This window comes from Ictalurus furcatus, chromosome 1 (assembly GCF_023375685.1).
Source record: "Ictalurus furcatus strain D&B chromosome 1, Billie_1.0, whole genome shotgun sequence".
Taxonomy (NCBI): Eukaryota; Metazoa; Chordata; class Actinopteri; order Siluriformes; family Ictaluridae; genus Ictalurus; species Ictalurus furcatus.
In genome coordinates this window covers 12,373,940-12,498,505 of record NC_071255.1, presented here as the reverse complement: position 1 = coordinate 12,498,505, position 124,566 = coordinate 12,373,940, and the positions used below count along the sequence as shown (strand labels likewise).

General features: G+C 40.9%; 1 protein-coding gene across 1 annotated transcript; it reads left to right on the top strand.

The window, feature by feature from the left end:
• Positions 1–26,827: 26,827 nt before the first annotated feature.
• Positions 26,828–122,372, top strand: LOC128615702 (glutamate receptor ionotropic, NMDA 2D; the record flags this gene model as incomplete). The annotated part of the gene is made up of 17 exons (XM_053638372.1): positions 26,828–28,088; positions 46,523–46,868; positions 47,099–47,305; positions 49,225–49,491; positions 54,986–55,314; positions 57,717–57,831; positions 74,694–74,899; positions 81,373–81,541; positions 100,604–100,757; positions 101,125–101,250; positions 101,725–101,954; positions 111,117–111,277; positions 114,426–114,613; positions 118,890–119,131; positions 119,496–120,065; positions 120,147–120,149; positions 120,180–122,372. Coding segments are annotated over exons 2-17 (5,448 nt in total), but the record flags the coding sequence as incomplete, so codon positions are not given.
• Between the last annotated feature and the right edge of the window lie 2,194 nt (positions 122,373–124,566).

Sequence of the window (124,566 nt, the reverse complement as noted above, 5' to 3'; positions counted from 1 at the left end):
CCTCATGGCAAAGAACTCTCTGAGGATCTGAAAAAAAGAATTGTTGCTCTACATAAAGATGGCTTAGGCTATAAGAAGATTGCCAAGATCCTGACACTGAGCTGCAGCATGGTGGCCAAGACCATACAGCGGTTTAACAGGACAGGTTCCACTCAGAACAGGCCTTGCCATGGTCGACCAAAGAAGTTGAGTGCACGTGCTCAGCGACATATCCAGAGGTTGTGTTTGGGAAAAAGACGTATGAATGCTGCCAGCGTTGCTGCAGAGGTTGAAGGGGTGTGGGGTCAGCCTGTCAGTGCTCAGACTATATGCCGGACACTGCATCAAATTGGTCTGCATGGCTGTCGTCCCAGAAGGAAGCCTCTTCTAAAGATGATGCACAAGAATGCCGGCAAACAGTTTGCTGAAGACAAGCAGACTAAGGACATGGATTACTGGAACCATGTCCTGTGGTCTGATGAGACCAAGATAAACTTATTTGGTTTGGATGGTTTCAAGCGTGTGTGGCGGCAAGCAGGTGAGGAGTACAAAGACAAGTTTGTCTCGCTACAGTCAAGCATCATGGTGGGAGTGTCATGGTCTGGGGCTGCATGAGTGCTGCCGGCACTGGGGAGCTACAGTTCATTGAGGGAACCATGAATGCCAACATGTACTGTGACATACTGAAGCAGAGCATAATCAGTATGCAGTATTCCAGAATGATAATGACCTCAAACACACCTCCAAGATGACCACTGTCTTGCTAAAGAAGATGAGGGTGAAGGTGATGGACTGGCCAAGCATGTCTCCAGACCTAAACCCTATTGAGCATCTGTGGGGCATCCTCAAATAGAAGGTGGAGGAGCACAAGGTCTCTAACATCCACCAGCTCCGTGATGTCGTCATGGAGGAGTGGAGGAGGACTCCAGTGGCAACCTGTGAAGCTTTGGTGAACTCCATGCCCAAGAGGGTTAAGGCAGTGCTGGAAAATAATGGTGGCCACACAAAATATTGACACTTTGGGCCCAATTTGGACATTTTCACTTAGGGATGTACTCGTTTTTGTTGCCAGCGGTTTAGGCATTAATGGCTGTGTGTTGAGTTATTTTGAGGTGACAGCAAATTTACACTGTTACACAAGCTGTACACTCACTACTTTACATTGTAGCAAAATTTCATTTCTTCAGTGTTGTCATATGAAAAGATATAATCAAATATTTACAAAAATGTGAGGGGTGTACTCACTTTTGTGAGATACTGTACATACTGCAAGGGGGATTTTAATTGTGTTTTAGACACTGGCATGGTTAAATCCTTTACTATCTCTGTGACCAATACTAAATCATCTAAGACATTCAGTAATATGTGCAGGCAGTTAGGCCTGGTTGATATTTGGAGAGCATTAGATCCCACTGTTAAAGACGAATGAAACGAATGAGTAGGTGTACAGGTGTTCCTGTGGAAAGAAGGACATGAAATTTTCCGTTAATATGTAGTCAATTGTACAGTTTTAGTCTCATCAAAAGAAATAAACTGAGGCAATCAGCCTTTAAAGGCTTAAATGGTTACAATCTTCCTCAATTATGGAAGTGTGCAAAAATACTATACTAGAAAATAGCCAAAGTGAGACAACAGTTTTCATGTACTCAAAAAAAGATATGGCCAATTATTTACATTGTTTCTTGTTTTTGTACAAATAACTGATTTGTCTTTCAGTAATTTTTGTTCATTTTAGACAGGACAAGCAGTGAAGCTGACCTCATCAGGTAGTCCATTTCTAATAAAACACAAGATTACACTTGGACTGCCTGTCAGAAAACACCACCAAGGTATATTCCCCAGCCTCTGCAGCACACAGATGAACAAGTGGCACCTGTGTCCGCTTCAACGCCTGTGTCGGAGCCTCAACCCACCTCCGATCTGCCTCCTGACCAAAACAGCGATGCCATTTCTGATGCATCTCCAACCACACCCCCAACTCCTACACCTCTCACAGGGGGTGAGATTATGGAGACAGAGGAGGCAGAGACAGCCACCGCCCCAACTCCTACACCTCTCATATTGGCTGAGATTATGGAGGAAGAGGAAGCTGAGCCATTCACAGCCTCAGCTCCTACACCTCTCACATGTGGTGAGATTATGGAGGCAGAGGAGTCTGAGCCATCCACTGCCCCAGCTCCTACACCACTCACAGAGGCTGAGATTATGGAAGCAGAGGAGGCCGATCCATCCACAGTCCCCACTCCTACACCTCTCACATGGGGTGAGATTATGAAGGAAGAAAAGGCAGAGCCATCCACAGCCCCAACTCCTACACCTCTTACATTGGGTGAGATTATGGAGGAAGAGGAGGCTGAGCCATCCACAGCCCCAGCTCCTATACCTCTCACATGGGGTGATATTATGGAGGCAGAGGATTCCGAGCCATCCACCGCCCCAGGTCCTACACCACTCACAGGGGCTGAGATTATGGAGGCAGAGATTTCCACACCCCCAACTCCTATATCTCTCACAAGGGCTGAGATTGTGAAATAGAATAAGAAACAGAATGAGGAAGTTTGAGGAGAAGAACAAGAAAATCAAGGAGTTCAGGGAGCAGAAGATGCAGGCTGAAGTCAACCAGCAGCTGCCAGATAAGACTAAGAAGTTCCCCATGGAGTCTTGCCACAGGAAGAACACGAAGGTACAGCAGTAAAGACTGCAGATCACAGGCCTGAGAGGACATGCCTTTGTGTCCATATTAGGACATGGGGTGTGTCTCTGAGTTTATATGTGGATGGAAATGTTGGCTTGTCTTTTAGTCTTTTAGGGACTTTGGAAGTTGAGAACATCAAAATATAGAAGTGTGTACATGTTCAGAAAATGATTACATTTATTGCATTTAGCAGAAGCCCTTATCCAGAGCGACTTACATATATCTCATTTATACAACTGAGCAGGTGAGGGTTAAGGGCCTCGCTCAAGGGCCCAGCAGTGGCAGCTTGGCGGTGCTGGAATTTGAACTCAGAAGTCCAATGTCTTAACCACTGAGCTACCATTGCCCCTGACTAATTATTTTTTCTCTTATAACTTTTATGTTTATGCTTTTGGACCAGGTCTTGCACAGCTGTGTTATGCTGTCTCACATTTTTAGCTTTTTTGGCTTAATTAACACACTGGATGTTGACTTTACGCTCTGTTCTGTAGAGAGTTGAACTGTTCATAAGGAATGTGGACTACAGCCTGGACAACAAGCGCCTGTACAAAGAGTTCCTCCCATTTGGAGCCATCATCAGTGCAAAGGTCTACTATTAGTCCCTAAATTTTCTTCCTTTTCCCAATGTTTATTTCATATACTGTATTTTGTATAGCTGCTGCCTGAAATTATCTTTAACATATGAACTAGGGGAGGTGCAATACCAGTACCCTGATACTAACATAACATAGCTGTTCTGTTTAGATAACTAGTGTGCGTGTAATACTCATTCTTTGCTATGTGTGTCTCCTCACTGTCCCCTACAGGTGATGATGGAGAACGGCTGCTCAAAAGGATTTGGCTACGTTAGTTATTTGTCAACTACGGAAGCCATGGAGGCCATTAAAGGAATGAATGGCAAGATGCTGGGCAGGAGGCCAGTGTATGTAGCTCTGTCTAAGAGCAGAGAGGAACGCAAGCCTTACTTCGCCCATACAGAGCAGAATACGGGGAACTGCCGGCCTACCAACCCCAAAGCACAAAGACACACAGGGGGTCCAGTCACAGCGTGAGTCACAGCCGTCCTTTTAATGTCTTATAGAATGGGTCTTGTTACCCACTACCTAGGGAACTTCCTACTAAACAAAGCACATGTGGAGAGACAATACTTTTGAACGGAATAATATGATCTAGAATAGTGCAATGGTAATACAGTTTTGCAATAACATTATATACTAAGATGAAAGGTTTGACAATTATTGTTATGCAAAAATATCTAATATCTGTACTGTACCTGTAAAACACACACACACACACACACACACACACACACAAACTCACTCACACACTCTCACACACACACACACACACACACACACACACACACACACACACACCCCTACACCTAGAGTAACACGATTCTTCTTTTCTCTTTCAAAACTTGTTAAAAAATGTTTCATAAATGGTCTGGTTCTATATCCTAGAAAATAAATGGTGGTATAAAGGACTCATAGCAGCAGCAGTAAAGGTGCTGCTCTGTAAATCTGGTTAAATAATCAGCTATAAAATTCCACCTCATTAAAATGGATTTTAATTGCAACACCAATTCCAAAAAAGTTGGGACACTATGTAAAATGTAAATATAAACGGAATGCAATGATTTGCAAATCTCATAAACCCATATTTTATTCATAATCAAACATATAAAAGATACCAAATATTTAAACTGAGTAAATGTACCATTTTATGAAAAACAAAAAGTAATTTTGAATTTGATGGCAGCAACACGTCTCAAAAAAGTTGGGACAGGGCAACAAAAGACTGGAAAATATGTGTTACTTAGAAGAAACAGCTGAGGAACATTTTGCAACTAATTAGGTTAATTGGCAACAGGTCAGTAACATGATTGGGTATAAAAAGAATATCTTAGAGGGTCAGATTCTCTCAGAAGTAAAGTTGTGTAAAGGTTCACCAATCTGCGAAAAAACGCGTCTACAAATTGTGCAAACATAGTGATATGAAATCACTTGATATAATAAAATACATTTTTGAACGTATTTAAAATGCTGAACAAAAGTTAAATAAAAATTTCCTTTCATTATTTTTGAACAAATAAGTTTTTTTATTGTTTATAATGTTTCATGAAAGAACATTTTCAAAGAATTATTTTGGCATGCGATCAGACCATGTCTTCTCAAAAAAAAAAGAGGTAAAGGCCATCAGCAGTTATTGAATTTAATTTACTCACTTATCAGAGCATGGTCATTTTAATTGGGCTACATTTATATATAGGAAACTTGTGCATTAAATAGCAAAAATGTGACAAGTACATTACAAATATTTTCATTGATAGTCTTTATCCAAGTCAGCTCAGACGTTACCAAATCTTTGAGATGGATGAGTTACATGCGTTATTATTATTATATTAAATTTCCAAAAATGAAAGAACCTCATTTAAAAGTAACAAATGAGTTTTATCCCTCAGAACAATTCCTTAGGTTAAGATTTAATATTGATGAAGACACTTTTTCGATTTTGTGAGAGCGATATTGAAAACACTGAACATATTTTTTGTTGCAATTACTCAAATATTGTTTTGGGTTTAGCTATGTAACTGGAGGTCCTGTAATAACATTCATATGAAGCCTATACAGTATAAGCTGATTAAATTTGGTGTATTTAAAAAAGACTGTAAACATCACTTTCTGATGAAAAATATGTTTAGGATTGCTAAATTTTTCATACATGGTTTTAGGGTTTTTATTGTATGGTTTTCTGCATCAATTTGCTTTGTTTCGTTTGGTTGGAAAGACAAGGAGAGTCTTGAGTCTTGAAACCTGAACATGTTTTTGCTTAGAGTGACATTCAAATGCTTATGCAAATGGTAGGTACAGTATGTAGATGGGTCATGATCGGTTACACCTCTGCTGGAAGTCCACCGAGGTGAAACTGGCAGCACTGAAACAGCTTGTTGACAATATTTTTTAATATTTCTAACTAGCATTATGTACAAAGTTAAGCGCAAGCAATTTGTATCTGTCCTGTAGGTCATATAGAGACCGGTTAATCTGCTATGAGTATGCCTGTGCTTTTTTGATTTTGTTTTGATTTTTGCTTGACTAACATTATCCATGTCACATACTGTATGATCAAGCTAATTTGACCTTACAAAAAGATCAGAAAAGTATCTAAACTTACTTAATCTAAATTAATGAGTACTATGTGTACTCCTCTAGCGTTAAGGTGCCATTAGCCAAGGTAATTTTACACTAATGAGTTTCCTGTGTATTTCATCATTAGCTGTCATCAAGAAGAGTCAGCAATCAAGGTGCAGTAGTTGAACAGAGTGAAGACTTACAAAGTTTGGAGGGCATGTGTCGCGTATCGTGACGGAGCGGAGATAGGACGGATGCAAGTGCAGTATGAACAGTTGTTTATTTTAAAAGAGACAGGCAGACAAATCCAAAACGTGATCCATAAACGTAATCCAAAACAGGCGAAGGTCAGGCGATCGGCAAACAGGCATACACAGGGTTAAACATGAATCAAGGTCGTGGTCACGGAAAACAGGCTTGATGAACAAAACAAGAAACATGAACTATGACGAGGAACTGGGAGCGGATAACCCAGCGTGAACTAACTCTAAACATGGACCGTGACTATGACTACTATACGCACTAATCTAACTCTATGATAATCTTCCACGTTGTGTGCTGGGAGGCGCGTGGTATATATGTGGACATGATCAGCGTCTAAACTGCTAGCAGCTGAGGGCAATACAGACACATGTGAAATCCCAGCCAATGACAGAACAAGGAGGAGACATGACAGAAACGTAAACAAAACACACGTGTCCAGATGTCACTACTGTCAACAATGGAAAAGCAGGTGCTCGCGCATTTGCGCTTAGAGCACGCTGCTTCAAGGAGAAATCATGACAGAACCCCCCCAAAGGCACTCCTCCCGGAGTGCCATGAGTCATCCCATTTCATTGGTGGCCCTGGCCCCCTGGGCTGATTGTCCCAAGCAGAGCCAGGAAACCACACGGTGTTCTTGGCGGCGCAGGGAAGCGGAGCGACATCGCTGGCTGAACAGGGAGGCAGAGTAACGACCACAGCCGGGCAGACAGGCTGAGCGACGTCCTCGGCGGAGCAGGGAAGCAGGGCGATGTCCTCGTCGGAGCATGAAAGCGGAGCGCCGTACCCGGCTGAACAGGTAGGCAGAGCGACGACCACAGCCGGGCAGGCAGGCTGAGCGAAGTCCTCGGCGGAGCATGAAGGCAGAGCGACGACTACAGCCGGGCAGACAGGCTGAGCGAAGTCCTCGGCGGAGCATAAAAGCGGAGCGACGACCACAACTGGGCAGGCAGGCTGAGCGAAGTCCTCGGCGGAGCATGAAAGCGGAGCGACGACCACAACCGGGCAGGCAGGCTCGTCGAAGTCCCCGGCAGAGCATGTAAGCGGAGCGACGACCACAACCGGGCAGGCAGGCTGAGCGAAGTCCCTGGCGGAGCATGTAAGCGGAGCGACGACCACAACCAGGCAGGCAGGCTGAGCGAAGTCCCCGGCGGAGCATGTAAGTGGAGCGACGTCCACAGCCAGGCAGGCAGGCTGAGCGAAGGCCCCGGCGGAGCATGAAAGCGGAGCGACAACCACAGCCGGGCAGGCAGGCTGAGCAACGACCACAGCCGGGCAGACGGGCTGGGCAACGTCCTCGGCGGAGCAGGAAGGCAGAGCGACGTCCTCGGCTGAACACGGAAACAGAGCGCTGTACTCAGCAGAGCCTGCAAGCTGAACTTGGCTGGTCATGTCAGCAGACTGGGATGTGAGCAGAGCTTGGTTGTCCCCGTCAGCTGACTTGGGCGTGAACATAGCTTGGTTGATTGGGTCATCAGACGGGAACATGAGCAGAGCTTGGTTGTTTCAACAGACACTTGGTTGTGCATGTCAGCAGACATGGACGTGAGCAGAGCTTGGTTGTCCGCGTCAGCAGTCTCGGGCGTGAGCAGAACTTGGCTGTGCGTGTCAGCAGACTCGGGCGTGAGCAGAACTTGGCTGTGCGTGTCAGCAAACTCGGACTTTGGCAGAACTTGGGTGGTCGTATCGGTAGTCTTGGGCGTGGGCTGAACTTGGGCGACCGGGTCGGTAGTCTTGGGCGTGGGCTGAACCTGGGCGACCGGGTCGGTAGACTTGGGCGTGGACCGAACCTGGGTGACCGGGTCGTTAGACTTGGGCTTGAGCAGAACTTGGTTGGCCGTATCAGTAAACTTGGGTGTGAGCAGAACGTGGTCGGCCATGTCAGTAGACTTGTGCGTGAGCAGAACTTGGTTGTTAGGCTTAGATATTAGCGGAACTTGGTCAACTGGATCAGCAGGCTTGGACGTGACACCAGGAACTTGAGACTTGACTTGGACTTCAGAGACTGGAGACTTGACTTGGACCTCAGGGACTGGAGACTTGACTTGGACCTCAGGGACATGAAACTTGACTTGGACTTCAGAGACTTGAGACTTAACTTGGACTTGGACCTCAGGGTTGAGCTCTGGTGCTGGAGTCTCCCTGTTGACCTCTAGCTGGAGCTCAGCAGGTGAGCCCACCTCGTGGGTCTCAGGTTCGAGCTCTGAGGTCGCCAGGTTAACCTCCAGCTGGGGCTCTGATGCTGGGGCCGCCCTGTTGACCTCTAGCTGGAGCTCGGCCGGTGAGCCCACCTCGTGGGTCTCAGGTTCGAGCTCTGAGGTCGCCAGGTTAACCTCCAGCTGGGGCTCTGATGCTGGGGCCGCCCTGTTGACCTCTAGCTGGAGCTCGGCCGGTGAGCCCACCTCGTGGGTCTCAGGTTCGAGCTCTGAGGTCGCCAGATTAACCTCAGGCTGGAGCTCCGGAGCTGAGACCTCCCTGTAGGTCTCGTGCTGGAGCTCTGAGGCTGCCATGTGGACCTCTGGCTGGAGCTCGGCAGGTGAGACCTCCTTGTGGGTCTCAGGTTTGAGCTCTGAGGTCGCCAGGTTCACCTCCGGCTGGGACTCAGGTGCTGAGACCTCCGACGGGCGCTCCAAGGTCACCCTGTTGACCCTGGGCTGGATCTCTGCACGGGCTCTCCGGTGGAGTTTCTTATGCTCCAGCCAGCTGCTCTTGAAGCATTCATGAGAGCAGTAGAATGCTTCCTGGAGACCCAGTTTTTTGCAGGTAGGGCATTGTAGCTTGGTCTCCCTCCTGCAGCCCTCAGACATGCATGTCGGTGCCACCTCCTCCACATTGGCTGGAAACTGAAGGGGATTGGTGGAGGCTGACCTATCAGTCCCCTCATAATAGAGGTTAAAGGGCAGGTCAGGCTGGGGCTGTCCATTGACTCTCCACCCCAGTAAATCCAGACCATGAAGCTGCCCTGGTTGCATGAACTCCTCCATAAAAAGTTCTGCAAATTGAGTGACATCCTGGAGGGCAGAGGACCCAGTGCTCACCAGCTGCTCCGCCCAGTCACGGGCCGGACCACAAAACCTGGACACCAAGAACCCGATCCACTGTCTCTTAGTAGGCTTGGGATACGACAGGCTGCAGAAATATTCCTGGCAGCTGAAGAGGAACTCCAGCGGGTAGCTCCCCAATCCCGCTGTCTCTGGCGGCAGTTCAACGGCGTACCGCTGAGGGAACTGCACGGACAAGAAATGCGGCCAGTAATCCGAACGTTTCCCGAGAAGGTATTGTCCTGTTACTCCCATTGTAATGTGATGTCTCTCTCGTCCTCCTGCTGCATCCATGTTATGGCGGAAGATTCTGTCACGTACCGTGACGGAGCGGAGATAGGACGGATGCAAGTGCAGTATGAACAGTTGTTTATTTTAAAAGAGAGACAGGCAGACAAATCCAAAACGTGATCCATAAACGTAATCCAAAACAGGCGACGGTCAGGCGATCGGCAAACAGGCATACACAGGGTTAAACATGAATCAAGGTCGTGGTCACGGAAAACAGGGTCGATAAACAAAACGAGAAACATGAACTATGACGAGGAACTGGGAGCGGATAACCCAGCGTGAACTGACTCTAAACATGGACCGTGACTATGACTACTATACGCACTAATCTAACTCTATGATAATCTTCCGCGTTGTGTGCTGGGAGGCGCGTGGTATATATGTGGACATGATCAGCGTCTAAACTGCTAGCAGCTGAGGGCAATACAGACACACGTGAAATCCCAGCCAATGACAGAACAAGGAGGAGACATGACAGAAACGTAAACAAAACACACGTGTCCAGATGTCACTACTGTCAACAATGGAAAAGCAGGTGCTCGCGCATTCGCGCTTAGAGCACGCTGCTTCAAGGGGAAATCATGACAGCATGACTCTGGTGTGTCCACTGGACTTCTTTAACTTTCAAACAAACAAATGACAATGGTGCAGACATACTGTAGCAGACTGGCCCACTTTAATGTTCAATGACAAATCCCTGAACAAAGCTACCAATTATAGATGAAAGGAGACGGAAGTGCTTATAACATGCATAACAATATTAATAAATTCTAGCTGTATTTCAATCCATTTGCACAACACAGCCAGTTCCCATGATGATAACAGCTTTCTGTTCCTATCAAGCATATTTCACACTGATCAAATCAATCCTGTTATCATTTTAAAAACGGTTACGTTATTGACATAACAAGGCTCCAGCAAGCGTTTATTGTATGATCCAATGTTTAACACAGTTGAACAACCGTTAATGCAATTGTTAAAGTGGCAGCTAGAGGCAATGCTGCTGTATGTGGAACGTAATTTTGTGGCACCTCACAGCTGATCTGATTATTCCATGTAATTTATCTCTCTGCAGTGCTCCATCCTCCCCTTGTCCCATTCTTGATTAAGGGCTACTTCTAGTCTCCATTTTTCCAATGCAAGTCCTACTCCATCAGGCCACAGAATGAGGCACACTTCTGCTGTGATTGATATACAGTTTATCTGAGAGACAAGGAAATGTTGTTTGCAGCTAAATATTCTGTAGGTTACAGGCACTTAATTAAGTTTTTTTGAGCTTACTGACTTTTAGTGCATGACAACCACATAGAGATTAATTATTCGTTCCCTCACATTATCCATTGACCAAGACTTGCCTTAGACATTACTCCTAACTTCACAAGTGCCAGATGGAAATATCTACTTAATCCACAAAATGTGTTTAAACTTTAAAAAGCCACTCAGGTCAAACATGTGCTGTTAACAGCTCTCAATCAGCCAGATGGCATACAATTTTGTTCAATCCACAATATGTTAAATCACTTAAAACAGTTCAAATGGCAAAACAATAACAACAATAAACAAGTAAAAACAACAACAAATCAAACAACAAAGAACAGAAGTGCCAAGAAATGTGATAAGTAGGGAATAAAACATGACGGGGCATGCTGTTATTGTTAGTTTTGGCAAATTGCTGTGGTATAAGAGGAGTAAAACACTTCAGGACCACTGTGAAGTTGATTATAGAGTGCAGTTTCTGATGCAGTCTTGATTTCTTTGTGCCTTATCATAAACATCTATCTAATTCATTTGTATAAAGGAGACAGAAACTACAACAAAACATCATGCTATGACATGAAAATACTAACCAACAATTCCTACATCCTACAGCTTTAAAACTGTCCCTTTCATGAGTTGCTAGGATATATTTGTCATGAAGGGACAAAAGTAAGGGAACTTTGAACTACAGTTTCCAACAGCCACTGCTTCATTGTCACATGACCACCTGCACCTGATTCACGTTCCTGGTAATTAGCACTCTCGTATATAGTCACAGTATGCAATGCACTCTTTGTCTCACGTTATCGTCTCACTATACCTTTGTCTATGCTGCCGTATTTTGTCTTTGCCACAGTGTTTTGTTTCCTTCTTGTAGAGTGTTTCGTATGTTTGTTTGTTATTAAGTGTTTAGGAATCTGCGCTTGCTTCCGTCTGTACTTTGAATCATGACAGAACGTGAGACCTATAACTTGGAAGCAGCAGATAATCATGAAATACCTGGGCTTCACTCTACCACCTATGTTCAAGGAGAACTACGCTCCGCTACGCCAGCGGGAGGAGGAGCACCAAGCTGCGCTACGTAAGCAGCAGGAGGACATGGAGGAGTCCGGGTACAAGTGGGAGCCTGTTGACTGGGCTGGTGCCATCTTCCACCCTCCCTCCCCTATTGTGGATTTGGTCCAGCCCACGGAGTCAGTGGAGAATGTGAGTTAGCCTCCCTGCACGTCTGAGGACGCCGCTCAGCCTTTTGGATCAGCTGAGGACGTCACTCAGTCGCTCTGGATGGCTGAAGACATTGCTCCGTGTCCCAACATACCCATGTGCTCCCCTCTGTTCGCCAACCTCGCGCACAACGCCGCTGTGCTTGCCTGCTCTGCTGAGGAACTCGCCCTTCTTTTCTGCACCACTGAGGGCATTGCTCGGCTTTACCGCTCCACTGAGGAAGGCACTCCGCTTTTCTGCCCGACTGAGGATGCCACTCAGCCTTTCTGTTCAGCTGAGGATGCCACTGAGCCTTCCTGCTTGGCTGAGGACATTGCTCCGCCTTCCTGCACGGCTGAGGATGTCGTTCGGCTGAGGAAGTCGCTCTGCCTTCCTGCTCGGCTGAGGACGTCGCTCGGCCTTCCTGCTCGGCTGAGGACGTCTCTCCGCCTTCCTGCTCGGCTGAGGACGTCTCTCCGCCTTCCTGCTCGGCTGAGGACGTCTCTCCGCCTTCCTGCTCGGCTGAGGACGTCGCTCCGCCATCCTGCTCGGCTGAGGACGTCGCTCCGCCATCCTGCTCGGCTGAGGACGTCGCTCCGCCATCCTGCTTCGCTGAGGACATCGTTCCTCTTTGCTGCGCGCCGTATGTCACTCCCCCTTCCTGCTCCATGGAGGGCATCGTTTCCCCTTCGTGCTTCGCGGAGAGCATCGTTCCTCCCTTTGGCCTCGCGGGGAACCTTGCTCCCCTCTCTGGCCTCGTGGAGAACCACGCTCCTCTCTATGGCCTTGTGAAAATCTTGGAGCTTCCCTCGGGCCTCGCACAGAACCTCGCTCCCCTCTCCTGTCCTGCTGAGGAAGTTGTCCCACTGTCCTGCCCCGCAGAGGACGTCGCTCTGAGCTCCAGCCCCGCTGAGGACGCCGCTCCGCTCATCTGTTCCACTGAGGACGCTGCATTGCTTTCTTGCTCTGCCAAGGACGCCGCTCAGTCTCCTGGTTCAGCTGGGGACATTTTGCCTAGGGGGCCAGGACCGCCAGGGGGAGGGAGTGCATTTTGGGTGCTCCGGGAGAAGCACCCTTGGGGGGTTCTGTCATGAAATCAGTATGGGAACTCTGAACTATAGTTCCCAACAGCCACTGCTTCATTGTCACATGACCACCTGCACCTGATTCACGTTCCTGGTAAGTAGCACTTTTGTATATAGTCACAGTTTGCAATGCACTCGTTGTCTAACGTTATCATCTCACTATACCTTTGTCTTTGCTGCCGTATTTTGTCTTTGCCACAGTGTTTTGTTTCCTTGTTGTAGAGTGTTTTGTATGTTTGTTTGTTAGTAAATGTTTAAGAATCTGCGCTTGCTTCCGTCTGTACTTTGAATCGTGACAATATTGGTAAAGCGTGTTTATTAAAAGTCCACAATTACAATGTGTCAAACAACGGCAAACATAACAAGGATTCAGTAACATAAAAGCAAACTTTTACAGAATCACATGCAATTGCAGTGGCAAGACTTCACAATGTTAGTGCAATCTAACATGCTACAGGTCTGATCAGCTGGGCCAATGGCTTAGTAGGGCTGGTGGATTAGTGGCTTAATTTTAAGCACCTGCATCTCTTAAGATCTCTGTGCAGCCTTGGTAATAGCCCCATCAGGCCCTCTAGTTGTAAATGTTTCTGAATCTATTGGATACAATTTCCAATAGTGATCCTCTCTAGACTGTGCCTGGCAAATGATGGTTCAGAGTTGTGTTTTGGCTCTCTTTTCTTTCTTTTGATTTTGATCTGATCCATTAATTCCAGGCTTCACTATAATGTTGAACCTTGTTGATGATGCTCTTACTCTGGTCTCTTGAACATTTAGCATTTCAACTATGACCTTTGCTGACCCAGTCCCTCATGTAATGGTCACAGAAAAGGTGAGAACATCACCAGATTTCCCAAGAAAAAGCTACAGACTCTCCTGTTTTTTTTTTTGTCAGATAGTGCTGTTGAGCTTTTATCAAACTTACAGCACAGCATGTTGATCTGAAGGGTATTGCTTTTGGCCTCAAATACTTATCCCTATCTACAATCTGGATTGACTGGAAAAAATGACAGGTTCTTTATTCTTTAAAATACAACAAAAGGTGTGCACATCCAATGCATCCTAATTGGGCTCAGGTGCAGGACAACAAAGGTAACAATATGGGGAAAAAAGAAGCATGATGTCTGCACACTGTGTGCGGACATCACGCTTCTTTTTTCCAGGTTCTTTAGTCTTCCATAGCATCCAGTGTGTGGCATGCAGTAGGGTAGTCTCCTCATCTCCTATATCCAGCCTATGAGTGGTGAACAATTTCCTCTACAATCGCTGCTACTACATACATACCCAATTTTCTTTGACTATCTAGATTTCGTATGTTGCCTGTAATTGTCATGTTCTTCAGGTTTTCTCCAATTGGTGGACATATTGTACTGTTCCATCATGTTCTGTATCTCTAAGTGTATTCACATAGTTGTGTCATGTCTTTATATTTGTTGATAAAATGTTCTATCCAGTTTTGCACCTGTTTGTCTGTTGTTGCCCCATGGTTACAATTTCTTAATAGTTAAAACCATGATACATGTACCAACAATTCTCTCTACATAAGCCCCAGGATTTTTCTTGAATAAAAAGGACAGTTTGCTTCCTGCAACTTTAACAAATGTTCCTTTTTAAAAAACTTGGTAATTGATTAAGTACCTGTAGTCCTCTAGAAACAAATATGTTCAAGTACACATGTACCCTATATGGCTGAAAATTTGTGGACACTTGTCCATCACACCCATATGTGGGCCTTCTCCAAATTGGTGCCACAAAGTTGGAAGCACACAATTGTATAAGATGTCTTTGTATGCTGTAGTATTACAATTTCCCTTTCCTGGATCTAAGGGGCCCAAACCCGTTCCAGCATGACAATGCCCCTATACACAAAGTGGCGTACATGAAGACATGGTTTGCCACGGTTGATGAGGAAGAACTCACATGACTTGCACAGAGCCATGACCTCAACCCTGCTGAACACCTTTGGGATGAATTGAAATGCTGACTGGCTCCAAACCTCCTCACCTGACATCAGTGCCCGACCTCACTAATGCTCTTCTGACTGAATGAGCACAAATTCCCACAGCCATGCTCCAAAATCTAGTGGAAACCTTACCAGAAAAGTGGAAGTTATTGTAACTACAAAGGGGGACTAAATCCGGAATGGGATGTTCAGAAAGCACATATGGCTCACATGATGGTCATGTGGTCCTGCTCCTGCAGTTATTTATGTTTGTATCCATCCACAGCACTCCCAGATTCATGTCTAGTTTCAATTTACAGCAGACAATCCAACTGCTGGCATGTTTTTGGGAGGTGGGAAGAAACCAGAAGGGATACAGGGAAAACATGCAAAACACAGACAGCAACCTGAGCTCAGGATCAAATCAGGGACAGTGGAGCTGTGAGGTGGCAATACTACCTGCTGGTATGCTTTGCTGGCCTTAGGTAGCCCTATTTAACAAAACACAATCAAATAAATAATCTAAACCGATTTACTCATCTTTTTTAACTGATGTGTGTTGACACGCTTTTTGTACATATGCCAGATTCATGCTAACAGTGTGTTGCCTTTGCTGGGACATCACAAAAATAAGACTGTTAGGATGGCTTTTTGAGATACCTACCAAAATTATGTAAGACCTTCAGTGGAATTTTACTGAATGTAATCATTCTGGATTAATGTAAAATTCAAGTAATATCAAAAATCTGTTTTGTAAAATCCTAATTTAAGAAAAATCTAAATGTGACTCCAGTCACATTTACTAGATATTGTTATATGCCAACAAATCCAAATTATTGTTTTAAAAAAATATATATTATTATTATTGTTATTATTATTAACAGTATCAGGATTAAAGACTAAGAAATATTGTTGAAAATAATGTTATGTTATTGTAAATTCCTAACAAAAACAGCACACACTATGATTAAACCTCAAAATAATTTTTTATGTAAATCACCATAAACAGTATAAAAACCTTTTTAGCCAAACATATAAAACATGCATTTTAAAGCAACATAGTTCATGAGTATAGTTTGGCAACCATATACATAATGAGTAAAACAATGAAAATGGACAGATGGACAAATGGACAGTTGACAGATGGGTTACATTACAATCCAGGATGTCCTTCATCAGATCCAAATGATCTCTTTTCCTGTGAGTCATTCTACTTTTGTGAGTGTGAATGTTTTAAAGAGACAGAAACACTAAAGGTCTGCTCACACATACATCCATTTTATCGCTGCAAGTCGGCATTTGCTGTACAATGAAGTCGCCAGTAGGCGTTCCTGCTACTGGCTGCCATAGTAACACAGGTGGCACAACTAGTATTCCACATTTGACAGCAAACCAGTTTTCTTGATGCTAAAATGAAACATTCTGTAGGGAGAGTGTTTGTGTATAAAATTTACCACTGTACAGTATATATGCATCATATCATATAAGATGAAGGAGGAGCAGTGTGTGCTTTTTGCCATTGCGGCCATTTGTCTGCGGCAAAGGCGCGTTTAAGCAAAATAACAATAATAAAAATGAAACACTCATTTTTTGTTCCCGGTGTAGCTTCTATCTGTGTAAGTGAGCGTCATCATCAGGGTGTCATTCACTAGCTGTTTGATGATGACCGGGAGTCGGCCGCAAGCTCCTCTGCCTTCATGTTTCCTGGGAAGGTAAGATAGGAGCTACACCGGGATTTTGCTCGACTGGAATGTTGCTCAAAAGAAGGCAGTGTGTTTCATTATTGTTATTATTATTATGATTATTATTATTTTGATTTAACCACGCTAACACCATAAGCTCAGCTAAGCTAATTGCCGATTGCTGCAATGGCGCTACTTCTGCTAGAGAGCACGGATCACGTGCACTCTACTGTCTTCACTCCCATTGGTAGTCGCTCCAAATTTGCATAAAGTTAAACTTTTCTCAACTTTGTGACATCGCTGGACACGCCCACATCTAGTGCCCAATGGTCGCTGTTGCTCATGCCGCCGGAAGTCACCAGCTTTCATTGAAAATCAGTGGTCTCTGATTGCTTTGTCGCTGTATGTGTGAACATAGCTTAGCATGCTAAAAAGAAAATTCCTTTCTAATTTGAATTACTTAACAATATGCTATTAATTTTACTGAATTTTGCAATTTAATCAGGATTCAAGTAAAGCTTTATCCCAGAATAATTTTTATTTGATTTAAGCCCACATCAACAAAGTTATAGTGAATTACAAATGCCTACCTATTGACTGTAGAAGCTCACAACATATAGCCTATAACATGCTAGCACTAAATAATCTACATAGTGCATATATCCATCCTTACAGTACATGCATTTTTACTGACTTTGCGTTTTGCTACTTAAAATAATAACTGAAAATGTTGAATATAATTGCTTGTTTTTCCTCAAATGTACTATTTTTCTGTCCCTCTGGAAAATATTTTTTTAATGCTGACATAGATCTACACAAATTTTAGATGTCCTGTGACTTTTTTTTTTGTGGCATCAACATGGTACTGCCTTTCCAAAAAGTTTTTCAAGGTTCTACCTTGCTGTAGCTCCTCTGTAGTATACTGCTCCAGAATGGGACAACATATTGCTCAAGTACATAGTGTGTAAAAATAATCTGGCTTCAGGTGGACTTATTGCTATCATCTTGCAGACTGCCTCTGGAGGCAATGTTAGCACAAGAATTTCATGGGCTTTCCAGAGGCAGCTGCAATTCGAGCCTTATATCTCCATCCAAAATGCTAAACCATGGCTAGATTAATGTAAAGCTCACCACCACTGGACTCTAAACCATTTTGTTGGACAAGATTTGGTGGATGCCTGGAGGACATTATTTCTCCAGATAGGTAATATTACACTAAAATGTCATGAATAAGGAATAATTTAATGCAGCAGTGCACACTGCATCACATTCTGGAGAATTCTGTTTTCCTATTTTATGGCAACTTTTGGGGAAAACACTTGCTTTAGTGTCACCCCGAAAGAGGATGTGTTCCCTTTTGAGTCTGGTTCTTCTCAAGGTTTCTTCCTTCTGCTATTTCAGGGAGTTTTTTCTTGCCACTGTTGCCTCTGGCTTGCTCATTAGGGATATAGATGTAGACCTGGATTCCAAGACAATTAAAATGGAATGTAATTGAATGGAACTTGCTTGAGAATGGCATACTTTCTTTGAATGAAGCAATGGCTTTATACAAATGCTTTGTTAATGGAGGAGTCGAAGAACTTGAATGGCTTATATAGAGCCTAGTCTTCAGTCCTAAGCAATATCTTCAGCTAAATTTGTGTTCCTGAGATAGACTGGCCTACCAGGGTACCCAGTGTTGCCACGAATGGGATGCTGACCAGGATAAAGCAGTTACTGACTATTAATAAATGACTGAAGGGCTGAATAAATGCATGGCTGAATGAATAAATGAAATGTGTTTGCAAGCCAGACTTAATTGCCCAACATCTATGCTTGACCTCATGAATGCTCTTATGGAATAGACTCAAATTCATTATACATATATCATTATACATTCATTATACATATAAGTCTAATAGACAATAATAGATAATAGTAATGTTTTCATGACAAAATGCATTATGGGATTAAATAAGAATCAAGACTTGTTCACAATATACCTTAACACAACAAATCTAGGAACTTTTAGGAACTAATTTTGGATGGGTGATTATGAACATTAGTTAATAGAATGTCCAAATCTAAAATATATGCACTGTCTCTCTCTCTCTCTCTCTCTCTGTGTATATATATATATATATATATATATATATATATATATATATATATATATACACATATACATATACATATACATATACATACACACACTCACACACACACACACACACACACACACACACACACACACACATATATATATATATATATATATATATATATATATATATATATATATATACATACTCAGCAAAAAAGTAATGTCCCTTATTCAGGAGACTGTGTTTTAAAGATAATTTTGTAAAATTCAAATAAGCTTTACAGATCTTTATTGGAAAAGGTTTAACCAATGTTTTTCATGCTTGTTCACTGAACCATGCACAATTATTGCACATGCACCTATGGAACAGTTTACAGGCAGTAGGCAATTAAAGTCACAGTTACAGTAACTTAGGACACTAAAGAGACCTTTCTACTGACTCTGAAAAACACCAGAAAAAAGATGCCTAGTGTTCCTGCTCACCTACGTGAACATCCCATAGGCCTGCTTCAGGGATGCATGAGGACTGCAGATGTGGCCAGAGCAATAAACTGCAATGTCTGTAATGTTTGACGCCTAAGACAGTGCTACAGGAAGGTCAGATAATCGTCCTTGCAGTGGAAAATTGCCTGTAATCATGTGACCCCCAGACATGATCGAGAACTTGCAGTTGCCTTGGTGGAAAAGTGGGGTAACATCTCACAGCAAGAACTGGCAAATCTGATGCAGTCCAGGAGGATGAGATGCACTGTAGTACTTAAAGCAGCAGGTGGTCACACCAGACACTGACTGTTACTTTTGATATTGACCCCTCCTTTATTCTTTATTCAGGGACTCATTATTCCATTTCTGATCACTTGAAGCAAAGTTCAAGAACAATATAATTTTTATAAGTGTGGATGTGGGTGTATACTATATATATATATATATATATATATATATATATATATATATATATATATATATATATATATATATATATATATATATACACACACACACACACACACACACACACACACATAAATGCATTATATTGTTCTTGAACTTTGCTTCAAGAGATCACTTACTCAGGAATGCTAAAACAATCAGAGTAATGTCTTGAAGGAACAAAGGCAGACTCTCCAAAATTCTCTGTGAAACCGACTATTCTCTTAATTACTTTCCTTATATCATGTCCAATGAGACAGTATTCCCTCTTGTCTTTAAAAAGAATAATATATGCAGTTATCCTAGTTTCATGAATATGTATAATTATTAGCATGATATATGCATTCATTATATTGTCGTACTTAAGAGCTAAATTATAAATGTAATTTTGCCATGGTGATGCACTTTTGTTGCTCGTTTGTGAATCATCAGGGATTATGCCAGCTTCTTTTTATGCCTGTAAAGGATCCAAATGAGGCTTGCTTTTAGCATTTCTTGTTCATTCCATAAAAACAGTAAGTCTGGGGGTTGAAGAGAAAAGGTTCATCATCAGCTGTCTAAGGGACACAGAGTTCAGCTCCAGTGTGAGGGAAAAGGGGTTGGAAAAGTTTATTTATTCAAGACATGAAATATAGGAATTTTGAAGATATGAAGATATATGGGAAGGGCATCATAATAGATTAGCTAAATTCTGAGTTGAGGCCTCCATTATTTCTTTCTATAACTGCAATGGAAATAATTCCACTGACATGGCGTCTGTGTGTGAGATGGGAGCCTATGTGGTGGCAGCCTACTGAATTGGGCTGACTCTCTCTCCATCTCCCTCTTGTCCCTCTCTTACTTCCTTATTAGCCTCTCTCTGTGGTATCCAAGATCCTGTCATTTTTATCCAAGACTAATTTCTGGTGCTATATCCTGGTCCACATAGCAAATCGTCTGAAGGCCTGTGTACAGCCTTCAGATGATTAAGAATGTGTACATTGAAAGAAAATCCAGTTTGAAATTTCCCCCCCTTGATTATGGCAAGGGATTGTGGGACAAAGAAGTATCATATAATCCCCTTAACAATTTGGAAGTGTGTAACCTACATCCAGTGGATCCAACTGTAAAGTTGCACTGTTACAACGGGAAATAAAGGGACATGGCATCAGCTTACATGTCCTTCAAATTGAGTCTTACAAATGTCACACTTGCAGCACTAGGGGAAATGGGCAGGCAGATGATACACTTACTCTTGGCAGAAAAACAAGTTAGCTCACTCGAAGGTATGGAAGTTACATCAGCTGTCATACACTCACTGGCCACTTTCATAGTGGCCTGTAGCCCTGCTCATTCATGCAATTATCCAATCATGTAGCAGCAGCACATGTCAAAAGCTTCAGTTAATGTTCACATCCAACATCAGAATGGGGAAAAATGTGATTTCAGTAACTCTGACTGGGGCATGGTTGTTGGTGCCAGACGGGCTTGTTCTCCTATAGGATTTTCACACCCAAAAGTCTCAAGAGTTTACAGAGAACAGTGCGAAAAACCGCAAACATCCAGTTCTGCAAGGGGAAATGCCTTGTTAATGAGAGAGGTCAGAGGAAAATGGCTCAAATAACTCTAATAACTGTTCCTTACAACTGTGGTGAACAGAAAATTCACAACGTATGACATGTCAAACCTTGAGGCAGATGGGCTATAACAGCAGAAAACCACATTGGGGTCCACTCCTGACAGCCAAGAACAGTAATCTGAGGTTACAGTGGGCACGGGCTCACTGAAACTGGACAAATGAAGCTTAGAAAAAACACCATGCCTTGCCCACAGTTGTTCCTGCTAACATCCTGCTAATTTTTATTCAGTCTTTTAGATGATACTACATCATCTACAGTATGTGATGCATTTGCAGAATCTTTAGTAGCTACCTGGTCAAGATTACATTTGGAAAAACTTTCAATTTGTTAGAAAATATTATGGGCAGGTACAAACAAAAATAATAACTATGCATGTGGGATTAAAAAATGTCATGTTTAGTTTTTATGAACTTGAATGATGAGTAACATAATGACTTGAGCAGGTTGAGTAACAGAAGTCACAGACTATGCTGATTGTGCTGGCATTTCTACCTCCTCACTGAGTTTTTTGCTCAGAGTTTCTGGTGGCATATTTAGAGTAATATTTAATAAAAACAAACAAACAAACAAGACACTTCTGGTTTAGACCACACCTAGCTCAGGTTTCAATTTGTATACAGCTACAGATATGGATATTTGGAGCGCTTAACAGATAAAGATATGGATACTGCTGGTTAAATTAAAATGGGGTATTTATGGGATTTAGGCATAGTGGGAATATTTTTAATTAATCTTTTATTGATATAGAAAAAACAACTTGTTGTCAGGTCAGAGTGGCCAAATAATGCACATCCACAGACATCCCTCTGTTAATATTTGTGCTTAATGGAAAATACTCCATATTTCTGCATGCTTACAAGTCCTAATATATATATATATATATATATATATATATATATATATATATATATATATATATATATATATATAAAACCTATAGTTTAGGATATTTATAGAACGATTTATAAGTAGAGCATTTAAAATTCAGGAAGCCGTGTTTACGAAGTTTCAGTGAGTACTTGGCTATGAAGTGTATTCATTTTTTTATGACATGATTTCATAATTGACAGGTTCGTTTCCATATACACTGTAGGGGTGCGGAGATAGAGCTTCATACTGCGTGCAGTGTAACCTTAGGATGAATTTGAAAGTGGCTGTGTTGCAATAATCACCAATTGTGTCTCAGTTCAGCCATTCTGTATTAAATAGGGTACATTTAATTTCATGAGATTAATTCACTTTTTCTTTGTTTCTTGCTCTCTTTTATGGATTATGTAGGCCTTACTGTGTATCTGTATACACTCCCAAAGCAAAACGGATCTTTCACTATCAGTATTGACTCATCTGTTGTGCTTTGAGCAGTTCCTCAAACAGCAGGACACACACACACACACACACACACACACACACACACACACAAATACACACACACACACACTGGCAACACACAGCACCATTGAAATGTGTATTAACATGTGCTTTGCCCAATAAAAGCCATGCACTATCAAAATCTGCACTGTGATATTCTTGAGGTCCATGGACCTGGCATCAGTCTCAGTGGTATGCGAGTGAGTGGGGGATATATGGCGGAAATTGGGGGGTGTAGTGTGATGAATTCATGAATGAAAACCAGTGTTAAGAACCTTTAAAAGAACAATGTTTTACCAAACCACTGAGCAAAGAATTCTCTAACTGAGTAACTAAATATCAGCCAAGTTTATATGGGTATCACTATATCCACTAATGATAATGGATCAGAAGTGTCTTCTCATATCATGCTGCCCACCTGTCAGAGGTAGACTGGGGACTGTAGGAAAGCAAATTTTGGGTGAAAGGAAGGTGAACACAACAATTAAACGCTACCGTGGCTGTTGATTGCTCATCGTTCCATTCTCTCTTTCTTCCTCTCTCTTTCTCTCTCTCTCCCCCACACACACTAGTGATGTCTAATGGATTTGTTCAGTGAAAGAGACAGGGAAAATGTAAAAGTCCATTATGCGACAGATAATGCTTGGCGGAATTTCGTCAGCTGGGCTGCATCACAGAGCATGTGAAATACCTCAGTAACAGAAGACCTTCTGAAAAACATCGATTGTCCATGTTGATAGGAATCTGTGATCTGGAATACAGTGTCAGGGGCTCCAAATTTGTTGTTGCTTAATTAGTGATGTGTAGTTTCCACATTTTGCCTATAAAAACAGGAGAAAATGAAAATCATATGAACATTACATTAAAAAGGAGGACATTTTATGTAGGCCTATTAAAAATAAAATGAAAAAATAAATCTGTGCTCTACTGACAAGCACAATGTTTCCAATTGTAAATAAGCATTGCAGGAATTCAACAGTGTAGCCATGCTTGGTGTTCATTCATTTCTAAAAATTTTTTGTTTGTTTGTTTTTTGCTGTGGAGGCTATAGTTCTGTATTTTCCCCTTGACACGCAACACATGCCTCATGCACAGAAAGACTACATCCTGGTCCTGTAAAATCCTCCTTTCCCCCCTTTTTTTTTTGGAGAGACAGAAATGATATGAGACCAGAGTGCAATGCTGCCATATTGGGTGGTTTCCTTAACAATGAGGACTCTTTTATTAATCGCATTGAGCTGGTAGATAGCCTGTTATTTGGATGCTTTGATTGATTGCTCATGATTTCTGTAGCTTTATGGGTTAGAATTAATTTGGCATATAGTTCATTTGCTAGTTTTAAAGTTTTGAACAGGGCTAGAAACAAATCAAATAATATCTCTGTGGCAAAAAAATGATGGAAATGGAACATAATGAATAACATTTCACCACTTTTCTGAAATAAAATGCTCACTTGAGGTGGAAAACGTTTTTTGTTAATAACAAGAACAGGTAAATTGCAGTTTGATGACTACATAAGGCATTTATCATAAAAAAAAAAATGAATAGTAACTGCTATGGATGATTGGCCATTTCCAGCCATAGTATATTTTCTAGTGAGATGGGAAAAAATGGAAACGGAAATGTGCCCACTCTAACACCTCCTGCACAGTATCATCTACACATCTATGAAATTGGACTTCTTAATAAGTCCAATATTTTACCTATAGTGCATTTATGAAAATTTTTCCAGTTGGTTCCTAATACTGTTGTCCTAAAATTCTCTTATCTGTGCACCAGTACCTGGTTCTCCACTCCCTCCACTGTTCCAATCCCTAAGTCCCAACACTGCACTCTGTTCTTGTTGTAGGACTGCTAATGCTCACTACCACTTTCTATCCATAAAGTGCATTCTACTGATCCCAAACTAGCCCTGGCCCATCATATGGTCCTACTTCTTATCTGCAGAGATAATAGCATTCAAAATTATGTTGATGATTAATTCTGGTCTGGAGTTACTTATACTCATATTCTAAGGGTTCTGTAGTGTAGTGGTTATCACGTTCACCTCACACACGAATGGGTCTTGGTTCAAATCTGAGTGGAAACACTATGTTTTTTTAGGTCCAGTGGTGGTTCAATGGTTAAGGCTCGGGGTTACTGATCAGAAGGTTGAGGGTTCAAGTCCCAGCACTGCCAAGCTGCCACTGTTGGCCTTTGAGCAAGGCCCTTAACCCACTCTGCTCCAGAGGCGCTGTATCATGGCTGACCCTGTGCTCTTCCTAACAAGCTGCGATATGCGAAGAAAGGAATTTCACTGTGCTTTAATGTATACAAAAAATAATGACTGTTTCCTTTCCCTGGCTCCTTTTGGTTGCTTGCCATGCCACCCAAAGTATTTCATAAAACTCTGCTTCATCACATTACTGGCACATAGTCTGACAGCTCACTGCTATATTATCTGGCTGTATTTTTAGTTCAATTTCTGAATCCTCTGTACTGTCTGTCCCAGAGTTCACTTCCAATTCACCACCTGGAGTACTGGACTGATCTATGGGTGGGCTGTGTTCACAAGCCTGTTCAACTGGCCTGTGGCACTTCAGTCCTCCAAGCCTCCACTGCTACTGTAATCTGTTAGCCTTGCAGGGACTTTGTCCAAGGCCCAGCCTATCTTTGTACTGTTCTGGCTTCTCTTTCTCTCTCTGTCTCTTTTGCGCACTCCCATGTCCTTACATGCCTGTAGAAGGAAGGGGCGCTGTACAGGAGAAAAAGGTGGGGAAAATTCATTAATTTATTTGCAGTAACCATTTTATCCTGGTCAAGGTCTTGGTTGATACAAAGCATATCCTGGGAACACTGGATGAGAGGTTGGAACACAAACTGCACACACATTGGAACACTCATTCACACCTAGTTTCAATTTAGAATAGCCAATCCCCTTACTGCCATGTTTTTGGGAGATAGGAGGAAACCAGAGAACCCAGAGGAAATCCACACAGATACCGGGAGAACATGTAAAAGTCAACTCAAATACAAATATATATTCAACTGAGATGAGGTGAGTGGAAAGTGCATCAACCTGGCAGGTAGCCCAGAATTTGTTCTTGGTTGGTTAAGTGCATGAGTGTTCTGAGCTGTTGTGAGAGCAAAAATCTGGAATGCAGAAATAAAGGGACCAAACTGTACTTTTCCTTGTCACTGTGGTGTACCATCAGGGGTACATATTTTGTATATTTAGTATGTATATTTCCCCTGGAAATGTGTATATAGTGTGCCTTTTAAAGAATATTTCAAGATACATAATCGTAACGTCATGACCACTGATGCACCTTTAAAACTGTACTCTAAAAGCTAATTAAAGGCACACCACATGCACCTTCTCATGTAGAAGATACATACTAAAGAACAAAACATGTCCCCTTGATGGTATCGCCCCAGCCACAAGGGAAAGAACAGTTTGGTACTTCTATTTCGGAAAGTGTAGGGTTCCCCATGCACTAGTTTGAATTTATTAATTATCTCAAATGAAAACACTACACACAGGAAAATGTTGTAACATCATTATAGTCTAAAGAGGCGATATGGTTTGTATAGACTGTAACAATTTTTGAAACAAAATGGTGTAATTACAGACATTTACACTCAGTGTCCACTTTATTAGGATTACCTTTACACCTGCTCATTTATGCATGTTATCCAATCAGCCAATCATGTGGCAGCAGCACAGTGCATAAAATCATGCGGATACAGGTCAAGAGCTTCAGTTAATGTTCATATCAAACATCAGAATGGGGGAAAGTATGATATCTGGGACTTTCACAATGGCATGGTTCTTGGTACCAGAAGGGCTGGTTTGAATATTTCAGAAACTGCTGATCTCCTGGTATTTTCACACACAACAGTCTCTAGAGTTTACACAGAATGGTGCGAAAAACAAAAAACATCCTGTGAGCAGAGAGTCTGCAGGCTGAAACACCTTGTTTATGAGAGAGAGAGCAGAGGAGAATGACCGGATTGGTTTGTGCTGCCAGGAAGGATATAGTAACTCATATAGTCACTCTTTTTCATAACCGTGGTGAGCAGAAAAGCATCTCAGCATGCAAAATGCACCAAGCCTTTAGGTATATTAGCTACAACAGCAGCAGACCACATCAGGTTCCACTTCTGTCAGCCAAGAACAAGAATCTGATGCGATCCTGGGCACAGACTCACCCAAACTGGACAGCTGAAGACTGGAAAAAGACCAGATGATTTTTTTTTCTAGCCTTCAACTGTCCAGCTGTTGTGTGAGTCTGCGCCCATGATAGCCTCAGATTCCTGTTAGTGGCTGACAGGAGTGGAACCTTATGTGGTCTGCTGTTGTTGTTGTAGCCCATCCACCGCAGGTTCGATGTTTTGTGCATGCTGAGATGCTTTTCTGCTCACCACGGTTGAAAGAGTGATTATAATGAGTTACTATATTCTTCCTGGCAGCGCAGACCAATCTGATTGTTTTCCTCTGACCGCTCTTATCAACAAGACATTTCCACCCACAGAACTGTCACTCACTCAGTGTTTTCTTGTAGGGTTTTTATTTATTTATTTTATTTTATTTTATTTATGTATTTTTTTGCACCATTCTGTATAAACTCTAGAGACCGTTGTGTGTGAAAATCTCAGGAGATCAGCAGTTTCTGAAATACTCAAACCAGCCCATCTGGCATCAACAACCATGCCACGATTAAAGTCACAGAGATTGCACGTTTCGTCCATTCTGATGTTTGATGTGAACATTACCTGAAGCTCTTGACCTGTATTTGCATGATTTTATGAACTGTGTTGCTGTCACATGATTGACTGATCGGATAACTGATTAATTAAGCAGGTGTACAGGTTTTCCTGTTAAAGTGGACGGCGAGTGTATATGTGCTTCTGAAACATTTAAATGTTTTGATTCACAAGGTTGGTCAATCCAATCTGGCAACCCTGCTGGAAACTCGATGCGTGGAGGGGACGTGGGGGGGGGCCTTGAGGAAGAGGGGGTGGGTGATGGGGAAAGGCTGAGCGTTTCTAGTAAATTGCGTTATGATACGCAAAGGCGAACGGTGGAGGTGAAGCAACGAGAGAGGGAAGGAGAGCAAGAAAGGGGGAGAGAACGCGAGCCAACCGGTTAGTATTATTATTGCACGCCGCTAAGTTTAGCATTCAACACGTGTCGCGCGCGCGTGTGTGTGTGTGTGTGTGTGTGTGTGAGAGAGAGAGAGAGAGAGAGAGAGGTTGACGGTTGCTAGGTGACCGGGTGCATATACTGAATTTTAACAAAAGAGCTGGGAAAGAGAAAGAGAGAGAGAGAAGAAGGGGAGAGAGGAGAGGATAGGGGGAGCGAAAGAGAGGGAGAGAGTAAGTGAGCTCGCGAAAATTGAATCCATGTAGAATCTCTGTGTAGGTGCATTTGCCGGGGGAGAACACGCCAAAAAGGGATATAGCCCGAGGAAGATGATGTGAAGAGAACGGAGGGCCGAGAGGAGAGAGAGAGAGGGGGGACAGGCGCGTGAAAACCGCAGTAAGTAGCCTTACATCTCTAATAAACATAACATCGCGATGCGGGCTGGGTGATCCCCTCCCGCCCCCCCTTTCTGCGCGGGCTGGAAACGGGCGCACGGAGAAGGAACACTGTTGCGGTATTTGATAAGGATGCGCGTGCGGGTGCGGGAACACGTATGTCTGATAGAGATGAGAGAGATTGACTGGTGCGGGATGGAGCGGTGGAAACCAGCCGGCGCGCGTGGGGCTTTGACCCTTCTGTCATTGCCGTGCGCTCGCTCATTGGCCATAAGAACTATGACTTTTCTTGCACATACTATATATCTCTCTCAACACACACACGCACACACGCATGCACACTGGCACATGCACACGCGCGCGCATGATTGCAGCATGTTTGCAGGACACGATCATTCTGTCAGCTCGGTTAATGAATTCATTATAGAAAACAGCATCTGTGTGTCAGTGGCCATGGAATATTGAAGTGTGTTTAAAATTCCGCTTGAACAGAAGCAGCAAGAGCAACAACAGCAGCAGCAGCATCAACAGCAGCAGTCTTTGGCCGTAGTGCGCCGTCAGCCCGCTTCTCTCCAGTCGCGTAAACTGCGGCTTTATCAATTTCACGGAGCGCAGCTGTCGATAAAGCTCTTACTGTGCTCTGCGCACGGCAGGCTCTCTAACACCATCAAGAAGAATTTTATATACTTACACTTAACCATAAATAATAGAAATTCAGGCTGTTCAAGTGCATAAAAACGTGATTATTCTGCCCATGCGCTGCATGATTTTGGATTTGAATAGCAGAACATTGAGTCAGGGTCATTAGGCTATATGTCGATGCTGATTAGTTGATAGGCCTAAGCGTTTTTTTCTTGGCACGTGATCTGAGTGGATCTCAGCAAGTGGATTAACTATAATCATTGGAGTGCGGCCTTCATCATCCCGTCATCCCAACTAACTTTGCATCTCTCCACACCCAGCTTGGGTCTTACAAAAAGAAAATATAGATTAAAAAAAAAAAAGACATTTTACTCCAAAGAAAAGGAATGCTCACCCGCTCACTCACCCATTGCAGGCTTAACACACAACAGGTCTGTACTGTATTCAACCACTTGTACCATGGATCCCTTGCAGTGGCCTCCTTTAGGAGATCAGTATTACTGCAGAGTTTAATCTTACCACAATCTACTGTATGTTGGAGCTGAACTCTACAGGTAGGCAGATATTCAGGATGAGGCCTGGTCAGCTGTCAGTGAATTTCTTGTCTGTACACAGCTTATAAAATTTGTATGCTGCTTATAATGTCTCAGAGCATGGCAGTATAATTAGCCTATATGGCCTTATATTGATTTGCTTTGATTCAATTATCTGAAATCTCATTTGTCAAGGAAATCTAAATGCTATTCTGTGACGGAACAAATCACTTCTGTTACATCTCAACCAATAAATAATAAATACACTGGAATAAATCCATATTTATAAATTTAAACGGAGACTGTATGGGGAAGAAAAAATGAGACAACGAGAGTGATGTAGTGATAGTGTAGAATGGGAAGATGTAAAAATTGAATATAATGAGGGAGATGTGGCAGTAGCGTAGTGAGGTTTGGATGGAAGGTTATAGCTGGGGAAAGGGAGAAGAGTGAGATGGAGTAAATGGCAGGAGGGAGAACAGTGCGAAAAAAATCAACAGTAGAGAAACAGAAAGAATGGAAAGAGGAGTAAGCGAGAGGAATATGAGGGAAAATGGGAAGTGAGGGGTGGAGAAGGGACAGCTGGAATTGAGTGACTGAGGCCAAACATGGTTGGAGGGCTCAAACTGTGAGATGAGAGAAACTGGAGTCACTGTTTCCGTTTGTCTTTGCCTTCCTGCCTTCTTTTCTCCTCTATTTTTTTTTTTTAAAACATTGCTTCTGCTGTCTATCTTTTTTCTCAGTAATGCTTATAGTCATCCTCCCTTACATCTATCTCCTTTATTCTCTCTTCAGCTGTTCTTACAGCACCTCACCGCCTGTCTCTTTCAATTCCTAGTATCCATTCATCGATCAATCCAGCTGTTTTATCTATCTATCTATCAGTCTGTTTGTTTGTCTGCTCATGTCTGTGAACACTTTGATGGAATAACCTTGCTAATATTTCCAGCCCACCCCAGTCTGCGTTGGCCTCCTTGTTTCCCTCCTTCTACATCCCCTGTTCACTTAAATGTGACTAATTAAGGTAAAGCTCGTTAACACTGTACATCAATTAGTCTTTAACGAGATCAGAGACCAGTGTTTGAAGGAGATTACAGTGCTCCCTTCTCTGCCGGCTCCTGTGTGGGTTTGGTCAGGCCCACAGTGATAAACACGGTGCTAATTCGCATTAGCTCAGGGACACAGCTCAGGTCAGATGCAGCAATGAACATGGAAGAGCACATCAACATTCACACACACACACACATACACGCATGCACGCACATAACCTTAAGAACATTTGCACAGTGACACTGTTTTTGGCAGTGTGTAGAATTCTTAGAAAGAAAGGCACTGAGAAAAAAAGGAAATGTATGGTGTCTCTTGATGATGAATGGATTCTGAAAATGGAAACATAAAGTGTTAATTTAAAAATGAGCTGCAAATGTTTGCTTTGGGAGAGAGCGACACTTGACGGCATCCTGCTCTTCTCAGCCATGAGTTTCTACAGGAAGCTGTCTCTCACCCATCTCCACGGTTACCGTAACCACGGATATTTCTGTCCACTTACAACTGCGGTCATGTACAGTTACCAGGGAAAACCCTTTTAGAGTCCCATCACTTCTAAACACACCTTACTGTATGCGATTGAATCAGAGGCAGTTTCATTAAAAATGAGCCCACCATTTCCTTACATTCCATTGAAACCTACAACTACAGGCCCTTTACACACGCGAGTAACCGCAGTATGATTTAAATTGTATGAGTACACCTCTGTCTAATTAGATTAGATGTCATGAGTGCAGATTTGTGTTTTTATGTATGCATTTGATGAACATTTCAGAGCTGCCTAAAGGGACATTTTTAATTTTGTATTTATGGATTTGATTCTACTGACAGTTTTAATGGCAAGACGTGAAAATGACAGGCCCTGCTTTATCCGGTGTATCAGAAGATTGAAAAAAAAAAAAAGACAATGGGCTAAAATAAAAATGAAAATGTTTCGGTTGCATGCATTTTTCAACAACAGGGTACTTTATTAAAAAAATACTATTTAGCCTGCAAGCAATATATTAGAGATGTAACCACTTTCGGAATGAACATATAATGTATTCTAAACAAAAACAAATACAGATATGAATAGGAGGCACACAATTTTTTGTCAGAAAGGTTAACAGGGGATATGGTTGAGACTAGAGGTGTACTGGGATCCTGCAGGATACAACAAAACAAAAAGAGCAACATTCATTACTATGGACATACTGTTTGTAGCTACCCCACTGAATTGATGGTCAATACTCCTTAACTGATGTTTTCAAAAACGTTTAATAGATTGACACTTTAATGAAACACTGTAAGAGCTACAGAGAAACACACACCGTTATCACCATTAGAGACCGTTATCAAACAATAAAACCAATGCAATTATCAATATGACAATAAAGCAATTCACACCACACAGTTACTAGGTGAAAAACATTAACTCATTTACCTTATAACCCTTTCAGTGAGATGCACAATATATGGTGAAAAAGGAAAACCATCACATGATTGCAGTCCATGTTCGTCACAAAGCGTGCACACACACACAACGGAAATGGGAAGCACTTTATATAATCATACTATTATGCATTAAAACTATGTCAAAGTCTTCCAAAACAATTCAATGCAAGAAATAAAATACATGAACAATTAATACAGACTTTACAAATTCTATTTAACAAATTAGCAGGTCATGTACACTGCTTTCATTCATTCATTAGTAAGTACTTGGTCAGGGTTGTGGTGGTTTAAACTAGGCTACTAGTTTGTTTATATTATGGAAAATAAAACCAATTAAATTTGTTAGAAAATATTGCAGGCAAATGCAAATGGAAATACTGTGTGCACAAGGAGGATTGAAAATATTTGTGTGCATATCCCTATTTGAGACCAATTATGAAAGCGATTGATGTACCTGAAGTTGAGGAATGGTCACACCCACAATTCAGAGACCATACTGACTGTGCTGGCTTATTTGTTTTATTTCCATTCCTTTCATCCTTTCTATTGTTTAAAAAAAATTCATTCATTTTTTCCCCAATTTAGTTTGCACATCCCCCCACTAAACTTTCCTCTATCATATGACAGCTACCAACCATGGAGTGTGGGGCAAACATGTGCTTCCTTTGAGACACACAGAGTCATGTCTTTTCAAACAGCTGCTCATGCTGTGTCACAGGGCTGTGTAACACACTCAGATGAATGTGCGATCTGTCCTGATCTGCACGTACAGTGCACTTTATTAGGAACACCAGTACATCTACACATTCATGCAATTATCTAATCAGCCAATAATGTGGCAGCAGTGCAATGCATAAAATCACACGGATATGGCAATGTTGGGTAATGTTCATATCAACCATCAGAATGGGGAAAAAATGTGATTTTGACTGTGGTATGATTGTCAGTGCCAAATGGGATGGTTTGAATATTTCTATAACTGCTGATCTCCTGGGATTTTCATGCACAACAGTCTCTACAGTATTCAGAATGGTGCAATAAAGAAAAAACCCAGTGATCCAGTGAGCAGCAGTTCTGCAGACCGAAATGCCTTGTTGGTGAGGCAGTTTATGGGAGAATGACCAGACTGGTTTGAGCTGACAGAAAGGCTACAGTAACTCAGATAACCACTTTGTGCAATTGTTGTGAGCAGAAAAGCATCTCACCAAATCTGGACAGTTGACGACTGGAAAAATGTATCCTGGTCTGATGAATCTCCATTTCTGGTGAGGCACATGATTTCTGATTAAAGGGTCAGAATTTGGTAATACCAGCATGAATCCATGGACCCACCCTGCCTTGTGTCAACAGTCCAGGCTGGTGGAGGTGGTGTAATGGTGTGGGGAATTTTTTCTTGGCACACTTTGGGCTCGTTAATACCAATCAATCATCACTTGATCACATGCCACAACTTATTTGAGTGTTGTTGCTGATCATGTGCATCCCTTCATGGTCACAATTCTTACATCTTCTAATGGCTATTTCCAGCATGATAATGTACCGTGTCACAAAGCAAAAGTAACCTCAAACTCGTTTCATGAAAATAACAATGAATTCAGTGTTCTTCAGTGGTCTTCCCAGTCACCGGATCTGCATCCAGTAAGACATATTTGGGATGTGGTAGAACGGGAGAGTCACAGCATGAAAGTGCAACTGAAAAATCTGCAGGAATTGCGTGATGTAATCATATCAACATGGACCAGAATCTCAAAGGTCTACAACAGATGATGACATCAGTTTAGAATCCACCGAAGCTACAGTGAGCACAGGCTCACTTTAACTGGACGATGGAAGATTGAATTTTGAAGATTGAAGATTTATTGTTGAATATGTGGATAAAGCATAGGCATCCATGCATTGATCAGGTTACAAGGTTGTCTGGTTTTCTGAAGAGCATGATAGAAACACTGTCATGATAGAAACACTGTCTTGTACTCAGATAGAAGCTGAATTGTGGGATTGAGGCTACAAGCAGGGATTTGCAATTTTGTTACATTTTTTAAATCAAAATTGTCATATTGCTATTGATTTCCAATGATCACGTTCTAACTATATATTTCTCGCTACTTGCTTCCTGCAAATACTGTGTTCCATTATTTGCAAACAGTACAAACAGAACCAACATAGTTTAAGCATTTAAACAAAGTCCTGGGCTGGGTGCTACTGACTAATTATTCATGCACTTTGCATTTTTTTCTTACCTCAGGGGTTGGGGGTTTGAATCCAGCCTCTGCCCTGGGTCCGTGGAGTTTGCATGTTCTCCCCTTGCTTTGGGGGTTTCCACCAGGTACTCCAGTTTTCTCTCCCAGTCCAAAGACATGCATTGTAGGCTGATTGACATTTCCAAATAGTCCGTAGTGTGTGAATGGGTGTGTAAGTGTGTGTGTGCAGTTGTGCCTTGTGATGGGTTGACAACCTATACAAGGTGCCCCCCACCTTAGGCCCCAAGTTCCCTGGGATAGGCTCCAGGTTTAGATGAGTTAGTGACAAGACTATCAAATCGTTGTTCTGAAATTCTTAACTGTAACTTAATACTACTACTACTACTACTACTACTACTAACAATCACAATAATAATAAATAATGGATGTTTTGCTTTTGTAGCTAATTACATGATCTAACTCATAAATGGACCTGAGTGAGAAAATGTCTTACTCGAAAACTGAACATCTAATATGTTTCATGTATCTCCTATATTCTGTTCTGTTTTTGCCCATTGATATTAATAGCTACTCTCCTTTATGTGCATATGCAGGACTTGTCGCTTTCTTACAACATTCTCTTTGATCTGGCAGTTATGGCATGCCTTTAACAATGTCACTTCTTTGCAAATATGCAGATCGAGTGTACACGTAAAAAAGCCTGTGAGCCAGATTGCTTGGAAGAATGAATAACATAGTGAGGTTGCAGTGCAGAGTATTCAGTCTCCTGTGTGTCAGAATGTTAATCGTGGTTGTCAGAAACGCGCGTGTTGGATCAAAGGTTCCTGTAACCGTTTCCTTGTTATGATAATGACACCAGCGTATGGCCATTGACCTTTAATAATGACCGTGTCCAACAAAGTGTTGTATGTCTTTGGAGCACCACCCTAACACAAACTAGGATATATATCACAAACCAAGTGTGAGTGTGTGTATGGGCATGTGTGCGACTCCTCAAACATGTGTCTGTATCTATGACATATCATTATGTCTGTCACTTAACATATGTGCAAATTTATCTGCTGGGTAGAGTTTAAAATGTATAATGTATAAATATGTATGTGTGTGTTTGTCTGTGTGTATACATATGCATCTGTTTGTATACATCCACATCTAAATCATACATTACATGCCGATGGGAGCCTCCATCTGTGCAGGTGTATTGGTATTTGTGTGTGCATGCCATGGAAGGTGCAGGGAAAGCTGACAGCTGTGTGTTTATGTGTGTGTGTGTGTGTTAGTGGCTATGAAGTGTGTGTTGATGTGCACAGTGTGAATCCGGTCTCTTTCTTGGCACCCGGTGTGTGTAAGGATATGGCAGATGTTGTGTGAAAGCATGAGTGTGTATGGATGCATGTCTGAATTGTGAGTAGACGCATTATGTCAGTGGTCAACACTGATAGTGTTCAAAGTGTGCAAATAGATCTGGTTTATGTGAGGGATTTCCCCCATGTCCTGGTTCTTTGTGAAGTGTGTGTGGGTGTGCAGAATACAAAGTACAGAGAGGGTCTGTATGATAATTTTTACACAATGTGAAAATGTGTGTGTGTTTATGTTCACTTTATTTGATTTAGAAAAATTTTGCATAACATAGCCTTAGAAGAATGTTAGGAGAAACTGTGGATAGGATATACAACATTCTAACTAACATTCTTCTAAATCTATGTTGTGCAAAATTGTTCAAAATTAGATAAATACTTTAAATGGTATTTAATGAAAATATATATTTTGATGTGATTATCATTATCAACATCTTGAATTCAGTAATAAATTCAAAATGGCCAAGTAGAATAGAAATGCTTCATTTAATAGGACATGATATTAGAGGTCGACCGGTAATGGATTTTTACCGATAACGATAAATAAGTTGGGCAGTACCTGCTGTTAACCGATTAATCAACCGATAGTTTTTAAAATTGGTACTGAATGAATAAGTAAAATATCGCTGAACTTTATTGTAAAAATAAACAGTACTGACTGTACCATGAAAATGTACTGTACTTTTTAAAATGAAATAAATATATAAATATTAATATATTAACTATGAATAAATATTAAATAAAATAAAAGATATACATCCAAACTGAACCAAGCACTCCAAATAACAAAAATAAACGACATCCGAAATGAATCAAAACTATCTGTGTGGATTTTTGACCATAACTGATAGTTCCAGCAGTCGGTTATTGCTGCAGCAATTGGTTAATCGGTCGACCTCTACATGATATGACAAAAAAAGGCAAAACATTTTTGGTTGACTAGACCATTGTCAGTGCATTATCAACATTTTAAATATGGTCTTATTTAAGATCCCCCATCTATCTCATGGTTTTCTCACGTTCTTGGGCTGGGAAACTTTACAAAGCATTGCGATTGTTGCAAAACTGAGGCTCCATCTATAAATGTTGAATAAATGTCTCCTAACAAAAAAAAGGCACTGCATTAATGACTATACGTTTTAGTTATTTACTATTTTTTGTTATTGCTTGTTTACTATTAGTCAGATTATGTGGCGTGTCCGCAACACAAGTCCTTATGTATGAGCTATTACTATACAAACATGTTAGAACGAGTGCATTAATATGAACCTCTCTGAGCCATGCAGTTCTTCTGTGCAGTCAAATTCGAGAATTTAAGCATGCTGTGGAAAATGGTAATTAACAAACATTTATGTTTTCTAATACATATTACACCACAGCACTGTCAAATTCTCGAATCTGATTGGTTAGATTGTGTTTATTAAGTTTCTGAGAGTAGTGCCAACTCTAATTCAAATGATTTCAAATGCTGGACAATCTGTGTAATCTAAGGATAAAAGTAAATTAGTTGTTATTTAACAAAGGAAAAAGGTCTTAATCATTGGTGAAGCGTTGTGTATATTTATCATTTATGGAAGGAGTCTGCACTTTGTAACCATCATTACATTTTCCACTGTGCGAGAGTTTTCAGGACAGAGGACTTTGCACTGTCTGGTTTCTCGGTAACATAACAAGCTGTATTTTTTTGCTTTATTAACTTGAATAGAAAGAAAAAAGAGAGAGGCTGGTGAGGAAACAATTGTTTATATAATGGAAGTGATAACAGGAACTAACTTGTCTCATTGATGATCTGTGACATTTAAAAAGTTAAAAATAAATGAAAAAATTGTACATTGTTGGCAAATTGCTGTGGTATAAGCAAAATAATTAAAAAAATGTTTTATTCTATACATAATGAATGCATTAAAATAATTTTGATAGTGGAATGGTTTAATAAGGATCTTGGCTATAGGACATATGACAATATTTTGTGAACATTTCTAACCATCTCTTAGATAGTAATAAGCTTGCTGCTGTAGGAAGTATTTTGGTGTTATGAGCCTAGATGTTCTGTAAATAACCTACAACAAAGGGCTTCCAAACAAAGGAATACTTTTTTTTAAAATTGATAAGATTTAATCAGGGTTTGAGATAAACAATATTGTGGAATTGTGAGGATATTGGAGCTAGCATGTTTTCACATTTTCTGCACTCTCTATTCCCTCAAGGTTAGAATACCACTGAGTCAAATGGCTGCAAATTCATTTCTAACATGTTTTCTAGCTACAAGATGGCCTGGAGCATGTTGTTTAAATTTCCCCTTGGATAGAATCCACTTTTAAGCACTTTTCTTACTCATATATATATATTTTTTTTTTGAAAATGTGATTTTAAATTGGATCAAGAGAAATTAAGGGGTACTCATAGAATTGTTTAGGATTACAACAGCACGTATGTGTTTTTTTTTCCCTGCTACAGCAGCTTGCCAATGCTAACATAAAAGAACATTGTACCATACTTCTTATCTATTTATAGCTATGCCAAATGTTTTAGAATTTCCGCAAGACAAGTTATTTCTTATCACCTATGTTATTACAGTTATAAACATTTGTTTCTGCATCAACCTCTTTTTTCCTCTCTCTTGAAGTTAATAAGACAAAATAAAATGCAGCTTGTTATGTTACCAAGAAACCACAAAGCCCTCCTTGTTGAAGACATTCTTGTGTCTGAGAACTTTAAGGTACAGCTACAATACAGCCGGAAACAGCGACCAAAAATGCTAAATAAATATTTCTTCACAAAAAACCTCACCATGTCAAAAATTATGAAACATTTTCAGTCACTTCATTTGGAGTGTCCACCATACAAGTAGAATAACGTTCTAGAACGAGCGAGAATGATATAAACCTGTTGTTTGCTTTGCAGTCGGAAGTACTGTCCGAGGTGTGATGTTATAGAAAATGAATCAACATCTTCAGAGTCAGGAATTAAACTGTGCTGTTTTATAATATTCAGTTATTCACAAAAGCATATTAGTCACTAATTGTTATAAATTATAGCGTGAAACTAATAGGAAAGGTGTGTAGAGAGATGTAAGTCTGGACATGCCGATCAATTCTGGGAGTTCAGTGGGTTAAAATGTGTTTAAGCTACAAACCACCCACTCCTATAGCATGTAGTACAGACTTGTGAACCTGGCAGCTAGACCAGCTGTGTTAGTTTTTGCCCACAAGCCCAGCACATAGTCTAGCACACAGCACCTACTGCCAAATAGCTGCATAGTGCTGATCCACCCTGCCGAAGCTTCTACAGAGCCAACTACCTGCTAATAGAGGTGTTCGGGAAGCTACTCATCATCGCAATGCTTCTGAAAAGCAGCCAGCTTTGTAAGAATGGAGCAGAAAATGGGACACAGCCATGGATGTTTGTGAATGAGGCTAAGCAGAGGTGGATATGCAGCTGCCATTAGTGAAATATGCTACAGTGAAATTTAGGAGTTGTGCTGTAATTGCAGGTCAAATGAAAGGACCCTATACCTTTAGAAGAAACAGACTAATGTTCAGTACAGAATAGAGTAGAAAAGTGCTTGGTTAAATTAAATAGAGTGAATGGAGGGTTAGGAGAATTAGGAGAGAGTAGAAAAGTTGTTTTTAATGGAGGTTTGCAAATAATTTTTTCCTTTTTTTAATGTGAGTGAAATGAAGGAAACTTTTTGAGGGAATTGAGGGATTTTTTTTTTTATGAAGGTTTGGTGCTTTTCTGAATGAGGATTTTTTTTTATAAATATGTTTTTGTGAATGGGTCAAAGCAACCAGTTGGATTAGATGGACTCTGTGAGACAAGGAGAGAGGCACAGCATGCTCAGATACTGGGCTTTACAGGGATGTGCTGTTTCTTCACTCAAGTAGCTTTCAGAGCAATATATATATAGAGACAAAAGAGGAAAAAAAACAGCAAAAAGACTGTTTGTGAATGGGTTGCGCATGAGGAGTCCTCAACTCTGCTAGTGAATATAAACTGAAGAAAATGATTTGATGAAATTTTTATCAGGCCATAAAACAAAGCAGCTATGATTCTTATAATAGTTAACCATTGCTAGTTTCTAGCAAAAAAAAGAAAAGTCTTTACCCTACTGTGTGATCTCATGAATAAACAGTCCCTTCAGGATTTTGCGATCGCAGAAATGAATGCAAAATCAAGCAAATATTCAGAGTAGCTTGCTATTTTTTCTAAATTACCGCAAATTTGAGCCAAGATTCTTCATGTGATGTCATCACTATGCGTATCCAGCCAAAGCCCTCTTGGATTCATGTGCATCGAATATGAGTACAACTAAAAGGTCTTATTTACCAACAAACATCGCTGTGAAAGACAATTTTTGTGCATTTTCAAGAAAATTGATCAAAACCAGAGTCTCTGATAAAAATCCATTCAATCTTTGTCACTTTCAGTGATCCCACTGGACAGCACATGATTAATTTGACTTTGATTTAGAACCATTTAATGGGATGGAATTTTTGTTGAAGAGGCTTATAATTTATGTTGAAGAGAAGTCACATAACCCCTCGGTGTACTTTTGTTTCAAGTCACCTCACATATGCTTTTAAATTGCAGATTAATTGACAACAGCGTGGAAACCTAGTTTTCAAAGAAACAAACAAATATCAGCCTAATAACTATGGTGGAATTAAGGTCAAACCGAAATGAAAGGATTTCTGATGTAATTTACTTCCTCATATCAATTTCTGTCACATCTGTTAATTTCATACTATTCAGTGCGTTGCATCTAAATCCCTTAGAAGAATCTTTTAAGTGTCACGATAATAGGTTACAGCTCTGTAATTACACTGAAATGTACTGATGTCAAATGTATGAATTTCATTACTTTAACCAATGGCTGTTGAGTGATTCAGTAATCTTTCAGAGGAACAGAGCAGTACTAACACAAGAGGCATTTATTAGTTACTTTCCAGTACCATTTCACTGTGCTAGTGAGTGGAGCGAGTGCCTGGGTAAGAGCGCTACAGACAAAGGAGGAAGACCGTATATTGAGCCCTGCTACACCACTGCAATTATGTAATTCACTGGAGGTGATAAGATTACAACTGCGAGCTGTGTATATAGTATACTGGCTGACTTGCTGAGACTTATTTGCTTTAATATTTAAATGTCTGATGTGAATACAGTATACTGACTGCAAAGCTTTAAAATACACTCAGAAGCACATATGGACTAAGCTGGACAGTGATTATTATTAAATAATGTATGAATGAATGCTTTTGAAGTGTATTACATAGTGAATTCTCAGGCTCTGAAACTGAAACCACACATCACAAGTGGTCTCTCAGATAGTATGATGACAGACATCAGTGGCTAGGCAATTTTATATTGTGAAAAGAAGGGAAAAGGGGGGGGGGGTGCATATCTTTGGCTTTGCTGGTAAGATTACATTTAATATAGCTCTTGCCCTGCTGCTTTGTATGCTGTGCTGTAATTGAAGTTCACTGCAGTTCTGCATTAGGCCAGTCCCGTATTCCTTTAATAGATTAAACAGTGGTACAGTGTATAAATAGTGCATTAACTGTCATGTACAGTGGGCTAGAACAATGTTGGTTTTTGTTATTGCTGTCTGAGCACATAATTGATGGCATGGTCGTTTGTCAGATGAAGTAGTTGAGATAGCGGCGGTCATCAGGGTGTGGGCGCGATGCTTTATGACAGGTGTTTACACCCGCACAGTGGAGAAAGACGCCAGTGCCGCTGCACCCTGGCAGTTGTGCACTGCTGGAGATCCAGTCGTGCTGCCAGCCATAACGAGCACCGCGCGAATCAAGATCCAGACGGCCTGAGTGTGTTTGATTGTGTGTGTGTGTGCGCTTTCAGGTGTTTTACATTTGCATAATGCACATCAGCTTGAGCTTGTACAGTATGCATGAGATTATGAGTGTGTGTGTGTGTGTGTGTGTGTGTGTGCATGCATGAGTGCCTGTGCGTCTGTGTAAGCTCATGCATGCATAATGTGTTTGTGCAAGTGTATCTGTGTGTGTGTGCGCGCCATATTTCTGCACTGGACTGTGACACACACACACCACTTCAAAAATCACTGTGTGATCCATAGAGGCTATGCACATCTCACTGAATACTGAATATGATCAAAGTAAGAACCAATTAGCTTCAAACTAGCCATAGAAAGTGAATCAGAAATCAGGGTGTGATATTACTGTTCTGGCTGGATGTGGGTGGCTTCTAGCCTCATACAGCAATATGAATGCATGCATTATTAATTATTGATGTACAAAATCATGATGTGGACTTTATAATCTTTACTGCTGGGAGTATCTTGCATATGAAGGGAGTGCTTCAGATTTCAGTTGAGTTTTGCCTTTTAACAAAAACGTTTTTATCCAGGTATTGCCTTAATCTTTGTTAGGGATCTGGCTTTAATAGGATGCAGCTTGGAAACTTTTAGATAATTGTATCATAAATGCCACGAATGGGTCCTGAATGACAATGATGTAGAATGACATTGGTAAGTGTCACAGGCCACATTACATGATTAGAATTGATATTATGTTGGTCATTCACCAATACTGGAAATGACACAGGACAAATGAACACAATTTATTTAAGTTCCTATATGCCCTATTGTCCTGAAATACAGAGAGGTCTTCTCATCACATGGAACATAATGAAGTAATGCAGAATACGATCATAAAACTGTTAGGTCTACCTAGGCTTCGTAACCATAGAAATAATACTATATGCTGTAATTTCACCTAGATATTTGTTCATCACCAAAGGATGAGTCTGTATATGTGAAATGTCTGTATATGTTAGTGTTCTGGATTTCTCAAACTCAGATACTCTACATACAAGCCTGAAGTACACCTGATACCTTCTATACACTTTTTTTTATTCTGGCCACAAGCATCAGAAGCATGTAGCTGGCAATTTGACTGGCTATTCATATGTTCAACAGGAAAACAATACTCTGAATCAGTGAAACAAGATATAGTCACTGAATTAAAAATGGTGTCCTGACATAAAAAGAAAAATATTTTTTATTATTCGTCAAGTTTTGTTTGAAACAATGTGTTGGATAAATGAGACATCCTTGCATATTTGCCAACGGACTACCAAATGAACCGTTTGAACTTTCATTATTTCTGCAAGGTTGATTGTGGTTTGAATTTCCTTTCAGTTCTACCAGTTCAACTTTTCGTGATGTACAGAACGGCTAGCTCAGGGGAACATCACTGTTTAACACGCAACATACAATCACTTATAAATATTTAAACATTTATTTAAATTTACTTACGTATGTACTATTTAAGTCACTTTAATAGTAATCCTGTTGCTCATTCATGCAATTATCAGCTAATCATGTGGAAGCAGCACAGTGCATAAAATCATGCAGATACATGTCATTTGCTTCAGTTAATGTTTACGTCAAACATCAGAATGGAGAAAAAATGTGATCTCATTGACTATGACCTAGGGATGTCGCGATACCAAAAATCTAGTAGTCGGTACCGATACCACCAAAAGTACACGATACTCAATACCAAAATCGATACCACGGTGTGGTATAAAAAATATATTTTTTTTTAATTTAAAAACTCTCCTGGAGGACATACTCCTCTGGCTGATACTGGCAAAAAGAGAGAGGGGGATATTTTATTTATCAAACACTATCGGACAATGACTAATAAAACAGTGAAGGCTACAAGTGCTAAGGTTCACTCCTAAACGCGTGCACACACACACACACACACATACATGCACACAGACGCGCACACACACACACACACACCTCTTATACTCAGAATGCAAGCATTAGTTTAAATTCACTGATATGGTGGCAGGCCAAAAAGATTTATTAAAAGCATGAACATTTGAATAATTATTAGTGACATTAGGCTACATTTAGCTGACAGGACACGGGCTGAATGGCGATGCATGGTGGCCCATTAGGAGGTAGTTTATAACACTGCAATGTGTTCGCGTCGTTAACAAATAACAGACTATCACAAACATTACATGGAGCATAACGTTAGCTGGTTTCACGGCCACAATGCCAGCTGCCTCAAACAAACATAATTTAGGGCCCGTATTTCAGGTACTTCACCAAATTCCAGGTGTTTCCTCGCTTTGTTTGAAATGAACGAAAACATTTGTTGCACACCGGCTTCAGAGCATCAATTATATGTTTGTTGTCATCCGCCTCGAATGCAAAGTATTTCCATATTCGACTCTTACCACCTTTCCTCTCAACGAGTCGCGGCGGAGATAAACTTGTCACCATCTTCTGTAGTTTTTCCCATGTACTTGTAGGCATTCTTCTTCTTCTTTACCACTTGTGGACTGACTAAAACACTTGCGCATATTTGCTGCCCCCATCAGTTCCGTAAGAATTGCAACCTCTGTACCTTCATTACCAACGGAATCTACGCTACTGCAGAAAAACAAGTACCGTCACCTTTTAAGAATGTTGGTACCGACTTGGTACCGGAGTATCGGTTCTCGTGACATTTCAACTATGACGACTCCATGGTTGGTGGGCTAGTTTGATTATTTCAGAAGCTGCTGATATCCTGGGATTTTCAATGCACAACAGATTCTAGAGTTTTTTACAGAATGGTAAAAAAATAAAATAAAATAAAAAATAAACAAAACAAAAAAACATGTAGTGAGCAGCAGTTTTGCAGACCGAAATGCATTGTTGATGATAGAAGTGAGAGGAGAATGGCCAGACTGGTTTGAGCTGAGAGGAAGGTGATGGTAAATCAAGTAACCACTCTTTACAACTATGGTGAGCAGAAAAGCATCTCAGAATGCACAAAACATTGAACCTTGAGGCGGATGGGATACAACAGCAGAAAACCACAACAAATTCCAGTCCTGTCAGCCAAAAACAGGTATCTGAGGCTACAGTGGGCATAGACTCACAGAAACTGCACAGTTGTAGATTGGAAAATGTTTTTTCGAGTGTTCACCTGTCCAATTTCAGTGAGTCTGTGCCCATGATAGCTTCAGATTCCTGTTCTTGGCTGACAGGAGTGGAACACTTTGCAGTTTTCTGCTGTTATAGCTCTTCCACCTCAAGGTTCAGGCATAATCATAGTTGTAAAAAGTTACTCTATATCCCCTGACAGCATTAACCACTCTGGCTATTCTCCTTTGACCTCTCTCATCAACAAGGCATTTCCAGTAGAACTGTCACTCTGTTTTATTTATTTATTTAGTTGTTGTTGTTGTTGTTGCACGTTTCAGGTGAAACTCATATGTGAAAATCACATTGTTTTACAATGTTTTAACCCCCCCCCCCCCAAGTTACTTGGATACAGTAACTGCATGAGTGGGCAGGTATTAAAGTGTTCATAGTAAAGTGAACAGCATTAAAGTCAGAATTTGTATGTGGGTTGTGCAGTTATAGTGTTGTGCTTTTTGGAGATCTATCAGTACATTAATGAAAATATTTATTTTCATTAGAAGTCAAGAAATTTACAAATTTGTTAGCATAGTGAAGAGTGAATGCCACATGTTTATCCCTATTTTGCATTTATGTATGTTTAATTTTACTAGTGATATAACAAAAGGTATATTTCTGTCCAAACCCAAAATTCAGGACACACTGTGTCAGTAAAGTTTTTTTTTTTTTTTAATTATTAAACCCTGCAAGGTAATTTAGGAAAAAATACCTTTCATTATTTTTATTATTGATAAAAGTTAGTTCTAGACTAAACTGAGTAGAGAGTAAATAACCTGTTAAAATGAAATCAACTTTCTAAAATTATTCCTTCAAAATGTAAAGAAAAGGAAACAGTCAGCATTTTTATTCACTTTCTATTTTTCATTACCATTAAAATGATTTGTAAAATGTTAGATCTGATTCCTTAGGCCTGTTTTTAGGCCAGAATTTTCATTTTTGAAGATTTGCAAGGGCCGAAATTTCATTGCATTTCAGATCATCACTTCTGTTTACTGTACAATACATCGCTGCAATTTTAAAGTGAAATGGTGTATCTACAGTTTATTTAAAGGATCCTTTATCAACTGCTTAGTGTGTCTCTTCAACCTGTCCCTGTGTTATACTGCCAGTCACACACGCTCAGACAAATACCATACGATTGCTAGTTTGTTTGTGTAAGCCTCACACGTTCACACATCCTGGTAATCAGCTTTTCTCCTGTTCTTTCTCTCTCTCAATATTTAATTCTTCCGCTCCCCCTTCTTTTCTGCTCCTCCTCTTTTCTTTTCACTCTTCTTAATCATTAGTGCTATACTTAACTCTTACTAACAAACAACATTTTAATTTCTCTTTTGTTGTCCATCTCTCTCTCTCTCTCTCTCTCTCTCTCTCTCTCTCTCTCTCTCTCACTAGTCCTTCCCCTAAAATAATTCAGTAGTTTTAAACTTATGGATGGAGCAAAAACCCAACAAGAGTAAAAAAAGGGGACAAGCAAAGAGCATTGACAAATACAGAGAACATATGGGAATATTATTTTGTTAAGCTGGATGACCCCATGTGATTGCATATAAACCAAAATTAATGAGAAACAGTCAGCAGAAGAGGAAGAGTATGAAGAGGAGGATGAAACTGACAGTGGATGGGGGAGGAGGGGTTCTAATTTGTGTACGGTATGTAAATTGTAAATGATCTATAAAAGAGTGTATATGTGTGTGTGTGTGTAAGTTTGTGCATTTTAGTGTATGTTTGTGAGAATGTGAGTCTACAGTATTAACGCCAGTTCTCCTTATAAATCAGAATGTTTTGTGTGTTTGTGTGCCACTGTGTGTATGTGTGTGTGCACGCATGAATGTACACATACGAGGCAGAGGGCAGAGGATTTTAATTAATATTATTTATTTGCTATAATAACCATGGTTAGTAATCTTCATCTATCTGCTGCTTGTAAGAACATGCACACAAGCACACAAACACACACATGCACACACATACATCTCCTTCCAGAACGGCTATATCTGTCTATCAGTTTCTGTCTCTTTCTGTTTCTATTTTCTCCTCAGTATTGCTCTATTTCATTTAGTGGCCTAAATAAAGTTTATTAAAATCTTTTTTTTCTTTCCCTTGTGCAATTTTATGTCACCTGACTTTTGCTTCTTTTCATACCCAGTCTTTCTGGCTCTTGACCAACTCCTTGTTGGCTAGATTTGACCCTAATCATTGTTTTTTTCTCTCTCCATTTTGCTCTATTTCTCTTATTTTCTCTTTCTTAGGCATTCTTTATTTGCGCCCCCTGCTGCTCCGCTTCTCCTGCCCTCTTTTTCTGTTGCCATGGTCACAGTACCTGCTCTCCCTCTCCTGTTGGTCCTGGTGGAATGGGTGGGGCCGGTCATCTCCTCCCCTCACCTCTTGCTCCGCCCCCGAGACCGTGAGCGAGACCAGGTGGCACCGATGCACTTTAACATTGCGGTGATCCACGCAGGCTCCGTGGCTCAGGACGAGGCGGGAGTGACAGCGGCCGGAGGCAGGGTCCTGTATCCAGGCTTCGGCCGAGTGCACAGCAGCTTTGGAGAGAGTGTTGTCACCAAGTGGGGCTATGTTAATGTCATCTGGCTTCAGGTGGGCTAGAACTGCAGAAATATGTTACGATCAGTTTTATCTGAGCCTAATTCAACCAAGTAGTTTAACAGTTTTCTATACTGATGTGAAATTGAAAAAAAAAGCTGAAGCTGAGAGTGACAGTGGGATTTTAATATGGTGTATTGGATAAAGATTCAGATTATAGTGTATACACAGAAGTACATATGAGGTGAATTTAACTGTGAACACTGATCTGAAACTGTTTGCAGGTGAATGACAGCAGTCCCAGGAGCTTGCTCTCCCAACTGTGTGACCTGTTGGCATCCAGACCTGTGCAGGGGCTGGTGTATGAGGATGAGAGACCCCTTCCGCTGGCCTCGGGCCCACTGGCCCCCATGCTGGAATTCGTCTCGGCCCAGACTGGCCTTCCTATTGTGGCTGTGGGAGGGGGAGCGGGACTGGGCAGAGTGCCACAGGTATGACGAGGGTTATTACTCTAATGGCTAAGAATGTGCTCACAGCAGAATGAAATGATGGGGTCTGTTCACTTGAGGCTATTTAGATTTTGAAATGAAAAATCAACTTCTCATAACCCATTGACTTGAATGAAGCCTTTGTAAATTGAAGTCATCTGGCAAATTGACTACAACCTGCAATAGGTTGACTGACTAGCTGAACCTTACTTGCTATAACATTTAAATGTCTGATGTGGGTCTACTTGGCATTGTGCCCGTCATCGAATATGGAAGCAGTCAAAAAAAGTTTCTGAGGTAATAAAATATTTAAATAAAAATTTCAATTCAGGCAAGTGTCAGCATTGCTCAAAAGCTAACAGTTGATAATATTTGATGGCTGTTGTCATATTCCATGTGCTAGACAGGAAAAAAAGTTAGACTTGGGTGTGAATAGACACATGTGGAACTAGAATCATCTTTTAAAGCTGCAGTATTGAACTCTCTATCGCCATCTCTGTTTGAAACATAAAATTGCAAGCTACTTGGAGAGTTATTTTTTTATGTGGGTTGTGCTTTGGCACTGCTCCTCTGCATGGATGAATCTGATGGTTTGAGGTATTCATATGAGTTGCATATTAGCTCCAATTCTTGACAACGGAGGTGGTGGTGGATACGGTTTTCTTGGAGTAGAGGTGAGTTGCTCTCTCTCATAGCTAGCATAAAATAAGTGCAATTTACCACACTGACCATAGCAAAACAAACAAACAAAAAAAACAACATAAGAAACACGATACCTAGCTGAATCAAGCGGGCAAGTGCGCTAATGTTAGGATCTAATAGCTACGGATTGAGCCACTGAAATGTCTTACCTGTCCAGCATAAAAAAGCCATCTCATCATGTCTTCAATCCCTTCAGATCTCTGAGTTTTCGCCACCTCTCAAAAGCCATGGCGATATTTATTCTTGTTTTGGCACGGGCTCTGTCCCTTCCCTTTTTGACTGCAGGCTCTCCGCAGTTCGAAGCTTCTTGGTTTTGATTCCTCAGATGTCAACGATGATTGCATTTAGAACTATCCAGATTAAAGCAGTCATCTAGATGACAAGTTTAAATTCTACGCAACTGTTGTAATAGCAAGATACCTGTACAAACACTCCACCATCCGCAGCACCCACACCTGCAATATAGCGACCTGATGTAACTTTGCAAAGACGAATGACGTCTAACTGAGATTTCCCGCAAAATCCGACCCGACAGCTCAAATTATAAATCATTATTATAAGCTTACTGTTCATTTTTAACCAAAAAAGTTAGATAATGCAGCTTTAAGCTAATAGCATAGAGCCACAGAAAATACAAGGTGTGACATGTGGTCTCGCTCATCTTAGGTCAAAAAATATCTAAAGACTTATAATGCAACATGGTTTAACTTACATTGGGGGAAAAAAACAAAAAACAAAACAAAATTAAGACAGAAACTTTTTCACTTACAAAATATATATTTTAAAACTTTGGAGAGATAGCAGTCGCTTTCACACTGCCACAAGGTTTTCCTACCACAGGCCCTGCATGTTTCCACAAATGATATTTAAATCTGTGGGTGGTTTGTGCCAGCAGCTATTTGAAACCCATTCACAGTTACATTCCCCTTGTTGCTACATCTACTAGCTGCATTGGACTCGTATTTCTGAAACACTTGATGAGAAATTCAATTTCCATGATGATGCAAACTGAAAATGAAGAGACCATAGTCATGGGAAATGTAGTCCCCCTCCCCCCTTAATTACTCTGCCAGAGGCTCTATCACCCTGGAGTTAATTGTAGTTAGCGTTACATAAGAAACATTAGATAAGAAATTCAGTCCCTGTGATGCCGTATAGAGGGAAAGATTAGAGTGGAGACATGGAAAACCTAGTTATTTTCTCCTTTCATCATTGTGCAGGAGAGCGGCTCTATCTTCCTGCAGTTTAGCACCTCCACTGCTCTCCAATTGGAAGTGATCTTCGAGGTGCTTGAGGAGTACGATTGGACAGCCTTTTCCGTGGTGTCCACGCGTCACCATGGCTACCAGGACTTCCTGTCTATGGTTGAGGGTTTGACAGATGGCTCCTTTATTGGCTGGGAGAAGAGGAGCGTGGTGATGCTGAATGTATCCGATGACCCAGGCGGAGCTCGCACACGCAGACTGCTGAAGGAGAATGAGTCGCAGGTAAGGATGAATGAGAGACATGTTTCCTTTTATTACTTATTTACTCATTCACTCACTCACTCACTCCTCACACAGCAGCTAACCCCCTCTTTATAACTTTTTCTGTCATTCTATGACAGTCTATCTATCTGTCTGTCTATTCCTCCATCTCTTTTCTACTCTGGGTCATTTCTTTTCTTAGTCTCTGGCTATTTCTCTTTTTACATAGCCCCATCTCCCATTGTGTCTCCTTTTGACCCAGTGTCTCTGCTGCCCTTCTCCCATTCTATGAATCCTAGTCTCTCGAATTCCTTTTCTTTTTCATCCTTCATCACTATTTGTTTCCATCAGCCACGCTTCCTAGTTTTGCCCTTTCCCTCTATGACCTCTCTCTGTCCTTCCTGAGTGCACATTCTCTCTCATTTCCTTTTTTTTTTCAATTGTGGCCATGGGTTGTTATTCTGTTTCTGTCTCCCTGTGTGTGTGAGTGTGTGTGTGTATGCGTGCGTGTGGTAGGGGAGGTATGTTCACAGGGTTGTTATTGTACTGTGTGGGTCCTGGTACACCAGTGTCAGTGTTAATATAGCTCTGCGCTAGTGGCTCTGCAGCCCAGTGCCTTGTGCATTAGCCTCAGCCAGACCTGCCGATTCCTTTGGCAGACAGGAGCAGCCAGTGGTCTTGCTCAATTACAGCCATGTGTGTCCTGAACTCACAATTGCGTGCATACACACACACACACACACACACACACACACCCACACACACACATACCCAGTATGCACCTGTACAGACATTGAAAGGCAAACTAGAGTGTTAAGGATTATAATAGACACCGTTTCAAATGCACATCCCCAACATAACAAGTCTACAAAGTAGACTTTCTTCCCTTTCTGTGTGTTTACATGGCTCTATGCCTGGCTATTTCACTTAGTCCTTATAACTCCAAACCCAATAAAAGATTAACAGTTCAGAGTCTTTTTGATTCTGAGAAAGTCCCTTTCTCAATCTCTCCTCATTTTTTCCCCTTTCTCTCCACAGTCTTTCTGTTGTTCCACTCCTAATCTTTCTCCATGACATTTACTTACTGCCAGAAATTGTGCTCACCAGTGCTTAATATAATATCAGATTTCCTTCTGCTTTCACACAGACCATGCGTCTTTGTGTGCATGTCCACACGAAACTCTTTTCCCTCACATAGTGATTTACTTTGTTCACACAGAGAATTGCACACACTCAAACTCGTATTGCTCTCATGTCAGTGTGTCTAGCTGCCATTTGGAACGAGTGCATGTATGTTTGAATTCGTTCTACTTCTTTGCAAGCCTTTTTGGATTTTTTTTTGTTTTACATGCTATGTATTTCTTTCCTCCACACTTAAGAATTTTCAGTTTAAGTACACTGCCAAAAGACTCCAACCAATCAGAATGTGTTATGGGTATTTACCAAGAAATAGGGAGTTATTACTCACCTACATTCTTATTTGTTGAGGAAACCAAAGAGTAAGCAAGTCAATCGTAAAAGATGGTTTTACATAGGATTATTTGCTGCATAATTTATGGTATTTTTAAATGGAACCCACTAATTGGTATTTTTGGCATGGGAAGAAGAATACACTGTTCAGATGAGTAAAGTCAGGAGAACACTGCTTTTTGTAATTGGGAAATACGAATATAGAAGAAACACTAATGTTTGATGCCAATGGTATAGTTTGCTTCAGTGTAAAAGCATGAAGGTATATAGTATAAACAAGACAAAATCATTGGAAAATCACCATTTTTCTATTAAGGATCGATTAAGCTATCTCATGGCCTGGGAATGATGAATACATGAATCTCTTCATTAACATGAAGTGGCCTCCTTTGTCTTTATATTCTGTGTCCATTAGTGCCTGCGACATACTGTGAAGTTCATTTTCCTAAAGTTCAACCTGTCTTTCAGTGACCACTCTTTTAGCTCTAGCCTTTTCCTCTAGTTGTTTCCTAATTTTTGTCTCATTGTCACATTTTAATTACTAACCCATCCATGATTTTTTTTACTATGTGAACACATTTCAATGAATAAAACTTCTATTTGCCATTTTTGTCCCTAATAATGATTCTATTTTTATTTTAGTTCTGACTGTCCTCGTAAAGTTTTTTTCACCGTTCTACATTTAAACAACCTTTCTGGAATTTTTAATACATTAGAATTACGTGTAACTAAAGTACAATTAGTCATGTTTGCTGATAGGATCAAAATTATGTATTAATGATTCTTAGTACAATATGTAGGACAACAAAGATAATGAAACAAAATAACAGTTATTTTGTTGTCCCAATTTCTTAATTTATTCCTTTTTATTTAAAAAATGTACACTGCCTGGCCAAAAAAAAAGGTCAGACACTCTAAAATTTCCTTGCATCACCTTTAGCTTTGATTACAGCATGCATTTATCGTGGCATTGTTTCTACAACCTTGTGCAATGTGACAACATTTATTTCCTTCCAGAGTTGCATGCATTTTTGGCTGAGATAGAGGACGGGAGAGTCAAACCACTCTGTAAAGTCTTCTCCAGCATATCCCAAAGACTTTCAATGGGGTTAAGGTCAGGACTCTATGGTGGCCAATTCATGTGTGAAAATGATTCCTCATTCTCCCTGAGCCACTCTTTCACAATTTGAGCCCAAGGAATCTTGGCATTGTAATCCTGGAATAAGCCTGTGCCATCAGGAAAGAAAGAAATCAATTGATGGGATAACCTGGTCATTCAGTACATTCAGGTACTCGACTGACTCCATTTTACTTTTGCATAATGTATCTGAGCCTAGACCTGACCAATTGAAGCAATCCCAGATCATAACCCTGCCTCCAGAGGCTCCAGTAAGCACTATGCCTGATGGGCGCATTGCTTCATGTACTTCCCTTCTTACCCTGATGCACCCATCGCTTTGGAATAGGGTAAATCTGGACTCATCAGACCACATGACCTTTTTCCACTGCTCCACAGTCCAATCTTTATGCTCCCTAGCAAATTGAAGTTGTGTTTATCTGATTAGGCCACACAGATGTTTAGTCCCAATCCTGTAAATTCTCATCGCATTGTGCATGTAGAAATGCTCTTACTTTCAAGATTAAACGTAGCCATGAGTTCTACTGTTGATTTTTTAATAAGGTGACTTCAACCAGCGTTGTAAAGAATTCTGATCGTGATCATTAAAGATTTTGAACATTAATTTTTCCGACCACGTTTGTTCCTCAAAGTTCACCACTCTCCTTCTATGTTTAATAGTGTGTGGGACAGTTCTTAACCAGTTCCTGGGATTTCAGCAATCTCCTTAATTGTTTTCTTTGCTTGATGCAGGCCAATAATTTGCCCTTCTGAAACACAGTAACATCTTTTCCATGACCATGGGATACGTCATCCAACATGGTTGTTTAAGAAATGAGAAGCTACACGCTGCATCATTTAGGGTTAAAAGAATTGTTGCCAGCTGAAACATATTAATCACTGCAGTAATGATCCAATCATAGGCTCTTAAGTATTTTCGTATTTAAATCCAAAAAGGGAGCTTTTTTGTGACCAGGCAGTGTATTATAATGCTATGATCATGTTTTATAATGCTATGATCATTATTTGTGCAAGCCGGAGTCACTTACCAAACCAAAATTGACACATTGGGTGAAAACCTTGCTACTAGGCTCTCAAGGTATTTTGATAGTATCTTCTAATATGGTTTGAAGAATTATTCAGTACTTTGTGAGTCTTCACTCAAAATACATTATTAAATAACTCTGAAATGATGACATGCTCCATGACATAGGGAATTATAGGGAAAATATCTGACATAGGAAAATATATTTCAAGTGTTTTGACAGGACTCTCACATTATCTCAGTGATAATGTCTGGCAAATCTATTAGTTAGCTAGCTAGAAAGCATCCACAGCATTTTGTTGATCTTCAGATTATTTCAAGGAACTGGTGCAATACGTTATTCAGTTTGTGTAAGATTGAGCATTAGTAAGACTATTAGAGTTAACATCTCATATAATCAGATCTCTGTTGGAATGCCCTAATCAACACCTGGATGTTGCTGTGTTATCGAGATGCTTTCTATCTTATGTAGAGCTGCAGATTCATTAGTGTAAAAAGCTTCTATTCTAACAAAACAAAAATGTTTATGTAATGCTTACATTTGGTACATAAATCACTAGTGTCTGCAAAAAAAAAAGCCCAAACAAATATATGCAAATCCTCTTGACATGTCAGTCAGACTGATATGGGTTTGGCCTTCTATAATCAATGTCATTTGTGAATGAGTCAGCTCTATAAGTCGGCTCTTTTAAGTAAAGTGTCTCTTTTAAGTAAAGAGCCGACTTGCATATATTAGCTAGCAGTGGCGTCACTCTTGCAATGTAATTCAATCGAATTAGTTTCATGGAAACATCTTTTTGACAGCGTGTATGAGGCAGCAGGAGGAGCTGCACTACTGTTTGTGGAAGATGTACAGTACTTCATACAGAAAAGTATATTTTAGGATAAATGGAAAGTAATCTTCTTAATGAAGATACAGCAGGCATGATAGCATTAATGCAGGGATGCATATTGTATTTTCGTAGGGTACATGTATAGTCAGAAATAATTGCTTTCTGATTTAGCAATTATTTAAATCGATTTTATAAAATGCAATACAAAGTATTGTTATTTTATTAATTAGAAGGCAGAGTAAGATTGCACGGACCAATTTCAGCCATAATTATGCAAAGAAGAGCATTTTTAGAGCATGATTAAAATGGCAATGAGGCATTAGGGAGCTGAAAGTGTTGGCTGTTATTGGTGAGCTGAGCCGAATGATGTGACTCACTGAAAAGAGCTGGAATTCCCACCACTACAGTATGGTTTATGAGTGGGAGGGGCTTGTTTCTTTATTTTGTCAAAGAGTGATACGGGGGAGTGATGACTATTTCATTTTTGAAACCTGTGACTCATGAGAACATTGTAATATTGAGTGTCCGTATATAATTTAGCGTTTGGCCTAAGCACTTCTGTGTTTGACCAGGATATGTCTGAAGGCACATGTATTTTTTTTTTATATGAAATCTCTGTAAGTATCTCTGTAAGAGCTAGAGAATCTTTCTTTTGGATTAAACTGTTATGTTTTTAAAATATGGCACTAAAGTAATGACATATTTATCTTATTCCCCACTGGGCCTTTTTTGATTCTCACCATCTTTCTCCCCAGGGACATGCCACTCCCTTTTATGATCATAATTATTTGTCTCATCCGGAGCTGTGAGACATGCATGCAAATATCTTCACCTAGCTATGCTCCTCTTCTGTCATGTTCTGTCTGCTTTTTGGGTCCTTTCTTTTTCCCAAATCTCTAACCTATTTCTGATCTTCTGTCTTTCCACCACAAATGATCTCTTGCTCACTTCACGTTGTGTCTGTATTCAAACTGTGTCTCTCTGTATTGACCTTTCTGCCCTAACTCTTTCTCATTCACTTACGCTCTCTCTCTTTTCCCCTTCTCACAGGTTCGTCTGCTGTACTGCTCCCAGGAGGAGGCTGAGCAGGTGTTTCACGCAGCATGGGCTGCTGGGCAGGCTGGAGCATCTCATATGTGGTTTGCTGTGGGTCCAGCGCTGTCTGAGTTGGGTGTGAATGGCCTGCCCAGCCGTCTTTTTGCTGTGAGGCCTCAGGGCTGGAGAGATGAAGCACGCAAACGGATCGCCCGGGGCGTTTCCGTCCTTATTCATGGAGCCATGGCCCTGCGCCAGGACTACGGCGCTACTAGTGGGCCTCACTTTGTCACAAACTGCCAGACAGATGGCAACAGGACACAGAAGATTCGCGGGAGAATGAAGTAAGGAAGAAATTATTGATGATTTGAACTAAACAATGAGTCTGGAGCAGTAAGGTGTATGTTGTAAGTTAAAACTTCAACCAACATATGGCTAAGAAAGAATGGAATCTACTCTGATTTCTGGAATTTGTGCCATACGTTGCTGGCTGGGATGTTATTTGTGGTTGAATTGTCCCTGTAATCCAAACCAATCTGGTCACATCTCTCTCACTACAGATTGTCTGTAAAATTCTGCATCGTCAGAGCTTTCCTTTAGTAGACCTTTGCCTTTGCCTATAATATCCCTAGGCACTGCTTTTAAATATCATCTTGTTTAGCTCAAGGTTCTGTTTTAGTATTCAGTTTTACATGTTTTGTTGCAGTTATAAAAAGAGCTTGTATGGCATATCTTGTAATTAGAGTCAACATAGGAGATCCTTGGGCCACATTACATCCTTTCTTCCTTTTTCGTAAGAGAGACCAGGGGCAAGAAAGCAGTCTGTTCTGACTTTCATGCAGGTCACAGAAATGGAAGATGAGAAACTAAGGGAAATTGCTCATAGATGAGAAAATAACATGGGACAGGTGTTAAAGTAAAGCTTATGATTAAACAACATGGTGAATCCAGGTTAAATACACTATATGGCCAAAGGTTTGTGGACACCTGACCATCCCACCTATAAGTTATTTCAACTCACTGCACATTGTATAGGAATGTGATTACAATAAAGGTCTACTTGACTTGACTTGACGTGATACATGGTTCCTCCCCAAACTGTTGCTGCAAAATTGGATACACACAATTGTATAGAATCCCTTTGTATGCTGTACCATTACAATTTCCTTTCACTGGAACTAAGATGGTCAAACGTGTTCCAGCATGACAATGCCCTGAAGACATGGTTTGCCAAGGTTGGAGTGGAAGACCTCTAGTGGCCTGCACAGAGCCCTGACCTCAACCCCACTGAACCTTTGGGAATGAACTAGAACACCGAGTGCACCCCAGGCCTCCTCACCAAACATTAGTGCCTGACCTCACTAATACACTTGTGGCTTGTCGAAAGACTTCCCAGAAGAGTGGAGGTTATTAGGAGATTCTTATAAAAGAGGGGACTAAATATTTAATGGGATTATCAAAAAGAACATATGGGTGTGATGGTCAGTTGTCCATATACTTGTGGCCATATCCATCCATCCATCTTCTACCGCTTAATCCTTTTCAGGGTCACGGGGAACCTGGAGCCTATCCCAGGGAGCCTTTGGCCATATAGTGTAATTTAAAACATAAAGTCTGCACAATAAACATTCATTTATTCAATGGTAAGAAGGACACAAATATTTTGGTTTTAAGCCTTCATAAGTATGTAGTAATCTTAAATCAATCTTTACTTTTTTTTTTATAAAGGCTGCAAGGCATAAAATCCAGGCTAAATCCACCTCACTTAAAAAAAAATACTGTAAAATTTACAGTTATTTTCTACCAGCAGATTTGCCAGTACAACACTGTAAATTTACAGTACAAATTTAAATATTAGATGTTCCAATAATATACTGTAACATTTTTATTTACTGGCAGCAGATATATAAACAATATAAACTAAAACATAGCGCACTACATTTGGCTGACACTTCCAAAGCAATTGACAATTGAGACAGGACACAACTGAGAAGTTAAAGGTTAAGGGTCTTGCTCAAGGACCCAATCATGGCAGCTAAGTGTTGTTGGGATTCAAACTCACAACCTTCCAAGTTGTAGTTCAATGCATTAAACACTGAACCACCACTTTCCTCTATCAGCTTGCACTAATTCAATGACCCCTACCACCAAATTAACTCACACTGAAAGATAAACTTCATATAAACACTCAAACTTACATCAAAGAGGGCTTGTGTTTGCCTAAATCATCAAAAAGGGCAAAAAATGATCCAATAATTGGCAGATGTTGACACAGAGAAAATATTCACCATTCTCAATCTTGCCTAAAACATTATATATTCCACTATGCGTTGTGTTTTCTGATTTTTTAATTAATTCCTTTGTTTTATTTTATTTTAGCTGTAAACCAATGCACTGCTCTAATTTCCCAATTGTTTACAGTACAATTCTAGAATGATAAAACAGTAAAAATGCTGCAAATTTCTTTTTACAGTGGTTGCAATATGATGATGGAATTGGACTTGCTATTACATATAATACAGATACATTGGAGTGTACAGTAGAATTTCAGGAAAGTGTAAAGACTTATGCTGGAAGGTAGACTCTGAACAATGTTGGATTTGTATAAAACAGATTAATTTGAGGCCATTATAGCCTCCATGAATCCCATTTTAGTGCTGAAGACAATGCGAATGCAAATCTCCACTATAGTACCTCTCGGTTTCTCATGTCCTTCTCTCTTTTTCTCTCCATTTCTTATTTGCAGATATTTCAGTAACATCACCATGGGTGGGAAGGATTACTCTTTCAATAATGAGGGCTATCTGGCCAACCCCTTTCTTGATGTCATCTCCTACACAGCAGGGAGTGGCTGGGAAGACGTAAGAAATAACAAGGATTCTGTTTTTATATAACCAGTTCAGGTCTGTGTGAGAACACTGTGGTTTTGGGTGGTTTTGAGCTGTGGCTAATTGGTCATGTGATGCAGTATACACCGAAAAGATTTTTGAGACTCTGAATCTTATTTGTGTTTTGAATCAAAAAAGGAAAATATAAATTCTGCATATGATGGTATAAAGAGATGTTCTCTACCTACAGTACTTCTTTGTTCTCATACTGAAGAGTTGAGCTGTTATTGGGTCAGTGGGTTTAGCTAGTAATTCTGTGCTGTCAAGGCAAAAAGATCCTAATGATTTTAACAAGTTTCAGGATGTTAAGGAATTTGCCAGCAGTGGCGCAAAGGCATTAAATAATGGATAAAACCTCTTGGATAAATATCGTACAGTATCATTCTTTAAAACCAAAATTTTAAATATCTGTTTGTAATATTTTTAGAATTATGCAGTTTTAGTGGCACAACGAAAAAGCATTCGCCTTATTGTCCAGAAATTACAAGTTACAATCCCGACAATGCCACAGCCATCTGTGGCCAAGAGTCAAGAGACCAAAATTGGCCATGCTCTCAAGGTGGGAGGGATGGCATTCTTTCTTTCTTTCTTTCTCTCTCTCTCTCTCTCTCTCTCTCTCTCTCTCTCTCTCCTGTCACTCACAACAACACTAATCAATTGCGGGCATTTGTGAGTTCATGCAATGCAGAATAGCTCATGCATGCATGCAGAGTGCTTGTCTCCAAGTGTGTGATGCTGCAGTTGTTAAAAAGATGGCAAGTAGTGATGGCTTGTTTATGAATGATTTGTTCATTTTGAATGAATCTTTTATATGACTCAGGAATAACGAGTTGTCTCAGAGAGTGATTCGTTCATTTTGTGTTGACCACGCATGTGCAACTTGCTTTCCTTCATTTGGTATGTGAAAACGGCATAGGCTCTGCACAGGAAATAGAAATGATTAGTTCACCTCCTGAGTCCCTTTTCCAGTCCAAGTCTTTTATTCATTTATCATGTGACGTGACAGCCGTACATAGTCTGTATTGGATACAGAAATGAGTTCATAATTCCCAATCTTCCTTACAAACAAGTGGGTAGTTAGGTTTAATTTTTACTCTTACAGTTACACAACACATTTCTGGTCTCAAATTATAGCTTTATTATTTCTTACAATTTATAAATTCATGAATTTCTGTCATGATGGTTCTTTTCCACAACACTGAATCTGGTAATAAAGAGTTAGTTAATGCTTTAAACTTTATCTGTATGATGGGGAAAATCACATGGATAAAGCAACATACTTGTTTACAGTGGATTTACTTTTATCTTCTCTTCAGAAAATATTATATAAAACAAAAGTTATGAGAAAAGAGGCCACAAGAGCCTCAGCCTATGCGGCTGTCACGTGACAAAAGAATGAACGACTTGGACCAGAAGACCCAGTTGAGTGGTGAATTAATCATTTCTGTTTCTCATAATTTGTCCTTGGATGTATTATTATTGTTTTCCTTATTCGGATTATGATCAACGTCTGCGTAAGTGGACGTGTTGGGGGAATGTAACATTTTAATTAATTCTGCTCAAATGAATGAAATGACCGATAAAGATTCGTTCATTTTGCTGAACGAGATTCAAAGATCCAAGTCAGTAAAATGATCTCATTTTGCCATCACTAATGGCAAAGTTGGCTTCACATGTCTTGGAGGAAGCACGTGCTAGCCTCATTCTCCCAGGTTCGTAGATGAGGTGTGATAAGGGAGAGTTGCTAGAGGGTAGGAATTGGCAGGACCAATTGGTCACTTGTGGCATTTAAACATGAAAAATAATTGCTTATAATCAATTCTGTTATAATCAATTTCAATCAATTCTGTTTTGTTGGCTGAATTTCTTGATTTTAATGCCTTTTTATGCAGTCATTTAAACATTGTAAAATGTTGTCTGTAGTGATCTGTGTAAGCGCTCTTCTCTGTTTTGACGATGTGATGGTGCAGGTGCATTGCAGGCATTTTGACAGCCGGTATCTGATTACAAATAAATTACATGCTATGGTATGTAGCTTTCCAAGTACATGATCAAACCATGCCATTCATTGTGTGAGAAAAGCAAACTAAAGACATTTTTAGGCAGACTGCTCTTTTTTTTTTTTTTTTACCACAGCGTAAAATTATGTTATTAAAAAAATCTTCACTGTTTTGTTTAATTTTTTAAATTTGTTTTCTTAGTAGAGATGTCAAATTATATTATTTGCAGAAAACGTCGGGGTTATGCATGTAACCCTGTTCTCTGAGAAGGGAACGAGACGTTGCATTTAGCATAACAGTATGGGAACGCCTTGCGCGCGTGACTGGTATCTGAAGCTTGTGTAAAATCATGCCTCTCCTTATAGGCCTGCCATGATCAGGTGACGTGGCAATTAAGCGCGTCGCATGATATGTATATGGCACCTGTGAACCACGCCGCCAGCCTCTATTATCTGAAGCGAAGACGCAATTCACAGGCCTGCCCTGGTATGACAGTGCTATGCAACGTCTCGTTCCCTTCTCAGAGAACAGGCTTACATGCGTAACCCCGACGTTCCATTTCAAAGGGAACTTTGACGTTGCATTTAGCATAACAGTATGGCAACGGGAATACCCACTTCATCATACCGAGGCTACGGTCTGTTCAAAAATACCCAAGCCCGAGGGTCACTGCAAGACACTCGAGCCCGGGGTGGAATGAATATTCAGGCTGTAATAATGAATGAACGTGTGTGGCGTAGACCACCCTGCACCCGCACACACATCCTGCAAGGATACCCCTTTAGACAAAGCCTTTGAGGAGGCGACCGCCCTAGTGGAATGAGCTCTTATGCCCAGAGGCGTGGCGAGACCGCGTGTCGTAAGCCCTAGAGATTGCTTCCACTATCCAAGTAGAGATGCGCTGCTTTGACACAGCATCACTTTTCCTGTCGCTGCCAAAGCAGACCAGTAGCTGCTCCGACTTACTCCACTGGCCGGAGCAGTGGACGTAAGTATAGAGAGCCCTTACTGGACACAGCAGGTGCATCCTCTCTTGTTCAGGTGTGAGGAATAGAGGAGGACAGAAAGCCTGCAACACCACAGGGTGGGCAGCCGATGTAGGCACTTTAGGAATATAATCCGGCCTAGGATACAGGAAGGCCTTGGCTAATCCAGGGGTAAAGTCAAGGCAGGAAGGGGCAACAGAGAGAGCTTGTAGACCTCCCACTCGCTTGAGAGATGTCAGGGCCAGTAAAAGAGCTAACTTTAGAGTCAGAAGCTTCTCAGAGGCTGACTCTAAGGGCTCAAATGGGGCCCCTGACAGACCTTCCAAGACCACAGCAAGGTCCCAGGAAGGTATGCATGGCCTGCAGATGGGCCTCAGCCATCTGACACCACGCATGAACCTCGAAGTTAGAGGGTGTTGCCCCACAGAGGCTCCATCAACAGGGGCATGGCTGGCCGAAACGGCGGCCCCGTAACCCTGACTGTAGAAGGAGCCACCCTGCTGAGAAACGTTCTTGTAAGAACTCCAGGACTGTAGCTATTGCGCAGTTCACTGGGTCTAGCTGACGTTCCTCACTGCACAAGACAAAAAAGCCGCCACTTGAGCACATACAATTTCCTTGTGGATGGTGCTCTAGCATTTAACATGGTCTCTACCACCTCAGTTGTGCGACCAGAATCTATGAGCTGGTGCCCCTCAGGGGCCAGACCCACAGTTTCCATAGTCCCTAAGGGCTCAAATAGGGCACCCGACAGACCTTCCAGGAGCACAGAAGGTCCCAGGAAGGTATGCGCAGCCTGCAGATGGGCCTCAGCCGTCTGACACCACGCATGAACCTCGAAGTTAGAGGATGTTGCCCCACAGAGGCCCAATCAACAGGGGCATGGCTGGCCGAAACGGCAGCCAAGTAACCCTGATTGTAGAAGGAGCCCACCCCACTGAGAAATGGTAGATCCCCTCTAAGGGATCAAATGGGGCACCTGACAGACCTTCCAGGACCACAGAAGGTCCCAGGAAGGTATGCGCAGCCTGCAGATGGGCCTCAGCCGTCTGACACCACGCGTGAACCTCGACGTTAGAGGATGTTGCCCCACAGAGGCTCCATCAACAGGGGTTTGGCTGGCCGAAATGGCGGCCGCGTAACCCTAATTGTAGAAGGAGCCCACCCCGCTGAGAAATGTTCTTGTAGGAGCTCCAGGACTGTAGCTATTGCGCAGTTTACTGGGTCTACAGTGGATCCCTGCAGACGGGAATCTCTCAAGGAGTGCCATCTCGCAGGGATATTATCTCTCAGAACCATGTTCGAACTGGCCAAAAAGGTGCTACTAGCAGACTGTCTTGGCGAACTCTTGCTAGAGCTTGTGGGAGCAGAGCGACGGGGGGAGCATCATACAGATATGACCTCGGCCACATGTGTGGACTCCACCCCAAAAGTCTCCCAAGATCCAGCTTTATCTTGCTCAGTGTTGATAGGATTGACACTACGCATGTTGGGGATAGAAACGCCCTCATCGTAGTAGAATCTTATAACCCCTAGAAAAGTTGTCCACTGCACCGGGGAAAGCATACTTTTCTGAGATTCAACCTGAGCCCCAAGCTCTTCATGTGGGCGAGAACAACATCTCAATGTTGAACCGCCAGTTCCCTGGATCGTGCTAGAATTAACCAGTCATCCATGTAGTTTGGTACACAGATGCCCTGGAGTCCCAATGGAGCCAGAGTGACATCCATACCCTTTGTAAAGGTGCGAGGGGATAAAGCTAGCGATATTCCTATGTGGAAATATGCACCTTCTAGATCCATCACCACAAACCAATTCTTGAACTGAATCTGTGGCACGATAAGTTTGAGCGTCAGCCTCTGAACCTGTATGTCTGAAGAGTACGGTTCAGATGACTCAGATCTAAAATTGGCCACATACTCCCACTTTTTTGCGGAACTTGAAATAATGGCTGTAAACCTCCCCCCATAATTACCTGCCGTCGGTGGAGAGAGGTAGCTCGCAAGCGCCTCCTCCACCTTGAGCATAGCTAAATAGCCATGCCGTTCATTCCCACAATGGCCGAATAATCCAACATCGTGGGATTATGAATATGGCTTATGCGTGGCTTTCCCCCAGAAGCCTGAGGTTTTGTCATGCACTTCTGGAAGACAGGGGAGTTTCTTCAGTGTGAGGGATTTACTTTCACTGGGTAATCACTTCAAGCAGCTCTTTATATGCTGCTCTCAGTTTTTAACACATCCTTCTAACTCCTCGGAGTCAGAGAGGAATTATTACCTTTTGGCTTTCCATAGCGGAAGGAGGAGTCGCGACGCGAGCTCCAAAATCCAGCGGAGAGCCGAACCCGGAAGACAGAGCAAGAGATAGAGCAGCGCTCGTCTCCGGCTCCTCTTCCGGATCTATAAAAGATCCCCCGAACCTGAGACGGATCCGTGAGGCTCTGAAACCCGACTCGCTTCGGCTTCTTTTGTTTTTTTTCTTGAAGAGTGCAAGTCGCGAGCCGAGCTGCTTAATGTAGGCATTACCTTGCACAGCCTCTCGAGGCTGCCATCGCATACTACACCGCTAACACTTCACCCAGAAAGTGTGCACTTTTCCCCGTGATGAAACGGGAGCAAGCCGTAACACACTTCTTGAATTCTTTCTCGCTCATTACTTACCTCTCTTTTCCTCTAAAGAAGGATAGAAAAGTTAAGAGATTTTGAGAAAATATCGAGTAGAAATGAAGCGTTTTTGTCACACAAACAACAGACATGTAGTCTTGCTGAAGATAATAAGGCTGGCGGCGTGGTTTACAGGTGCCATATATATCATGCGACGCGCTTAATTGCCACGTCACCTGATCATGGCAGGCCTATAAGTAGAGGCATGATTTTACACAAGCTTCAGATACCGGTCACGCGCGCAAGGCGTTCCCATGCTGTTATGCTAAATGCAACATCGAAGTTCCCTTTGAAAGGGAAACACCATTTTTGTTAAACCCTTTTTCTTGTGGCATTTTTGGTTGTTTTCCAGAATTCAGTCACAGTGATATTCAACAGGCTTTCCCAGACTGCCACACATATATAGTGTAGCATTTGTTATATTAATGTAAGTCTAAGCATATTGTATTTAAAATAGTAGTGTTTGAAATATTGTATTTGATTTACGCTTTCCTGGTTTAAAGTGAAGCCATTATTTTGCAGAAAGCGAAACCAGTGTAAAATGATGTTTTAGACAATGTACTTTAAAAAAAAAAAAAAAAAAAACAGGGCTTCCCAGGGCTCTAATTACAATTAACTGGGAACAATGCATCATGTGTGCTTTGAGCACAAGTGCTGACTGTGTACCGCTGTAATGGAGGTGTAACAATATATTGATCTGTATCAGTCTGTTCTCCATTAGTGTGTATCAATATGTGGTATTACTGCAGTCAGTTAAATAACAAAAAAGAAAAAAAACATGGCATGTTAACAAATTAAAAGGCCTGATCTTTAGTGGCTGTAGTAATCATGAACTTGATGTATTATTAATATTATGTATAAATTATGATATTTTGTTTTGATATAGTCAGGCATGTAATAAGGGTACAGGTCTGAAATAAACTTAGCGAGGACCATATGAAATACAGTAATAAATAAACTTTACTGTGGCGTGCAAAAGTCTGAGACCACACTGAAAAGCTCTTTGTTTTTTTTTGTTTGTTTTTTTTTTCATTTAAAATTGGAAATAAACAGAAGGTTTTAGAATTTTGAAATATTTAAAACATATTTAAAATATTTAATATTCAGGATTCTGCACTATTTCTAGGTCCCTATTTAAATGTATGCAAATTTGTGACAGTGTTAACAGCTTTGTACAAAAAGGTCAGATTTTCGTCAGGCTTAATCTCTTCTATTGAAGCACGTGTTCAGACGACACTCCAATGGATTTGAGCTTAAATGGATCATAAGGTTTTGTACAAACTTGTGGAGTCCACACCAGCTCGAGCACACACTGTCATTAAAGCAACAACGTAGCAATTTTTTTTTAAATACTAAGAAACTCTGAAACGGGTGGACGGTGGCATAGTGGTTAGCACGTTCGCCTCACACCTCCAGGGTCTGGGGTTTGAGCCCCGCTGGGGCCATGTGTGTGCGGAGTTTGCATGTTCTCCCTGTGCTGTGGGGGTTTCCTCCGGGTACTCCGGTTTCCTCCCCCAGTCCAAAGACATGCATGGTAGGCTGATTGGCGTGTCCAAAGTGTCCGTAGTGTATGAATGGGTGTGTGAGTGTGTATGTGATTGTGCCCTGCGATGGACTGGCACCCTGTCCAGGGTGTACCCCGCCTTGTGCCCGATGCTACCTGGGATAGGCTCCAGGTTCCCTGTGACCCTGAAAAGGAGTAAGTGGTAGAAGATGGATGGGTGGATGGAAACTCTGAAATTCATGTAAATATTTAAAAGATTTTTCTTTTCACTCAAGTTATTGTCAATAATGTAATTTGTACATTTGGAAAATAATGCACAATAGAAGCATTTTCTCTAGTGGTCTCAGACGTTTGGATGCCATGGCTTATATGCTGCACATACTTAAGGAGATTATCACTGTTGTTTGACAGTATCTTACTTAAATCTTGTCATAAATGATGTAGCATAGCAGATGTCACACACTGTCGGGATGTGTAACGACACTTTATGTCCAGCTGTCGAGCTGTGTCATGTTACCATTGTGATGATAGCTGACATAATATTCATTGCCATGACAGCTTACACCACAGTGTCATGTTTTCTAAGAGAAAATATTATCACAAAACTACAACCCCAATTCCGAAAACGTTGAGACAGTAGGGAATATGTTAATAAAAACAAAGAGGAGTGATTTGTAAATGTACTTTGACTTGTATTTAAACAAAAAACATATAAAGACAAGGTATTTGATGTTTTACCTAATCAACTACATAGTTTTTAAAGATAAATGTTTATTTTGAAATTGATGCATGCAACACTTCCAAAAAAGTTGGGACAGAGGCAATTTAGGACTAATAACAATGTGACAAGTTGAAATAAGAAGGTGATGTGAAACAGGTGACACAATCATCTAATCATAGTATATAAGGAGCCTCCAAAAAAGGTCTAGTCCTTCAAGAGCAAGGATGGGTCGAGGCTCGCCAATCTGCCAACAGATGAGTCAGCGAATAATCCAACACTTTGAGAACAACATTCCCCAAAGACAAATCGGTAGGATTTTGGGCATTTCATCTTCTACAGTGCACAATATAATTAAAAGGTTCAAGGAATCCGGTCAAATCTCGGTGCGTAAAGGGCAAGGCCAAAAACCATTTCTGAATGCCTGTGATCTCCGATCCCTCAGACGTCACTGTATTAAAAACCATCATGAGTGTGTAATGGATATCCGGAAATGGGCTCGGGAATACTTTGGTAAACCTTTGTCAGTCAACACCATTTGCTGCTTCATCCCCAGATACAAGTTAAGGCTTTATTATGCAAAGCAGAAGCCATACATCAACACTGTCCAGAAGTGCCGCTGACTTCTCTGGGCTCGGTCTCATCTGAGATGGACAGTAGCACAGTGGAATCGTGTTTTGTGGTCCGACGAGTCAACATTTCAGATAGTTTTTGGACAAAACAGCCGTCGTGTTCTCCGGACCAAAGAGGAAAAGGACCATCCAAGCTGTTATCAGCATCAGGTCCAAAAGCCAGCATCTGTCAAGGTATTAGGGTGTGTGAATGCCCCTGGCATAGGTAATTTGCACATCTGTGAGGGCATCATTTAATGCAGAAAGATATGTACACATTTTGGAGCAACATATGCTGCCATCCAGAGCAGGACAACGCCAAACCACATTCTGCCCGGATTACAAGTGCATGGTTGCGTAAGCAGAGTGCGGGGGCTAGCATGGCCTGCCTGCAGTCCTGACCTGTCTCCGATTGAGAATGTGTGATGTATTATGAAGCGCAAAATAATGCAACGAAGGCCCTGTACAGTTGTGCAGCTGAAGAAATGCAAAATGGATGAATGGGGGAAAATTCCACTTGCTGAACTTAACCAACCAGTGTCTTCAGCGCCCAAACACTAAATAAGTGTTATTAAAAGAAAAGGTTATGTTACACAGTGGTAAACAGTCGACTGTCCCAACTTTTTTGGAGTGCGTTGCACAGATTTGAAATGAGTGTATATTTTCAAAAATAAATTAAATTCACAAAGTAAAACATCAAATAATGTGTTAGTAATGTGTATCCAATATAGAAATAATAATGAGTCTTTATTGGTCACATATACATATGCACAGTGAAATTATTTTCTTTGCATACCCCAGCAGGTCAGGAAGCTGGGGTCAGCCATGATACAGTGCCCCTGTAGCAGAGAGGGTTAGGGGCCTTGCTCAAGGGCCCAACAGTGGCAGCTTGGAAGTGCTGGGTCTTGAATGCCCGACCTTCAGATCAGTAACCCAGAGCCATAACCGCTAAACCACTACTGGCCCAGTTTTGAGTTTTTTTGTATTTCCATACTGTTCCAATTTTTTTAGGAATTGGGGTTGTAGATGTTATGGAATATATTGGTTGCAATTATTTGAAACTTTTACAGAGCTTATAAATGATTATTTTCTACTTAAAAACATGGCTATTTTCTTCATTTAGCAGGTATTCTGTATTTGTTTTTGATCATGCTTATATTTAAACAGGGTTACATAGTACAATAAGCAATAATGACGTTTTTTACTGAATTTGAGGTGGCCCAGTAGAATAAAAGACAATTACCAAACAATTAGAAATTAGGGACTAGTGGCTAGCATTTGGTGCTCTCATTGCCACAGGGAACCAGCCTCAGACACTGGTGGGTTGTAGTGCCAGTCCAGAAAATGGGGAAGGTTGCATCAGGATGGGCATCCAGGGTAAAACTTGTGCCAGAATTAAAATATGTGGATGGGTGATCCGCTGTGACCCTGAAACCAGAGCAGCCAATAGAGGGGTGGGGAATTCTGTGACCATGATATAAAACATCACATATCTTATCACATATGTTTTTTGTTTAATATATAATAAACTCTGTCATGGAACATGTTAGAAAGAGTAAATTGTTATGGCATTAAACATTAGAGCACCTATCACAGGTAGTGCTAACATGACATAAGATGACACACCGGATCATCGGATGTAAACTGTGAGCATATGGATATCATTCCATATGTGCTTGTTGAACATCTCATTCCAAAATTGGTCTCCCTTTTGTTGCTGTAACTGCTTTAATTCTCCTGGGAAAGCTTTCCACTAGACCTTTATGGGAATTTCTACCCATTCAGCCACATGAACATTAGTGAGGTCAAGCACTGATGTAGGGCAAGAAGGCCTGAAGCACAGTCAGCAGTACAATTCATCTCAAAGTGTTCAGTGGAGTTGAGGTCAGGGTTCTATGCAGGCCATTCAAGTTCTTCCACTCTAACCTTGGCAAACTATGCTGGAACATGTTTGGGCCTCTTGTTCGAGTGAAGGGAAATCTTAAAGCTATAGCAAACAAAGGAATCCCATACAATTGTGTGCTTTCAACATTGTGGAAACAGTTTGGGGAAAACCAACATAAGGGTTAATGGTCAAGTGTCAACATACTGTTGGCCATATAGTGTACAAATGAATGCTCCTAAGAGCAGTTCCCATTGTAAAATGAAAAGTGTTGTGGAGCAATTTGTCACACATGCAGTGTCATTTCCTGTGTAAAATGGGCTGTAATCTGCAAACCAATGTACATGATTCATGTCCATTATAGATTCAAACTTTTAATGAAGTTTTAATGAAATACTCAACATTTTGGAACAGAATGATCCCAGTTCTGCATGAGAGTAAAAAGAAACTTTTTTTTTAGGCTTGATGCCCCTTGAACTTGCACACCACAACATTCCTGCTTTTTTCATCAAAATATTGCCAGACCTGGCAATCATATTTTAAAATATTTTTTCCACTGGCTTCTTCTGGATGTAGAGTATAAAGAAAAGCCAGACAGCGATTTCAGCATGTCGTTTGGTGCCACAAATAGTTAGTCTGATATTAAAATACCTCTAATCAATCATTCATTTTTACAGTACAGTTTATAATCATCATATTTTACCTGAATGGAAATATTTGATCTTAAGGTTATTTCACCTACATGGGATCATCCAATGTAATGATCCCTTGGAATACTAGTACTCTAAAGTGTTTACCAAAAAATGCTAAAATAGAGAAAGTACATATCTCATTCGAAATTCATTCAAAAAAGCCTTCAGGTTTAAGAGACAGGTAAAATTATGAATAAAAGGTGAAGGAAAAACCTACACTCACAATGACTAAATGTGGTTCAATTATTTAATGCTTGATGAAAACCTATGGCATTTTTAGCCTTAAGCCTCAGTGAGCTGAATATAGCAGTCATGTATAATATGTCAGGTGCTACCAGCAGAGCACTACTCATGGGAGGCAAAGGCAGTGATAACAAATATAGCTGGAAAAATGTCACAAACAATGCAGTGTCACTCAGTGCAACAAGATAAAACAGACTGATAAAGTTATAGAGTGGTTGCCATACAGATAAACAGAGACATGGAAAATGAGCATGAAATTCTGGCAACATTTTTACTGCTCAGTAATGTGGTAAACAATGCCGCAGTTGATTTCCACACCTGAAAACACAAGTAGAAATAACACAGAAAAATGCAGAAAAAGAAAACAAAAAAATAATTTATTCATGTTGAATATCTCCTGGTGGCAACAGAAATTTACATTTGATTATGAGACATAAATTAATTTAGATCTTTTTTATAAGATCAGAGACAGAAAGCTTGTCTCTTGTTGATAGAAAAGCTATGCCTAATTTGCACGCGGTCCATGTTTACAGATGTGAAATGTTGCAATAGTACAGTGGAGGAACAAACAGAGCATGAGAGCAGCTCTTTAAAACAAGCAGATGTAAGATGGCACCGTTCTCAATCCCAGGTACAGATGACAGTTAAGGGACAAGCAGGCACAAACCTTAAGAGAAGGAAGGCTTCCAAGTAGTAGGAGCCTAGCACAATCCTGTTCCAGAATGGCAATGCCCCTGTGCACAAAGCAAAGTCCATAAGGACATAGTTTGCCAAAGTTGGAGTGGAAAAAACTCAAGTGACCTGCACAGAGCCCTGACCTCAATCTCACTGAACACTTTTCGGATGAATTGGAATGGCGACTGTGCACCAACATTCTTGCACAACATCAGTGCCTAATCTCACTAATGCTCTTGTGGCTGAATAAGCAGAAATTCCTACAGCCATGTTCCAAAGTGTAGTGGAAAGCCTTCCCAGGAGAGTGGAGACTGTTATATCTGCAAGGGGTATAATGGCTGTGTCCACAAACATCTTTGTCCAATCTGTGTAAACTCTAGAGACTGTTGTGCAGTAAAATCCCAGGAGATCAGCATTTTCTGAAATACTCAAACCAGCAGATCTGGCACCAACATCCATGCTAAAATCAAAGTCACTAAGATCACATTTTCCCCCATTCTTATGTTTGAAATGAACATTAACTGAAGCTCTTGATCTGTATTTGCATGGATTTATGCATTGCACTGCTGCCACATGATTGGCTGATTGCAAGAATGAGCAGGTGTACAGGAGTTCCTAATATAGTAATCAGGGAGTGTATGTGAACATGAAAGTAAATCCTGTCTGAATAGTACTTAAATCTGCTAATATCTGTGTGTGTCTTTTGAGGCACCTTGGTTACTCCTTTTACATTATATGTAGATTTCTGGTGCAGAGTCTGGGCTTATGTAGACGGAACCAGAGTGAAAAAAAGCCCCTGCACATATGTTCTGTATCTCTGTGTTAAGTAAGAAATGCCTGTCCAGTCCATCAGTAGGGGGGAACACTCTGGCTGACTGGAGAACAGTGATAAGCACTGGGTGGGCTCCAGTGGTAAGCCCCTAAGCTAAGGAGCGAAGGAATGTGGTGGCTTGTACTGGCCTCGGGCATGCCAAGAGGTCACATATTGATCTCTCACTGATGTTCATGTACTCCTGTCAGCTTAGTTTAGATTCCCATGTCTCCAGCTGTGGAACTCAGCATTGATACCAGCCATTAGTCTTTGCCCTATTACAATCCACCCAGAAAATCTCTCTCCCCTCCTCCTTTTCTCTTCCGACATCCAAAATCATGCCTGGCTCTGATTTGAGGTCTTTGTTCCGACTAGCTGGACAAAAGAGCAAATTGACCCTTCAGCTTCTAGGTTTTTGCGGTCTTGCCAAAGACAAACTGAATATATTAAGACATTAACAAACTGACGCAACAGTTGGGCGAGGGTTACATGTCATGTCTGTACAGAGAGTTGTGTATTATGCCTGAGATTTATTTTAAGGTAAAATCTGCAGAGCTCAAGAGCTTCAGATTAGACACTTTAGTGGGAACTCTGGCTCGGAGGTTTTCTATCTCCAACAATCAGTCTTTCTATTTCTAATTCTCATCAAATATTTAGAGAAGTGCTGTAATGCCGGTTTACGAGGGTGTGCTGAGTATAGATGTTTTCTTCCTTTACAATTGTTTTCAGTGCTCTGATAAAAGTCAAAAGGCCTGCAACTGTTCCTAAATTAATTCTGTAAAATGTAGTGTTGATAATTTGCATAGCCAGTGGTAGCCCTGACACAAATAGAACATTTTTATGCCCTTAACATAGAGCATTAACTCTCTTCTTGTTAAATCTATTCACTAAAGTAGTGTTCAGCCTGTCACATGCAGCGTATTCTTAAACCAAACCATTCATCAAATTCAAGGATAAAATGTGTAGTTGTACATGGATTTGTCCTTCTCCAGCTCCAAAGCACATTATGGTAGATCAAATCTGCTGTGGTTGTATTTAGCTTGTTTAAATGTTGTTGTCTTGATCTGTAAGGAACGTTGTGGGTTAGGCATGTCCTGTTTTATCCCCGCCGTCGCTGGCTCTCAGAGGGGCTGTTCAGATGGATGGGCGTGTTATGGCATTGTGTGTATGTGTGTGTGTTTCACCCTGTGAAAGCATTAGCTGTTCCCTGGGGAGAGACTGTTTGACCAGAGCCTGTCTTTTACAGCTCTCCCTCCACCTCGGCGCAGAGTGAGATTTCTGCAGAGCCACCACTTTGCTGAAATGTGACAGAAAAGTTACAACATCTCATTGCTTCTGGTCCAGATTGTAAAGAAGAAGAAGAAGAAGCAGATCCCAGTAGAAATTATTAAAGAGGTCCACAAAGACATGCCACTTACAGTAGCATCACACATATCCACCTCTAGCAGCAGTTTTTGAAATGTGAAATGCCTCATACATACATTTCTACCTTTTCCTACCCAGTGTTAGCTGATATCAACTCATTGGACATTTGTTTTGATCTCTTCCTAGACCATATTTTGGAGATGTCTCTTGTTCTCACATTCGCAGACTTTCTGGCTTTCTGCTGTTCGAGATTTGGCTTTTTTTGTAGAGTAAACTGAGTTTGTGTTAAACAATTGAATGCGTCGAGCAGACCAGCGGACAGACAGACAAACTGGAATGGATGGTCAGACTGACCTACAGAGACAGGTTGATGACAGAAGGGAGCAATGGAGGTGTGAAGATGACAAGCAGGGTGTCAGGTAAACAGTCATAAAACCAGTTTCTGGGAAGCATGGACTTTCTGTACTGTAATATGCACATGTGTATGTCTGAGGCATTTAACTATGAAGTCGCAAGCCAGTACTAAGTCTACAGAATTGCTATAAGTGAACGGGCCAGTGACACCCACGCCTACATGCCGGTTGCTACCATTTCCCTTTCAATTAGCTGTCTCGGCTCCAAGCCCACACCGTCTTGTACTGAAACCCTAGCAGCAACTGGCCGCCAGGTTCTTGTGTACAAATTACACACAACCACCTGTGTTGTGTGCACACGGTCTGAGCTGTGATGGATATATAGCAGAAGTGCAATTTCAGTGTCTGGGGCAGGTGAATAGCTCTATGAGGATTATGTGGGAAGCTGCAGAATTACTGATAGCTGTCATTGTGTGTGTAAGTGTCAAGGATAAACCCAGAGGCCAGAGTCAGCCTTCTGAGTTGCTCATATTGCGTCCACTAACATAAATGCACGTAATGTGCTAATTACAAGATGCCGAAATGGACAGAGTGTATTACAAGGAGAATGTAATGAGACATCTGTGAGCTTGTTCAGATTAAGTGGAACAAAAGTGGAGTTGTTAGAACTCTTTACTGTTCAGTCTAACTTGCTGTCAACAGCATATTTGACCCATCTTTTTCTGGGAGTGTGATTTATTGAAGGCTTGCACTCACTGATGCAAGGTGATGTGCCCCTTCTGCACATCACCGTCACTGATAAAACCCAGCATTGCAGTGTCATCGGCAGATCTGAGCAATATGACGGCTGCGCTGGTGGAGGTGCAGAGGCTGGAGCGTGAGGCCTGAAGTAATGAGGAGAGCGTGAAGCGTGCAGCATTCACAGCCTGACAGTTTGAAGAGTCTGCATGCCCACACAGTTCCTTCTGGCGTTGTTGCATTGTGTTAGCCCACTCATTACCTTTGTAATGATTTTTGTGTGTAATTGGGCGAGTTGACATTTTACAGCAACCTTTTTGTGAGACTTTCATTTCACAAAATGTTTATCTCATAGCCTAATGATATTTCATTATTACACATTTTCTGCATTCATTTGGCTTGGACAGTGTTTACAGAAAATTGTTTGTCTAAGGATTTTTACTATCTAGAACATATACACACTGAGTCAGTGGTCTGATTTGGTTGTTTTAAAAGATTGAGATTTTTTTAAACGCAAATTTGCTTTTGGGTTTTCATTAAGATGCCTAGCTTTATGGGGGCACCCATTCAAAGGCCTTTATAAAGCTAATTAGTTCTGCAGGGAGATCTGTAGGCCAATCACATTGTATAGAGAAGTGACATTTGTTTGCTATGCAAATACAAAAGGCTAATTATTATCTAATTAAAAACCAATTGCACTGAATGGGTAAAATATATCTGAGCCTTAATAGATGTCCCATGGGACAGGCAGACCAATCCATAAAGACACTTTGTTGGCTTGTGTCTGTTTTCCATCCACAGAGCTGTGTGTGTGTGTGTGTGTGTGTGAGAGTGTTGTTTGCATTGACCAATAAGCCGTTCATAATGGGAATTAATAAAGCTAACGTAATATAGAGAGTTTCATTAGTTTGTAGAAATGAGGGTAGTCTTACCAGTGTAGTTATCTTCAGTAATTGTTATCAGATTGCAATCACATGATAGATATATCTAAAGTGCTGTATCGCTTTATTTTGTTTTCGCAAGCAAATAAGAAGTCCTTAATAGCACACTTAGTAAATAAAGCCCTCAAGTGTCTTGCTGACCTTTTCCTCTGTCGGCCAGCTCTTAGCTAAAGGCTCCTTCTTGCTGCTCAGAGAAAAGTCCCATGCTGCTTCAGCACTAAAGGTCCAAGCCTCTCAATGAGAGAAGTATGGAGGAGGCAGGGAGTCATTTTTCACTGCCTCCACACGCTCTGCAGGCTTCCCAACACAGAGCAGAGTCATTCTCCTCCATCAACCTACCTCAATGACATGCCAAAACAAGGCAGTTTAAAGTGAGGTTTAATGGGCTGAGGTTGACCTCTGACGTTCATATGAAGGAAATTCATAGTGAATAAAGAGAATGTTCTAGTCTAGACCAGGTATTTTTTACTTCATTCAGAGACAAAAATAGGCACTTTGTTCTCGGACAAAGAAAAATCTACAGTTTTGCTACCTTTTAGCAGTTGGTACTTGACCCAAGGGTCAAGGCACTAACCAAGGACCATCTTTTTTACTCATTACCCATTACCACCTGGTCCTTGACCTCACCTTGTGTTCTGTGTGTGTGGTCTCAGGTAGGATGGTGGGAGAACGGCGTGCTGCGTTTGCGATACCCGGCCTGGTCTCGGTACGGCCCCTTCCTGCAGCCTCCCGATGATGCACAGCACCTGAGGGTTGTGACCCTGGAGGAGAGGCCCTTCGTCATTGTGGAGCTGGCCGACCCCGCTTCTGGAACCTGCATCAGGGATTCAGTGCCCTGCCGACGACCTCTCAATGCCACGTCAGTATAATGCCAAGTATAATACCCCACGTTACGCCATTACTCTCTGCCTAAAGTCTTAGTTCAGCCAAGAATTGTTTCATCATTTCATCATTGATCAATTTCAGAATCCTTGCATGGAGTTGAAATGTGTAATATTATCCAGTTTGCATAACCTTTTTAAACTGCTGTGATATGGATATATTTTTATTGTATAATTTGCAAATAATTAACATATTAAATTCTACAAAAATTAAATGAGATTCATTCAATAATAAATAAAAATAAGATGCACAAATATTTTTTTGTTTCACAAATTAAAAAATTGGATCAGTAATATGTAGTGCACAAACATGCCTGCCTATCATCTATTTGTGGAATCTGCTGTTTATTTGTGGCTTTATTCATCACATGGCACGTGTTTTAACCTTCTGGATGCATTTTTTTATGCACAGACTTGTACAAATCAGTCTATGAATGTGTGTTTATTCTCACTGGGTCTGCATCAGCCATAAGTTTGTGTCTATTTAACTCTGACCAATCATAGCCAAAAATGTGTTCAACCTTTGAAAGTCCTGCTGGTCCTCCTTTTTTGGTTGGTGGCAGGTTGGAGATGTTTGGTGTACTTTACATTAATTATATTAATATTCTGCTAGTGGCTTCATGGTTAGCATGTTTGCTTCGGACCTCCAGGTTTGGGGGTTCAATTCCTGCCTCCACCCTGTGTGCGTGGAGTTTGCATGTTCTCCCAGTGCTTTTGGGGTTTCCTCCTGGTACTTCGGTTTCCTCACCCAGTCCAAAGACATGCATTGTAGGCTGATTAGCTTTTCCAAATTGTCTGTAGTGTGTTAAGGTGTGTGTGACTGTGCCTGTGATGGGTTGGCACCCTGTCTAGAGTGTCCCTCACCTTGTGTCCCAAGTCACTAGGCTCCAGGCTCCCCCAGAACCCTGTGCAGGATAAGCAGTAGAGTTGGGGTACTCGATCTCGGACTTGGACTCGAGTCTGGACTCGAGTCCAATTATGAATGAACTCAGACTTGTCATACACTCAGGTAAATTTGTACTTGAACCTGACACAGACTTGGACCTTTTGGACTCTGTAATTTTCCAGAGTACAGTCGAGTGTGCGTCATATTTACATGAAAAGAAAGATAAAAAAAATAAATAACAACATTTTCAAACACCTCTCCTGGAAGTTCCAGGAGTCTCCTAATAGCAGTTCCCTGACGGCCTCAAATTATATACAATATCCTGGAAATTGATTTTTTTTGAGAGCAGGCAAGAGACCAGTAGGAGCAGAGAGCGAGGCTGCCCGAGTGACAAGAGCGAGAGAGTGACAGAGACCGTATTCTTATTGGTCTCTCTTTCTGCTGGCTAGACCTATCAGTTTTCTCTGTGGGCAGGCTTTAAAGTCAACCTCTCTCTCTCTCTCCAGTTCATCCATCAGTTCAGTGTATCGATGTAGTTCAGGATCACTGTAGTGTTAATGTGCATCATGGCAGAGTGTCCAAAAAAAAAGAAAATACAAATTGCACTTCACCCCAGACTACACTAAAGTGTACCCCTGCTTCATAGGGGTCAAAAATAACAACAGTTTTGCAAGTATTCAACAGCGATTTTTCGATTGTCCATGGTGGGTTAAATGATTGTAAAAGACATGTTGAGATGAGTTTAACAGGTATCATTTGTTCATTAGCATAGCTAATGTTATAATAGCTGGCTAGTGGCCAAATTCCCTGTAGACTTGCTTAAAGTTGTAAGAGAATAAAAAAAAATTACCAAATGAGTTGAATATAATATAATAGCACACATTAAGTACATATTTTAATGTCACATTTAGCATTAAGCTATTAGCATTGAGGCTGCCAACAAAATACTTAAAAATGAGTGTATGTATGTGTGTGGGTGTATGGGTGAGATGGGGTTGCAGGGAACTACCTCCCTGAAATGAGTTTTTGCAGGGTTAGATATCAGCATAAAATTAAGATTATAAGAAATTAATGAATGTCTCACTGCCGCACTTGAAACGCAAATGTGTGTACCACCTCATCATGCGAGTACCGAATTGAGTTCTCCTTAGTGGCTTATTATGCTTGGACAGTCAAATAAATACACACGTCATGTTAAAATGCAGGTTTGGCTGAGTATTCATGCAAACACAGTCAGTTATTTCTTAAATGAATGTAAAAAGTTGGTGAAAAAAATCGGACATTCCCCATGTAGTAAATACCATAAACCCTGCTGATAGGGATTTCTTTTTCATTTTAGTAATTAACATGAAAAAGGTTACAAGAACAGAGCTGTGTTCAGAAATGAGTTTGTTGTCATTCATAGACAGATTAACAGCAGTAATAAAGCATGAAGCTTGTTGTTGACATGCTGCTCTACCCTGTACTCTCTCTGTCAGCCTATATAACTGTGGGGGAGAGGCATCAAATAATCGAAATTTAAACTCAAACTGGAGGACACAGTATAGTGTGATACAATAACAAAATAGGTTAATTTGTATTTTCATACACTTGTAATATACAGAAAGTTCTACATATACCTCTATATCCCTTTTTCTTTGAAACCATTTTTTTTATAGGAAACTAGTTGAGATATTGATGACAGGAAATAAAAAATATTAAATGGCAAGATGTAATAGTGGTATTTTTTTGTTACATTTATGTTGCCATTGGTCTGTGAAAGTTAAAATATTAATTTAACAGCTCAGTGTTGAGTGTACAATTGCAATTTCAAATCTTTTTCCAATTTAATTTATTTTTTCACTCGGACAATAATCAATTGGTTAAGGAGTTGGTTAAGGAGTTTAAGGAGTTGGTCTCAACTCAAACTTGACAAAGGTTGACTTGAACACAACACTAATAAGCGGTATAGAAAATAGACTGATGGTTGGATGGGTGGATGGAATATTCTGCTAGTTTAAATAAGAAAGCTGATTTAAAAATACAAAAGGTTCAAGGTATATATATATATATATATATATATATATATATATATATATATATATATATATATATATGTGTGTGTGTATATATATATATATATATATATATATATATATATATATATATATATATATATATATTATTATGCTACCTCCCTTTGCCAAGATAACAGCTCTGTCTTCTCCTATAATGCCTGATGAGGTTGGCGAATACATGGCAAGGGATCTGAGACCATTCCTCCATACAGAATCTCTCCAGATCCTTCAAATTTTGAGGTCCACGCATATGGACTCTCTTCTTCAGTTCACCCTACAGGTTTTCTATGGGATGGGGACTCGGACAAGTCAAGGGACTGGAATGACCATGGCAGGACCTTGATTTTGTGGTCAGTAATCCATTTTTGTGTTGATATTGATGTATGTTTTGGATCATAGTCCTACTGGAAATCCCAACCATGGCCCATTTTCAGCTTTCTGGCAGAGGCAGTCAGGTTTTCATTTAATATCTGTTAATATTTGATTGAGTCAATGATGCCATGAATCCTACCAACATGTCCAGGTCCTCTGGCAGAAAAACAGCCCCAAAACATTAAAGAGCCACCACCATGTTTAACCGTGGGCATGAGGTACTTTTCCATATGGCTACCTCTCTGTGTGCGCCAAAACCACCTCTGGTGTACTCTATTTTGGTTTTATCTGACCATGGAACCCGATCCCATTTGATGTTCCAATAGTGTCAGGCAAACTAAAGTTTTTTGGCTTGAGTTTTTTGGCCACTCAAACCATCCTCTTTACAGTTCGTTGAGACAATATAGACACGCGTCCAATTCCAGGTTGATTCATAACATTTCCAGTTGATTGGAATGTCTTAATTATTGCCCTGATGGGCATGGTCAATGCTTGTGCTATTTTCTTATAGCCACTTCCCATTTTGTGAAGCTCAACAACCTTTTGCTGCATATCACAGCTATATTCCTTGGTCTTACCCATTGATATGAATGACTAAGGGAATTTGGCCTATTTGTTATGTCATGTTTATACCCATGTGAAACAGGAAGTCATGGTTGAACAATTTTTTGTTCCAGTCACCCAGGTGTACAATTTTTTTTTTAATATCAATGGGAATATACTTCAAATATATTTTTCTCATATGGATTCATAGGGGTGCCAATAATTGTTGCACACCCATATTTAACAAAGATTTTCTTTTGATAAACCTGTGTTTTGTTTGCAATTGTTTGATATCCATGAGAACAGAGTATTTTTAGGACTATCTTAGGACCTTAATGCTGAAAGACCTAGTTAGGTAAAATTTTTATTTTTAGTTTTATTTTTTAAGTTTTAATATTGTTAGTACTATATTGTTTATGAAATGGTGATTTGATTCTGTATGTTGACATATTTCCTTTTGAACAAGATGTCAGGGAAGAAGCATGTTGAATGGCTTGATAGCCGACATTGATGGCTAAATCTAAATGAGCTCAACAGTTTATCAAACTGGATGACAGTTGGCTGATGCAGACCCAGTGAAAAAAATAAGATATTCATGGATTGATTTGCATGAATCTCTCTGAGAAATGTGTAGAAAAAAATTAATAATCGACTAAACATGTACCATGTGATGTATGTGTGTATTTTGTTTCATTTATATGTAGATCTCATTTTATTCTGAACTGAAAATATGCAACAAAAATGCCCCAGTTGTAAATATCAGCACCTATAACAGTGTTCTTGCAACACTCAAATCCTATTATTCATGCTGTTAATAGTCATTAATTATTCATTATTGTCATTATTCATTATTCGGACTATTGTTTCCAGTAAATAAGGACTATTTTTGATTGGGTGGGTGGGGATGGGGGGCTATTTTGCTGTGGTTGTTGTACCTGTAAATCTCTGCCTCACTAAGAGCCCCGGATATCTCGGCACACTCTAAGCAGTGCTTTAAAGGCTTCTTAATGGGCTTGTGGGCTCCTGAATGCATCCACATTATTATTTGCTATTCCTATCCATCAGGAACTCATCTTGTAGCTGGAGATTAGGGTTGACTTTAGCCATGGACAAAACATGAATGAATGATAGGCAAAGGAACATGTAGAACTGATATTACAGCATTCTGAATAGGCTTATATGGTTTGTAAATGCATTTGAATGCAGATCAGATAGGATTTTTCTTGAGAATTTCATGTTTCATGGTTGCTACAGGAATATGTCAGATCAATCTTAAATAACAAATAAAAGAAAATAGCTGAGAGTGGTAGCAGAGTGGTTAAGCTTCTGTTCTGAAAACTGGATGGTTCAAAGCCTGTCACTACCGCTGAGCCGTGAGTGCTATATTCTTGCAATACATTCCCCCTTACTTGTAATTGACTTCAGATATAAGTGGCTGCCAAATGAATAGATGTAAATAGAAACTGGCTAGCCATAAATGCATGTCACAAAAGTTCCATGGTAAAAAATAAGTCATTAAATGCCAGAGACTAATATTCCTTTTCATTTTATTTAGTCATTGTGGGACTGATTTCTGCAACCTCTTAATTTTGATGAAAAGCTGAACTGTGGTGCTTAGAGGTCAGAGAGACATTTATTGTAAATGAGATTCATCCCTTGATGATTATTGTAGAAACTCTTTTACCAGCTTCTACATAACACCAGCAAGCTTTCCTACAGTGACAAGTTAAAAAAAACCCTCAAAAATGGATAATGATGCGACATTTTTTTTGCCACTTCTCCACCATCAGAGTTAGAATAAGATCTCATTGTTACACCATTTGTCACCATTCTTTCATTTCTCTCCCATTCTATCTGTTTCTCACTGTCTTTGGCAGGTAAGACCCAGGCAGGGCTGCACAAGTCCAGAGGCTACATTCACTGCTACTGTTTTTCCATCGATCTGTCACTCTTGTTCTCTCCGTCGTTTTTTGTATGTTTGCCTTATGGCTATCTCTACACACCCTCGCTCATCATGTAGCCTGTCAATCTGCTTGAGTGCTTGAGGTATTAATGTGTCTCATGTGGATACTGCCTTATTGCAGACACACTGACCTAGGGTGTGTGTGTGTGTGTGTGTGTGTGTGTGTGTACACACGCGTGTGTGTGCACATGTGTGTGCACGCGTGTGTGTATGCATATGTGTGTGTGGGTGTGTGTGGGTGTGTGAGGGTGTGTGAGGGTGTGTGTCCTTGTGAGTGAGTGAACCAGGTTTGCTTATGGATGCTTTCTGCTACTCACTGCTTATTGCTTCTTCATCTCATTATCTTCATCTTTTCCTCACCTCTCACTCCATCAGACTTAAACTTTTAACCCTCTCTCTCTCTCTTTCTCTCTCTCTCTCTCTCTCTCACACACACACACACATTTTTCTCTCTCACATTTTCATCTTTCATTTTTCTCTTTCTGCTTCTTGGATCTTTGCACAGAAATAATTATTACTGATATGTTTGTGGACTCCTTCAGTACAGTTATGTAATACATTCTACTTCCGCCCTTCTTTTTTCACATATCATCTTTCTCCCTCTGTTGTTTTTTCCCCCTGTGGTTACAGGGCTCACCAGGAAGGGGTGGCTCCTGTGAAACAGTGCTGCAAGGGCTTCTGCATCGACATCCTCAAGCGTTTGGCCAAGATTGTGGGCTTCACTTATGATCTCTATCTGGTCACCAATGGAAAACATGGGAAGAAGATTGATGGTGTGTGGAACGGCATGGTGGGGGAGGTAAGGATGGCCCTTCAGTACCACTTTTCCTCTCCAGAAACATTGTTTTGTTGCATTTACCCTGACTGATGTTCTTTTTCACTCTGCTGATGAAAGAGTTTCTAATGGGAGACTTTATAACACTCTGTAAGAGTGTAGTGATGGTATACTATGAGTAGGATATCTAAAATAACTACAGTACCTATCACTGTACATATGAAGTGGCAATGTCACAAAAAAATCTCATGCCCTGCACTAATTAGAACCAAAACCCTAACCCTGATGCCATAGGAGAACCCTTTTACACAAAGAACCTTTTACTCTCAAGTTCTTTAGAGAACCATCTGTTTACTGGTGATTTAAAGAACCTAGAAATGATTCTTCACAACAGTGTCACAAGGAACCATGTTATCCAAGGAACCAAAGTAAGGTTCTTAAGAGTGATGCCAGGAGAACCTTTTCCAGTCCAGCAAAGAACCTTACTGGGTTCACTTTAACCTGTTAAGGGATAATACCTTAAAGAACCAATACACTGCTCTGAAGAACCTATAATGAAACATAAATAACTTCTTTAATCTCCAAAGAACTATACAGCTTAACTCAAGAACGCTATACAATGAAAAATCTTTTTTTAACAAGAAGAAGGTTCTTTGCAGAACCTGTGGTGCTGTGAAGAACCATTGAGGACCCTTTATTTTTAAGAGTGTGGTACCTCTCTTGAAATTGGCTGTGGAAATTTGAATAGCCTAATTTCTAAATAATATCAGGCAAAAAGAAGAAAAACTCATGGTTCATATCATGTGTTATACCATAATTTGCTGAAAACCATGGTATTGGGTCATACAGTTATCATACCATGATCTTTTTGGCCATATACGTGAAAAAAAGATAATAACCTAGAAGACAAAGTGCTTACAACCATGGCTTCAATTTCCTTTGGTATTAACCCATATAATCCTAAATTTATAATCCAGAATATGTGAGTACATGGTGTTCATTCCTTGGATACCCCAGTGGCATAAAGTATATGTGTTTAAAAAAACATTTTAATGAAAATATATTTGCATCGGTTAAGCAGACTCAACTGTTTAAAATGTTTAAAGGCTCTGAATAAAACCCTGCAACAGAGTTTTCTAAAAAATATTCTAAACAGAAAACCCTACAAGGTAGAGTTATTAACCAGTCAGTGACCTCTTGAACTACCAAGTAATTTGAATTAAACACTTGTGGACACAACAGGGTGGTGTGATGTGGCCTGACATGAAGCAGAGTTACTGTTCCCACCCCTAAGTTGATTATTTTCTGATAACAGCACTCCCTGAAGTGTTTTGTTTCAACAAACTGCAGTGGGTTTCCAACAATTACAATTTATTCATTAATGAACAACACATTTAACTTTTTATCTATTTATAGTTATGTTTAATGTTGTGGAACATCTGAAAAACAAGTTAGTTCCTGTTATCATTTATAACAGCTATAAACTGCTGTTGCCTGAAAAGACTCTCTCTCTCTCTCTCTCTCTCTCTCTCTCTCTCTCACACACACACACACACACACACTCTCTCTCTCTTAAGTTAATATAACAAAAAAGAAATATAACACAGGTTGTCATGTATAATATGCTTTAATATGTATAACTGAATAATAAGCTTTAGGGTGTTATAACATATTTTTCTTTATTCTGCAGACAAAAAGCAGTGAGGTACTGTACATTTTGTAAAAAGACTAAATTTATTTCTACCTTTTTATAGTTTTTGTTACATTTAAATTTTTAAGTGATACTGCATTAGAAATTAATGCAATAAAGAAGCCAACTGTGTATTTACTAGCTGTGTTATTCTAGGAGTCACAGTTGTGACTGTTCACATTTTTTGGCATCTCATTTGAAGATGATATGAATGAGTCAGTGCAATTATATTAAAATATAAATTAAACTATTTAATGATTATATGCACTAAATATGATTTATTATATTATATATTGTTATTTTATGTATTATATACAAAGCCCAGTACTGTGTCTCTCACTGGTTTCTGTGGATGGTCAGTGCAAAGCTTATGCACTGTGTAAAAGTAAGGCCATGAGAATGAAACCCTCACACTGTCTGATCAAGTTGATGTGTGCATTTGCAAATGTGTGTTTACGGGTGTGGGTGGGTGACGCTCTGACTTGTTGTGTGTAATGTAGGGAGCTGTGAAGAGTTTAATGCCTAGCGTCTCAGCCTGTCACTCCAAAACTGCCACTGAAACACTGTGTCCCCCTTTTAACACACCACGCAGAAGTGTGAACGATGGCAAACACACATAGTCACACACATACACACACACCTCATTTTTGCATGATTTCGGGACTCTATCTTGACTATGCCTACACTTGTTGCGTGCTTGTGAAGAAGATGTAGACGGCTGTTGTTTTGAGAGAGAAACCCTGCTGCGGTGCTCACACCCCCAAGGGAGGCCTGCACAAGTTGGTTGCTAAGGAATCAGAGCCTTATTTTCCATTTCCTCTGTCACTTTATCTATTCTTATATTTTTTTTCTTTCTCTCTCCCTCTCGGTCTGTCTCCCTTACTCACATTCTTCTCACACCTTTGTTATTCCATCCAATTTGACTGCTGTTTATCTTCCTTAATTTCCCTCTGGCTTTTAATAGCAGTCACACCATTGCTTCATCACTCTTTCTGCCTCTGTTTAGTCTTTTTTTATTTGAGCTAGTCATCAGCATATCAGTTCTTCTTTGCGCTGGGTTAAAGGTTATTTTCTCTACACAGCGTATATGTATGCACTTGTGTGCATATGCATGCTTTATCGACCTGGAGAGCTCTTCCTCTGGGCCCGAAGGCTGATTTATACTTTTGTATCTGCGTATCTGTGAGCAAGTCAAGTCCTCATAGAGGTCCACCTTCATTTTTGCATGTAATCTGAGAGTGTATGCTAGGGGGCAGTGTCACATGAACCAAACCAGAATTTACATAAAACGTTTAGCAAAAAAGCCCTCTTTGAGGCAAACAAAGGATGATACCCGGCTGACCTACTGCTTCTGCCAAGATTCTGCAGTATAGAACCAGTGGACACTGTGCTATCCCATAAGGCAACAGGGCTGGCACAGAAGAGCTGTCAGATTCAAAAATGGTGGAAGGCATCATGTCGACTCTTTTTAAGTTGTAGATCACATGACAATGCCAACATGGCAGATGTAGTACATCCAGATTATATTCATGTACACACTTGTATTGATCAGTACTGTATCAATGGTCAAACAGGTACTGAAACGAATGCAGTGGGTACTGTCACAGTACGCAATTTTTATAAAAGACACCAGCCTAAGAAACTACACAGTGTTCCAAATTATTATGCATGTGATATATCAGTAGGATTTCATTAAAATAAACATGTAAGTTTTAGTTTTTCAAAGAAAGTATTTATCTGTTTTATTTCTCATATCCCTTTATTTAATTGGCATCAGTCTCAGACGGGTTTGTAAATGAGTTTGCCAGGTGATCTTAATTAAATGCAGGATATGCATTAATTAAATGCAGTGAACGGAGGCAAGACCAATCAGGCAGTGTTTACAGGAAAATACATGGAAATACTTGTGTGTTATTGGCTGACAGGTCTCAATTTTGTGAAACACTAACCCACATTATCAGTTAGTGTGAGGGGAAAATGGATATATGACTTTTTTGCATTTTTTTCTGAGTTGAAACTGAAACACTAAGACCCTCTGATCCTGAAAAATGTCTGGAAAACCTGGAAAACGTCTGGGTTATGCATGTAACCCTGTTCCTTGAGAAGGGAACTAGAAATTGCGTAAGCTTCACTCTGTGGAAAATGCCCTCACGCATAACCAACATCTGAAGTCTGTGTAAAATCACACCTATTTATAGTCCTACTGTGGTCAGGTGACATGGCATTTCGCGCATCGCGTGACTATAAAAGCGTGCCTGTAAACCACGTCATCAGTGTCTATTATCTGAAGCGAAGACGCAATTCACAGGCATGACACAGTATGACAAAGCTATGCAATGTTTACATGCGTTACCTGTACATGTGAACAGGGTTACATGCGTAACCCAGACGTTTCCTTTCAAAAGGAACGCAACATTGCATGAGCTTCAGGCTGTGGGAACCAGCATACCCACTCCATCATACTGAGGGTATAGCCTGTCACAGAGGCTCCATCAATATGGGTGTGGCTGGCCGAAATGGCGGCCACGTACACCTTAATTGTAGAAGGTGTCAACCTTGCTGAGAAACGTTTGTGCCAGAACGTAGCAATGTAGCCATTGTGCAGTTTACTGGGTCTCACTGATGTTCCTAGCGTTTAACATGGTCTCTACAACCTCGGTTGAGAGACCGGCAATCATAAGCTGGTGCCCCTCAGGGGCCAGACTCACAGTTTCCATGGTTATGGCCGACGGTGATAAAATCAACCCTCTGGCTTGAGACAATAGATCCCTGTGAATGGGAATCTCCCATGGAGTGCCATGCAGATATTATCTCAGAGAATCACATATGAGCTGGCCCATAAGGCCAAAAGGTAATACCCAATGAATGTGTATGTCATACACCACCTCGTCACAGCACACACATCAGCATACCCTTAAGGGTATCCCTTAGATAAAGCCTTTGAGGAGGTGATCCCCTAGTGGAATGAGTCCCTATGCCCAGAGGCATAGTGAAACCATGTGCCTCATAAGCAATAGAGATTGCTTCCACTATCCAAATAGAGATGGGCTGCTTTGATGCAGCATCACCTCTACTGTTATTGCCAAACAAACCACCAACTGCTCCAACTTTTGCCACTGGCTGGAGCAGTGAATGTAAGTAAACAGAGCCCTCACTGAACACAACAGGTGCAGTCTTCCTAGTTCTGGTGCAAGTAATGGAGGAGGGGAGTAAGCCTGCAACAGTACTGGTTGGGCAGCAGACATAGGTGCTTAGGAATAATCTGGTAGGAAGGGGCAAAAGAGATGTCAGGGCCCGCAAAAAGAGCTACCTTTAGAGTCAGAAGCTTCTCTGAAGCTGACTCTAAGGGATCAAATGGGGTGCCTGACAGATCTTCCTGGACCACAGAAGGACCCAGGAATGTATACTTGGTCTGCAGATAGGCCTCAGCCATCTGACACCATGCATACAACTCAAAGATAGAAGATGTTGCCTAACAGGGGCTCCATCAGTAAAGGCTTGGCTGACCAAAATGGCGGCCACGTAGACCCTAATTGGAGAAGGAGCCAACCCTACTGAGAAACTTTCCTGTAAGAACTCCAGGACTGTAGCTATTGCGCCGTTACTGGGTTTCACTGGTGTTCCTCACACCACGATAAGAAACTTACTACTTGAATGCATAGAATTTTCTCATGGATGGTGCTTTAGCATTTAACATGCCCCTGTTTAACATGTTTAAGGTGCCCTTCAGGGGCCAGACTCACAGGTTCTATAGTTCCTTCCGAGGGTGATAAATCAACCCTTTGGCATGAGACAATAGATCCCTGCGAACGGGTATCTCCCAGAGAGTGCCGTCCAGCAGAGATATTATCTCTGAGAACCAAATTCGAGCTGGCCAATCCAGTACTATTAGCAGCAGATGTAGCTAACTGTCGAACTCTTGCTAGAGCCTGTGGGGGAGAAAGCGTATAGATGTGACCTCGGCCACGTTTGTACCATGGTATCCACCCCTGACCTTTGTTTGTTTTTTTGGTGCGGGAGGAGCGAGGGCAAACCACAGCGGGCAGTGTGTTGTCTCCTCGAAGGCAATGATGTCCACTTTCACTCGACCTAACCTCCGCTATATGGACTCACCCACTTGGACAGGATGTCTAACCCCTCATTCCAGTTGCTTGGAATGTACATTGCACTCACTTCAATTGAAAGAACTTCCCCTCTGCCGGAGAAGAATTAGTTGAGCCTGCCTGAACAGGGGGCATGAACATAATCCTCTCTGGTGGTTGAGGTATGAGACCACTGCTGTTTGTCTAACACATGGTGACCTCTCAACTGAGGAGAAGGAATTCAGTGCTATGAGTATGGCCCACACTTCTAGGCGATTTATATGCCACACTAGATGCGGGCCGCTCCAGAGACCGTGAGGGAGGCATCTGACACTACCATCTCATTATAAGAGATGCCCCTAGAGTGTGACCCAAGGCTAGAAACCAGGGACACCTCCAAGTTCTCAGAGCACGTAGGCATCGCTGCATGACATTGATTACTCTCAGGGATTTCATGCTCGGATGAAACCCCTGATTTTCAGCCACCATTGAATGGTCTCATGTGCAATGGGCCCAAAGGTATGGCATTGGCTGCTGCTGCCATAAGCCCCAACAGACTCCATAGAGACTGGAGGGGATGCCCAGACCTAACCTTATCTTGCTCAATGTTAATATGATTGCCCTACGCCTGTTGGGGATAGACATGCCCTCATCATTTTCAAATCCCATATAACCCCTAGAAAGTCCCTGAGGTTCAACCTGAGCTCCAAGCTCCTCACATGGCCGAGAATGACATCTCAGTGTTGAATTGCCAACTTCCTGGACCGCGCTAGAATTATCCAGTCATCCAGGTAGTTTAGCGCATGGATGCCCCGGAGTCGCAAATAAGCCAGAGCGGCATCCGTGCACTTTGTGATGGTGCAAGGGGATAAAGCTAGACCGAAAGGAAGAACCAATATTGATACACGTTGCCTGCAAATGACCTCAGGAACTTTCTGTTACTGTGCAATGGAATATGCATCTTTTTTTGATCTATCGTCACAAACCAATCCTAAAACTGAGTCTGTGTTGTGAAGGATATGCTTGAGTGTCAACATCCTGAACTTATATGTCCGAAGACTATGGTTCAGATGACGCAGATCTAAAACTGGCCGCATACCCCATCTTTTCTGTGGACCAGGAAATAATGGCTGTAAAACTTCTCTCCCTCAGATAAGAGGTACATGTTCTATTGCCCCTTTGTCTAAGAGAGGTCTACTTCCTGGACTAACGCCGGGCTCTGCATTGTGCTGACTACTGTGGTGAGCATGCATCTGAAACTGGGAGTCGAGATATGAACTGGCCCTGGTACCCTTTTCTATGGAGGACAGAACCTATGGAGACACATTTGGCAGTAGTTTCCATACTACCAGATGGTCTTTACTGACTTTAACTTTCCACATTTTGTTGGAGGGAAAGCATCACATTTTCGTTGCCCTGTGACAGCTCGCTGACCAGAGAAACTGTAAACTTGGGACAACATTGGCTAAGCGAGCCTTACAGTAATACTGGGGGCTAACTGCCCTAACAACCTCTCATCCCGTGATACCTCTTTCCGCGATCCCTCAAGACCGCTTCATTTTGCCTTTTTAGCACTGATTATAATTTTCCATCAGGCCTACTAGTAGACTGCATAGCTGGCTGCCTGGTCCCCCTGGCTTTCTGTGGGGGGAGGCGGTCCATCACACTCTTCTTCTGTGCCTCCCTCATAGTTCAGCAGGTCTGCCTGGTAGGCCTGCCACACTGCCATTTTATGCTGAGACCCACAAGCAAGACCCGCTGCAGCATAAGTTTCACCAATCAATGCTGAGGTGATCTTACACAATCTGGATGGCAAAGCTGGACCCCCTGATTTTGCTGCTGTCACTGGAGAGAGGTGGCTCACAAGCGCCTCCTCCTCCTTTGGCATAGCAAAATAGCTGTACTGTTTATCCCCCCCAATGGCTGAATGTCTTTCCCCAGAAGGGTGACACTTCATGGTGCACTTCTGGGAAAGGGAGAGGTTTCTGTGGTGTGAGGGAGCACTGTCCTTCTCACTGGCTCCCTGGCAGCATGCTCCAGTCCTATAAATATGATGCACTGGCTCCTCGGAATCAGAGAGAACGGGTTGACATGAGCTCCAATTTCCTTTTTTTCTTTCTTTAAACCAGGAAGCAAAGGCGTCGGATCCGGAGGAAAGAGAGAGATCTCCGATTCCCCCTCCAGATTCATATGGGACCCCAAGGATCTGAGCCCATCTCGCTTCAGCTGAGAAGCGAGAGAGCCAGAGCAGAACATACACTTCACACAGAAAGTGTCCCCGCCCTCCCCTGTAATAAATGGGAGAAAGGAGTAACACTTCCTGAACTCTCTCTGACTCATTTTCTAAAAGACAGAAAAGTAAATATATATATATATATATATATATATATATATATATATATATATATATATATATATATATATATATATATGTATGTATGTATGTATGTATGTGTGCGTGTGTGTGTGTATACTATATAGGAAGTGAAGAGTTTTTAGGAGCATTCACACAAACAGTCCGACATGCGGTATTTCGCTAAAGATAATAAGGCTGATGACGTGGTTTACATGTGCCGTTTTATAGTCACGCAGCGAGCAACATGCCACATCACCTGACCATAGCAGGCCTATAAATAGATGTGATTTTACACAGACTTCAGATACTGGTCATGCATGAGGGCACTTACCACAGCATGAAGCTCTTGCAACATTGAGTTCCCTTTGAATGGGAACAAGGTGTGTAAATGTCTATATGAGTTCCAAGGTTGTTTTTTTTTGTTTGTTTTTTTTATTTACATTTTTTAAGCAATTAGCCCTTACATGCAAGAAAAAATGCATGGAAACAGTCTGTTTAGAAGTAAATTTTTTGATCGAGAAGAATCTGGGTTTCAGCCCCAGATGATTAACAGTCCAGCTAAGGCCCTTGATTAGTTCTATTGAGAACCTGTGAAACATCCTTAAAAGTAAGATCTATGAGCGTGGACGGCAGCAGCTCTGGGAGGCAATACTGGCATCCTTGAATGAAATACAGGCAGAAACTATACATAGATGTACAAGTTCAACGGATGAGAGAGTTGTTAAACTTATCTTAAAGAAGGGCTCATATATTAATATGTAACAAGAACTGTAAATATTTTTGTTTTAAATTGTTTATTTATTTATTTTTAATTATCTGTCCGTGAAGCACATATGACAGATTTCTGTTTTGAGTTCATTATGACCCATTGAATGTTTTTAAACTGCATTCTGCATAATTATTTTGAACCATGTATTTTGTGTTCTTTTCAAAATATCAATAAAGCCGTTATCATTTCTTTCACTTGTAATAACATCCACATTGTAATCTAATTGTTGAGGATTTAAAAAAATCTTTATACTGACAAAAATGTCATGTGCATAACAACTTGGAACTAGACTACTTTTACTAGACTACACTTTAAACAAGGGACTGGGGGAACATGTCCTCAGCTTATAGAAGACATACAGAATTGGATGCAGTAAGGAAAAATTTTATTGTTTAAACTGTTTAAAATGCACATACTGTAACTGAGCATACCTCACTGCTAACCAATCAGCATTTCCCTGAAGGCCGGTTGACACACTGTACCGTAGATACACACAACTTTAGGTTACTTGCATAACCCCGGTTCTCTGATAACAGGAGTGAGGTATCTCACTTCAGAAACACCTTAGGCATGACTGATCCTGGAAGCACCAATAACACCATGTCTGTCAGTTGACAGACCACTCACTACAGTGATATGGAAGTCCTTCCACCCTAATATATATCACTGCCAACGGTCACTACCTCATTCTCAGCATATCTCTTCTCCGTTCAAGGAGGGAAGTTTGGTGAGATACCTCACTCCTGTTATCAGAGTACCGGGGGTTACGCAAGTAACCTAAAGTTCTCTTTCAAACATTTGTTCGGTGTCTCACTATGGGATATAGACAACTCCCATACTGCAGATATGCTGTCTGAAGCAGGCATGCCAACCAACTTAGTGATGTATATAACTCAAACACAAAACCCTCAACTATTCCATGAATAAAGCTGGAACAAAAAAACACCTTGTTTGTGAGAGCTGTGTGTGTTTTTTTTATGCGCTCATGAAGGAATGAGCCAACGATGACTTTGTAACATCCAATCTATAGAATCGGACAAAAGTGTGAAGTGAAGCTCAACTCACCGCTGCACATATGGCCTGAACTGAAACGCCTTTAGTCACCTGCTATTATAATTTAATATAATAGCTTCCACTACCCAATGGGACAGATGCTGACATGAAATAGGTTTACCCTTATGAGAATTAGCCCAAGAGACAAAAAACTGATTACTCTTCCTCAGTGCATTTGTTCTGTTCACATAGTGACGCAACGCATGGACAGGGCACAAACAATGAAGCCGCTCTCCTTCCAATGAGGAAAAAGGCGGAGGATGAAAAGCCAGTAAATCCACTGGTTTATAGGCGAGAGCTGACTCGCGCACCTTGGGCACAAATGCTGGATTAGTTTTGAGAGTCACTCTCAAGCAATCCATAGAGAACAGCATACAAGACTTATGAACTGGCAAAGCATGACGTTCACTAACCTGCTTAATAAAGCTGCCTTTAGGGAAAGGAGTTTTAAGTCAATGCTCTCTATAGAATCAAACAGGAGCTAAGAGCATTCAAGACCACAGTCAGATCCCACAGCAGAATCAGCAGTTTTGAAACCCTGTTCAGATGCCGCACAAATCACATAAACCTGCCTACGAGCGGGTTTTGACCTATAGTATTTTTGTCAATCCCCACATGGCACTCAGAAATTGCAGTGAGATATACCTTGACAGAGAAGGTTCTGCCCTTATCTAAAAGTCCCTGCAGAAAAGATAACACATCTGCAACAGAATAGAGATAGGGAACAATGTGTCTGTGTGTGCACCATAGCTTAACACATTCCATTTCCAATCATACACAGAGTACGTTCTGAATAGTCTCAATCACCTTTAGAAGCAAACCCATAATGCTTAAGTTTAACCTCTCACGGGCCAGGCCCAGAGAGCCACTGGGTGAAAGAACTCCCCGCATGTTTATAGGAGGATGTGCCTGCACAACAAGAGAGGCCAGGGCTGATCGTACAGCAGCTGGACTAACTCCACCAGCCACGATTTCCTGGGCCAGTTCAGGGCGATCAGTATCACTGAGTGACCATATTCTTTTACTCTTCTTAGGCCACCGCCATTGTGTTGTCTGATCTGATCAGAAGGTGGTGGTTCCATTGATACTGCACAAAATGTTTCAATGCCAGAAACAACATTAACAGTTCTAGGAAGTTTATGTGCACGTTCTCTGGCAAGATGGGCCATTTCCTTTTCACTATTCTGCACTTGTACACTGCGCCCCACCCTGTGAGCAACGCATCTGTTGTCACCACTTTTCTCAGAGAAACTTGCCCCAGCAGAGTCCCTGATTCAAGAAATGAGTGATCGCTCCAGTAATGGAGAGCGCACATGCAGAGTGATGATACTATCACTTTTCTGTTGAGGAGACAAGCACTGCACTGCGGTCCAGGACTGAAACTCTCTCATTCGCAACAGTCCCAATGGGGTGACAGAGACCATTGAGACCATCAGCCCCAGAAGGCGTAATTACATGCTGAAAGGGACCTTTCTCCCTTTCCAAAAATGGGATAAACAGCCACAAATTGACCTGATGTGCTTCTGTGACAGAAATGCTTGAAACCTACGTAGAGTATCTCTTGCGTGGGCTTCAAGCAACTGTTTTCCCATTTATTTTGAAGCCTAAGCTCTCTAAATGAGACACAAGCACTTCTGTATCTATTTCCACTTGCTGGCGTGTTGGAGCGCAGAGGAGCAGAACGTCCAAATAAGCTGATTCTCTGAGACCCGCTATTCTCATTGATGTTAGAGCCGTGTCGACACATTTGCTGAACAATCTTGGGGCTAACGAGAGCCTGAAAGGAACCATCAAAAATTTGTAGGCTGTGCCCTGATAGGCAAACCTGAGGAATTTTCTGTGTGCTGGGTAAATGCCTAGGAGGGAGGGGAGACTCACTCATCACACTGTTGGGTCTGGAATAAAAATCCTCTTCATCTTTCTCCACATCCTCCTCCAAAAGACAAGCAATCGTCTCATCATCTTCATCCTCCTCCTCTTTTTCCCCTAACAAGGGGTCTGATTCGGGGGGGGGGGGGGGGGCCTTTAACCTAGAGAAACCTTTAACAGGATCTCTATGGGAAAAAGGTTTGTCCCAGAAGTGATGCATGCTGGGGTGGACACATCTCTGTTCTGCTAATCCCAGCATACAGACTACTTCTGAAACGGGCCAAACTGGTTCTGAAGCAGGTGAGAACCTGGTTTGAGGGAGACTTCAGGACTCTTTTGTGCACACATACTGGATTATGTTCAGAGACACTGCTACATCCCACAACAACACAGACTTGAAGGAATACACAGCATCAGTGACTGGCTACATCAGCAAGTACATAGATGATGTAACTTCCTTCAAAACCATCACCACAGATGCAAACCAGACACGGTGGATGACTGATGAAATGCACTTGCTGTTGAAAACCTGATACTCTGCCTTCAGGTCTGATGACAAGGCAGCCCTCTGCAGAGCAAGGGTCAATCTGTCCCAGGCCATCAGAAAGGCAAAGTGCAACTATGCAGAAAGAATCCAGAGTTAATTCATAAACACCAAGGACACAAGGCATATGTGGCAAGGCATTCAGGCCATCACAGACTACAAAGCTACATCACCCATCTGCGATGATGACGCCTCCCAGATGCCCAGAAAGATTTCTACGCATGGTTCGAAGCACAGAACATACCAGCGAAGATGACCACCCCAACTTTCACGGAGCAAGTACTGCCTGTCTGCAGTAGAAGTCAGGAAAACTCTGTCCAGAGTAAACTCACCAAAAGATGCAGGTCCTGACAACATACCTGGCCGGGTGCTTAGGGAATGTGCTGTTCAGTTAACAGACATTTCAGACATCGTCAACATTTGCCTGAGCCAAGCAGTTGTCCCTGTGTGCTTCAAGATGACCACCATCATTCCTGTGCCGAAGAAATCATCTGTGTCCTGCTTGAATGACTACTGGCCCGTTGCACTCACACCTGTCATCATGAAGTGCTTTGAGTGGCTAGTCATGAAACACATAAAGAGCAGTCTTCCCATGACACTGGACCCAGTTCAGTATGCATCCCATTCCAACCGCTCCACAGAGGACGCCATATCTGCTACCAGCCATCTGTCTCTGACACATCTAGACAAAAAGGTCAATTACATAAGGATGCTGTTCATAGACTTCAGTTCAGAATTCAACACAATCATCCCACAACAACTGATAACAAAACTGAGCCTGCTGGGTTTCAACACCTCCTTCTGCAACTGAAACCTGGACTTTCTGACTGGGAGACCCCAGTCTGTCAGGATCGGCAACTCCACCTCCAGCACCGCCACACTAAACACCGGCACCCCCCCTAGGGCTGTGTGCTCAGTCCACTGTTGTTTACTCTGCTAACTCATGACTGTGCTGCGAAGTTCAGTTCTAATCACATTATCAAATTTGCTGATGACACTACAGTTGTGGGCCTCATCAGCAACAATTATGAGTCAGCATACAGGGAGGAGGTGAACCAGCTCGCAGAGTGGTGTAGAGACAACTATCTATCTCTTAATGTTGATAAGACTAAAGACACTATTGTCGACTTCAAAAGGACCCAATTAGACTACTCACCACTGCACATCAACAGAACAACTGTGGAGAGTGTCAAAGCTCCAAGTTTCTTGGTATGCACATGACTGAGGACCTCTCCTGGACACTCAACATCACCTGCCTTGTCAAGAAGGCCCAGCAGCACCTCCACTACCTGCTTATACTGAAGAGAGCCAAACTCCCCCCTCCCATCCTCACCCCCTTCTACAGAGGGACGATAGAGAACATCGTGACCAGCTGTGTGGTACAGGAACTGCACAGCCTCTGACCGCAAGACCCTACGGTGAATTGTGAGGACAGTTGAAAAGATCATCTGGGTCTCTCTACCCACCACTTTTTCAACAACTGCTGCATTGTATTGTGGACGACTCCTCTCACCCCTTTCATTATCTAGTCACCCTCCTGCCATCTGGCAGAAAGTACAGCATCCATGCCACCACCAGCAGGCTCCACAGCAGTTTCTTCTGAGGCAGTCAGTATACTCAACACCCTGCTGCCTCCCAACACATACCTGGGCTAATCGAACACCTAAATCGAGTAAAACTCATAACACTGCACATGCAGTAATGCAGAAAGACTCAGTACTACTGTACATTGCACTTTACATAACTGCATCAGTCACTATGGAACTCATTTTTTCTGACAGTATTGCTGCTATACATTTCACAGTAGCTTACAGTTACAGTCCATGTTTGCAGTTTACAGTCCATGTCCTGTCTATTTATTGGTTTGTTCTGTGTATTTATTGTTTTGCACTCATTTCACACTGTTGTGTATTTGCACTTTATGTAGTCTTGTGTACTGTTCTGTGTTGCCTCATGGTCCTGAAGAAACATCATTTCATTCCAATGTATACAAGCTATATAGAGGGATGACACTAAAAACCCACTTGACTTGACTTGGCATAGTTTATTGCTTTTTTGTTGTAATAACTAAAGTAATTACGATGCATTCTGTCACGTGTAAATAACCAGTTAGGTTACTTTGTACAGCTAGCTCAAATTGATATCATGGAGCTTGCCAACAAAAAACAAGCATGCTTCTCTACAGTAACAGTGGTGGAAAGTAACAAACTGTATGTACACTCATAACAGTCCTTGAGTACAGGATTCATGTTAGCAGCAATTTCTTTAAGTCTTTAAGTCTTCTTTAAGTTTTTTCTTGTGAGGAGGGGCCTCCATGAATCAGAATTGTTTGTCACAGCACATCCCACAGATTTTCGATTGGCTTGAGATCTGGGGAATTTGGGCACTTGGGCACTTTTACCGGCCCTATGCAGCAAGATGAGATGCACTGTGAGTTCTGACACCTTTCTATCATTGCGAGCATTAACTTTTTCAGCAGTTTGTACTACAGTAGCTCTTCTGTGGGATCGGACCAGACAGGTTAGCTTTCACGCCCCACACACATCAATGAGCCTTGGGCACCCTTGACTGTGTTTCTGGTTCACCGTTTGTCCTTCCTTGGACCACTTTTGCTAGGTATTAACCACTGCATACTGGGAACACCCCACAAGACCTGCCATTTTAGAGATGCTCTGACCCAGTCATCTAGCCACACAGATACATCCAGAACTCTGAGTGGCTACAAAGACTTTGCTAGAACTACTACTAACATAGGTGATTTAAGATTACTGCTTACTTCTGTTTCATCTCCTTACATTCCATTCCTTCGAGCTGTAATGATCAGCGAATGATTAAAGAAAAGAATGAGAATTGAGACAGAGGGTTTCTTAACATTTGTGGAAGACTTTTTCCATGCATTCAGTGCCATGTTTTGAAATATGTAGGAAATTCAGTGTGTAAATTTTGCAGCAGCTGTTTGTAGACACTCAAGGGTCAGCATCTAATGGGTATTGCAATATGTGTTAAATTAAGACTAGAACAAACCCCTACTGAGGAGTCAGTTATTTCAAAATGGGGTTCTAAAGACACAAATGCACTAAGACACAAAGATCGATTGCTGACAAATATATTCAAGTAAATTTATTATTCACTTTGTAACATGTGCTGTAGGCATTTCCAAATTGTCCATAGTGTGTGAATGGGTGTGTGAATGTGTGAATGTGTTGGCACCCGGCCCAGGGCGTCCCCCACGTTGTGCCCCAAATTCCCTGGTAAAGGCTCGAGGTTCCCCCAGGACCCTGTGTAGGATGAGCAGTATGGAAAATTGATGGATGGATGGATGATTCACTTTGTCAATGAACTATGAGGATATAACAGTATTTATGTAATATTTGAAATTTCAGCTAAATTTAAAAGATAGATATTTTTAATTACATGTGGTGGCAAAGGGGTGGTAAGAAGGTTTGGTAGAGTGGTGCATTCTGTGGACAGGAGGTGGAGTGTGCAATGATCATTTAGTCTTGTGTGTTATGTTTTTGTCAGGGGCTGTATATCTTCACATGCAGAACAATCCAAACATCCTCTGCAAATAACAGGCATGTTATTTCTAACCCTCTACACTGGACACCTGCCTCTTGATAGCCCATGCAAACAACAAAGACGAGTGCGAATAGGGCACCCTCTTGATAGTGTCCAACACCTACTTTAAATAAATTTAATTGTGGGACTGAAACCTCACTGAACACTACCACTCAAAAGACCAGAAACTGGAAATTTAAATGAAAGTTAAAGTTAAACTTTTTATTTTCAATAATTATGTGAGGAAGAAAAGAGAGAGAAGTGTAAAGAAAAGAGAAAAAAATGCCTAACAAGGTCCAATGGTGTCTCACCCTTGCTTGAATCCTCTATAAATAAATAAAAAATACAGAGACAGAAAAACAGTTGCAATCACTCTCATTCTTCTCTCCCTTGTTTGGGAACATGAGGAATTTTTATCCCTCTTCTGAGTGTCCTCATCAGTGCTAGCCAGCCATGTGTGATTATCTAGCCCTGCTCTCTGGCTGGCCTCATCAGTGTGGGGCAAACAAGGGTTTCCCAATGACCCACTTAATGGCTGAAGATTCCCTCTATACAGTGGTATACTTTTGTTTAGCTGCAATGAGATTTAACAGATATTATTGGGTATTCCTCATCTTAAGAGTACTGCCCCATCAGTTCTTTATGACAGGTTCCTGTTAAACTGTAGCAGGGACTGTGGTTTGAGTTTAGTGTGTTCTGCATATGGTGTTAGGGGAGGGGTTCAATCTGTTTTATAACAGTGGACTAACAGTTCTATTAGTTCTGCACTTCGGAAGCTATGTGATACAGGAGGCTTTCCTGCAGCATGAAGTACTCACTGGGTAAGGGGGCCCTGGACCAGTTCTCCCTTGTGATATCAGGCCTCTGCACTACATGGTTAAAAAAATGGTCACTCCTCGCATAATTGCTCTGGTGGTGCTGAACAGACAGTGTCATTTCAGCACTGTTGTTGTGGACCACCGCAAAGCACATGGCTATGAGGAGGAGTACAGTAATGAAGCATGGCTGGCTAACACACAGCTGCTCACCCTCTCTGAGTCAACTCACATTGATAAAAGGATGGTGCATACAGAGAGAAGTAAGTAGTTGCTGCCATCACACTAATGCTGCTGCTCTTCTAGGTTTCTCATGCAGAATCAGAAGACCACAATGGTCTCCCTCTGCTGTTGTTTCCAGATGAGAATCAAGCCATGTGCTTCACTTCTAAAAGGACATAATTTTCCACCACTCTTCTGTCTTATGCCAGTGTGTCTTCACTGACCCCTCACCCAACCACAGTGCAGCCAAGTCCAAGGATGGCCTCAATGGTTCTCTTCAACCAAAGGCTGCCATCATCCCACTTTTCACCTTATTTCCTCCTTGCCCTCTTCCAGCACTTTAAAAATAAAAGGCCCTGCTGGGGATTGTTGAACTGTACAGTATAGCTGCTTTCCGGTGTCTGTGTTTTGCCTGCTGCAAGATGCTACACCGTCTACCACCAGGACATGTCTCCAGGGATTCTTGAGGTGATAATCCTTGTTCTGCTCTCTAAGGAAGCTATCCTCTTGTATATGGTGAAGCAAGGAGGCAAAAGGATTATTCAGTGGGGGCTCACCTTCAGCTTCTGAGACAGTACTGTCTTTCTCCCCACCACCAGCAGCACTTGGTGATTGGTCCTTTGGGTTTGGGAGCTCCTTCCCACTTTCTGAGTGGGCCTCAATAATGAGAAGAGTGGTTTGGTCAAACTCAGGCAGGGAAGTCTTGTCCTATGAGCAAAGGCACCGTTAGGTCAGACATTATGCCAACAGTGAATGTCCATTCACCCCTTTTGTCCCCCAAACAGAGCAGCTACATCACAGTAGACATCTGTGTATGCAAGTACTAGGGAGAGCCCTTGCTTTCCTATGTGGCTGGCCAGTAGGTTGGCACACTGTGCTCCCAGAGTCCATGATGGCTTGTATCAGTTGGTCATTCAGGATTAGACAGCACCTGGCATGTCTGGGGAGGAGGGCTGATGGGTGCTGCAACCTGTCAGACTTGCCTTCGGTAGGCAGTGCTATAACACCCTTGGGGATATTCAGATTCCCTCTGGTGCCAGGGTACATTTCTTTTTGGTAGGGTGATCAGAACTTCCTTTCTCACTGGTATGAACATGTTCAGGGGCTTCAATAATGTCCATAAGTAGGGTTCTTAAAACCAACAGCCTTTTTTAGTTCTAGGTTTAGAGTCCAAAGGAATTGGTCCATGGTGACCTGCTCCTTTATTAGGACCTTTGAAACCTAGAGGAGCTGTACTGTCTGCTGTCTAGTGGGCTATCCAGGTTGGTAGGCCCAGTTGTATTCAGCAGCAGCAGCAGCTGGGGCCAGTCTGACCCTTACAAGGATCGCCACCTTTATTTTGTCATTGTCATTGGTGGAATGGGCTAGCTGGGCTTGACTTATTAGGAAGGAGGCTGCGATGCTACATCATTTGCTATTATCCCAGAGCTCTCTCGCAGGGATTGCCTAAATGGTATGTAAAAAGGACTTGTCATCCATTATTAGTTTGGTAAGGACATGCTTTTTGGTTTGCTTAGTGTTGGGTAAGGGTTGAGTTACAGCTGCACCTCTCCTAGAAGCTAGGTCCTCCATGACCTCCCGTAGACTCCTTACCAGAAAAAAATACAGACACTGCTCTAATTGCGCTCATACAGAGACTGGAACGCACAATATAGTGACCCAGCTACCCCATATCCCTGCAGGACCTCCCAAAACCAATGTCTAGATAAGTATCATAAGTCTTCTTCAAATCCACAAAACACATGTAGACTGGATTAGTATACTCTTGTGACCTGTTATAAAGCTGTGCAAATAGCCTGCTAGCCTGATAACCTGCTAAAGGCTGCTCTTTCCTTAAATGAATCTTGCCAACACAACTTGGAGTCACACGTAGGTCTGTGTGGGTTCTAAGCTCGAAAGAAAATAAAGCATAAGCATAGCTGAGTCTGGATTACTTGTGACTGGTGGGCTGTCTCTCTGAATTCACACATGAATAATGTATTTTTATTTCACAATTCTCTTGTCTGTCTTAGCTATGTGGACAGTGTTAAATAATATTAGAATAATAATTCTGTGGCTGTACATGTAGAGTGGCAGCTGCCCCCCTGTGCTACCCTGTAGGTGCTCAGTTATTCCTCCTGTGCTTTAGGTGGTGGATAAGCGTGCAGACATGGCCATTGGCTCCCTCACCATCAATGAAGAGAGGTCAGAAGTCATTGACTTCTCAGTGCCCTTTGTGGAGACAGGAATCAGCGTCATGGTCTCCCGTAGTAATGGCACAGTCTCACCCTCCGCCTTCCTTGGTGAGTACATGTCTCATGATGAAAAACAGTTTTCAAACTGAAGGTTTAAACCATTTTTAACACTGTGATGAATGAGTGCACGGATGGCGCATATTGTACAAATCAATCAGACTTAATGTTCCCTATCCTAACAAACTATTTATTTTACTTCAAAGAAATGCAGTACATAAACATTCCCTTACCAAATGCTACAATTTGTTTTGTTATTAATGGATCTGTATCTGCTTTTACATTATAAGATGCTCTTTGTAACCTAATGATCAATACAAATGCAATTGTGTAGAAGGGATAAAGTGTTGTTTGGAACTATTTCTCTCCTTTTTTGTCTGTCTCTCTCTCTTTTGTTTATCTTTCTCTCTCCTCTCAGAGCCATACAGCCCTGCAGTTTGGGTGATGATGTTCGTTATGTGCCTGACTGTGGTAGCAGTGACTGTCTTTATCTTTGAATTCTTCAGTCCAGTTGGATATAACCGCAGTCTGCAGAACGGCAAGAGTGAGTCAAACTCCTGGCTTGCTGGCGGCCATGTTGTTTTCCAGCTCACTGTGCCAGCTCTCAGACATCGCTATTGCTTTTTAATAATGTCCATATTTTACATGACTAGCATGCTGTCTATAGAGATGAATGAACACACTTATTCTGTGCAGCAGGGGAATTCCGAGAAAGACTAATAAGTAAACTCACCTAGCCTTATCTCTTTTTAGATCGGTGTTTGATTGCTCTGCAGTAGCCACTGCTGACTTTTTGCTCTTCCTCAACCCTCATGTATAATAGACGAGTACAGAAGCTCTGTATGCATCCTACTTCTCCTCTACTCACTCACTTATTTCTCTTTTGGCAATGTGCAGCTCTTGTTTTATCATCCATTCTGGTGTTTATGGCAGGGAAACCCAAGCACATTATTAAATCTAAGACTCTCTCTCTCTCTCTCTCTCTCTCTCTCTCTCTCTCTCTCTCTCTGACTCCTAGAAGCAGGAGGTTCTAAATTCACTATAGGAAAGTCCATCTGGCTGCTGTGGGCTTTGGTCTTCAATAACTCTGTGCCTGTGGAGAACCCCAAAGGAACCACCAGTAAGATCATGGTGCTTGTCTGGGCTTTCTTTGCTGTGATCTTTCTTGCCAGCTATACAGCCAACCTGGCAGCCTTCATGATCCAAGAAGAATACATTGACACTGTGTCTGGCCTCAGTGATAAGAAGGTACGTTTGAGTACATGTGTGTGTATGTGTGGTCGTAAAAGAAAAAAAACTTTCAAGGCAGACTATGTGTGTGTGTGCATGCTTGAGTTCATGCTGTTTTCATTATTCTGGGCAGTGCATGGATGTGGAGTGTAGAATCGATTTGGTTCATGCCTATAGAGACTTAAGCAGAAAGAGAAAGAGTGCACTCAGCCAGGATGGAAGATTGATAATACCTTTGGAATTGTATGGATTAAGTCACCTATTGATGCTCAGATAAAAAGGACATACTACATCTTCAGCAAAGCAATATAGTTAAGAATAAAGCAATTAAAGTGATTTTATTGCTGCTGCTTGGTGATGGTTGATTGTTTCTGCTTGGCTGTTTCAGTTCTGAACAGTCCATTAGTACACACGTCATGTGTTTGATGGTAATAATGGACATACTAAACTAAAACATAACTAAACCAACATTATAATTGTTGATGAAAAACCTTTGTGCATGTGACAGTATGATTAGGACCCATCTCAGTAGACAGCTAATTTTTTTCCTGACCAGGTGCTTTTTTGTAGCAGGATCACAGTCCTGTCAGTAAGTAGATTAAAAGTCAAATCTGTTGGAAGTCAAAGCTGTTTTTGTGATTGGCACACTCTGGACCACTTTACCTCTGCTCCAAAGAAATACAAAACCAAAATTACTTTTATTTGCTTTCCACTGTAAGCACTGCTTATTTTACTAAGAACGGCTACTTCACAGGGTGTTATTTAAGAATGTTAAAGCTTTTCTTTTGAAAACTTTGTTCTAGGAAAATAATGGTCTATTTATTTATCATCTTTCCATTTCAATGACAGTTTTCCCTCCCTTATTTCTGCCTGCTTATACTGACCAGTTTTAACCCTTGTGTGTCCTTATGGACATTTTTCTCTTTTTCATTTTTTAAAAAAATAAATCATTTTGTCTGTGTTAATGCAAAAGCATAAATTTTGCAAAAGGTGTGTATTTTTATTGGAATTTTAATATTTCAGACTCATTTGCTTTCATAAATCTATTTTAAACTATGTACACAAAATAGTTACACTCAGGACCTTAAGGACAAAAATGTTCCCATTGAAACCCGTTCAAACTGCATTATGTAATCCCTGTGGCGTTTAAGCATAAAATGATGTGTTCTGTGTTAATAGGCTTTTATTTTGTTGAAAAAGTTTCAAAACATTGAATTTTTAAATAAAAATTCTGAAATGTGTAGTATTTTTTCAGGTTTAGTCTGTGGGGAAAATACATGCTTTTCCTTTTTTTCTGATTCTGCTGTATTATAGAGCGCTGCAGACTAACTGAATAAATGATGCAGCTATAATTGTGTGAGTGTGTTTGTATGGATATCTGAGTTGGGGTTTGTATGTGTACTGAAAATTTTATGTGTAACAGTTCGAAAGAAAGAAATTATATTGTACTGGAAATCACAAATCCCACCCCATGTATAAAAGTCAAAGAAGGTTACTGAGCTTTATGTATTTTTGCATTATGTAATGAAACTGGCATTTAAAGGATTAGAATTCTGAAAATGAATGAATGGTTTGGTAATTATGATCAGAACTGGCGCTGGTAAAAAAAAATTTAAGTCAGTGAAAGTGGAAAAATATTTATATATAATATTTCTATGACAGTTTTTTTGACATGGACATTTTTGTACTTTTTGGTCCTGAGTAGTAGTTTTGTTTTGTTTTTTAATCTGACACTGCATAAAAATTATGAATGCATCAAAATTAGTGTTGTTGTTAATCATTGACATATCAAAGACTGTAATAATAGAAGAAAAAAAATTCTGCTTAGCATTTAGTATATGGAAAATAATTACAATTTTTCTTTTTTACATAAAAAACCCCATCTGTGGCGTTATGTAAACAAACAAGCATTTAAAAGGTTAAAATTCTGAAAATGAATGAATGTTTGGTAATTATGATTAGAACTTCTGCTGGTAAAAAAAAATCTACTTCACTGAAAGTGGAAAAATAAATTAATATATAATTATGACAGTTTTTGGACATGGACATTTTTGTCCTCTATGGACCTACAGTATATGTAACTTTTTTTTAGTTGACGCACAAGGGTTAAATGTTTTACTGAACTTGGAACAATGATAATTTAATTTCATGACCGTTTCATGGGACAGTTTTGAAAATTTAAGGTCCCTCTTCTGTATAAATAAACATTGACTCTTAGTCATCAAAGTTGCAAAGAAGCACAGATTTCAGTGCACTGAATGACATTTGAATAAATACGTTTCTGATTCTTGGAACTTTATATGACATCAAAATGAGTGGTGATCTGAGCATAACTGATAAATCAGCTTAGCTGTGGGTATGCAAGCTCCTGCCTGCTGGTGCCTTATTTACTGTACACATCATGCCAATATAAACATACTCAAATTTACCTTTATATACATAAAATTTAGATGAAGCGCGCTCTAATTCATGCGGACACTGTCATAATGAGCCAATAAATGGAAATTATTCAGCAGGCAGTCATCCAAGATAAGAAACTAAAGGAAAGAAAGAATTAAACCCAAGAGGGGAAAATATTTAAGTGATGCGAAATGTTGGGGTTTTTTTTAACTCAAAGGTAAATAAAATGCACACAAAATAAAAACCTTAAAATAATGTCAGCTGGATCTTAGAGGTTTATGTTTTGCATTGCTTTTTTCTTTTTTTTATGTGTGTATAGACAGTTATGGAAGTGTGTTTGTTAAAGCTATTTAAGGCCAAAATATGGTATAAAATGTAGCTCTTTTCCAATTTCACCTGCAGTTTTTTGGATTTATTTTAGAACCTTAGTTCAATCAACAAAACACAAAAAAGAAATTAGTCAAACACAGACTCTTATCAACATGAATAAAATCACTTCTTGTGTGTTTTAGTATTGTTATGAAACCTAGGAGTAGTAACCTCTAACCTCTAAAAACATTCAATGACATCCATGTGCCTACAGTATAACTCAACTGAAAGACTAATGAGCGAATAAGGATTTTTGTCTGCACATACTGAGAGAGAGTGTGATGCTCAGAGTTAGTGTGATTGCAAAGATATGCCAAAGATGGAATAGGCCAATATGCAACTTGATGAACACATGCCAATGTCCCACATTTTACTGATCATAAGGGTAAATTTGCCTCGCACCTCCGGGGTTGGGGCTTGAGTCCCATCTACGCCATGTGTGCACAGAGTTTCATGTTCTCCCAGTGCTTCAGGGGGTTTCTCCAGGTACTCCAGTATCCTCTGAGTCCAAAGACATGTGTTGTAGGCTGATTGTCATTTCCAAATTGTCTGTAGTGTGTGAATGGGTGTGAATATGTGTGCATTTGTGCCCTGTGATGGGTTCGCACCCCATCCAGCTAGTCCCCCATGACCCTGTGTAGGATAAGCAGTATGGAAAATGGATGGATGGATCATTTAAATAAAAAAAGTCTAAAATAGATTTAAAAAATGTACATGCACTTTATTAGGACCACTGTACTTATACTGGGTAGGGCCTCCCTTTGCTCTCAAAATAGCTTCAATTCTTCATGGCATGGATTCTACAAGATGTTGATTGTGGTTCATGTTGATGTGATTGCATCAAGCAATTCCTGCAGAGTTTTCAGGTACACATTCATGCTCTGAATCTCCTCTTCTACCACATCTCAAAAATGTTCTATTGCAGTGGTTTTCAACCAGGGGGGTGCGCCCACTTTTGGGGGGGGGGGTTGCACAGAGAGATCGGGAGGGGGCGCAAAACACAGTCAGGGCATAATTTTTGGTACTCATTGTATTTTACTGCTTTTCAAATAGAGTGTGTATAAATGAAAAACTCTGCGTTCTCTCCCCCTCTGCATGTTCTTTTTGCTGGGGAGAGGCGAAGCTTAGTCTGCCTTTTATCTAGCTGTCAGTGCAGACCAGTGTTGCCAACTTAAAGACTTTTGAGACCCCTTTAGTGAATTTTTTTTGCCAAAAAAAAAAAAACGCCTAGCGACAAATCTAGCGACTTTCTGGACAAACTTTAGTGACTTTCCAAATGTGGCCAGTACTGTCCTGCAAGTGCGAGTTCTTGCTTTCCTGCTGCACTCACACCTCTCTCTGTGTCTGTTCTGTTCAGTGAGGGGATGAGAGCCAGAACAGCACATCCTGTTGATCGCACGGCAGCTGACATAGACGTGAATGTAAAAAGAAGCAAACGCAGGTGTCCCACTGATTGATTTAATGACATGGCTAACATGACGCACCCTTCGTCCCAATTTACATCATTCGTATGTAAATGTTTTAGAATGCAAGATCAATGTAATGCAACATGTTTTACATGTAAAATAGTACACGTTATTACAACCTAGTTCTCTTGTTCAAAGTAGTTATAGTGCTCAGAAACATTTTGATCATTCATGTTCCATACCTGTCCATTATATAGTTTTATAAATATCATTAAAAAGTCATAAAAGTTATGAAAAGTAACTAAAAAAGTACAAAAGCAAAAAAATCTATCTATCTATCTATCTATCTATCTATCAAAAACAGATTATAGATTAGGTTATATATAGATAGATTTTATACAGAATAGATAATCATTATACCTGGTCTCCTCCAAGGGGGGGAGGGGGGGTGCCACATGATAGAGGGGGCTTGGGGAGCTTTAATTACAAAAGGTTGAGAACCTCTGTTCTATTGGGTTCAGATCCTGTGACTGTGAAGGCCACTGTAAAACTTTGAACTCATTGTCATGTTCATGAAACCAGTTTGAGATGACTTTTGCTTTGTGACATGGTGCATTATCATGCTGGAAGTAACCGTCAGAAAAAGGGTCAATTGTGGCCATGAACAATCAGCAACAATACTCAAATACGTTGTGGCATTCAAGGGATGATTGATTGGCATTAACGGGCCCAAAGTGTTCCAAGAATACATTCCCGACACCATTACATCACCTCCACCAGCCTGGACTGTTGACATGGATTCATGCTGTTGGTGCCAAATTCTGACCCTACTATCTGTGTGCCATTAGATAGAGCTACATTTTTCCAGTCTTCAACTATTCAGTTTTGGCCATTCTCCTTTGAACTCTCATCAACATGGCATTTTGTCTACAGAACTGCTGCTCACTGGATGATTTTTTTTCTTTATTGCACCATTCTGAGTAAACTCTAGAAACAAAAGAGGCAGTAATTGTGACAAAAGTAAATAATATTATTACAAGCTTTTTGTGGTAACCAAAATACACCACAGACAGTCACCAGCTAAAGTGACTAATAGCATGTAACATTGTTTAGCCTAGCTTCTATCGATTAATGACCAGGATTCTATAATTTCCCTCTTAAATATATCAGATTTATTCCAAGTATGAAATTTTAAAATTTAGCAAAATATTCTGCATCAAACATCTCGTGTTTGCACTGAAATTGCACTCAGCTTGTTTATATTTATATACAGTGTTCAAAAACACTATACTGTATTTATATTTCATTCATGTTGCTGATGATTTACAGAAGGTTAAACAAAATGTCTTAAATCAATGCAATTAAAGTCTATTTAATTTCACCCCATGCTTATTGTTTAGGTTCAACAACAAAAAAAGATAAATGAAAAAAAACTGAAGGTAATAGTTATGTAGAAATAGAAATAAGTATCTAAGTATCTATAAGTCTTTTACATGCCAATTTGTCTCTTTTTGTGTTAACAGCCTGAGAAACTGCTCTAAACAGTCGTTTATTGTCAACATTTATTGAAGTTGTAACTGTGGTACTTGCAGTACATTGTGATGTTAATCACTGCTTTTAAACCGGTTGTGTGTGTAAACTTGCTTCTCTGCAGTCACATGCACCCTGATTGTATATAGTGGTAATGCAAAGAAATGAATGGTTTAATACAAACATGCATTTTATATGTACACATTGTGAAAATGCACAAAAATATAGCTACCATACCTTTTTCTCCCATATGAAAAAAGAAAAGCCTAGACTGTAAAATAAATTAATATTATAGTGAGGTTTTCTTTTTTCTTTTCTTTTTCTTTTTTTTAAACATTTTTTTATTTTTTATGATTTACATGTTCAGTACATTTAATTGATGTAATATATGTTTGAAATAGATCCATCCATCGATTTTCTATACCACTTATCCTTCAGGGTCGCGGGGAACCTGTAGCTTATCCCAGGAGGCATGGGGCACAAGCCGGAATACACCCTGGACAGGGTGCCAATCCATCACGGGGCACAATCACACACTCATTCATACACTATGGACACGCTGGACATGCCAATCAGCCTACCATGCATGTCTTTGGACTGGGGAAGTAACCGGAGTACCCGGAGGAAACCCCCGCAGCACGGGGAGAACATGCAAACTCCACACACACAGGGCAGTGGCGGGAATCAAACCCCCAACCCTTTCGGTGTGAGGCTAACGTGCAAGCCACTAAACCACCGTGCGCCCTGTTTGAAATAGATAAAGTTCCAAATAGATAAAGTTCTAAATAAAAAATGTGTGCATTTATTGCAGTCATTATGAGCAGTTGCTGTCATTCCAGAGTAATTGTCCATATCCTTATTTTCAGTAGTGGTTCTGGCACCCACTGTTATTTTAAGAGAAAATGTTACAAGCTATGTTGTTATGTCAATGTGCTCATACTTGAAAGTATGAAATCAAAATGCAGAATAATCACAGTATCGTATCTTCAAGATACTAGTGCCAATGTGTAGTATTGATGTATTTTTAATTTGACGCTTATCCTTTCTAAATCACAGTTTTAGACTGTTTGGATATTTTTGGTCAAATAAAATGCTAAAATCTTAACTAAATCTTAACTATCTTAAACTGCACTATGTATTCTCACCTACCATCAGGAGGCTTCCTAGGCATGCAAAGGTGTGTCTCTTTCCATTAGTAACTCTTAACAGAGAACAGAGAGATTTTTTCAGAATTGAGTCAATAGCTGAAAGGCCTATGTCTGAACACACCAACATAATCCTCCTGATCTTTCTCTCTTTAACATACCTTTCATTTTTTAACCTCTACAGTGTAAGAAATTGCACAGTGCACAGTGGAGGAAGGACAAATAGATAAATATTTCTGCATCAGACTCTGGGCACCTTCCAAAATTAGAAAACAAAAACAGCAGTATGAGCAAATATGAGCAATTCTTGGAACTAATTCTGTAGCACTCGGATAATGATTTAGGAGAGGAAATGACTGAACAAGAGGCCCATTTAATTCAATTCTCATCATGAATGGATTTGTAGACGAGAACTCTGAGCCCCAGCCAGTCACAGCAGCCTTTCAGTTAGAAGTAAGAGGGTTGTATACGTCCAAGAATGGGCATTTTGAATGGTCCTTGACCACTGTGGGGTGCCAACAATTTCAGATGTCAGAATAATAATGATGCTGGGTCACATGCTATGCCATCATTTCTGGCTTTGAGGTTCTGATATTTTTGGCTTGACTTAAACAATTATTCTATAAATAACCAGCCTTGAGTTGAATATTGTTATTAGGGAGAAGTGCAAACATAAAGATGGAGCTTAAATTTATTTTAATTTAATTATTTTAATGCTTTAGTAGACAGAGACTTTTTCATATCTACAGTCAACTCCATAATTATTGGCACCCTTGATAAATATGGGAAAAATGGTTCTAGAAATAACCCCAATGAACATATGACTGAAATCGAACCTTTAATTAAAGTAAATATATATTTAGAACAAAACCGTATCAGATCTATATATTTGAACAAAACCAAAATCTGAGAGCACTCCTGAATATAGAATCTCTCCATATACTTTGTGGACCTTCAGCTCACCCTACAGGTTTTCAAATGAATTTAGGTCAGTGGACTGGGATGGCCATGTCAAAAGCTTAATTCAGGAGCCAATAAATAATTTTGTGTGGATTTGGAAGCATGTTTTAGTACTTCATGGAGTCCATAATGCCATTTATCCTAACAGGATTCCTGTTAGGATAAGATGAAATCCCTATCACACATCCTGCACCATACTTAACAATATGGATCAGGTTCTTTTCTATAAAAACTTCCTTCTTTTTATGCCAAGCTCACCTTTGTTTATTACTGAAAAGCTCTATCTTCTGAAAAATGTGATGCTGTAGCCCATCCACCTCAAACCTTGAGAATATAGTAACTCATATAATCACTTTTTTACAACTGTGGTGAGCAGAAAAGCATCTCAGCATGCACAAAACATGAAACCTTGAGGTGGATGGGCTACAACAGCAGAAGACCACATCAGGTTCCACTCCTGTCACGAAGAATAAGAATATGCGGCTATAATGGGCACACTCACCAAAACTGGACAGTTGAAGACTGGAAAAAATTATTATTATTTTTTAATATTCAGCTGTCCAGTTTGGATGAGTATGTGCCCATTATAGCCGCAGATTCTTATGCTTGGTGACAGGAGTGGAACCTGATGTGGTCTTCCGCTGTTGTAGCCCATCCACCTCAAGGTTCGTTGTTTTTACATGCTGAGATGCTTTTCTCTTCTCAGCACAGTTGTAAAAAGTGAATATATGAGTTACGATATTCTTCCTGGCAGATCGAAGTAATCTGACCATTTTCCTGGAGCTGACTGAATTTTTTACAGTTACATATGCTATAATAGCCTCATGTCTTGATCAAATTGTACTTCTTTCCACAAAAATGTATGGCATTCTAATACTGATAAATTTATATAAATGTTATTTATATATTATTAACAATTTATATTGTTAATAATTGAGACATATATTAAACAATATATTAATAGACTATATATTTAAATTTGGTAGTGTCTGTTAGTACAAATACTGTAGCTAGATTTTTTCCCATTAAGTACATCCACCTTTAGTCAGGGAGTTAGACAATCTATATTTTAATATTTTTTACTTTATGTAAATAGTGCAATCTCTCTATTTTGGTTGGATACTCTACTGTACTCTACTAATGGATAATGGAAAAATTCAAGCTCTGTTATCAGTTGTCATACTTAACATCACAGAACTTCTTTCTGTGCCTTGTCATATTTCTCTTATATTTTTGTGTGCGGTTGGTTGATAATTATGTCCAATCATCCCTAGTGTATATTTGATGTAATACTTACTTTAATTACTGCTAGTCAGTTTCATCAATTCTTATATTCCCTCATGTCCTATTTCCCCCTGTCCCTCCCTCAGTTTCAGCACCCCACTGAACAATACCCACCCCTGAAGTTTGGAACGGTCCCGAATGGCAGCACAGAGAAGAACATTCGTAGTAATTACCCTGACATGCACCAGTACATGATCAAATACAACCAGAAAGGAGTGGAAGAAGCCATCATCAACCTAAAGACAGGGTTTGTGCTGTCTTGCTGACTCTCGTCATATCTTTTTTCCATTTCATCTCTTAGCCAACCATCCGAGTCCATTTCACCTCTCGACCCGGAGTGCTCTGCAGTTTAAGGATATCCATTTTTTTGATGTGCTTGCACTTTTTCTTACTTGCTGGCATTTTCTATCTCACTTTCTTCACATATGCATTCTATACCTTTTTTCTCTGTTTTTCTCCTGCTCTCTCACTCTTTCTCTCTCTCATTCCCTCACAATTATAATGCAAAAACACTATTTCTCTTTCTTCACTATATTTAATGACATAATCTGTAAATGATAATCTATAAATCACCATCCATGAGCAACTGGCAATGTGGTTTTTTGTTTTTATGTCCTCGGTTTCTAACAAAAGAATTACTGTTAAAATCACTGTTAAAATGGCTGGGAAGCTAATTTTGTTAGCCAATTATAAGTGAGACTGCTTTGATACACTCCAACACACTAGAGGAAGAGTAACATCTTTACAAGCACTCACTGTTCACGTTCTGAGATGATTAATGGAGAGTTTCTTACTTAATTTACATTTGGAGTAAATAATTATGACACCAAAAGACAAATGAAAGAATGGCAATGTTACATACACATATTCAAAACTAATTTAAAAATGTAATATTTCAAGTCATTATTCATTACATTTGAAATTATAGTCAGGCGGGAACATAATTTGGAGGAAGCAACACGAGGATGTAAAGATAATTTGCACCTAGATGCACCTTATTCCAGCTTCTCTTGTTGATATTATTTATTTTGATACGATTGCTGCTATCTTTGATTGTATGTTTTTGGCATTAAAGTATTCTTAATGTATTCTTGGCGGCTGTGGCTCTGGTGGTAGAGCGGGTTGTCCACTAATCGTAGGGTCGGCCCACGTGACTCCACATGCCGAAGTGTCCTTGGGCAAGACACTGAACCCCAAGTTGCTCCCAATGGCAAGTTAGCGCCTCGCATGGTAGCTCTGCTACCGTTGGTGTGTCAGTGTGTGTGTGAATAGATGAATGAGACACAGTGTAAAGCGCTTTAGATAAAAGTGCTATATAAGTGCAGACCATTTACCATTAAAATAAAAAGTACACAGAAGTACTTCAACATGTATTCAAATTTAAATAGTAAGCTTGGTGATATAATGATAAACCTTTGGCAATTAGTTAGTTGTTCATCATAAGGCTATAGCTTTTGATATCTAAATGTGATGTTATTTCCACCAAGTAATTTGGTTAAAATAACACATATTGCACTTATTGGCATGATTATTAGACACTTGGTTAACCGCTAGAATTGAATCGTTCGCCTCACACCTCCAGGGTTGGGGGTTCGATTCCCACCGTGGCCCTGTGTGTGCGGAGTTTGTTCTCCCCGTGCTGCGGGGGTTTTCCGGGGTGCCCCTGGGTGTTCCGGTTTCCTCCCAAAGACATGCATGGTAGGCTGATTGGCCCAGCCTTGTGCCCGATGCTCCCTGGGATAGGCTCCAGGTTCCCCGTGACCCTGAAAAGGATAAGAGGTATAGTGGATGGGTGGATGGATGTCAGTGTACCTACCATTCTTTCAGTTAAAGTAAAAAAGGTACAATACAAGCACAAAAGTAAAAGAAAAAAGAGCAGAGAATATCATATACAAACTGCTGAAGATCAGTGCAGTAGTAAAGATCACTGTGCCCTTTTTGTGATTAAGTCACCATGCCAGTTATTAATACATACACTGCCCTCTAGATTGCTTCTAGTTACACTGAGTCACTGTGTCAGTAGATTTATTCCTTTTACTGAATGTAGACCATGCTTGTAACCGATACTTGTTAAAGTGGTTTACAGACAACACCGCCAGTCGCTCTGAACCACCACCCATGACATAGTTTAGCTGTTGTCGAGGGTGCATGCAGTGTGTCTTTGTGTGTGTATGTGCTCTAGGCAGGCCTATTTCTAGGAACTAAAACCACCACTGATCAGTACATGTACTCTGATTCAGACAAGGCTATGTTGTTTTTTAATGTTAAATAATGATATTGATTGTAGGAGGATATTGCACCACATCAGATCTGGATGTGTTCCCTGGAGCTTTGAGGCAGCAATGAATTACCTGTTGGATAATTGTTGACAACTGACCATGTTGGCCATATGGTGTGTGATGTCAGTTTGCAAAACAGTGGCCTAAAATCCTGACCCATGTTTTTCATATTACTATTAAAAACTTCTTTAAAAAAAAAAAAAGAAAGAGGCAAAACACGCAGAAAAGACCCCTCAAAGGACACAGAAAAGAGAAATAGATGACATAGACATTTCACAATATTGATGATAAATCCCTGTCACCTACGACTGTAGTTGAATTACTGTTTATTGGACATTTGACTTTACCTCTTCGACTTATCATGAACAAAAAGCACATAAATGTTCAAACTTATATTTTGTCACTCCAGAAGAAGTGAGAGAGAACAAACCATATCCAAGCACATTATGAAATCTACTCCATTAATCATGCTGAAGATTTCAGAAGGTGACCAGTGCTGAATAATTAAGGAACCTTCTAAACTACTTAGGTGCATGAAGTGGATGTCTTTGTATGATTTAGTGCCAAAGAATTTGGCTAAAAGAATCCTGAGAGCAATGCCATAAATAATACGACCGACAAGTGAATACAGTCAATGATCAAATGGCTAACGCAAAAAAACTAAACAAAACTTGTTATTTAGCTTACTTGCTCCATTTGTTCAATGCTGTGTGATCTTGTTATCCATGTGTTTTCCACCTTAGTGCAACAGCCAAAAACTGTGTTGGAGTGTATCGCCGTAGATTTAAGATTATAGTTCATCTTTTGAAAATCCACTAATGGTATTCCAAAGTTATATAGGTATTTATTTTTGCTCTAAATATTTGCACATTACCACTCAATTATGTATTTAAAGTTCCTATTTCAGACCCTGCTCTACACATTTGTGGAATTTTATCATAGTTTTATATAAATAGTTTAAGTATTGTGAATTGTTAATCATGCAGTGTGGTTTTTCCAATGTCAGTCTTTTCTTTACAATTTTTGTATTTGCTACTAGACATTCTCATCCTGCCTTCTCAGCATTTCTCTTTTTCTCTCTGTCTATATCTCCCTGTCCTCCCCTTCCCCCTGCAGTAAGCTGGATGCATTTATCTATGATGCCGCAGTGCTGAACTACATGGCTCGTAAGGACGAGGGCTGTAAAGTGATGACTATAGGCTCTGGTAAAGTGTTTGCCACCACGGGCTATGGCATTGCCCTCATTAAGAACTCTCGCTGGAAACGACCACTGGACCTGGCACTGCTACAGCTGGTGGGCGATGGTAAGAACCTGACCTTGTGGTTGCACCCAGGTTAAAATGATTAAAGGGGGTTAAAGGGGTCTAATGGTTAAAGTGCTGGATGTATGTTTGATTTGATGACGGTTTGTTTTTTACATAGGAATGCTTTGAAATGAAGCATTACAGTAATAAAGGAATATATGTGTGTATTTGTGTGAGTATGTGTGCAAATAAAATGAAAGACTTTGAAATTGGTGTATTGGTGTAGATTTTTTAGGTAAAGAGACCTTCATGTATCCACTCAATCAGAAAAAATACAATGAACAGTTCTTTTAATACCTTCTTTATTTCTACCCGAATAACCACATGAAAAAGAGTTATACCAAATGAGTGCAGTCAAAACTGTAAAGCATCCATTTTAGAAGAGCCCAGGAAATCATGACAGGCATTACTATTTAACTAGGGCACATCCCACCAATCAATATAGGGGACAGAGGTGACCCAATAAGATTTTATACAACAAAAAACAATCATTATCTCCAATTATTTTTACATGCCTAAATTAACATTAAATCAACTTTTAATTTCTGTTATAAAAAATACTTTATTTTCTGTGTTAGACACAACAGAGCCCCTCACAGAAAAACACAAAAAATAGCAAGGCTATAGCAAGCAGTTTATAAACATAAACCCAACAAATACAAACATAAAAAATTTAAAGAAACGTGAACATTGCCATGGCATTCCGCTGTCCAGTATAGCCCCGAAACGCTTTTTTTTTTCTTTTACTTTTTTAATAATTGAGGTAGTCCTGTGACTCCATTTTGTCTGCATGATACCCAAAGTCTACTCATTTACACTCTAAAGGATTAGTTCATTGCATAAATTCACACACACTTGTCCAAATAATAATACATTGTCATACATATGTCTACTTATGCTCATAGGTTGATGGTTTATTTGATTACTATTTTTAATCCTCACAGGTATTCAGTGCACGTGTGTGTGTGTGTTTGCCAAGTCCCTGCTGTGAGAGCATTATGCCAGGTCCCATCAGCTAATGCCACAATTAAACAGCTAACCCTGGCATGACAGTTCTATATGCAAAATGAATTGTGCCATTTGTATTTTTCTTGGCAAATGGATGTGTTTGTTTTCTCTGGTTTTATTTTCTGTAAATCTGCAACCACTTCACTTTTGAAACATTAAAGAGCATGATAGGTTTATTGGTTGTTGACACTAATGACTTGCTTTGTAGGCTGATTAGGTTTTTTATTTTCGCTGTATTTTAAGAGCATTTCACAGGTGGTGCTTCTATGTATTTCTCTTCTATTCTATTTACCCTCCCTAACCTGCTGACTATAATCCCTCTCTTCTCTACATGTGCCTCTAATCATTCACTCCTTCCTTCTACAAGTACCTGTCTGACAGTAATGTCTCACTCGTTACCTCCTGTTAGATTTTCATCACAGAGGGCTTACTGCCATCAGTACTATACTTCTTCATTTGCAGTTTTTATTTGTTGTGCTGTTTTATTTGATAGCAAAAACAAGTGTTCAAATAGTTTCATTCAATGTTTGTACAGTATTTTTTTTTCCACACACGCGCACACGCACACGCACACACACACACACACACACACACACACACACACACACACACACACACACTTACCAGCATGAGGCTACCAAAATTTATATACTTGTATTTATAACTCTCAATTATATGTGTTTTAGAAGTACATTTCATCTAAAGCCACTAGATGAAATATTGCCAGTATTACATATTATTAAATACCAGGGTGATGTTTTCATATAACAATTCTAATATAGCCAAGTCCTATTAAAATAAAAGAAAATGCTTTGTGTTTATTGTAGTAATAAACTGGTGGATATTTTTGGTGAAATTCTCTTAGGTCTGACCCAGGTTTGTGGCTGGCTTTAGACTGATGGTGGTTAAGAGTGGGATTGGGCTGTAGGTCACACAGATGGTGCCATGTCTGGCTGTTGGCCCAGGTTACAGGGTGTTAAATTGTGTCTGTAAAAATATGCCCACTTAACCATTCCTGTCTCTTGCCAGCCTTTGCCCATGCTGCCAAACAACCTGTGTAATGCCAAGGCACACGTAAATGTCCAGCAGATTACCTCTGGAGATCTAGAGGTCTGAGTATAGTTTGTTTGTGATTCATTTTGTGGTCCACTTGATTTGTATTTTATGAAATCAAAGTGATCCTATTCTGCTTTATGGCTAAAAAAAACTTGTGGCATACTGCCCATATTTACAGTCCCTCGGAGGTATTGTAATGTCAAGGCCAATTCTTTTGTTTTTGCTATATCGTGAAGACATTTGAGTTTGAAATGATAGGTTGACGTGAGTGACAGAATTTCAGCTTTCATTTCCTGATATTTCCATCTAGATGTGTTAAACAACTTAGAACATGACACTTTTGGTGGCAGACCACCCCATTTTTAGGTGACGAAAATATCACCAATGTTTAGGTGAGCAATTAAAACTTAATATTTATTTGGTTGCATATCTATTGCTTGCAATAATTGAACTTGTGATCTCCGAATGATAGGAATGCTTTTTCTAGCCACAAATGCAATATTAATACCAAAATTTAAGTAATATTAAATTCATCTAACAACCACTATCAGATCTATCCAGTTATCCCTCTGCCACTGAATTGGGGAGGTTGTTTTTGGGTTGTCTGTCTGTCTGTCCGAAATTCCCATTGGAGCGTGCTGTCTCAAGAAGGAGTGGTTGAATGTTTGTAGGATTTATATGGAATTATCATTGTAACCAGCAGACAAACTGATTAGATTTTGGAACTGATCCAAATAGGATCAAGTTAATATTTTTAAGGGTAGTTCTGGCATACAAATTAATAACAAGAATGAGTAGACTTGGTGGTGGAGGCATCCCCGTCAGTGCAGTTGGCATCGAGTTTGACATGTTCAGTTTAAAATAGCTATTCCCGTACATTATTGAAGTAGTGCAAGAATATCACACCATTAACCTGGGAGAGATGAGCTTTCAGAGTTTATATATATTCAGTTAAATTTTTTTTTAAACATTTTAACCAGCAAAAATATAACGTTATTACTAAGAAGAGAATAGTCAATTACTTATTATTTTTGGGCCCTCAGTCGGCCATTGCAATCTTTCTTAAAATGTCACTGGAGAATTCAATTCCGTTAAATCTGTGATTAAAATGCTTACTTTCTGATCTTTTTGAGCCCTGCATTATGAATCACTTGCAATAAACCTACATCTTTCCAATCATAAATGTGGGTGCACATGTTTTCTGTCACAGTGATGCCACCATTCTCTTCTTTTAACAGTTTGAGGTGCCTCTGAAGCATTACCCATACATTCACAGTAAAAGAAAAAAAGGATATTTTTTCTCACGCATAATTGTAGAAGTACAATTTTTCTCTGAGTGGCTTTATATAGAAGCTAAAAGTTCTGAAATTCTCTGGTGTTTCTAGTCTTCTAGACAATCAGAATGACCAACATCTACCACAATTAAATGATTATGATCTCACCCTTCAATTCCTCTTCCCTATCTGTTTTACCCTATTCGTTGATTTTCTGACTCATTTCATTCCAGTAGGTTTTTACTATTTCACACTGTCAACCACATATATTTGTATGTTTCTGTTGTTTTCACGCTCTCTCTCCCTTGCTGTATCCTCATCACTTTTTTGTGTACTCCCCTCTGAACTGAAAATGTGCTCCTGCTGTTTGTCATTATGTCACAATCCTATCAACTACTTTATCTCTTTTTTCATGTCATCCTTTCTTCTTCTACCCATTTCCATTAACACAATGAAGTATTCAATCAAACAAATTGTCCCTCATTCTTACTTTCTTCCCCACCTTCGCATTTACCTTGCAATAGAGAAAGGCACCCAAGGGGTTATGGTGTAGACCCTGACCTTGCCTGCCTGCCTCTCTCTCTCTCTCTCTCTCTCTCTCTCTCACTCTCTGTCCCTCTTTCTCCCTCTCTCACTGTCCCCCATTTTCTCTTTTCTCCTGTAATAATCACTGACCTCTGCTCTGTGATGACCTTAACCAGACTATTCACTCTCAGGGACACTCTGAGATGAATAAAACTCTTGCTCAGATACTGAGATAGTGCACATGAAAGTAAACATAATGAATGCTATAATTAGATTTTAGTATGCAATTTAGCAAGTGAAGAACTGAACTATATTCTTGTCTTATTAATTAAAATTTTTTTTTTCCAAATGTACATCCTATATATATCATTATAGTGTAGAAACAGTGAGTAATCCTTCTCTTCTCTTCTCAGATGAAATTGAGATGCTGGAGCGTCTCTGGCTTTCAGGGATTTGCCACAATGATAAGATTGAAGTGATGAGCTCCAAGCTGGACATTGACAATATGGCTGGGGTCTTTTACATGTTGCTGGTGGCCATGGGCCTGAGTCTACTGGTGTTTGCCTGGGAGCACCTTGTCTATTGGAGGCTCCGCCATTGTATGAGTGGAATGGGCCAAGCAGGCAAACTAGACTTTCTACTTGCCTTCAGCAGGGTAAGAGGGGCAGACAAATGCAAGCAAACAGAAAAGGCAGAATGGAAGAGATTATAGGGGACAAAATATGAGAGAAAAGTGGATGGAGAAAGAGTCACTATGGCACATATAGTGTCTTTTGCTGTACAGTATATGAGATATTGCATGCTAGAATAGGAGTGATGCTGTAACCTATAAGGGTGGGGTGTAATACTTTAACTTCAGGCTTAGTCTCGTTCCTAAATCAAATCCCCAAATACATCTAGAATAGCTTAAACTGCTAGAAAATCATATCAGAACATAGCAATCTTATTTCTGGGACGTCTAACAAAATAACCTCTATTACCAAAATCCTATTTTATTTTGCTCTCTCTTTCTCTCTCAGGGAATGTATAGCTGTTGCAGTTTTGAGGATGAAACTGCCCAAGGTGGACCCAAAGTCACCATTCCACCCCACCATCATCCCTCTGTGGTGTCAGCCCCTCCCTCATCCCATGTTGTCACTGCAGGTGTCACCAACCAAGCCATTGCCATGTTGCCACAGCAACAGCAGCAGCAACAACAGCACCCATCTCAGCCTCCACAGTCCTACAAAACCCCACGTCCTGGGTCCCCTCCTGCTGTGGTACATTCTGGGGGATCTTTGGGGCCCTCTACCACACCACTTCTGGGTGCCCCTCTCCCATGCTCCACGTTTTTGCCCAGACCTGACCGCAGACTGGCTGTAGTTGAACGCTGGAGACTGCCCAAATCTGCCAGTGCCACCACACCCATGAATCTCAGAGGGGGCCTATCTGACATTGGGACATTCCCACAAAAGATAGTTCCTACATGGGCAGGCAGTGGACCTGCTGGAAGCACTTTGGATGGATATAAGCGATACTATGGCCCAATTGACCCTGAAGGCTTGGGGCCATGTATGGACCAACAGGCAGGCACTCAGACTCCAAAATCAGCTCCTCGGAACCATCAACAACCCCCACCAGCTAGCCTGGCTTTCTACCAGGAGAAGGGCATGGACCATGGGGTGGGGAAGAAGGTGGGAGTGTGTACTGGTGGAGGGGGTCAGGGGAAGGGGGTGAAGTCTTTGGGCACTCCTAGGCTGCCACCCAAAAGTCAGACTCCAGCCCCACTGCCACCTAACCCCCCACTGCAGCACCCCTCTCCTCCTCTTCCCTCATCCCTTTGGAGGAAGCGGAGGCCCAAAAAAACAAAAGAGCCAGGTGGCCCACTGTATGAGAATATTCTTCCCCTAGGCCGGCGAGGAGGTGGAAGGGATATGGGTCGCAGGCCCAGACCATCTCCCCCTCTTCCCATTCCAGTACCTGTACCACTGTCCCCAACTTACACACCACCATCGCCCTCTCTCTCTCTGCCTTACACCTCCACCTCATCCTCCACCTCTAGCACTAGTTCCTCTACCACATCCTCTGCCTCTTCTTCTCGATCCACCTCTCCCTCAACCACCTCCAGCACTACCTCACACAGCACCAGGGATAGGGAGGAAGAGGAAGAAGAAGACTTGGATGAGCTGACAGAGGAGTCCAGTCTTCTTCAAGGACACAACCGTCACAACAACAGGGAGCGATCCATCCTGTCCCCCAGATCCCTTACACATGTTCCACCACCACCCCCTGTTCCCCCACGCAAGCCCCGTGGTTCATTTGGAGAGCGTGAACGAGAAAGAGAGGGCAGTAGATTGAGAGAGAGAGGTGGCAGCCAGCTCGCTCAGCTCCAGGAGTGGTGGGCAGGATGGGGGGAAAGAGAGAGAGAGCGGAATGGGGGAGGATCTGGTGACACTGAACGGAAAAGGGAGAAAAGACACAGGAAAGAGAGGGAGAAAGAGAAAAAGAAAAAGAAAAAAAACAAGAAGAGGAAAAAGAGAGAGGAACGTGAAAAGGAAAGGGAGCGCAAGCGGCGGAAGGTGAAGAAGAAAAAGAAAAAGGTGATGAAGGCAAAGAAGAAGAGGAAGGTATCCACTGGCAAGCATTCAGAGCCAGATGAAGGTGATGTAGAGGTAGAGAGAGAGGGAGAGGGTGATGGAGAGAGAGAGGGAGAGTATGCCTCCTTCTCCAACCAGTACCAGAGCACATTTGGAGAAAAGGGAAGTCTCCTAGGTTGGGAAGGAGAGAGAGAGCGAGAGAGGAGAGATGGGGGGGAGGATGTGGGAGACGAACAAGATGAGGAGAGTGGAGGAGGCCAGAGTAGAGAAAGACGGCCAAAGAGTAGCCATGCACGCCACAGACCATCCAGCAAGAGATACCCAAATCTCAACAAACTTCCTGCTTCTGTCAAATTTTGGGTCAGTGGAGGGGCTACAGAAGCATCAGTAGGCTCACCTCCCTCCTCATTACATACGCTTCTTCCAACAACCAAGCGAAGGAGGAGCAGTGGAGCAGATCGAGAGGTGGCAGGAAGGGGAGGTGAGCGTCGACCATTGCTCCTACACTATGAGAGGGGCCGGGCACACACGAGAGAAGGCCTGTCCTTTCATGAGTGGGACTCTGAGGATGAAGAGGATGATGATGAAGTAGAGGAACAGGAAAGGGCACAAGAGAGGGTAAGAGTGGATGGAAGGGTGAGAAGGGCAGGGGGGAGAGGGGCTGTGTCTGAGTCTGAGAGGGATCGAATTAGAGCAGATGAGAGTTATTCAGATGATGACTCCTCAGGGGAGTTTGGCCAGTTTGAAAGGTACTGGGAGGGCAATGGGGCAGAAGGGGTGAGTGGGATTGGAGGTGGGGGTTGGTTTTTTGGCACCTACCCTGCCCGAGAGAAAGGGGGAAGCATCAACAGCAGAGATGATTCAATATTAGGTCGAACTGAAGGGTGGAGTGGAGATTTTTGGGGCTCAGGTTCCGGAGTTGGGTGGGGCTCTGGGGGTGGAAGTGGGGGTCTTGGCTCACAATGGCCACCTCCTCCAGCATCACTACCACCCCCTCGACGGTACTGGTCAGTTGATAAGCTGCCCATGAAGAGTGAGAAACGTGGTCACAATAGGTCAAAGAGCAAAGCAAAGAGGGCTCGAGAGAGGGAGCAGGATATGGGATCATGCTCATACACACAGATTAGCCACAGCAGAGTACCATATCGGTCCAAACGGGGCAGTGCTACCTCCCACAGTCAGGAGGAGCTGCTACCCCACTGCCACAGTCTAAACACAGGCCCACGACCCAAACTTCCCCCCAAACCCGATGGTGCCAAATCTGGCAGTCAGTCCAACCTCAGCACCCAGCAAGCCCAACATTCAGAGGCAGCATCCTCCCCTACCCAATCTTTACTGCCCTCACTCCCTGCAAGCTCTGCACCCTCCTCCCTCCCTGTGCCCGTCCCACAACCGCCTTCTTCTGCATCCATGTCTCCACCACCGGTATTATCACCTAGTAGCACCAAAGGGGCTAGTGCTAGTGCTAAACTTCAGTATCAGAGACTGCGCTCTGTGCCCCAGCCCCGGCGCTTTTACTCACCCCACCTGCCACTTAAAGCAAAAAGTCTGTGCTCACGGCGTGGCTCTGCCCACTTTTCCAGCCTTGAAAGCGAAGTATGACACGGGGCTTCCTTGCTGCACGTGTGTGTGAGCTCTATGGTGAAATACAAATTGACTGTGACGCACATACACGCGCTGCACCAGGATCGAGGTAGTGACCACGACTGCCATGATGGTGCCAGAGGCTGGGACAGTGGTGGTGATATCACAACAGGAGATGAGTCTGCAGAGGCTGTCTCCCTAACTACGGAAACCCCAGCTGTGCTCCACTTCCGCTCGGAACTGAGCATTACAATGTCGTCTGTAGTCCTGTCCTCCAATGAGAACAATGGATCCAGAATCTGTGAGTAATGATGTCATGTTTACACACACACACACACACACACACACACTGTCATTCAAGGAAGACTTTTTTTTTTTTTGCTTCAATGGGAATTCTATGGACTATGGAATCCATTAAACTAAGGTTGCTTTTTAGATTTTTAGTTTGCTTTTTCTGCACGCTGGTTGTGGCCAAAATCACTTCACTTGCTGACAAATGACCTTGCCTCTTTTTTGCTGGGTTTTGACACAGTGATGCAGTGACAATATTTCTGTTTGTGTCCAACCCTCAAGGCCACATTGGACAGTGATGTCTGAACTTTGTCCTAATTTGTTAAGAGTCAAGAATCTCTAGTGCTTACATTTCCTTTGTTTTAATGCAAAAGCATCAGCCAATCAGATCCCATTAGCAGAAATTCATTGGCGATTGTCAGAACTCTGATGCTGTGGTGTCAAACAGGGATGTTACTATAGTCTGCGATGTATTTTAACAGAAAAACAACTAAGGACAAAAACAGAACACATGTAGCAGTTTTTCTGTATGAATATCTTTTCTTACTCCAGGTTCCCACTACTCCTTTTTTATTCTATCTATTGCGCTCACTGTGTTAGTAAAAGTAGTGTAAGCTAGCTGTGTCTGAAGTTAAATAGTAGAACTTTAGTCTTGGATGCCAAATAACACAGAGAATTCAGATTATTAGAGTGGACCCATGATATTTGATCTCTCTTGTTGGCTTAGAGTATTTAACACAAGCAATACGTAACTGTCTTAACCAAAATGAGGGTTGCAATATTTATAATTGGCACTAGATGGCTACATAATATTAAAATTAGTTAATATTACTTAATAGTGAATCATGTCTTTTAAACTTAATTGTAATTTCATTATTTGTTCAATAGTTAACTAATTTTGCAGATATAAGGTATTGAGTGTGTTTCCAGCTCTCTCCACCACATTTTGATAATTATTTGGCAGACACTATTACCAGTGCAAAGAGAAATAATTTTAGAAAGCACAAAAGCTTTGGCTCATGCCAGTAAATGCATCATTTAATACATCAAGGGCAAATCAATAATACCATCATTATTCATAAAAATGAACACAGGTGCCAACACATACAAACTGAGCACATATCAGAGCTTTAGCTCTTCTAGATTAGCCTACATCATGAAAATGTTATTAAAATTTATTTGACATCAGGCACAACTCATTTGCCCTTTTTGTAGTTGAATGTAGCTTTAACATAATGTAGCAAAATATAGAGATACCTTTAGACTTGTAGCATTTTGGATGCAGATATCATCAAAAATCAAACTCATCAGGATGTGAAGTACTTGCACATGTTCTAGATTAAAACACCCTTTACCTGAGATTCCGCCTTTTTTAATAGGATCTGTGATGACTTTCTGTACAACATATTGATTTAATGAGGACTTTTTTTTTTGGAAACAAATTTGCTAATATTTGCAATATGACTGATTACTTTGCCCATTTATGAAAGGGTACACACAATCACATAAGTTTGGGGATGAATATGCTCAGGTAATCAAGTGTGATTTGTGTAACTGAATTGTTAAAACAGCTGCTCAGCCCAACTTAGTCAGCATTCTGATGATGTTTGGGGAAGTCTGGAATGTTAGTGGAAAGTTT